General features: G+C 46.3%; 1 protein-coding gene across 1 annotated transcript; it reads left to right on the plus strand.

Moving 5' to 3' along the window:
• Positions 1-971: 971 nt before the first annotated feature.
• On the plus strand, positions 972-74421 carry LOC140210347 (uncharacterized). Its single transcript, XM_072279222.1, has 14 exons — positions 972-1071; positions 4255-4385; positions 14490-14646; positions 23518-23661; positions 33033-33118; positions 43394-43619; positions 47146-47327; positions 53710-53878; positions 56237-56410; positions 62619-63095; positions 67044-67473; positions 71512-71695; positions 72863-72950; positions 74243-74421. Exons 1-13 carry the CDS (start codon positions 1051-1053, stop codon positions 72900-72902), a joined length of 2421 nt encoding a protein of 806 aa, XP_072135323.1. The 5' UTR covers positions 972-1050; the 3' UTR covers positions 72903-72950; positions 74243-74421.
• The last annotated feature ends 69758 nt before the right edge of the window (positions 74422-144179 follow it).

A 144179-nucleotide genomic window follows, 5' to 3' on the forward strand; every position in this document is an offset into this window, starting at 1 on the left:
GTTCCTGAACCTGGTGGTGTGGGTCCTGAGGCTGCTGTACCTCCTTCTTGATGGTTGAGGGGTAATAACTGTTCCTGAACCTGGTGGTGTGAGTCCTGAGGCTTCTGTACCTCCTTCCTGATGGTTGAGGGGTAATAACTGTTCCTGAACCTGGTGGTGTGGGTCCTGAGGCTCCTGTACCTCCTTCCTGTTGGCAGCAATGAGGGAGGGAGTCGGATGATGGATGCTAATTTCCTGTGACAGTGTTTCACATAGATGTGCTTTACCTGTGATGGACTGGGCAGCATCCACAACTTTTTGTAGGATTTTCCATTCAAGGGCATTGGTGTTTCCCTACCAGGCTGTGGTGCAGCCTGTCAATATACTCTCCACCACACATCTATAGAAGTTTGTCAAAGTTTTAGAGGTCACGCTGAATCTCCACAGGCTCTCAAGAAAGTAGAGGCGCTGCCGTGCTTTCTACAATAGAATTTACAATAAAAACTCCACGTAAACACAGATTGCCAAACAACCAATGTGCAAAAGAATGCAAGTTGTGTATTAAAGAAAAGCAGGGAACTTGAGTTGTAAAATGGCCTTGAAATATGAGTTTGCAGTTTGCAGGAAATATGAAAAATAGTGTCTGGAGAGTAAGAATCTCTCGGATTCACCTGCACCCTACACGAGGACTGAAAAGGGTTCTCGGCTTGAAACGTCGACTGTGTATTCAATACCTTAGATGCTGCCTGACCTGCTGTGTCCCTCCGTCAGTTTGCATGTGTTGTTCTGGGTTTCCAGCTTCTGCAGAGCCTCTCGTGTTTATGAAGACCCTCCCCATTCCTGCATTTGTTGCTCCGGTGTTTCTCCATTCTCCAGTCCCCCACCTTCCTTCCTTCCTCCCTCCTGCGACGGCAGCAATCTATTGGTCTCCAGTCTACAATCACAGACTGAACTGGCATTGTTTCTTTCGCAGTTCGCCGTGCAGCCGCACTCCTTGGGTTGAAAGAGGTCGGCGAAGAGGAGCAATGGACATTGTACTGGTCGGACAATTTCGTGTCACGGGATAAAGCCATGTCACTAAAGCGGTACCAGGTAATTGACCCACTTAAGAGCCAATCAGAAGCTCCCATTCCACCCCCACCCCCAGAACCTGCACCATTGTGAAACTCCACTCAGCTTTTAAATTTCATGATGTTGATGCTGTAGTTACAAGGCATTCCTTCCCTCCGCTAGCCTGCATGTCAGCTTTGGGCAAGGTGTAGCCCCTGGTTAGACCCCCCCCACTGATCAGGGTCACGCGAAGCCATGGGGGCAGCTGGTGGATGGCCATATGAGCAGCCAGTGCAGATCAAAAGTCCTGGTGATATAACCACTGACGCCAGGCAGACAATCTCTGAAGAGTATTGACAATGGTTTGGTGGTGGGGGGGAGCGGGGGTTAGCCATAGGACATAGAACAGTACAGCACAGTACAGGCCCTTCGGCCCGCAATGTTGTGCCGACCCTTAAACACTTCCTACCATATAACCCCACCACCTTAAATTCCTCCATATACCTGTCTAACACTCTCTTAAATTTCACCAGTGTATCTGCCTTCATTACTGACTCAAGCAGTGCATTCCACGCACCAACCACTCTCTGAATAAAAAACCTTCCTCTAATATCCCCCTTGAACTTCACACCCCTTACCTTAAAACCATGTCCTCTTGTACTGAGCAGTGGTGCCCTGGGGAAGAGGCGCTGGCTATCCACTCTATCTATTCCTCTTAATATCTTGCATACCTCTATCATGTCTCCCGTCATCCTCCTTCTCTCCAAAGAGTAAAGCCCTATCTCCCTTAATCTCTGATCATAATCCATACTCTCTGAACCAGGCCCCATCCTGTTAAATCTCCTCTGTACCCTTTCCAATGCTTCCACATCCTTCCTAAAGTGAGGCGACCAGAACTGGACACGGTACTCCAAGTGTGGCCTAACCAGAGTTTTATAGAGCTGCATCATTACCTCGCAACTCTTAAACTCTGTCCCTCGACTTATGAAAGCTAACACCCCATAAGCTTTCTTAACTACCCTATCTACCTGTGAGGCAACTCATATTATCCCCACCTTCATCAAGTTCCCTCTCATTGGTGATTACCGAAGAGAAGTATTCATTGAGGACCTCGCTCACTTCCACAACCTCCAGGCACATCTTCCCACCTTTATCTCTAATTGGTCCTACCTTCATTCCTGTCATCATTTTGTTCTTCACATAATTGAAGAATGCCTGGGTTTTCCTTTACCCTACTCGCCAAAGCCTTCTCATGTTCCCTTCTTGCTCTTCTCAGCCCTTTCTTAAGCTCCTTTCTTGCTACCCTATATTCCTCAATAGACCCATCTGATCCTTGCTACTAGACCACGTATTCTGCCTTCTTCCAACTGACTAGATTTTCCACCTCACTTGTCACCCATGGTTCCTTCACCCTACCATTCTTTATCTTCCTCACCGGGACAAATTTATCCCTAACATCCAGCAAGAGATCCCTAAACATCGACCACATGTCCATAATACATTTCCCTGCAAAAACATCATCCCAATTCACACCCGCAAGTTCTAGCCTTATAGCCTCATAATTTGCCCTTCCCCAATTAAAATTTTTCCTGTCCTCTCTGATTCTATCCTTTTCCATGATAATGTCAAAGGCCAGGGAGCAGTGATCACCGTCCTCCAGATGTTCACCCACTGAGAGATCTGTGACCTGACCTGGTTCATTACCTAGTACTAGATCTAGTATGGCATTCCCCCTAGTCGGCCTGTCAACATATTGTGACAGGAATCCATGCTGGACATACTTAACAAACTCTGCCCCGTCTAAACCATTGGAACTAATCAGGTGCCAATCAATAATAGGGAAATTAAAGTCACCCATGACAACAACCCTGTTATTTTTGCACCTTTCCAAAATCTGCCTCCCAGTCTGCTCCTGGGTATTTCTGCTGATACCAGGATGCCTATAGAATACTCCCAATAGAGTAACTGCTCCCTTCCCATTCCTGACTTCTACCCATACTGACTCAAAAGAGGATCCTGCTACATTACACACCCTTTCTGTAGCTGTAATAGTATCCCTGACCAGGAATGCCACCCCTCCTCCCCTTTCCCCCCTCTCTATCCCTTTTAAAGCACTGAAATCCAGGAATATTGAGAATCCATCCCTACCATCGTGTAAAGACAACACCCAGAAGAAGGCGATGGCAAACCACTTCTGTAGATAACATTTGCTGAGAACAATCACGATCAGGAGACCATGATTGCCCACGTCATATGACATAATGGTTATGACGTGCCTAAGACTTTTGCACACAGTACTGTATTTGTCATCGTGGAGCAGACAGCGAGTTTGTAACTCTGGCGGGAACAAAGGATTTTGGGAATGGCGAGGGTGGAGCACCCCAGGAAGGGTGTGGGACAGGTGGCAGAGAAGGAGTGCCGGGGGGGGGGGGGTGCAGACACACCCAGCCCTGAGACGCCAGGCAAGGTCACTTGATTCCAAAAATTGGTTTATTAATCATTACAGAATGTCTCTCTGGTGCCTCCCCCTCCCTTTCCATTTTCCCAACCATGATTCATTCCCCTGTCCCTGCCTCACTTCCCACTCAGTCCACAACAGACACCCGTATCAGAATCAGGTTTATCATCACTCACACATGTCATGAAATTAGATTTTTTTTGTGGCAGCAGTACAGTGCAATACATAAAATCACTACAGTACTGTGCACCCTTGATATTTAGATGTGCTCCTAAGACTTTTGCAGAGTACTCTACCTCATTATGATCTTGCATTTTGTCATTTACCTGTGCTGCATTTTCTGGGTAGCTTTTACACTTTATTCTGTACTTTGATTATTTTACCCTGTTCTGCCTCATTGTACTGATCTGTGTGAACAGTAGGCAAGACAAGCTTTTCACTGATTCTTGGTGTGTGCATGAAAATCGCAGGAGGTTAGCAGTTTCTGACATACTCAAACCACCCTGTCTGTCACCGGCAATCATTCCACGGTCAAAGTCACTTAGATCACAAATTCTTCCCCCTCTATTCTGATGTTTGGTCTGAACAATGACTGAACTTCTTGACCATGTCTGCATGTTTTTATTAATTGAGTTTCTGCCACATGGTTGGCTGATGAGATATTTTATATTAAGGAGCAGGAGCACCTAGTAAAATGGTCACTGAACGTATACCACGTCATACTGGTATACCGTCTGCATGGATTGTTAATTCTTTTCCTCACACAGAAAATGAATTACTTTCTTGGGATGAACGAAATCTGTATGAAGGATTTGCTGGTCATGAACTTAAATCGCATGCTAAGGCAGTACCCAGAAGATTACAACATCTTCCCAAAAAGCTGGCGTTTACCATCTGAGTAAGTTTAAAGACCACCTCGAAATGGAGTGGGGCTCTGTTCATGCGTGTGTGTGTTTCAAACTTTCAAAGTACATTTATTATCAAAGAATGTGTAAATTATACAACCCTGAGATCTCCTTGCTTGTCAGCAGTTGCAAAGGAAGAAATCCGAAAGAACCCAATTAAAACTAAAGGCCGACACCCGATGGCGGAGAAAGGGAAAAAACACAAATCATGCAAACAGCAGAAGCAAGCAAAATCTGTATGGTCTCTCAGAACCATAAAGTGTGTGTGTGTGTGTATAAGTTATGAAAAGATTAAAGATTAGCCTTACTTGTCACATGTACAGTACATCGAAACATACAGTGATATGTGGTGTCAGGCACAGAGCCGAGAGTGCATCGAACCGGCAAAGCCCGGGTCCCGAGAGCGAGGAACGACCTGAGATTTGGACGATTTAAGTGCCAGGCCAGATTGAAAAGGTCAGGAGGTGACGAACGGGCTGGTATTCAGCTCGCTGCTCGGAAAGGCTTACTGAGCAGTGCGCTGAACTGAGGCCGTGGCCTGCAACGAACAGGCTCCTGGACTGGCTGCAGTGATGACTGGCTTCGTGTCAGTGCACTCACTTCTGTCAACTTCAGTTCTGAAAGTTATTTGCTTACTTTTATTGTTGGCACGATTTAATTTTGTTTCTGCCCATTGGGTGTCTGGCAGTCTTCACTTTTTTAATGGGTTCTTTTATGTTTCGTTGTTCTGTGGCTGCCTGTAAGGAGACGATTCGCAGGATTGGATGTCGTATACCTACTTTGATAATAAATGTACTTTGAACTGCGTCAATGACACTTAGCACCACTTTCCCATCTTTATTACATCAAAGGTTAAAGTTCAAAGTAAATTTATTATCAAGGTACATATATGATATGACCTTGAAATTTGTTTTCTTGCAAGTACGATAGAATTTGTGAAAGACTATAAATAACAAAGACTGACAAACAACCAATGCGCAAAAGAAGACGGATTGTGCCAAGTTGCAGAGTTCTTGAAAAAGAGTCCACAGGGTTGTAGAATGAGTTGAGGGTGGAGGTGAGTGAAGGTATCCATGCTGCTGATGGTTGAGGGGTAATTACTGTTCCTGAACCTGATGGTGTGGGACCCCAGTCTGCTTGGACCTCTTTGTCCAATGAGCAGAGAGCATGGATGTGGATGTTGGATGCTGTTTTCTTGTGGCAGTTAAGTGTACTCAATGGTGGGGAGGATTTTGCCTGGTATGGACTTTCTATAAACTCTTCCATTAATGCACATTGGTCTGAAGTTGAGATACGTTTTAAAAAAAACCTCGACATATCTCATCTTAGCAATCTTTGTTGAACATACACCCAAGTTGCAAGGGTCCATTAAGTTAACATCTAATGGAAAGAGATATTAAATGACCATTACCAGTCTCTTCTCCCGTGTACCCACCCTCACCCCCTCCCACTCTCCCTGTCACTTCCTCTGTTGCTTCCTCTTCCCACTCATACCCACTCTCTCCCAATACTCCCCCCACTCCCCTGCCACTCTGCTCTTGCACTCCCCTGCTCCCAATCCCCCATGCATGCCCTCCAACACACACCTCCCAATCCCCGCTTTCACTCCCCCAACACCCCTCCCAGTCCCCCCTCTGAGTCCTCTCTCCCACTCCACCCTCCACTGCTGCCTCCCCTCCCCTCTCACATCTGTATCATACAGCTCTCCAGTGATGTGGATGCAGCGTATAAGATATAGCTGACCAATCTCCTACCATTGCCCAAAGGCAAAAGTACCCACATGATTGATATAACGACTGCATCCCTCACCTGCTTAAAAAATTATGGTGTCAAAGGCAAGTGCTCATTCAATAGTCAACAAATTAGGAAAAGAGATGGCAAGGTGGGACTTGTGAGGCAAAGGGATGGCATGGTGGGACTTTTTAGGCAAAGGAATGGTGTGGTGGGACTTGTTAGGCAAAAGGATGGGGTGGTGGGACTTGTTAGGCAAAGAGATGGCGTGGTGGGACTTGTTAGGCAAAGAGATGGCGTGGTGGGACTTGTTAGGCAAAGGGATGGCGTGGTGAGACTTCTGGGCAAAGAGATGGCCCGGTGGGACTTGAGGCCTCCAGTAAAATTGACAGCAACAAAAGAGAGTTAATTTAAAATAAGTCTCTGCAATCAGCTTAAAAAATTATGGTGTCAAAGGCAAGTGCTCATTCAATAGTCAACAAATTAGGAAAAGAGATGGCAAGGTGGGACATGTGAGGCAAAGAGATGGCATGGTGGGACTTGTGAGGCAAAGGGATGGGGTGGTGGGGCTTGTGAGGCAAAGAGATGGTGTGGTGGGACTTGTTAGGAAAAGAGATGGCCCGATGGGACTTGTTAGGCAAAGAGATGGCGTGGTGGGACTTGTTAGGCAAAGAGATGGTGTAGTGGGACTTGTTAGGCAAAGAGATGGTGTAGTGGGACTTGTTAGGCAAAGAGATGGTGTGGTGGAACTTTTTAGGCAAAGGAATTGAGCAATGAGGAAGGGTTAATTAGCAATCTTGTCGTGAGAGGCCCCTTGGGTAAGAGTGACCATAATATGGTGGAATTCTTCATTAAGATGGAGAGTGACATAGTTAATTCAGAAACAAAGGTTCTGAACTTAAAGAAGGGTAACTTTGAAGGTATGAGACGTGAATTAGCTAAGATAGACTGGCAAATGACACTTAAATGGTTGACGATGGATATGCAATGGCAAGCATTTAAAGATCGCATGGATGAACTACAACAATTGTTCATCCCAGTTTGGCAAAAGAATAAATCAAGGAAGGTAGTGCACCCGTGGCTGACAAGGGAAATTAGGGATAGTATCAATTCCAAAGAAGAAGCATACAAATTAGCCAAAAAAAGTGGCTCACCTGAGGACTGGGAGAAATTCAGAGTTCAGCAAAGGAGGACATAGGGCTTAGTTAGGAAGGGGAAAAAAGATTATGAGAGAAAACTGGCAGGGAACATAAAAACTGACTGTAAAAGCTTTTATAGATATGTGAAAAGAAAAAGATTGGTTAAGACAAATGTAGGTCCCCTACGGACAGAAACAGGTGAATTGATTATGGGGAGCAAGGACATGGCAGGCCAACTGAATAATTACTTTGGTTCTGTCTTCACTAAGGGGGACATAAATAATCTTCCGGAAATAGTAGGGGACAGAGGGTCCAGTGAGATGGAGGAACTGAGGGAAATACATGTTAGTAGGGAAGTGGTGTTAGGTAAATTGAAGGGATTAAAGGCAGATAAATCCCCAGGGCCAGATGGTCTGCATCCCAGAGTGCTTCAGGAAGTAGCCCAAGAAATAGTGGATGCATTAGTGATAATTTTTCAAAACTCGTTAGATTCTGGACTAGTTCCTGAGGATTGGAGGGTGGCTAATGTAACCTCACTTTTTAAAAAAGGAGGGAGAGAGATACCGGGGAATTATAGACCGGTTAGCCTAACATCGGTGGTGGGGAAACTGCTAGAGTCAGTCATCAAAGATGTGATAACAGCACATTTGGAAAGCAGTGAAATGATCGGACAAAGTCAGCATGGATTTGTGAAAGGAACGTCATGTCTGACGAATCTCATAGAATTTTTTGAGGATGTAACTAGTAGAGTGGATAGGGGAGAACCAGTGGATGTGGTATATTTGGATTTTCAAAAGGCTTTTGACAAGGTCCCACACAGGAGATTAGTGTGCAAACTTAAAGCACTCGGTATTGGGGGTAAGGTATTGATGTGGATAGAGAATTGGTTGGCAGACAGGAAGCAAAGAGTGGGAATAAACGGGACCTTTTCAGAATGGCAGACAGTGACTAGTGGGGTACTGCAAGGCTCAGTGCTGGGACCCCAGTTGTTTACAATATATATTAATGACTTGGATGAGGGAATTAAATGCAGCATCTCCAAGTTTGCGGATGACACGAAGCTGGGCGGCAGTGTTAGCTGTGAGGAGGATGCTAAGAGGATGCAGGGTAACTTGGATAGGTTAGGTGAGTGGGTAAATTCATGGCAGATGCAATTTAATGTGGATAAATGTGAAGTTATCCACTTTGGTGGCAAAAACAGGAAAACAGATTATTATCTGAATGGTGGCCGATTAGGAAAAGGGGAGGTGCAACGAGACCTGGGTGTCATTATACACCAGTCATTGAAAGTGGGCATGCAGGTACAGCAGGCGGTGAAAAAGGCAAATGGTATGCTGGCATTCATAGCAAGAGGATTCGAGTACAGGAGCAGGGAGGTACTACTGCAGTTGTACAAGGTTTTGGTGAGACCATACCTGGAGTATTGTGTGGAGTTTTGGTCCCCTAATCTGAGGAAAGACATCCTTGCCATAGAAGGAGTACAAAGAAGGTTCACCAGATTGATTCCTGGGATGGCAGGACTTTCATATGATGAAAGACTGGATGAACTAGTCTTATACTCGTTGGAATTTAGAAGATTGCGGGGGGGATCTGATTGAAATGTATAAAATCTTAAAGGGATTAGACAGGCTAGATGCAGGAAGATTGTTCCCGATGTTGGGAAAGTCTAGAACGAGGGGTCACAGTTTGAGGATAAAGGGGAAGCCTTTTAGGACCAAGATTAAGAAAAACTTCTTCACACAGAAGGTGGTGAATCTGTGGAATTCTCTGCCACAGGAAACAGTTGAGGCCAGCTCATTGGCTATATTTAAGAGGGAGTTAGACATGGCCCTTGTGGCTAAAGGGATCAAGGGGTATGGAGGGAACGCTGGTACAGGGTTCTGAGCTGGATGATCAGCCATGATCATACTGAATGGCGGTGCAGGCTAGAAGGGCTGAATGGCCTACTCCTGCACCTATTTTCTATGTTTCTATATTTCTATGGAATGGTGTGGTGGGACTTGTTAGGCAAAGGGAGGGGGTGGTGGGACTTGTTAGGCAAAGGGATGGCGTGGTGAGACTTGTTGGGCAAAGAGATGGTGTGATGGGACTTCTTAGGCAAAGGGAGGGGGTGGTGGGACTTGTTAGGCAAAGGGAGGGGCTGGTGGGACTTGTTAGGCAAAGGGATGGCGTGGTGAGACTTGTTGGGCAAAGAGATGGCCCGGTGGGACTTGTGGCCTCCAGTTAAATTGACAGCAACAAAAGAGAGTTAATTTAAAATAAGTCTCTGCAATCAGCAGCAAATATAATTCAGCCATGTCTCCTGACTAAAAGCAGTGAGTGAAGGAGAGCTGAACAAGGTACAGAGGGAATGGATCTTTGATGTAGAAAGGAAAGCTAGGGGTCCAAGTTCATAACTCCCTGCAAATGGCCATGCAGATAGGTAGGGTGGTCAAGAGGGTGTACAGAAGTCTTTGCCTTCTTGGTTGTACACTCAGTACCCGAGTAAAGACGACATTTCACAACTGTATAAAGCTTCATTCAGCCTCCATTTGGAGTGTTGTTGCAGTTTGGTCACCCTATTGCAGGAAGGATATGGAGTCTAAGACTGCAGGACCATAAGACACAGGTGCAGAATTAGGCCATTTGGCTCATCGAGTCTGCTCCGCATTCCATCATGGCTGATCGATTATCCTTCCCAAACCCACTCTCCAGCCTTCTCCCTATAACCTTTGACGCTCTGACTAATCAAGAACTTATCAGCCTCCACCAGTGGTTTGTCCTCCACAGTCACCTGTGGCAATGAATTCCACATGTTCACCACCTTCTGGCTAAAGAAATTCCTCCTCATCCCTGTTCTAAGGGGACGTCCTTGTACTCTGAGGTCTTGAACTCTCCCACGATTCTCCTCTAGGGGAGAAATTGGTCCAGGGACTGACTTACACAGGCGTGGGGACATTTGATTGGATTTTGAGGACGGGTAACTAGACCATAGACAGGGGCTTGGCCTCCACAGCTGTCTGTGGCAACAAACTCCGCTGATTCACCACTCTCGCTGTAGCTCGGGAGTTACCAACCTGTTTTATGCCATTGACCCCTACCGTTAACCAAGGGATCTGTCGACCACAGAATGGGAATCCCTACAAGACTAGCTGAGAAATTCTTTCTCGTATCCGTTGAAAATGGACGTCTCTCTATTTTGAGGCTGTGCCCTTTGGTCTGAGACTCACTTGAGAGAGGATGCAGAAAAGGTTGGGCAGGATGCTGCCTGACTGAGAGAGTATAAATCTCTTTTGTCTCTACATTGAGGTTGGACAAGATTGGGTTTTTTTTTCTTGGGAGTGCAGGAGGCCGAGGGAAGTTTATAAACGTTGGACAAGATTAGATTATGAGGACACTCAGTCCACGTTTATTGTCATTTAGAAATGATTCAATGTTCCTCCAGTAGAATATCACAGAAACACAGGACAGACCAAGACTAAAAGGGACACAAACCACATAATTATAACATATAGTTACAACATTGCAAAGGAATACCGTAATTTGATAAAGAGCAGACCATGGGCATGGTTTAAAAAAAGTCTCAAAGTCCCAATAGCCCCAACATCTCACGCAGACAGTAGAAGGGAGAGACTCTCCCTACCATGAGCCTCCAGCGTTGCAAACTTGCTGAAGCAGCATCCTGGAAGCACCTGACCACAGCCGACTCTGAGCCCGTCCGAAAACTTCGAGCCTCTGACCAGCCCTCCGACACCGAGCACCATCTCTACCGAGCGCTTCGACCCCACCCCGGCCGCCAAGCAACGAGCAAAGCCGAGGATTCGGGGCCTTCCCCTCCGGAGATTTCAGATCACACAGTAGCAGAGGCAGCGAAACAGGCATTTCAGAAGTTTCACCAGATGTTCCTCCGTTCTCTCACGTCTGCCTCCATCAAATCAGAATTGTGCATGGCACCCTACTTGACAGATAACAGATATTCATCACCAGAGTTGCTGCTGCGCGCTGTGTCGCGCCGTCATCTTCTCCTCTGCAATTGGGTTATTTTATCTGGAGTGCAGGAGGATGAGGAAATGTATAAAGGTTGGACAAGTTTGGGTTATAGACGATAGACAATAGGTGCAGGAGTAGGCTATTTGGCCCTTCGAGCCAGCACCGCCATTCACTGTGATCATGGCTGATCATCCACAATCAGTACCCCGTTCCTGCCTTCTCCCCATATCCCTTGACTCCACTATCATTAAGAGCTCTATCTAGCTCTTTCTAGAAAGCATCCAGAGAATTGGCCTCCACCGCCTTCTGAGGCAGAGCATTCCACAGATCCACAACTCTCTGGGTGAAAAAGTTTTTCATCAACTCCGTTCTAAATGGCCTACCCCTTATTCTCAAATTGTGGCCCCTGGTTCTGGACTCCCCCAACATGTTTCCTGCCTCTAGCGTGTCCAATCCCTTAATAATCTTATATGTTTCAACGAGATCCCCTCTCATCCTTCTAAATGCTAGTGTATACAAGCCCAGTCGCTCCAATCTTTCAGCATATGACAGTCCCAGCATCCCAGGAATTAACCTCGTGAACCTCGACTGCACTCCCTCAATAGCAAGGATGTACTTCCTCAAATTTGGAGACCAAAGCTGTACACAATACTCCAGGTGTGGTCTCACCAGGGCCCTGTACAACTGCAGAAGGACCTCTTTGCTCTTATACTCAACTCCCCTTGTTATGAAGGCCAACATGCCATTAGCTTTCTTCACTGCCTGCTGTACCTGCATGCTTACTTTCAGTGACTGATGAACAAGAACACCTAGATCTTGTTATACTTCCCCTTTTCCTAACTTGACACCATTCAGATAGTAATCTGCCTTCCTGTTCTTGCCACCAAAGTGGATAACCTCACATTCATCCACATTAAACTGCATCTGCCCACACACCCAACCTGTCCAAGTCATCCTGCATTATCTCAACATCTCCGCACATTTCACACTGCCACCCAGCTTTGTGTCATCTGCAAATTTGCTAATGTTACTTTTAATCCCTTCATCTCAATCATTAATGTATGTTGTAAATAGCTGCGATCCCAGCACCGAGCCTTGCGGTACCCCACTAGTCACCGTCTGCCATTCTGAAAGGGATCCATTTATCCCTACTCTTTGTTTCCTGTCTGCCAGCCAATTTTCTATCCCTGTGAGTACCCTACCCCCAATACCATGTGCTCTAATTTTGCCCACTAATCTTCTATGTGGGACCTTATCAAAGGCTTTCTGTAAGTACAGGTACACTACATCCACTGGCTCTCCCTTGTCCATTTTCATAGTTTCATCCTCAAAAAATTCCAGAAGAATAGTCAAGCATGATTTCCCCTTCATAAATCCATGCTGACTTGGACCGATCCTGTTACTGCTATCCAAATGTGCCGCTATTTCATCCTTTATAATTGACTCCAGCATCTTCCCCAGCACTGATGTCAGGCTAACTGGTCTATAATTCCCTGTTTTCTCTCTCCCTCCTTTCTTAAAAAGTGGGATAACATTAGCTACCCTCCAGTCCTCAGGAACTGATCCTGAATCTATAGAACATTGGAAAATAATTACCAATGCATCCATGGTTTCTAGAGGGTTGTTTTATCTGGGGTGCAGGATAGAAACATAAGGTTTCGGGGCTAAGGACTGGAGGCCTGTCTGAATGTATGAGTGGATGGGTGAGTGGCAGAGTGGGAAAGGAGCTTTACAGAGTCATAGAAAAATACAGCACAGAAACAGGCTCTTTGGCCGATCTAGTCCATGCTGAACCATTTAAACAGCCTAGTCCCATTGGCTGCACCGGGACAATAGCTCTTCATACTTCCTACCATCAATGTACCTATGCAAACTTCTCTTAAACATTGAAATCGAGCTTGCAGGCACCACTTGTGCTGGCAGCTCGTTCCACACTCTCACCACCTTCTGGGTGAAGAGGCTTCCCTTCAGGTTCCCGTTAAACTTTTCAGCTTTCACCTTTAACCTGTGACCTTTGGTTGCACTCCCTCCTAACCTCAGTAGAAAAAGCCAGCTTGCTTTTACCCTATCTCTACCCCTCATAATTTTGTGTACCTCTCATTCTTCCGCATTCCAAGGAATAAATTCCTGACCTATTGAGCCGTTCCTTCTAACTCCTCCAATCTATCTCCCAGACCCGGCAGCATCCTTGTAAATTTTCTCTGTATTGTTTCAACCTTACTTACGACTTTCCTGTACGTTTGTAGGCGACCGAAACTGCACAGAATACTCCAAATTTGCCGTGTTTTGTTGCTTGTGTTGCTCTGCTGAACATCATGGGCACGCTACGTGGTCACCGGAACGTGCTGCCCCCCAGCACACTTCGGTTGTGTTGTCTGTTAACACAAGTGGCATGTTTCACTATCTGTTTTGGTGCACCTCCGATTAGTAAATGAACCTGATCTGATCTGAATTGTGGTCTGTAAAAAAATAAGGTTGTATAATCAACGTATAGAGTTGGCGTGATGTTTATCATCGTCTTATGCCCCAAAGCCGGTTTGTTTAAAGATGATCTTAAAGGAGAGTTTAACCTGTCAAATCTCACCCATTTTTGCCAGAATGTGTGTCGATATTTGTCCCTGCTCATCCTTTGTTTTGCCAATGCAAATGACACATTTCACTGTATGTTTTGACGTACCTGTGAAGTATCCATGAATCTGAACTTTTAACAGTGAAACCAGCAAATCTGGTTGATGGAGGGTTTACAGAAACGTAGACCACAGTGGACAGTAGTGATCGCTGGAGTTGAGTAGTGTGGAAGAGAACAGGGGTGCAGCAGACGTGCTGGAATCCGTGCTGGGCTGGGGTGGCTGGTTGCTCCTGTCGGTGCTGTCCTCTAGTGTCCACTCCTTGGAATACAAGCTTAATTGCTTGTGGCGGACCCAGCACAAGACAAGTTCATTTGCCCTCGCCTGCTGAACCGGGGCAAGCTGAGGAACTGCTGCATGCTTATTCCTGGCTCCAGGCCAACATCCCAAGCACCCCATCAAACTTCAGGCCTGTGCTATAATTTTTGATGACTGTATGTCCTATCATAACTGTATGTACTATGTGTGTCTTTGTGTGCTTGTGCTTTGCAACTTTGGCCCCAGAGAAGTGCTGTTTCATTTAGCAGCATACATGTGTACGGCCGGATGAGAATTAAACTTGAGCTCAGCCTTGAACTTAAAGACATTATGACCTTCTTCTCTCAGTACTAATGAGTGCTTCTCGCTGCAGATATTTTGATTTTGCGGCCTACTATAAAGCTGCGAAACCCAAGACCTTCATCTGCAAGCCAAATCCTGACTATGACTGGCGCGGCATCTTTTTGACCCAGGACATCAGAGATATGCAGTGCGGGGAGGACGTGATCTGCCAGGTCTACATTCCGAAGGTACTTTACTGCATTCTTGACTCTCTGCCTAGAACGTTAACTCTTTATCTGCATTCTGGTTTCCCTCTTACCCCTTCTCTTCTCCTCCTCCTTCCCTCTCTCCCACGGTCCACTGTCCCCTCCTATCAGATTCCTCCTTCTTCAGCACCTTGCCTCTTCCACCTATCACCTCCCAGCTTCTTACTTCATCCCCTATCCCCATCCACCTTTCTCCTCACCTGGTCTCACCAATCGAGCTTGTGGCAGGTTCCCCTTGCACCCCTTCTCTTCTCCTCCCCTCCCTCTGGAGCCCCTTCTTCCCTTTCTTCCGTAACCAATGGGAGATGTTATCTTGTTATTTCATCTTCTCATTATTTATTGCTATTGATTTATATTTGCATTTCCACAGTTTGTTGGCTTCTGCACTCTAGTTGACCTTTCACTGATCCTGTTATAGTTACTCTTCGATAGACTTGCTGAAAATTAATCTCAGGGTTGTACATGGTGACGTACACATACTTTGATAATAAAATTTACTTTGAACTTTGAACATAGACCACTCTCCTCTCTTATTATATTCCTCCTTCAGCCATTTCCATTTTGCACCTAACTCCTTTTGGCCTCTGATCATCCACACCCCACCTACCTTCCCCCCCCCCACTTCACCTGGCTTCACCTAGCACCTGCCACATTCTCCTCCCCCTCCCAACCCACCTTCTTATTCTGGCTTCTTGCCCCCTTCCTTTCCTGTCCTGGTGAAGGGCCTCAGCTCAAAACATCACCTATTTATTCCTTTCCTTCGATGCTGCCTGACCTGCTGAGTTGCTCCAGCATTGTGTGTGTGTGTGTCTGAATTTCCAGCATCTGCTGAACCTCTTGTGTTTATGATTTACTGCACTCTTTCCTGCTGAGTATAGGCTGTCATAGAGGTGGATCCTAAAATAGACTTTGCTTTATTCGTTATGTTCCACGTCATATGACGTGGACGATAGTCATAGTCATACTTTATTGATCCCGGGGGAAATTGGTTTTCGTTACAGTTGCACCATAAATAATTAAATAGTAATATCTAAATTATGCCAGTAAATAAGTCCAGGACCAGCCTATTGGCTCAGGGTGTCTGACCCTCCAAGGGAGGAGTTGTAAAGTTTGATGGCCACAGGCAGGAATGACTTCCTATGACGCTCTGTGTTGCATCTCGGAGGAATGAGTCTCTGGCTGAATGGACTCCTGTGCCCAACCAGTACAGTATGTAGTGGATGGGAGACATTGTCCAAGATCGCATGCAACTTGGACAGCATCCTCTTTTCAGACACCACCGTCAGAGAGTCCAGTTCCATCCCAACAACATCACTGGCATTATGAATGAGTTTGTTGATTCTGTTGGTGTCTGCTACCCTCAGCCTGCTGCCCCAGCACACAACAGCAAACATGATCGCACTGGCCACCACAGACTCATAGAACATCCTCAGCATCGTCTGACAGATGTTAAAGGACCTCAGTCTCCTCAGGAAATAGAGAAGGCTCTGACCCTCCTTGTAGACAGACTCAGTGTTCTTTGACCAGTCCAGTTTATTGTCAATTCGTATCCCCAGGTATTTGTAATCCTCCACCATATCGACACTGACCCCCTGGATGGAAACAGGGGTCACCGGTACCTTAGCTCTCCTCAGGTCTACCACCAGCTCCTTAGTCTTTTTCACATTAAGCTGCAGATAATTCTGCTCACAGCATGTGACACAGTTTCCTACCGTAGCCTTGTACTCAGCCTCATCTCCCTTGCTGATGCATCCAACAATGGCAGAGTCATCAGAAAACTTCTGAAGATGACAAGACTCTGTGCAGTAGTTGAAGTCCAAGGTGTAAATGGTGAAAAGAAAGGGAGACAATACAGTCCCCTGTGGAGCCCCAGTGCTGCTGATCACTCTGTCGGACACACAGTGTTGCAAGCACACGTTCTATGGTCTGCCAGTCAGGTAATCAAGAATCCATGACACCAGGAACGCATCCACCTGCATCGCTGTCAGCTTCTCCCTCAGCAGAGCAGGGCGAATAGTGTTGAACGCACTGGAGAAGTCAAAAAGCATGACCCTCACAGTGCTCGCTGGCTTGTCCAGGTGGACGTAGACACGGTTCAGCAAGTAGACGATGGCATCCTCAACTCCTAGTCGGGGCTGGTAGGCGAACTGGAGGGGATCTAAGTGTGGCCTGACCATAGGCCGGAGCAGCTCCAGAACAAGTCTCTCCAGGGTCTTTATGATGTGGGAGGTCAATGCCACCGGTCTGTAGTCATTGAGGCCGCTGGGGCGCGGCGTCTTCGGCACAGGGACGAGGCAGGACGTCTTCCACAGTACAGGAACCCTCCAGAGCCTCAGGCTCAGGTTGAAGACATGGCGAAGTACTCCACATAGCTGAGGGGCACAGGCTTTGAGCACCCTGATACTGACACCATCCGGTCCTGCAGCCTTGCTTGGGTTGAGATGTTTCAGCAGTCTTACATAGAAACATAGAAACATAGAAAATAGGTGCAGGAGTAGGCCATTCAGCCCTTCGAGCCTGCACCGCCATTTATTATGATCATGGCTGATCATCCAACTCAGAACCCCGCCCCAGCCTTCCCTCCATACCCCCTGACCCCCGTAGCCACAAGGGCCATATCTAACTCCCTCTTAAATATAGCCAATGAACTGGCCTCAACTACTTCCTGTGGCAGAGAATTCCACAGATTCACCACGCTCTGTGTGAAGAAGTTTTTCCTAATCTCGGTCCTAAAAGGCTTCCCCTCTATCCTCAAACTGTGGCCCCTCGTTCTGGACTTCCCCAACATCGGGAACAATCTTCCTGCATCTAGCCTGTCCAATCCCTTTAGGATCTTATACGTTTCAATCAGATCCCCCCTCAATCTTCTAAATTCCAACGAGTACAAGCCCAGTTCATCCAGTCTTTCTTCATATGAAATTCCTGCCATCCCAGGAATCAATCTGGTGAACCTTCTTTGTACTCCCTCTATGGCAAGGATGTCTTTCCTCAGATTAGGGGACCAAAACTGCACACAATACTCCAGGTGTGGTCTCACCAAGGCCTTGTACAACTGCAGTAGTACCTCCCTGCTCCTGTACTCGAATCCTCTCGCTATAAATGCCAGCATACCATTCACCATTTTCACCGCCTGCTGTACCTGCATGCCCACTTTCAATGACTGGTGTATATTGACACCCAGGTCTCGTTGCACCTCCCCTTTTCCTAATCGGCCACCATTCAGATAATAATCTGTTTTCCTATTTTTGCCACCAAAGTGGATAACTTCACATTTATCCACATTAAATTGCATCTGCCATGAATTTGCCCACTCACCCAACCTATCCAAGTCACCTTGCATCCTCTTAGCATCCTCCTCACAGCTAACACTGCCACCCAGCTTCGTGTCATCCGCAAACTTGGAGATGCTGCATTTAATTCCCTCATCCAAGTCATTAATATATATTGTAAACAACTGGGGTCCCAGCACTGAGCCTTGCGGTACCCCACTAGTCACCGCCTGCCATTCTGAAAAGGCCCCGTTTATTCCCACTCTTTGCTTCCTGTCTGCTAACCAACTCTCCACCCACACCAATACCTTACCCCCAATACCGTGTGCTTTAAGTTTGCACACTAATCTCCTGTGTGGGACCTTGTCAAAAGCCTTCTGAAAATCCAAATATACCACATCCACAGGTTCTCCCCTATCCACTCTACTAGTTACATCCTCAAAAAATTCTATGAGATTCGTCAGACATGATTTTCCTTTCACAAATCCATGCTGACTTTGTCTGATCATTTCACCGCTTTCCAAATGTGCTGTTATCACATCCTTGATAACTGACTCCAGCAGTTTCCCCACCACCGACGTTAGGCTAACCGGTCTATAATTCCCCGGTTTCTCTCTCCCTCCTTTTTTAAAAAGTGGAGTTACATTAGCCACCCTCCAATCCTCAGGAACTAGTCCAGAATCTAACGAGTTTTGAAAAATTATCACTAATGCATCCACTATTTCTTGGGCTACTTCCTTAAGCACTCTGGGATGCAGACCATCTGGCCCTGGGGATTTATCTGCCTTCAATCCCTTCAATTTACCTAACACCACTTCCCTACTAACATGTATTTCGCTCAGTTCCTCCATCTCACTGGACCCTCTGTCCCCTACTATTTCTGGAAGATTATTCATGTCCCCCTTAGTGAAGACAGAACCAAAGTAATTATTCAATTGGTCTGCCATGTCCTTGCTCCCCATAATCAATTCACCTGTTTCTGTCTGCAGGGGACCTACATTTGTCTTTACCAGTCTTTTCCTTTTTACATATCTATAAAAGCTTTTACAGTCCGTTTTTATGTTCCCTGCCAGTTTTCTCTCATAATCTTTTTTCCCCTTCCTAATTAAGCCCTTTGTCCTCCTCTGCTGAACTCTGAATTTCTCCCAGGCCTCAGGTGAGCCACTTTCTCTGGCTAATTTGTATGCTTCTTCTTTGGGACCTGTTCAGCTGTGAAGCCCACCGTGGTGGTTTCGTGTGGGGAAGGGGTATCGTCATGAGAGCAGGGTGGGGGGCTGTGAGGAGGGTTAGGAGGGGAGAGTGGAATATGTGTTGGTTGGGGGCAGACAACAAATGACTCATGTGGGGGATGGGCAGGGGCCACAATGTCAAATCTGTTAAAGAACAGGTTAAGTTCATTGGCCGTGTCCACACTGCCTTCGGCTCCTCTGCTGCTAGTTTGCCGGAACCCAGTGATGGTCCTCATCCCACTCCAGACCTCTTTCATGTTGTTCTGCTGGAGCTTCCACTCAAGCTTCCTCCTACACCTGTCTTTAGCCTCCCTGATCCTGGCTTTCAGGTCCCTCTGTATTGCCCTCAGCTCCTCCCTATATCCATCTCTAAACACCCTCCTTTTAGCGATCAGGATGTCCTTAATGTCCTTTGATACCCGTGGCTTGTTATTTGAATAACAAAGGACAGTTCTTGTCGGAACATTGCAGTCCTTCCATGACCATGATTGTTCTTGGCCAATTTTTCCACAGAAGTGGTTTGCCATCGCCCTGTTCTGGGTAGGGGTGGGTGACCCCCAGCCATTATCAATACTATTCGGAGATTGTCTGCCTGGCACCAGTGATCGCATAACCAGGACTTGTGAACTGCACCGGCTGCTCATATGACCATCCACCCCCTGCTTCCACGGCTTCACGTGACCCTGATCCAGGAGCTAAGCAGGTGATACACCTTGCCCAAGGGTGACCTGCAGACCTTACATCTACTTTGGTGGAGACCTATCCCACCCCGTTCCTCAACCAAGATAATGGAAATTTTATTACTGCTCTGGTGGTAATTTTGTGTTTGGACTGGGTATCCACAGCATTCTGTCACTGTGAATGATAGGCTGGTGGGAATGGTGGAAACTTGGGTAAGAAGGAAATCGGGGGATTTGAAGATGTGTGGGTTGAGTGGGATAGTGGGGGGCATAATTCACAAATGGAATAAGGACTTGAGGGATAGGCTGGGCAGGAATTTCCATTAGCAAATCCCTTTTGTGATTGTCGAGCCAACTTCACATGCTAAAGTGATTACGCATTGGAAAACCGTAGAAACCATAGAAAACTACAGCACAGAAACAGGCCTTTTGACCCTTCTTGGCTACGCCGAACCATTTTCTGCCTAGTCCCACTGACCTGCACACGGACCATATCCCTCCATACACCTCCCATCCATGTATCTGTCCAATTTATTCTTAAATGTTAAAAAAGAACCCGCATTTACCACCTCATCTGGCAGCTCATTCCATACTCCCACCACTCTCTGTGTGAAAAAGCTCCCCCTAATGTTCCCTTTAAACTTTTCCCCCCTCACCCTTAACCCATGTCCTCTGGTTTCTTTCTCCCCTTGCCTCAGTGGAAAAAGCCTGCTTGCATTCACTCTATCTATACCCATCATAATTTTATATACCTCTATCAAATCTCCCCTCATTCTTCTATACTTCAGGGAATAAAGTCCTAACCTATTCAACCTTTCTCTGTAACTGAGTTTCTCAAGTCCCGGCAACATCCTTGTAAACCTTCTCTGCACTCTTTCAACCTTATTCATATCCTTCCTGTAATTTGGTGACCAAAACTGAACACAATACTCCAGATTCGGCCTCACCAATGCCTTATACAACCTCATCATAACATTCCAGCTCTTATATTCAATAGTTTGATTAATAATGGCCAATGTACCAAAAGCTCTCTTTATGACCCTATCTACCTGTGATGCCACTCTTAGGGAATTTTGTATCTGTATTCCCAGATCCCTCTGTTCCACGGCACTCCTCAGTGCCTTACCATTAACCCTGTATGTTCTACCTTGGTTTGTCCTTCCAACGTGCAATACCTCCCACTTGTCAGTATTAAACTCTATCTGCCATTTTTCAGCCCATTTTTCCAGCTGGTCCAAGTCCCTCTGCAGGCTCTGTAAACCTTCCTCACTGTCTACTACACCTCCAATCTTTGTATCATCAGTAAATTTGCTGATCCAATTTACCACATTATCATCCAGATCACTGATATAGATGACAAATAACAATGGACCCAGCACTGATCCCTGTGGCACACCGCTAGTCACAGGCCTCCACTCGGAGAAGCAATTCTCTACTACCACTCTTTGGCTTCTTCCACTGAGCCAATGTCTAATCCAATTTACCACCTCTCCATGTATACCTAGCGACTGAATTTTCCTAACTAACCTCCCATGCGGGATCTTGTCAAAGGCCTTACTGAAGTCCATGTAGACAATATCCACTGCCTTCCCTTCATCCACTCTCCTGGTAACCTCCTCGAAAAACTCCAGTAGATTGGTTAAACATGACCTACCACGCACAAAGCCATGTTGACTCTCCCTAACAAGTCCCTGTCTATCCAAATGCTTGTAGATTCTGTCTCTTAGTACTCCCTCTAATAACTTACCTACTACCGACATTAAACTTACTGGCCTATAATTTCCCGGATAACTTTTCGATCCTTTTTGAAACAACGGAACAACATGAGCCACTCTCCAATCCTCCGGCACCTCACCCGTAGACAGCGACATTTTAAATATTTCTGCCAGGGCCCCCGCAATTTCAACACTAGTCTCCTTCCAGGTCCGAGGGAACACCCTGTCAAGTTCCGGGGATTTATCCACTTTAATTTTCCTCAAGACAGCAAGCACCTCCTCCCTTTCAATCTGTACAGTTTCCATGATCTCAGTACTTGATTCCCTTAATTCCATAGACTTTATGCCAGTTTCCTTAGTAAATACAGACGCAAAAAACCTATCTAAGATCTCCCCTATTGCCTTAGGCTCCGCACGTAGCCGACCACTCTGATCTTCAAGAGGACCAATTTTATCCCTTACAATCCTTTTGCTCTTAACATACCTGTAAAAGCTCTTTGGATTATCCTTCACTTTGACTGCCAAGGCAACCTCATGTCTTCTTTTAGCCCTCCTGATTACTTTCTGAAGTATTTTCTTGCACTTCTTATACTCCTCAAGCACCTGATTTACTCCCTGTTTCCTATACATTTCATACAACTCCCTCTTCTTCTTTATCAGAGTTGCAATATCCCTTGAGAACCAAGGTTCCTTAGTCCTATTCACTTTGCCTTTAATCCTGACAGGAGCATACAAATTCTGCACTCTCAAAATTTCTCCTTTGAAGGCTTCCCACCTACCAATCACATCTTTACCAGAGAACAACCTGTCCCAATCCATGCTTTTTAGATCCCTTCTCATTTCTTCAAATTTGGCCTTCTTCCAGTTCAGAACCTCAACCCTAGGACCAGATCTATCCTTGTCCATGATCAAATTGAAACTAATGGTGTAAAGATCACTGGAACCAAAGTGCTCCCCAACATAGACTTCTATCACTTGTCCTAACTCGTTGTCTAACAGGAGATCCAATATTGCATCCCCTCTAGTTGGTCCCGCTATATATTGATTTAGAAAACTTTCCTGAACACATTTTAAACCATCTAAACCATCTAGACCCCTAACAGTATGGGTGTCCCAATCAATAAATGGAACATTAAAATCCCCTACCACCACAACTTTATGTTTCCTGCAGTTGCCTGCTATCTCTCTGCAGATTTGCTCTTCCAAGTCTCGTTGACTATTTGGTGGTCTGAGTGGGATTGATCAGAGAGAATTTTGAGGGTTTCTGCGTCGAGGGCTGGAGTAGGGGTAAGTCCGAAGGAAAGAACCAGATGCAGATAAACACAAGAGTTTCTGCAGGTGCTGAAAATCCAGAGTAACGTATCCAAAATGCTGGGGGAAGTTAGCAGGTCAGGCAGCACCTATGCAGAGGAAAAAAGAGTCGACGTTTCAGCCCAAGACCCTTCATCTGGAATGCAGACACACATTTCAATGTGGATGGTGACCGAGGGTTCGGCACCGGATGCCTGCGTTCTGATCACTGATGGGATCCCTCTGCCTCCAGGGAAGGAGCCTGTGGAAGCCTGTCGCTGTGTGACGGCTCAGGTGGCCAGAGGTTCGGCCTCTACAGTGTCTCTTTCTCTCTTGACAATGGATTTTATATTCTGGGTTGTTCCCCATTCTTTCCTGTTTTTTATTTGAGTGGGCAGAGGGTGGGGGGATTTGGGGGTTGATGTTCTGTGTTTTGTGCAGCGGAAGGGGGATTTGGGGGGGTTGATGATTGTGTTGCTGTTCTTTTTTCTACGGGTGGGGGTGGGTGCATGGGTTTGATGTTTCTCTTTCAACGACCTCCATGTTTTTTCCTTTGTTCCGTGGCTATCTGGAGAAGATGAATCTCAGAGTTGTACACTACATACATACTTTGATAATAAGTGACACCTTTGAACCTCACAGTGTGTTAACTCTTCCTCTACTTGTGCAGCCCTTCACTTTGGATGGTTTCAAGTTTAACCTCAGGCTCTACGTCTTGGTTACTTCCTGTGACCCTCTGCGGATATACCTCTACAATGAGGGCCTGGTCTGCTTTGCCACTAAAAAGTATTCCGAACCGACCGAAAAGAATTTAGTAAGTGACACATTGACTTATCTTTAAGACATACAGTTAATTCTCTGAAAGTACGATCCTACTTTTATAAGAGGTTAATTCTTGCCTAATTCACTGTTGTATGGAAGTAATCGACTCAGGTGGGATCTTGCTGTTACGTTCCCAACCCCAGCCAAAAGCTGACTACTCTGTCTGGGGGGCCGGGGAGTGGGAGGTTGGTGTGGTTACAGAAGCATCTCCTAACGAGTCTGGTTCGCAAAGTTTACAAGACAAGGTCAGGAAAAGCCCTCCCCACCATTGAGCACGTCTACAATGAGCGCCACCATAAGAAAGCAGCAACTATCATCAGGGATACCCACCATCCAGACCATGCTCTCTTCTCATCAGGAAGAAGGCACAAGAGCCGTAGATCTGTCACCGTAAGTTTCAGGAACAGTTATCACCCTACAACCATTAGGCTCCTGAACCAGTGTGGAAAACTTCACTCAGTTCAACACTGAACTGGTTCCACAACCTATGGACTAACTTCCAATGGCTCTACAACTCATGTCCTCAATGCTTCTGTCTGTCTTTCTGTATTTGTGCAGTTTGCCTTCTTTTGTACGTCGGTTATTTGGCCGTGTCTGTGTGTTGTTTTTCATCAGTTCTATTGTATAAGACCATATGAGATAGGAGCAGAATGGGCCATTCAGCTCATCGCGTCTGTCACCATTTCATCATGGCTGATCCACTTTCCCTCTCAACCCCAATCTCCTGCCTTCTCCCGGTAACCTTTCACACCCTGAGTAATGAACAATCTGTCACCTCTGCCTTCAGTATACCCAATGACCTGGCCTCCACAGCCCTCCATCTGCACAATTAATTCCACAGATTCACAACCCTCTGGATAAAGAAATTCTCTTCATCTCCATTCTAAATGAACGTCCTTCTATTCTAAGGCTGTGCCCTCTGGTGCTGGAGTCCCCCACCATAGGAAACATCCTCTTCACATCCAATCTGCCTACGCCCTTCAACATTCAATAGGTTTCAATGAGATCGCCTCTCAGTCTTCTAAATTCTCATGCGTACAGGCCCAGAACCATCAAGCGCTCCTCCTGTAGTCATTCTGGTGAACCACCTCTGAACCCTCTCCAATGTCCGCTCATCCTTTCTTAGATAAGGGCTGACGATATTCCAAGTGAGGCCTCACCACTCAACATTAACTCCTTGTTTTGATATTCTAGTCCTCTCGAGATGAATGCTAACATTGCATTTGCCATCATCACCACAGACTCAACCTGCAAATTAACCTTTAGGGAATCCTGCATGAAGGCTCTCTCGTCCCTTGCACCTCAGATTTTTGGATTTTCTGCCTGCTTTGAAAATAGTCTACCCTTTTGTTCCTTCTGCCAAAGTGTATGACCATAAACTTCCCGACACTGTAACTGTTATACTCTGCTCTGCGTCTGCCACTTTGCGTATTCTCCTTATCTGTCCAAGTCCTTCTGCAGGCTCCCTGCTTCCTCAACACTACCTGCCCTTCCACCTATCTTCATATCATCCGCCAGTCGGCCACAAAACCAACAATTCTGTCTTCATAGACAATACAGAAAGAAGCAGTTACTCCCCGCCTCCAACACTGATTCCTGTGGGACGCCAGTGGGTGCTGTGAATGCCTGCACGAAAATGAATCTCAGGCCAGTATATGGTGATATAGTCGTACTTCGATAATCTATTTACTTTGAAATTTGGACTTTGAAGATTTTATAAGATAAGTTTGTTACATGTACATCGAAACATCAAGACTGGGCTGAGAAGTGGCAGATGGAGTTCAACCCAGGTAAGTGTGAAGTGGTTCATTTTGGTAGGTCAGATATGATGGCAGAATATAGCTAATGGTAAGACTTTTGGCAGTGTGGAGGATCAGAGGGATCTTGGGGTCCAAAGCCATAGGACGCTCAAAGCAGCTGCGCAAGTTGACTCTGTGGTTAAGAAGGCATACGGTGTATTGGCCTTCATCAATCGTGGAATTGAATTTAGGAGCCGAGAGGTAATGTTGCAGCTATATAAGACCCTGGTCAGGCTCCACTTGGAGTACTGTGCTCAGTTCTGATCGCCTCACTACAGGAAAGATGTGGAAGCCATAGAAAGGGTGCAGAGGAGATTTATAAGGATGTTGCCTGGATTGAGGAGCATGCCTGATGAAAACAGGTTGAGTGAACTCGTCCTTTTCTCCTTGGAGCAATGGAAGATGAGAGGTGACCTGATAGAGGTGTACAAGATGATGATCGTGTGGATAGCCAGAGGCTTTTTCCCAGTGCTGAAATGGTTGCCACAAGAGGACACAGGTTTAAAGTGCTGGGGAGTAGGTACAGAGGAGATGTCAGGGATAAGTTTTTTACTCAAAGTGGTGAGTCCGTGGAATGGGCTGCCAGAAACAGTGGTGGAGGCGGATAGGATAGGGTCTTTTAAGAGACTTTTGGATAGGTACGTGGGGCTTAGAAAAATAGAGGGCTATGGGGAAGTCTAGTAATTTCTAAGGTAGGAACATGTTCAGCACAACTTTGTGGGCTGAGGAGCCTGTGTTGTGCTGTAGGTTTCCTATGTTTCTATCCATGTGGCAATCTAAGAGTTTCTTAAATGCCTCTCATGTATCTGCCTCTACCAGTGCCACTGGCAGTGCATTCCACGCACCCATTGCTCTCTGTGTTAAAAGATTACCTCTGACCTCCCCCTCCCCCATACTTTCCTCTGATCCCTACTTGCTTTAGCATTTCCCTGGCTATCCACTCCGTCTATGCCTCTGATCAGTTTCTACACCTCTATCGAGTCACCTCTCATCCTCCTTCACTCCAGGGAGAAAAGCCATAGCTTTCTTAACCTATCTCAACTCTGTGGTTAAGAAGGCCTACGGTGCATTGGCCTTCACCAATCGTGGGATTGAGTTTAAGAGCCGAGAGGTAATGTTACAGCTATATTGGACCCTGGTCAGACCCCACTTGGAGTACTGTGCTCAATTCTGGTCGCCTCACTACAGGAAGGACGTCGAAACCATAGAAAGGGTGCAGAGGAGATCTACAATGATGTTGGGGAGTATGCCTTATGAGAATAGGTGAACTTGGCCTTTTCTCCTTGGGGTGACAGAGGATGAGAGGTGACCTTATAGAGGTGTTTAAGATGATGAGTGGCACTGATTGTGTGGACAGTCAGAGGCTTTTTCCCAGGGCTGAAATGGCTAGCACGAGAGGGCATAGCTTTAATGTGCTTGGAAGTAGGTACAGAGGAGATGTCAGGGGTAATTTATTTACTCAGAGAGTGGTGAGTGAGTGGAATGGGCTGCCAACGGTAGTGGTGGAGGCGGAAATGACAGGGGTCCCCACCTTTTTTGCACCGCGGACTGGTTTAAGATTGACAATATTCTTGCGGACCGGCCAACGGTGGGAGGGGGAGGGGTGGCATGTTCAAGTCGATAGTGTGTGACAGGGAATGAGGAAAGGTGCAGCTGACTCATATCGTTTCATATCGCCAAATCATATCATTTCCTTGCGGCCCAGTAGCACATGCTTTGCGGCCTGGTACCTTTCCACGGCCCAGTGGTTGGGGACCACTGTTTTAAGAGACTCCTGGATGGATACATGGAGCTTGGAAAAATAAAGGGCTATGGATAAGCCTAGGTAATTCTAAGGTAAGGACATGTTTGGCACAGCTTTGTGGGCCGAAGGCCTGTGTTGTGCTGTAGGTTTTCTGTGTTTCTATCCTCATAATCCAATCCAGGCAGCATCCTGGTAATCCTCCTAAATATTGAGGAAAATTGATGATTCCATCATAAGACAGATTGAAAATGGGAAGTTGTGTGATATAACACTCAAGGATATATCTAGCCAGGGTTATTGGCCCTGCATTTTGCCCGGAGTTAATCTGCCTTGATTTCAAGAAAAAGCGATAGAATCATAGAAAAGTACAACACAGAAACAGGCTTTTTGGCCCATCTAGTTGGTGCCAAACCATTTAATCTGCCAAATCCCATCCACCTGCACCCAGACCATAGCTCTCCATACCCCTCCCATCTAAACTTCTCTTAAATCTTGATATCAAAATCGTATTCACATGAGGTTACGCATTGTATCGGAGGGATAGGAAGGTAGGCAGAGGGGGTGGTGTAGCTCTGCTGGTAAAGAATAGCATCAAATCAGCAGAAGGGTGTGGCATAGAATCAGAAGATGTTGAATCCTTGTGAGTTCAGATAAGAAACTGCAAGGGTAATGGCAGTTATAAACAGGCCTCCCAACAGTAGCTGAAACATGGAGCACAGATTACAACAGGAAATGGAAAAAGGTGTTTCAAAAGGGTAACGTTATGGTAGTCATGGGAGATTTTATCGTGCAACTCGATTGGGAAAATTAGGTTGGTAATGGATTTCAAGAGAGTGAGTTTGTTGAATGCCTTAGAGATGGCTTTTTAGAGCAGTTTGTCATTGAGCCTGCTAGGGGATCACCTGCACTGGATTGGGTGTTATGTAATGAACTGGAGGCGATTAGGAAGCTTAAGGTAAAGGAACCCTTAGGAGTCAGTGAAGACAATATGATTCAGATAGGGAGAAAGTAGAGTCTGATGTAGCGATATTTCAGTGGAGAAAAGGAAATTTGAAAGGAAAGTAAAGGTATGAGAGAGGAGTTGGCCAAAGTAAGTTGGGAGGAGATGCTGGCAGGGAAGACAGCAGAGCAGCAATGGCACAAGTTTCTGGGAAAATATGGGGAAGGTGCAGGATGAATGTATTCCAAAAACAAAGAAATACTCAAATGGCAAAATGCTACAACCGTAGCTGACAAGGGAAGTCAAAACTAATGTAAAAGCAAAAGAGAGGGTATACAACAGAGCAAAAATTAGTGGAAAGATAGAAGGTTGGAAAACTTTTAAAACCCGAGAGAGAGCAACTAAAAGAATCATTAGGAGGGAAAAGATGAAATATGAAAGCAAGCTAGCAAATAATATCAAAGTTGATAGAAAAAGCATTTTCAAGTATATAAAAAATAAAGGAGAAATGAGAGTGGATATAGGACCGCTAGAAACTGAGGCCAGAGAAATAATAACGGGAGGCAAGAGGTGGCAAATGAACTAAATGAGTATTTTGCACCAGTCCTCACTGTGGAAGACACTAGCAGTGTGCTAGATTTGAAGAGTGTGAGGGAAGAGAAGTAAGTGCAGTTTCTATTACAAGGTTGAAGGTGCTCAAAAAGCTGAAAGACCAAAAGGTACTTTTTTCACCTGGACCAGACGAACTGCAAACTGGGGTTTTGAAAGAGGTAGTGGTAGAGAGTGTTGAGGCATTTGTAATGATCTTTCAAAAATCAATGGACTCTGGCATGAAAATTCCAATGGGCAAGAAAGTGGCAAATGAAATACAGTGTTGGAAAATGCATAGTTATGCATTTTGGTAGTAGAGATAAATGTTCAGATTATTTTCTAAATGGGAAGAAAAATTCAAAAATTTGTGATGCAATGGGACTTGGGAGTCCTTGTACAGAACACTCTAAAGGGTAACTTGCATGTTGAGTCATGGTGAGGAAGGCAAATGCAATGTTAGCATTCATTTCAAGAGGTCTAGAATACAAGAGCAGGGACATGATGCTGAGGCTTTATAAGGCACTGCTGAGGCCTCACCTTAAGCACTGTGAACTGTTTTGGGCTTCTTATCTAAGAAAAGATGTGCTGGCATTGGAGAGGGTTGAGAGGAGGTACACAAGGATGAGTCTGGGAATGAAAGGGTTATCATAGGAGGAACATCTGATGTATCTGGGCCTGTACTCGCTGGAATTTAGAAGGATGAGAGGGGATCTGATTGAAACCTTTCGAATATTGAAAGTCCTAGGCAGAGTAGACGTGGAAAGAATGTTTCCCATGGTGGGGGAGTCTAGGGCAAGAGGGCAGAACCTCAAGGTAGAGGGCCATCAGCTTAAAACAGAGATGCGGAGAAAGTTCTTCAGTCAAAGGGTGGTGAATTTGTGGAATTTGTTACCATAGGCAGCTGTAGAGGACAGGTCATTGGGTGTATTTAAGGCAGAAATTGATTAGTTCTTCAATGGCCGTGGCAACAAAGGTTACGGGGAGAAGGCTGGGCGGTGGGGTTGAGGAGGGGAGGAAAAGGATCAGCCATGATTGAATGGCGGAGCTGACGATGAGCCAAGTGGCTCCTGTGACTTATGGTTTTATGGTAGTACAGAGAATTTAACGCCGTGAACATTAGGACTGAGAAATGCGTTCAAACAGAGGGATCCGTAACTTCTTGAAAAAGAACTCACAAGTAGGTAGGGTCGTAGAGAGAGCTTTTGGCACACTGGCTTTCATAAGTCAAGGTATTGAGTACAGAAGTTGGGATGTTATGTTGGAACCACTTCTTTTTACAATATATATCAAGGATTTCGATGATGGAGTTGATGGCTTCGAGGCTAAGTTAACGAACGATCGGAAGATCGGTGGGGGTGGGGGGGGCAGGTAGTATTGAGGAAGCAGAGAGGTGCAGAAGGATTTAGACAGAGTAGGAGAATATGCAAAGAGGTGGCAGACGGAAAACAGTTTTGGGAAGTGTATGGTCATGCACTTCGGTAGAAAACTTAAAAGCATAGGCAATTGTATGACTGGAGAGAAAACTCAAAAATCGGAGGTGCAAAGGGACTTGGGAGTCTTCAAGCAGGATTCCATAACGGTTAATTTGTTGGTTAAGTCAGTGATAAGGAAGGTGTTAGCATTCATTTTGAGAGGAATAGAACATAAAAACAAGGATATAATATTTTATATGGAACACTCACAGAATGCTGGAAGAACTCAGCAGGCCCAGGAGCATCTCTGGAGTATTTGGGGCCCTGAATGGAAGTGAGAGAGGAGGTGTAGGGCAAGCGGGTGGAACAAGCATTGCACCTGACACTACACCTCATCCCTCACTGCCATTCAGGAGGCAACACTTCACCTGTGAGTCTGTTGGGGTTCATCTACTGTATCTGATGCTCTTGGTGTGACCTCCTGTATGTCAGTGAGACCCGACGCAGATTGGGGGACCGCCTTGCAGAGTACCTACACTCTGCCTGCCGGAAAAACCCATTTCAAGTCTACTCCCCATTCCCATTCTGACATGTTAGTCCTCGACTGCCACGATGAGGCCACACTCAGGTTGGAGGAGCAGCATGTTGTATTCCGTCTGGGTAGCCTCCAACCTGATGGCATGAATGTCGATTTCTCTAACCTCTGGTAATTGCCCCCAACTTTACCATTCCCATTCCCGTTTCCCTCTGTCACCTCATCTCCTTACCTGCCAATCACCTCCTACTGGTGCTCCCTCCCCTTCCCTTTCCTCCAAAGTCTTCTGTCCTCTCCTATCAGATTCCCCCTTATCCAGCCCTTTATCTCTTTCACCAATTGACTTCCCAGTTCTTTACTTCCCCTCTCCCCCCTCCCAGTTTCACCCATCACCTTGTACTCCTTCCTCCCCTCCCCCCACCTTCTTGCTCTAACTTCTCATCTGTCCTGATGAAGGGTCTTGGTCTGAAACATCAACCTTTTGCTCTTTCCCATAGATGCTGCCTGGCCTGCTGAATTCCTCCAGTATTTTGTGTGTGTTGCTCAGATTTCCAGCATCTGCAGGGTTTCTCCTCCTTGAGGCTTTAGAAGGCATTGGCGAGGCCTCCCTCCCTTGGGGTATTGTGAGCTGTTCCGGGCCCCAGAAAGGATATGGTGACACTGGAGAGGGTTGAAAGGAGGTTGACAAAAATGATTCTGGGATTGAAAGGCTTATTATATGAGGAGCATTTGATGGCTCTGGGCCTTAACTGACTGGAATTTAAAAGAATGAGGTGAAATCTCATCAAAACCTATCGAATGTTGAAAAGCATTGACAGAGTGGATGTGGAGGGGATGTTTCCTATAGTGGGGGAGACCAAGACCAGAGGACACAGCCTCAGAGTAGAGGGACATCGATTTAGAACAGAGATGAGGAGGAATTTCTTTAATTTGTAGAATTCGTTACTACATGCTATGAAGGCCAAGTCGTCGGGTATACTTAAGGCAGAGCTTGTTAGGTTCTTGATTAGTCAGGGCATAAATGGATACGGAGATTGGGGCTGAGAGGAAAATAGATCAGCCATGATGAAATGTCAGACAAGACTCGATGGGTCAAATGGCCCAATCCTGCCCCTACAACTTACAATCTTATGGCGTGGACTACTCCGAAAAGAGAAACTCAGCCCATATTTCGTAACCAGAATTGGAATCAGAATCAAGTTTACTGTCATTGTCATTTGCCATGAAATTTGAGGTTATGCGGCAGCAGTACATTGCAGTACGTAGTAATGAAAGTTATAAATTATAAAAAGAAATATATTTTAAAAATTAAATAAGTTGTGCAAATCAAGACCAAGAGGCAAATGTTATTGCGGTACTGTACATGGGTTCATTGTTCATTCTGAAATCTAATGGCAGAGGGGAGCAATCTGTTCCTGAATTGTTGAGTGTGTGTCTCAGGCTCCTATACCTCCTCCCTGATGGTAGAAATGAAAAGAGGCTTTACCTGGGTGGCAAGGGTCCCTCAAGATGGATGTTGCCTTTTGAAGACGTCTCGAAAGTGGGGAGGATTGTGCTCAGGATGGCTGATTTATTATCCCTCTCGACTGTTTACTCCTGCCTTCTCCTGTTAACCTTTGATGCCCTGACTAAACAAGAACCTATCAACCTCTGCTTTAAATACACTCAATGACTTGTCCTCCACAGCGGTCCGTGGCAACAAATTCCACAGATTCACCACCCTCTGGCTAAAGAAATTCCTCACCTCTGCCCTAAGTTCTTCTAATCTGCTCTTAGAGACAGCCGTCCCCCCTCCCACTACAGGAAACATCCTCTCCAAGTTGATTTTCAATATTTGATGGTTTTCATTGAGATCCCCCATCATCCTTTTAAACTTCAGCGAGTACAAGCCCAGAGGGAGCAATGCTCCTCAAATGACAACCCTTTCATTCTCGTGAACCTCCCCCAGACCCTCTCCAATGCCAGCTCACCAATTCTTAGATAAGGGGCTCAGAACTGCTCACAATACTCCAAAGTTCAGCCTGAGTTATAAAGCCTCAGCCTCGCATCCTTGCTCTGACTGACAGCACCCATCCTTATGCACAGCGCTTCAGATGAGCAATCCTTTGACTTGGCGATGTTTTGGGGCTGCAAAAACTGCTTTAAGATGCAAGGCTTCCTTCAGTTTCACCTTCTTGCCACCTGCCGACTGCTCTTCATCACCGCGGGAAAAGTGAAGCCGAGAGGAATGAGGAAAATAGCATTTGAGCAGCTTCTGGCTGGGATGGCGTTAGTGTGACGCGATAACTGAGGGCAATGTCCCTGACTGAGAAACCAACATCTTTATCTTCTGCTTCTCACAGGATGACGTCTGCATGCACCTCACCAATTACGCCATCAACAAGCGTATGATGAACGTTGTCCCGGATGAAAAGAAAGGCAGTAAAAGGTGAGACCATATGCAGCAGGGTGCACCCTTCACCACGAGCAGGCACATTATAGAAGGTCAGTGTTGGAGTGATTTTTGGGGTTAGGACATAGACATTTAGCAATCGAATTTGGCTACCAGTCTTCATATCTGAATATGTGTTGTGGATTTTATTTGGAGTGCAGATCTGAACTTTATATGTAGGCATCCGTTAGTCTTGTGAGACCATGGAAGGTTCCCCTTGGAAGTTTACACCTTGGAAGCTTTCCAGGGCGCAGGCCTGGGCAAGGTTGTATGGAAGACCAGCAGTTGCCCATGCTGCATGTCTCCCCTCTCCACGCTACCGATGTTGTCCGAGGGAAGGGCATTAGGACCCATACAGCTTGGCACTGGTGTTAATGCAGAGCAATGTGTGATTAAGTACCTTGCTCAAGGACACAACATGCTGCCTCGGCCAAGGCTCGAACTAGCGACCTTCAGATCACTAGAGGGACGCTTTAACCACTTGGCCACATGCCAACATGTGACCAAGTCTGAACATGTGGCCAGCTCTGAACAATGGATTCCTAAAAGCCATGAATCCCAGCTGACAATGGTGATTAAAATTCATTTGGATGTGTGTGGTGTGGCTGTGAAGCAGGAGGCGTGAAGGTCGAATATAGTTTCAAAGAAAGCATTGTCCATGCATTGTAAGTATGGAGTTGCCCTTTGCCGTTTGGCACATAAAATATCGAGCCCCACGTCAGGCCGGCCAGACCTTTCGACCAGAAGTGTCTCCATAAAATGCCTTCTCTGAACTTGCTTTGTCGAATAAAGAAGCTGCTTTGTATCTACCAGTAATTTTCTCCGCTGGCTTCATTCACGCAACAACCTTAGCGAGCAGGCACATTGTAGAAGGAAGAGGAGCACACAGCAGCAGCTTAGTGAAGCCCTTAACTCTGTTGCCACTACTTCAGGTTGTCATAACTGGCGGAATGCTCCCAATGGCATGCTATAAGACCATCAGATATAGGGGCAGAAGTGGGCCATTTGGCCCATTGAGTCTGCTCTGCCATTTAATCATGGGCTGATCCAATTCTTTAAGTCATCCCCACTCCCCTGCTTTCACCCCATACTCTGGCTAATCAAGAACCTATCTATCTCTGCCTTAAATGAACTCAATGACTTGGCCCCCACAGCCGCTCATGGCAACAAATTCCACAGATTTACCACCCTCTGACTAAAGTAATTTCTCCGCATCTCAGTTCTAAATGGACGTCCTTCAATCCTGAAGTCATGCCCTCTTGTCCTAGAATCCTGTACCATGCCCTCCAATAACTTCTGACAACCAAGTCTAGCTCCTGGCCTTTACATGTGGCTTAGCCACTAAGCTGGGCGGAATCATTTCTACTGACAGGAGAAGGGGCAAAGGTGGGTTAATGGCATCTTAAATCCAGTCGCTTCAGGCAGATGGGACTCATCAACCATGGCTGGTCCCTCATCTAGGAGAAGGAAAACTCTGATCTCAAACCTCCCATTGCCCTGCGACTACACCCACTCATAGGGAAGGCTTCAGGAGTAAACCCTGAGGGAAAACATCTGCGGCAGTCCCACGTTGAGTTCAACACTGACTGGCAACTCCTGCGATGCTGCTGGTGCCAGGCTGTATTGCTCTCTGCCGTTCCTTTGGGTTCATCAACTACGTGGAGATGGGGAGCTTGCTACATGGGCAACAGCTTGCTCTCCATATCCGGGCTTAGTAGCTAAGCCACCATGAAGGCCAGGAGCTGTGACTTGGTTGTCAGAGGCAATATTGAGACACACGCCATTGGGAGCATTTAATAGGTAGTGGGAGCTCGTCCCCGTTACCACCCCATGGCTATAACAACCTTAAGGAACGGAGTGAAGCTGAAATTGTTGCAATGGACGACTGGAAGCGGACCCAAGTGCAGAACACTGACACGGAGGTAGCATTAACAGAAGTGTGTTTATTAATAGTTGCGAGGAAGGCCGGAGAGTGAGGATTAGATGCTTACATGGCCAACAAACCGGAGTAGCCCATACCCAGAGCTTGGTTATGGAGCTTGGACACGGAGCCTGGACTCGGACACGGACTGGGACACGGCGCCCGGACTTGGACACAGAGCCTGGACTTGGACACAGAACAACAAAACCAAACAACGACAGACAAGTTGTATCTTGATTCGGAGTAGCAGCAAACGGCCAGCAATACTCAGCAGGACACGAAACTACAAAACCAAACAACGACAGTCTGTTGGTATCTTGACTCGAAATAGCGGTAAACGGCCAGCAATACTCAGCTGGACACGAGATGACAGAATTCCCAAAGCAACCCCAGGCACCGAAGCAACTTAGAGTCCACTATTCTCAGCGGCCCGGAACGTGCTTTGCCGCGCTGGCTGAGGTGACGGTCCAGTCCCAAGTAGATGTAAGCCGGAGTTATTATGTTTCCAGTTCGGATGAGAATCAGATGCCTTAGTCAAGGAGCCAGGTAAAACACGGGGAAAAGGAAATGAACAGAAATGAGGAATCAACTGACTGGACCGTGACTGAAATAACAGATAAAAGTGAGTGGAAGGACAATGCTAAACACTCTCTCATTCTAATCTGCAGACAGGAGTCATTATTAATGATCAGTAAATAATGACAATAATGAGCAGGAGTCAATTATACGTCCCTTGCCACAGGGAATGTACCTGGACTGGATTATCTCTCAGGATGTCCCGCTGGTTGGGATCGTCCCAATCTGGTCTTTCGTGTCCAGTGTGACGAGAATACACATAAATTAAGATGTTTGCTGGCCTGGGCTAGCACCAGTGGCATCAGCAGTTGGTCTGCCACCTGTCCTCAGGGGAGGGAGAAATAAGGAACACAATGAAGCAGCATTTGGAGATGTTAACGAAGGAGCCATCAGTCTGGTTATTGTCAAGATCGGCTCCCCCTTTGAACCCTGAACTGTTTAAAGTGATAGACAGGCGATTTGGAGATGTGTAATGAAGGGACGGGAGAGAGAGCTGTCTAGAGCAGCTCCCCCTTTGAACCCTGAACTGTCTGAAGTGATGGACAGGCGATACTCCAGCAGGGGGATAAAAAGGGACAGGTTCGCTAAGGCAAGACACACACGACACCCCGAGGTAACGAGACCCTGGAAGCGGTGCGCCTCTCACAAGTCGGTGGGAAGCTCTTGGACGGCTGATCGCGGAATCAGCCTTAGACGCACAAGGTGGAAAGGTACGATCAGCGGGAACCCGGTGTGTGTCCGCCCTCGCTTGGGTGCCAGGTTCACTGCAGAGGATCGACCGCATCTGGAGGAGGGGATACAGTCGGTGACCTCAGGTGACATCACAAAGGACTCGCCCGAAAGCTGCTTGTGAGCAATATCGCAGGTCTGTGTGTGGAAGCCGTTTTAAATGATCACTCGTTCTTGTTCTCTCTCTCCTTCCCCCCACATTGTCCATCGCCACGGCAACGATTACTGCAAACTGAACTAAATTGGACTGAACTTTGAGTCACTTTGAAATTGGTCATTTACCCCAGACAACGATAGAGCTTGATTGATCCTGTTATCTTAATTCTGTGCACATGTGTGTTTATCATTGCTGAACTGTTGCATTTATTATCCTTCTGATTACTGTGTTGCTTGTTTCTATAATAAAACTTTCTTAGTTCTAGTAATCCAGACTCCAACTGAGTGATCCATTTCTGCTGGTTTGGCAACCCAGTTACGGGGTACGTAACATAAGTGAGGTTCTCGTCTGCGATTTTGAACGCTAAATTTGGGACGGAGTAAATTGATTGGGTTAAAATTCCCGAAAGAAAGAAAAGACAAACAGCAGAAATGGATATTGAGGAATTTATAAAGGCGGCGACCTTGGAGGCATTAGAGGATGCCAGGAAATCGGAATTGGTAGCTGTGGCCAAACTGTTGAATCTTGCTAAGGGGAAGTCGACAATGAGGAGAGAGGAGATACACAGAGCTATCATAGAGCACTATGTATCTAAAGGTGTGTTTCCCCAAGGCGAGCTGGGGGTGGTGTCTATTGAAAAACCTGCTGGAGATGCGGTACAGGTGCAGCTCGAAAAACTGACACTCGAGCACGAGTTCCGGGTACGGTAGTTGGAGCGAGAAGAGAAAGAGAGGGAGAGACAGTTGGAGAGAGAAGAGAAAGAGAGGCAATGGGAGCGAGAAGAGAGAGAGAAACAGAGGAAAAGGGAATTTGAGCTGGAGAAGTTAAAGATAAGGGCCAAGCAGGGGCTCGTGCCGAACCAAGGTGGAGGGTTCCGGGCGACCCAGGAGGTTAGGCTGGTTCCCCCATTTGACGATACCAACGTGGATCGGTGCTTTCTCCATTTCGAGAAGGTGGCTATAAGTAAGGACTGGCCGAGGGATAAGTGGGTGGTTTTGCTTCAGAGTGTACTGAAAGGGAAAGCCCAAGGAGCTTACTCAGCTTTGTCCGCGGAAGATGCCCAGAGGTATGAGGTGGTGAAAGAGGCCATCCTCAGGATTTATGAGTTGGTCCTGGAGGCATACCAGCAGAGGTTCCGGAATGCGAGGAAGCAGTGGGACCGCACGTATTTGGAGTTTGCCTGTGAGATGCAGACATATTGTGAGCGTTGGTGCGCCTCAAAGGGGGTAGAGGGGGATTATGACAGACTGCTGCAGCTGATCCTGATTGAGCAGTTTAAAGGTTGTGTCCCTGAGGGTATGAGACCCTACCTAGATGAGAAAGAGGCAGCCACGTTAGCCGCAACTGCTAATTTAGCGGATGAGTATGCGTTGACGCATAAAATGAAGTTTGCCCCGAGTAAAGGCTACCAGAAGGGTAGTCAGGACGGTGGGGAGAGTCTGCCGGAAAAGTCCGAAAGTAAGCCGGGGACTAGTGAGAGGGATAAGGTAGACCGGGAGCAGTCTGGCAGGAAGTCTCCTGGGGTCGTCTGTTATAATTGCGGGAAAGTCAGACACTTTGCGTCCAGGTGCTTTGCCCCAAAGAAGGAGACGGGAAAAGGGAAGACAGCGATTTTGACGGCTGTATCGAGCTGTTAAGCGAACCGCTAGGGAAGGACAGGTCTGCCAAAGCTCAGGAAGGGCGCGAGAGGTTTATCTCGGCCGGATTGGTGTCAGTGAAGGAGGGGTTAAAACCAGTTCCGGTGCAGATCTGGGGAGACACGGGAGCGTGTCAGTCACTAATACTGAAGAGTGTATTAGAGTTTAGCTCAGAGATCCGGACTGGGGAGGTCAAGGTCAAAGGTGTTGGGCAAGGGACAGAATCAGTCCCTTTGCACCAGATACACTTACAAAGCAACCTGGTCTCTGGACTAGTCACGATTGGGGTGAGGTCCGAATTACCGATGAAAGGCGTGGAAGTCTTGCTCGGTAATGACGTCGCCGGGGGAATCGTGTTCCCAGTCGTGAGATTGACAGGTCAGGCTGCCAGCATTGAGGCCCCGCCCATGGACCGACAGGTTCATCATGGGGCTGCGGTGGTAAATTTAGCTGAAACGTTTCTGCCAACCTTGTACGGGAAGGGGGTAGAAAGTGAAAAGAAGGAGTATAGTGAGGCAAGAGGTAGTGAGGGAGCTGGGGCAGAAGTAGCAGTAGCCAGGAAAGAATTTGTGCAGACGCGGGAGTGAGACGAGGGGCTGATGGTTTCGACAGAGACAGCTCTCTCTGACACAGACTTGACAAGGGAACTAGTAGGCTATTGTGTGGAGGAGGAAGTGCTAAGGAAGCAAGGGAAATCCAGTACCGTGCCCGCAGATGAGGAATTGGAGGTGGTGCAAAAGAGTTCTGGGGATGAGGTTTTTAACCTGGCCCACGAGGTACCCCCCGGTGGACATTTTGCGGTACTGGAGGGAACAGTTGGTGGAACCATGAAAGAGGTTTACCGGCTGCCCAGGGGGAAGGATGTTATTGATTATGACCGACGCGAACTGAGACGGTCACAGGCTTTTGATATGCTAACAAACCTAGTCGGTGTTAGCATGGAAATCAATGAAGCTAGGGGCCCCCTGATAAGAGAAAAAAACCATTTTGAAAATATTAGTATGGTATCGATCAGATGGGAGAAGGCTATTGTTTTGGCCAGGTCTGCTGATAAGGTCTCTCCCTTAATCCCCGAACAAAGCGACTCTTTAGGAGAAGTAATTAAACGACTCGCACCCGTGTGTTTGATTGTCCCAAGGCGATGCAAAGAACTGGGATGTTGGGTGGTGTCTGTTACAATAGGTCAGCCTAGTAAATAACAGCCATATAGAATGAGTAATTCAGTGACTAAAGGGCTGACGAACACAGAGTTGTGTATTGGCAATTTAATACGGCTGTCTGAAGCCAGCTTGATAGTGAACCTTGAAAAAAATGAGTTCGGCCACACGAAGGTCACTTACCTGGGAATTGTGGTGACACAGGGGCAGCTGGCAGCAATGCAAGCTAAAGTGCGGGCTATCGCTGACCTCCCAACCCCGACAGACAAGAGGGCCCTCAGAAGGCTCTTGGAGATGGTGGGGTACTGTAGGAAGTTTTGCAATAACTCTGCGGTCACTACCCCTCCCCCTCCTACTAAGCCCTTGCGAGAGAAAACTAGGTTGGAATGGGACGACCCTTGTTATTGTGGTCCGGGACAAAACCAAATGAGAGGTTACATTGATCGCAATTCATCAGTGTTTTTGGCCACTATGAAGTTTGCTAAGTTGGAGCCTGGTCTAAGGGATTATTAATAACACATATAAAAGGAACAGGAAAATGTGATGGCTGACTGCCTGTCAAGGTGCTGACAACTTCAAATTCTCTGTATTAGCCAAATAGCTGATAAAGATGTATATTTGTGTGTATCAAATAATGTACTCATGTTTGTAATTTTTACCCCGGTAAAAATCCTTAAAGGGGGGAAGTGTGACGAGAATACACATAAATTAAGATGTTTGCTGGCCTGGGCTAGCACCAGTGGCATCAGCAGTTGGTCTGCCACCTGTCCTCAGGGGAGGGAGAGATAAGGAACACAATGAAGCAGCATTTGGAGATGTTAATGAAGGAGCCATCAGTCTGGGTATTGTCAAGATCGGCTCCCCTTTGAACCCTGAACTGTTTGAAGTGATGGACAGGCGATTTGGAGATGTATAATGAAGGGACGGGAGAGAGAGCTGTCTAGAGCGGCTCCCCCTTTGAACCCTGAACTGTCTGAAGTGATGGACAGGCGATACCCCAGCAGGGGGATAAAAAGGGACAGGTTCGCTAAGGCAAGACATGCACGACACCCTGAGGTAACGCGACCCTGGAAGCGGTGCGCCTCTCACAAGTCGGTGGGAAGTTCTTGGACGGCTGATCGCGGAATCAGCCTTAGACGCACAGGGTGGAAAGGTACGATCAGCGGGAACCCGGTGTGTGTCCGCCCTTGCTTGGGTGCCAGGTTCACTGCAGAGGATCGACTGCATCTGGAGGAGGGGTCACAGTCGGTGACCTCAGGTGACATCACAAAGGACTCGCCGGAAAGCTGCTTGTGAGCAATATCGCAGGTCTGTGACTGGAAGCCGTTTTGAATGATCACTCGTTCTTGTTCTCTCTCTCCTTCCCCCCACATTGTCCATCGCCACGGCAACGATTACTGCGAACTGAACTAAATTGGACTGAACTTTGCGTCACTTTGAAATTGGTCATTTACCCCTAGACAACGATAGAGCTTGATTGATCCTGTTATCTTAATTCTGTGCACATGTGTGTTTATCATTGCTGAACTGTTGCATTTATTATCCTTTCGATTACTGTGTTGCTTGTTTCTTTAATAAAACTTTCTTAGTTCTAGTAACCCAGACTCCAACTGAGTGATCCATTTCTGCTGGTTTGGCAACCCAGTTACGGGGTACGTAACACCAGCAAGAACCATGGATCTAGAACAAAGAAATGTGAGCTAAATCCCATGAAGGCAGACAAATTTACATAAGTGATCGGATAAATCTGGAATAAAGGTCTGTAAGACATGGGCAACTATTGAGCTGTTGTTAAAAAGCTCCTTAGTGAGGGAAATCTCCCATTTCCTCTTCATATTTGAGGCCTACAACACTGCTGTGGCCTTACCATTGCTTGCAATGGGCCGTAAGTTCATGGACCCTATGCAGATTACAGAGAAGGAGGTGCTTGCTGTCCTGAGGAAAATCAGGGTGGGTAAATCTCCAGGGCCTGACAAGGTGTTCCCTCAGACCCTGGGGGAGGCTAGTGCAGAAACTGCAGGGGCCCTAGCAGAGATATTTAAATAATTCTTAGTGACAAGAAAGGTTCTAAACATAAACCAGGAAATTACAGACTGCTCAGTCTGACATCAGTAGTGGGATAGTTATTGGAAAGTATTCTAAGAGACTGGATATATGAGTATTTGGATAGACGTAGGACTGATTCAGGATAGTCAGCATGGCTTTGTGCATGGTAAGTCATGTCTGACCAATCCTGGAGAGTTTTTTGAGCGAGTTACCAGGAAAGCGGATGAAGGCAAAGCAGTGGATGTTGTCTCCGTGGACTTTAGCAAGGCATTTGACAAGGTTCCGTATGTGAGGTTGGTCAAGGGGGTTCAGTCGCTCGGCATTCAGCATAGGTTGTAAATTGGATTAGACATTGGCTTTGTGGGAGAAGCCAGAGAGTGGTAGTAGAGGTTTGCCTCTCTGACTAGGAGCTTCTGCCTGTGACCAGTGGTGTGCTGCAGGGACCAGTGCTGGGCCCATTGTTGTTTGTCATCTCTATCAGTGTTCTGGATGATAATGTAGTTAACTGGATCAGTAAATTTGCAGATGACACCATGTTTGAGGATATAGTGGACAGTGAGGAAGGCGGTCATGGCTTGCAGAGGGATCTGGATCAGCTGGAAAAATGGGTTGAAAAATGGCAGCTGGAAGTCAATGCAGACAAGTGCGAGGTGTTACATTTAGGTAGGACCAGCCGGGGAAGGTCTTACACAGTGAATGGTAGGGCACTGAGGAGTGCGGTAGAACAAGGGGATCTGGGAATAGAGGTCCAAAATTCATTGAAAGTAGTGTCACAGGTAGAAAGAAAGCTGTTGTCACATCGGCTTTCATAAATCAATGTATTGAGTACAAGAGATGGGATGTTATGTTGAAGTTGTATAAGACATTGGTGAGGCCTAATTTGGAGTATCGTATGCAGTTTTGGTCACTTATCTACAGGAAAGATGTATAGTAAATAAGGTTGAACGAGTAGAGGAAAAATTTACAAAAATGTAGCTGGTCTGGAGGACCTGAGTTATAGGGAAAGATTGAATAGGTTACGACTTTCTTCCTTAGAATGTAGAAGGTTGAGAGGAGATTTGACAGAAATATTCAAGATTATGAGGGGTATAGATAGGGTAAATGCAAGCAGGCTTTTTCCACTGAGGTTCAGTGTGACCACAACCAGGGATCATGGGTTAGGGTGAAAGATGAAAGATGAGGAGAAATGTCTTCACTCAGATGATGGTGAGCAGTGTGGAATGAGCTGCCAACACAAGTGCTGCATGCGTTCTCGGTTTCAACGTTTCAGCGAAGTTTGGATAGGATGGAGGACTATGATCCTGGTGCAGGTCAGTGGGTGTCGGCAGTTTAGCAGGTTTTGGCATGGACTAGATGGGCCAAGAGGCCTGTTCCTGTGCTGTACTTTTCTATGACAATGACTCTAGAAACACTGATTCGTTACGTCAGGCTTTGTTACACGGAGCTTGGGAGGGTGAGACTAGAACTAGAGCTCGTGGGTTAAGGGTGAAAGGTGAGAAGTTTAAGGGGAACATGAAGGGAAACTTCTTCACTCGGAGGGTAGTGAGAGTATGGAGCAAGCTGCCAGCAGAAGAGATAGATGGAAGTGCGATTTCAACATTTAAGATAAATTTGTACATGGATGGTAGGGCTACAGACTGGGACCAGACAGATTAATGATTCAGCATGGACTAGATGGGCCAAAGGGCCTGTTTGTTTACTGTAGTGCTTTCTGACTGTGAATGTAAACCACCAGGCAACTTCACAAGATGGAATATTGTGGGTTCAGGGTGCAGTCAACCTTTTCAAAGGCAACTATGAATCAGCAAGAAATCACTTCCAATAAATCCTGTCAAAAAGGGGGGAAATGAATCAAGAGAGCTGATATTTCCTTCAATGGATACGCAGTCTATCTTGTGGCTTGCAGTGCTATTGACCTCTCACACAATAACACAAATGGTGGGGCAGGGTACTTGATCAGCGAAGTCACTCGGCAATGCCATCCGATGGATGAACGGTGGCCTGCGATAGATTAGAACTGATGGCTCTGTAAAATGTTGTTTCTTGCAGAAAGCTGTCTTTCTTTAACCAGTACATGGAGGGCAATGACTATGACCTGGAGGTGCTGTGGAGCAGTATTGAAGACGTGATCATCAAAACCATTCTGTGTGTGTATCCGGCCCTGAGGAACACCTACTTCACCTGCTTCCGAAATCACGTGTCTGGGAGTGCTTGCTTTCAGCTCCTCGGCTTTGACATCCTGCTGGACCACACCTTGAAACCCTGGCTGATGAAGGTACGCGCGCCTCTGGGGTACATAAAGATTAAGCAGATAATTCAGGTGACTGCATAAAACATGCAAATGTAACATCATGATGGGATGGCCAGTAATATGGTGAAGGATCCCACCAACCCTGCTCACTGTTTGTCCCCACTCCCATCGGGGAGGAGGCTCTGTAGCATTCACACCAGGACCACCAGACTCAAAAACTGTTACTTTCCCCAAACAGTTCTCCAAGAGGACCACGACCGTGTTGTAGGGTTTGGAGGCTTGCGTGCCTCAATGACCCGGAGAGGGCTGCACGCTGGAGCTGGGGCTTTAGGCTTTGGCTCTTGGTAGGGTCACCCATGACAAACAGGTCAAAGGGTAGAGGCCAGACTGAGAGCGGTATACAAGTCCTCCAGGTTCGAGGGCTCAACTCAGCACTAACAGCACTGACCACCAAAACAAAACTGTTACGCAAACAGCAATGAAGAATCCTCCTACATCTGAGTGTGGCGGTGTTCCTGAGTCTCCACCTGGGACTTACATGTCCGACAGTAGTGAAAACCCAGAGGAAGCTACGGGCATGATCAAGGAATCTCTGAACACCACCAGAGATGAGGACCTTCACTGTTGTCCTAAACACCAGCGCTGTAATGGGCAGTCAGTAAGTCCCCAAGTACTGAGGCTGATCAACACCCCCACCTGCTAACCCACCCCTCCACACACCCGCAACCACCACTACTTTATCATTTCCTGTCAGAGTCACCTTATGTACAGAAACTCCTGTGCCCAGCGTCACTTTATGGACATACAATCAATCTATGCATATAAGCTATCTAATGTATTTATATTTACTGTGTTTTTTCCCATTATTATTGTGTTTTTTTCCACTTTTCCATTATTATTGTTATCGAAAAGGTGTTATATTTGGATGTGTGCAGTGTACAGAATAAGGTCGATGAACTTGTGGCACAGTTGCAGATTGGCATATATGATCAGAATTAGAATCAGGTTTATTATCACCGGTATGTGTCATGAAATTTGTTAACTTAGCAGCAGCAGTTCAATGGAACTGTTCAGGAACAGTTATTACCCCACTCAACCATCAGGAAGAAGGTACAGGGTCTTGAACCAAAGGGGATATCTTCACTTAACTTCACTCACCTCAGCATTGAACTGCTCCCACAGCCTATGGACTCACTTTGAAGGACTCTTCATCTCATATTCTTGATATTTATTGTTTGTTTATTTATTTATTCTGGATGTTTTGTTTGATTCCTTTTAAATACTGTGAAGGTCCTCAAGTAAGTGAATCTCAGTGAATCAACATATGCCTATGGTCATATGTACTTTGATAATAAATTTACTTTGAACTTGACTTTGAGTAGAAGAGCAGAACACAGTGCAGAAGCAGTTTGACAATGACAGACTTAAGGTAAAAAAAAAGTTAAACCAACTTTCTGACCGTTATCCCAAAATCTGCTCCCTGTGGAAACAGATAGATGGGTTCATAAAGAGAGATTTTGGCACTTTGGTCTTCATTAATCAAATTGTTGAGTACAGAAGCTGAGTTGTTAGATTGAAGCTCTTGAAGATATTGGTGAGGCCTACTTTGGAGTATTCTGGTCACCTAACTATAGGAAAGATATCAATGATTTGAAAGATAGCAGAGAATATTCACAAGGATGTTGCTGGGTCTGGAGGGAAAGTTATTCTCTAGAGCACAGGGGAATCAAGGAAGATTTGATAAAGGTGTACGAAACCATGAGGAGCATAGAGTAAATGGAAGCATGCTTTTGCCGCTGAGGATGGGTGAGACTAGAACTAGAGGTCATGGGTTAATTGAGAAAGGTGAAATGTTTAAGGGGAACATGAAAGAGATCTTCTTCACTCAGAGAGTGGTGAGAGTGTGCCAGCGGAAGTGGCGGATGCGACATTTAAGAAAAATTTAGATAAGTATGTGGATGGGAGGGGTATTGAGGTCTATGGTACAGGTGCAGATTCATAGGAATTGGCAAAATAATATTTTGGCATGGACTAGATGGGCCAAATGGCCTACTTCTGTCTTTTAGTGCTCTAAGGTTATGACACAATGGAAGATGTGCATCTGTAGATGGGTGGAGGACCATGGTCGTTTATGATAGTTCCCATAGACAAAGACCTGGCATTTGTCCATAGTTAAATCCACATTAAAATGTTTCCAGAGAGGAAGACACCAGAAGCTGGCAATCCAAAGCAATACACAGACACACACACACACACACACACACACACACACACACAAAGACATACAAGGTTGTTGGTGATAGGTGAAACCAGGAGATGGGGAGTGGGGAGGTAAAGATCTGAGAAATTGGTGAAAGAGATATAAAGGGCTGGGGAAGGGGGAATCTGATAGGAGAGGACAGAAGGCCATGGAAGAAAGGGAAGGGGGAAGAGCACCAGAGGGAGGTGATGGGCAGGTAAGGAGATAAGGTGAGGGAGCAAAATGGGAATGGGGAATGGTGAAGTGGGGGGTGGGGGGGGGGGTCATTACCGGAAGCAGGAGAAATTGTGTCATCGGGTTGGAGGCTACCCAGACGGAATAAGGAGTTGTTCCTCCAACCTGAGTGTGGCCTCATCGCGGCAGTATAGGTGGCCATGGACTGACATGTTGGAATGGGAATAGGAAATAGAATTAAAATTGGTGGCCACCAGGAGAAGTGCCACACCTGCACTTGGATCTCCTCCCTCACTACCATTCGGGGCCCAAACGGTCCTTCCAGGTGAGGCGACATTTCACCTGTGAGTCTGTTGGGATCATCTGTTGTATCCGGTGCTCCTAGTGTGGCTTCCTGTATATCGGAGAGACCCGGCCCAGTTTGGGAGACTGCTTCAACGAGCACCTACAGTCCATCCACCAGAGAAAAACAGGACCTCCCGGTGGCCACCAATTGACCTGGATGAGGAAGTGGAGGGATGGGTTAGTAAATCTGCTGATGACACAAAGGTTGGATAGTGTGGAGGGCTGTCAGAGGTTACAGCGGGACATTGATAGGATGCAAAACTGGGCTGAGAAGTGGCACCCTACCTGGGTCACCTTCTTAATGGCTCTGGTCCAGGGCTCCAGCCAGCATTGTTCAATGGTCTTTGCCCCCAGACCCGTGTCTTTGTTTTTTTCAACTCGGCCTGGTTCAAACCAGTTAAGGTAGCTGACCCAGGCACTGAGCCTAATGAGGTTGTAGATTTCTTCTCCAAGTCTGCCACTTTACATTATAAATAGCTGCTTGTCTGAGAGTGGTCCCGGGTTAGCTGGTCGTTAGCTGAAACTCCTTGCGTCCACATTCAATTGCTCTGATTAGATAATCCCAGAGCAAGGATCGAAGAGTTCACAAAATGGAGGGTGTGTAAGGACAGTCTCACAAAATGGCCACCTCCACCTCCTTTCAGCATGTGGCAAGAACAAAGACAGTTTGTTTGCCTACTTCCACTGCCCTTGATTCATTTGAATTCACTGATTTGTAGACTGTTGTTCTTTTTGGCCAACACTATTAATTTTTAATTATTAACGTTGCAGGTTAAGCATTCCCTGAGCTCTGTGACCGACTCCAAGCTTGATCAAGAGGTGAAGGAGGATCTTCTTTATGATACACTCTGCATGATTAACCTTGCAGCTTGTGGCCGGCAGAAAGACATGGCAGAAGAGAGGCCACGAAAGAAGGAACAGCTGCCTAAGATCTGGTGGTCGCGGGAGTACAGGTGACTGAAAGACTGAAGAATGCCACGTTGGGCAACGATAATTAATGAATATTCCTGCTCTCAAATTCAGCTGCACACACAAAGTGCTGGAGGAACTCAGCAGGCCAGGCAGCACCCATTTAGAACGGAGATGACGAGAAGTTTCTTTTGCTAGAGGGTGGTGAATCTGTGGAATTCATCGCCACAGATGGGAGTGGAGGCCAAGTCATCGGGTATATTTAAGGCAGAGATTGATAGATCCTTGATTAGTCAGGGCATGAGGGGTTATGGGGAGAAGGCAGGAGATTGAGGCTGAGATGGGAAGGGATCAGTCGTGATCAAATGGCAAAGCAGCTCCGATGGGCCAAATGGCCTAATTCTGCTCCTCTTACGGAAATGAACAAACAGTCGCTACTTTGGGCCGAGACCCTTCTACAGGACTGGAAAGAATAAAAAGGTGTGGGGAGGGAGGGGAGGGAGGGGAAGGAGGATAGCTGGAAGGTGATAGGTAAAGCCAGGTGGGTGGGAAAGGTGAAGGGTTGGAGAGGAAGGAATCTGATAGGAGAGGAGAGTGGACCGTGGGAGAAAGGGAAGGAGGAGGAGTGCAAACAAGAGACCTCATGCCATCTCAAAAGATTTTTTCCCCTTAGGCAGTTCATCTGATCAACCATCCTAGTTACTTCCCCCCCCACCCGACCTCCAACCCCCTCTAACTATTACCCTGTCACTGCACTGAACTATAAACACTATAAACCACATTTTGATACGCTGTCTACCTTGTAAATCCATACTGGTATTTTTATATTTATGCACATTATATTCCATATCCAAACTTTAACCTCTGGCTTACCTTTGTCTACTTCCTTATTCTTTAATGGAGGGTCTTGGCCAGAAACATTGACTGTTTATTCCTTTCCGTAGATACGGCCTGACCTGCTGAGTTCTTCCAGCATTTTGTGTCTGTTACTTTGGATTTCCAGCACCTGCGGAATCTCTTTTCTTTATTCTGTATAATTGTTGTACATTGTTGGATTTTGTCGCCTGTCATGCCCTGACCAACACCACGCAGTGAATTCCAAATACGTGCAAACTTATCTGGTGCATAAAGTTGATCCTCGATCTTAATGTTGGCCTCTCCTATCCTTTTATAAAAGCTTCCCCTCCAAAGTATCGCTGCTATTCCCTGCACATTTTAAAGTTTCACATTTTCCCACTGCTCAGGCATAGCCGCCGAGCGCCTCTGTGCCATCCGCCACCAGCGTGACATTCTGGTGGCCAAAGATTTTAATTCTGATTCCCATTCCCATGTGTCGGTCCACGGCCTCCTCGTGCCAAGGTGAGTCCACCCTCAGGGTGGAGGAGTAACACCTTATATTGTGTCTGGGTAGCCTCCAACGTGACAGTATGAATATCGATTTCTCCTTCTGGAAAACAAATTTCAACCCCCCCCCCCATTCTTCACTATTCCTTCCTCCATTCTTTTCTTCTCACGTGCCTATTACATCCTTCTGTGTCCCTTGCTCCTTCCCTTTTTCCTGTTGTCCACTCTGCTCTCCTATCAGATTCTTTCCTCTCCTGCCCTTGACCTTTCCCACTCACCTATCACCTCCCAGCTATTCTCCTTCTCCTCCCCTCACCTTCTTATTCAGGCATCTTCCCCTTCCTTTCCAGTCCCGATGAATGGTCTCAGCCCGAAATGTCGACTGTCTATTTCCTTCCACAGATGCTGCCTGACCTGCTGAGTTCCTCCAGCATTTTGGATTTCCAGCAACTACAGACTTTCTTGTGTCAAGTTCCTGCTGCTGCTTAGAGCTGCAACAAAGGGGAAAGGAGGTGGATTCAGCAGGCAGGGAGCGGTGGAGTGAGGACTGTGGGCTAGACTGCGCTCGAGAGGACTAGAACATATCACCAAGGAAGTAATGCTGAGGCTTTATAAGGCACCGGTCAGACCGCACTTGGAGTATTGTGAGCAGTTCTGGGTGGCGGGGCGGAGATATGTTTCTACCAAAGGAGGTGCAAGGTTCCCCTTCCTCCCTCTAGCCTGCAGGTCACCCTTGGACAAGATGTAGCAGCTGGTTAGCCCCCTGATCAGGGAGTAGGTGGTGGATAGTCGTATGAGCAGCCGGTGCAGATCGCAAGTCCTGGGTATGTGAGCACTGACGCCAGGCAGACAATCTCTGAAGAGTATTGATAATGACTGGGGTCACCCGTCTTTTAAAGACACTGGCCCAGAAGAAGGCAATGGCAGACCACTTCTGTAGACAACTTTGCCAAGAGCAATCAATAGACAATAGACAATAGGTGCAGGAGTAGGCCATTCAGCCCTTCGAGCCAGCACCGCCATTCACTGTGATCATGGCTGATCATTCACAATCAGTACCCTGTTCCTGCCTTCTCCCCATATCCCTTGACTCCGCTACCATTAAGAGCTCTATCTAGCTCTTTCTTGAAAGCATCCAGGCAGAGCATTCCACAGATCCACAACTCTCTGGGTGAAAAAGTTTATCCTCAACTCCATTCTACGTGGCCTACCCATTATTGTCAAATTGTGGCCTCTGGTTCTGGACTCCCCCAACATCGGGAACATGTTTCCTGCCTCTAGCGTGTCCAATCTCTTAATAATCTTGTATGTTTCAATCAGATCCCCTCTCATCCTTCTAAATTTCAGTGTATACAAGCCCAGTCACTCCAACCTTTCACCATATGACAGTCCCGCCATCCTGGGAATTAACCGCGTGAACCTTGACTGCACTCCCTCAATAGCAAGAATGTCCTTCCTCAAATTTGGAGACCAAAACTGTACACAATACTTCAGTTGTGGTCTCACCAGGGCCCTGTACAACTACAGAAGGACCTCTTTGCTCCTATACTCAACTCAACTCCCCTTGTTACGCCATTAGCTTTCTTCACTGCCTGCTGTACCTGCATGCTTACTTTCAGTGACTGATGAACAAGGACACCAAGATCTTGTTGTACTTCCCCTTTCCTAACTTGACACCATTCAAATAGTAATCTGCCTTCCTGTTCTTGCCACCAAAGTGGATAACCTCACATTTATCCACATTAAACTGCATCTGCCCACACACCCAACCTGTCCAAGTCATCCTGCATCATCTCAACATCCTCCGCACATTTCACACTGCCACCCAGCTTTGTGTCATCTGCAAATTTGCTAATGTTACTTTTACTCCCTTCATCTAAATCATTAATGTATATTGTAAATAGCTGCGGTCCCAGCACCGAGCCTTGCGGTATCCCACTAGTCACCGCCTGCCATTCTGAAAGGGACCCATTAATCCCTACTCTTTGTTTCCTGTCTGCCAACCAATTTTCTATCCCTGTCAGTACCCTACCCCCAATACCATGTGCTCTAATTTTGCCCGCTAATCTCCTATGTGGGACCTTATCAAAGGCTTTCTGAAAGTCCAGGTACACTGGCTGTCCCTTGTCCATTTTCATAGTTGCATCCTCAAAAAATTCCAGAAGATTAGTCAAGCATGATTTCCCCTTCGTAAATCCATGCTGACTTGGACCGACCCTGTTACTGCTATCCAGATGTGCCGCTACTTCATCCTTTATAATTAACGCCAGCATCTTCCCCACCACTGATGTCAGGCTAACTGGTCTATAATTCCCTATTTTCTCTCTCCCTCCTTTCTTAAAGAGTGGAATAACATTAGCTACCCTCCAGTCCTCAGCAACTGATCCTGAATCTATAGAACATTGGAAAATAATTACCAATGCATCCAAGATTTCTAGAGTCACCTCAAGTACCCTGGGGTACAGACCTTCAGGTCCTGGGGATTTACCATCCTTCAGTCCCATCAGTCTATCCAATACCATTTTCTGCCTAATGTGAATCTCCTTCAGTTCCTCCGTTACCCTAGGTCCTCCAGCCACTATTACATCTGGGAGATTGTTTGTGTCTTCCCCAGTGAAGACAGATCCAAAGTACCTGTTCAAATCGTCTGCCATTTCCTTGTTCCCCATAATAAATTCACCCATTTCTGTCTTCAAGGGCCCAACTTTGGTCTTAACTAATTTTTTCCTCTTCACATACCTAAAGAAACTTTTATTATCTTCCTTTCTATTCTTGGCTAGCTTGCCTTCGTATCTTATCTTTTTTCCCCATATTGCCTTTTAAGTTATCCTCTGTTGCTCTTTAAAAGTCTCCCAATCCTCTGGCTTCCCGCTCATCTTTGCTATGTTATACTACTTCTCTTTTATTTTTATACTGTGCTTGACTTCCCTTGTCATCCATGGTCGTCCCTTACTCCCCTTAGAATCTTTCTTCCTCTTTGGAATGAACTGATCCTGCACCTTCCCAGAAGTACCTGCCATTGTTGTTCCACTGTCATCCCTGCTAGGGTATTTTTCCAATCAACTTTGGCCAGCTCCTCCCTCATGGCTCCATAGTCCCCTTTGTTCAACTGCAATACTGACACTTCCGATTTTCCCTTCTCCCTCTCAAATTGTATTTGAAAACTTATCATACTATGGTCACTACCTCCTGATGGCTTCTTTACCTCGAGTTCCCTTATCAAATCCGGTTCATTACACAACACTAAATCCAGAATTGCCTTCTCCCTGGTAGGTTCCAGTACAAGCTACTCTCAGAATCCATCTCAGAGGCACTCCACAAACTCCCTTTCTTGAGGTCTGGACCAACCTGATTTTCCCAGTCTACCTGCATGTTGAAATCCCCCATAACAACTGTAGCATTACCTTTGCGACATGCCAATTTTAACTCTTGATTCGACTTGCACCCTATATCCAGGCTACTGTTTGGGGCCCTGTAGATAACTCCCATTAAGTTCTTTTTGCCCTTACAATTTCTCAGTTCTATCCATACTGACTCTACATCTCCTGATTCTGTGTCGCCCCTTGCAAGGGACTGAATTTCATTCCTCACCAACAGAGCCACCCCACCTCCTCTGCCCACCTGTCTGTTCTTTTGATAGGACGTATACCCTTGAATATTTATTTCCCAGCCCTGGTCCTTTTGCAGCCATGTCTCTGTTATTCCTGCAACATCATACTTGCCAATTTCCAACTGAGCCTCAAGCTCATCCACTTTATTTCTTGTACTTCGTGCAGTGATATATAATACTTTTAATCCATTACAGTACTCCCCTCACCTTTCACATCGATTCCGATTGCACTTGGCCATGCTCTCCGATCCCTTCCTGAGCTTTCTGCCCCGTTAATTCTGTTGTCTTTCTTAACTTTCCTTATTCTCTCTTTCCCTTTAACTCCATCCTTATATTTCCCCTCCTCCCCCCAACTATTTAGTTTAAACACACCAGTGTAGCAGTGGCAAACCTGCCTGCCAGAATGCTGGTCCCCCGCCTATTAAGGTGCAACCCGTCCCTTTTGTACATTCATCCTTGCCTCAAAACAGATCCCAGTGGTCTAAGAATCTAAATCCCTGCTTCCCATGGGGCCATGGCCGAATCATGGCCGTGGGACCAAGATCGCCCATGTCATACAACACGGCACATAATGACGATGTCATATGACCCAGCACATGATGATAGAAACATAGAAACGTACAGCTCAATACAGGCCCTTTGGCTCACAGAGCTGTGCCGAACATGTCCTTACTTTAAACATTACCTCGGGTTACCCATAGCCCTCCATTTTTCTAAGCTCCTTGTACCTATCCAGGAATCTTTAAAAAGACCCTATCATATCCGCCTCCACCACCATTGCCGGCAGTCCATTCCACGCACTCACCACTCTCTGTGTGAAAAAAACTTACCCCGACATCTCCTCTGTATCTGCTTCCAAGCACCTTAAAACTGTACCCTCTCATGCTAACCATTTCAGCCCTTTAACATCAAAAAAAGATGGGCTGGCATTGGAGAAAGTCCAGAGGAGGTTCAAAAGAATGATCCTGGGAATGAAAGGGTTAAGTTTTGAGGAGCGTTTGATGGCCCTGGGCCTGTACTTGCTGGAGTTTAGAAAAATGTGGGAGGATCACATTGAAATCTATCAAATATTGAAAGGCCTAGGCAGGGTGGATGTAGAAAGGCCGTTTCTTTCTGTACGGGAATCTAAAACCAGAAGACACAGCCTGAGAATACAAGAATGTTCTTTTCAAACAGAGACAAGGAGGGATTTCTACAGCCGGGGGTGGTGAATCTGTGGAAATAATTGCAGAATATGGCTGTGGAGGCCAAGTCATTGGGTAAGAGGAGATTGATAGGTTCTTGTTTAGTAAGGGGGGAGTCAAAGGTTATGGAGAGAAGGCTGGAGAAGGAAAATATCTCAGCCGTGATGGAATTCTGGAGCAGGCTGGATGGGCTGAATGGCCTCATTTTGCTCCTGTGTTTTCTGGTCTTATGGCAAGAGATCGATTTTCAAAGGAATAACTGACACCTCCTCTTTGCTTTCCTATTAGAGCTGACGAGACACGAAACAACCAGGCTACCTGGGTGGAACAGGTGGAAAAGTATGAAGACGAAAACATGGGGAACTTCAGAAGGATCTACCCGAGCTCCACTTCAGAGAAATACAAGAAGTTCTTGGAAACGGTTGACTCCAAGGCTCGGGAAGAATATGTCAGGCAGGTTTACACTGCCCCTCCCAGTCCTGCCCCCTCCCTCCCTCCCACTCCAGTGTCCCACAGCCACCCAGTGTCCCATCACCTGTCAAACGGTGAAAGGCCTCGAAAGAGTGGATGTGGGAGATGCTTCCTATGGAGGGAGAGTCTTGGACCAGGGAACACAGCCTCAGAACAGAGGCGGAGGAGTGTCCTCTTAGAAAGGAGGAGAGGAGGAATTTCTTTAGCCAGAGAGTGGTGAATCCGTGGAATTTGCTCCACAGGTGGCTGTGGAGGCCAAGTCATTGGGTATATTTAAAGCAGATGCTGATAGATTCTTGATTGGTCAGGGCATGAAGCGATAAGGGGAGAAGGTAGGAGATTGTGGCTGAGAGAGAAAATGGATCAGCCATGTTGAAATGGCAGAGCAGACTTGATGGGCCAAATGGCCTAATTCTGATCTGCATCATATGGTCTTAACCACATTCTCTACTACCTCTCTATAATCCCTCCCCAATCCTTTCACCCTCTTTCTAATCCCACACCACTTCCCCACTACCCACAACACAATTGTTCGCATTCTGGTTGCCTCATGATTGGAAAGGTGCAGAGGAGGTTTCCCAGGATGCTGCCCAGATCAGAGAGCATGTCTTTATGGGAATGGGTGAACGAGTTAGGGCTTTTCTTTTTGGAGCGAAGGAGGGTGAGAGGTGACTTGACGAAGGAGATGAAAAAGGCATAGATCAAATGGGCAGTCAGAGACTTTTTCCCAGGTTGGAAGTGGCTAATGGGGAAGGGGGGCATCATTTTAAGGTAATTGGAGGAAAGTATAGGGGGGATGTCAGCGGTAAATTCTTCACACAGAGAGTAGTGTGTGCATGGAACACCCTGCCAGGGGTGGTGGTAGAGGCAGATACATTAGGGACATTAAAGAGACTGTTAGATAGGCACATGGATGATAGAAGAATGGAGGGCTCTGTGGAAGGGCAAGGTTAAATTGACCTTAAAGTAGGTTAAAGATTAGCACCACATCGTGGGGTGAAGGGCCTGTACTGTGCTGTCAGGTTCTATGTTCTCTCCCTCCACAGCTATATATTCTTACCATCATTAAGGACCCCCACCACCCAGGACATGCCCTCTTCTCATTGCTACCATCAGGGAGGAGGTACAGGAGCCTGAAGACCCACAGTCAACGATTCAGGAACAGCTTCTTCCCCTGTGCCATCGGATTTCAGAATGGACATTGAGCCCAGGAACACCACCTCACTGTTTCTTGCAGTCTTTTTGCACTACTCATTCAGTTTAATTTTTAGTATGTTTCCTATTGCAACTTACAGTGTTTTTATGTCGCAAGTTTCACAACAACTTTCCCAGTATATGTCAATGATGTGAAACCTGATTCTGATCAAGTGTAGTGATTCATCACTGGTGATATGGAACAGAATCAGAATTTGGTTCTTATCACTGGGGTACGTGGTGAAACTTGTTGTTACGTGGTAGCAGTACAATGTAATACATAATAATCAAAGCTGTGAATTACTGTATATATATAACAGTTAAATTAATTAAGTAGTGCAAAAAGAGGGGGAGCAAAGTAGTGAGCTCGTGTCCATTCAGAAACCGGATGGCTGAGGGGAAGGAGCTGTTTCTGAATTGTTGAGTTTGTGCCTTCAGGCTCCTGTACCTCCCCCCTGATGGTTGCAGTGAAAAGAGGGCTTGCCCTGGGCGATGGGGGTCCTTGATGGTGGAGGCCGTCTTTTTGAGGCATCGCTCCTTGAAGATGCCCTGGATGCTGGGGAGGTTAGTGCTCATGATGGAGCTGACTGAGTTCACAACTTTCTGTAGCTCCTTTCGGTCCTGTGCAGTGCCCACTCCCCCACCATACCAGATGGTGATGCAGCTGATTAGAATGCTCTCCATGGTACATCTGTAGAGATTTGCAAGTGTCTTTGCAGACCTACTAAATTACCTCAGCCTCGTCATGATATATAGCCGATGTTGTGCCTTCTTTGTAACTGCATCGATATCCTCAGAGATGTTGACACCCAGGAACATGAAATTGCTCACTCTCTCCACTTCTGATCCCTCTGTGAGGACTGATGTGTGTTCCCTTGTCTTACCCTTTGAGGTCTGCAATCAGTTCTTTGGTCTTACTGACGTTGAGTACAAGGTCAGGTACACTTCCCATTCCTATGTCAAAGAGCACCCCACCCCCCTCAATGTTAGACTGACGGGCGATTCTTGCCCCCGGTACTGCTCCCTCTGGAACAGCTGAGCATGCTGTCCCTACTGGGCAGACGGTTGGAACATTGAAGGGGTGGGAGAGGGCATTGTTAATATTAGTACAATGGCTTGTTATTGAAAATCTCGTTCTCTCTCCAGGCAGATACGCAGGGAAATTCAGCAGAGGCAGGAGCAGAAGGAAATGCTCCTCAAAGAACTGGGGTTCCCTGAAGAGAACCTGCAAGAAGAGTCCCAGTTGCAGAAGAATCCGACCCTGTTGATCTTGGTGAAGCCAAAGTCACCAGAAGGACTGCAGACGTCATCATCCTCCACTCCTGTAAGAGTTTCTCTTGGTTGACGTGCTAAGTCGCCTTAGGTGGGACTAATGATTTAATCTCCGAGATGTAGATGATTTCAACTGAGCTGACATCTTGTAGATGATTTACAGCTCAGCTCAAAGCAACCTCTCAGCTATCAAGATTGGGAATTAAATATCCAAGGATACCAGGTTATACGGTTTGATAGGCAGGAAGGCAAGGGAAGTGGGGTAGCGCTCTAAGGCTGAGATCAGTGCGACAGTGAGAGACGATATAAGATCTAAGGAGCAGAATGTTGAGTCCATCTAGGTAGAGATTAAGAACAGTAAGGGGAAAAAAAATCACTGGTGGGAGTTGTCGATCAGCCCCCAAATATTAACATTACAGTGGCACAGGCAATAAACAGAAATATCTCAGACACGTAAGAATGGAACAGCAGTTATCATGGGAGACTAACTTGCACATAGATTGGGTGAATCAAGTTGGTCGAGACAGTCTTGTGGAGGACTTCATAGAACGCATAAATGATGGCTTCCTTGAACAGCGTGTTACTTAACCTACAAGAGAATGTGTTATCTTAGATCTGGTCCTGTGCAATGAGAAAGGTAAAATTAGTGATCTTGTAGTTAGGAATCCTCTTGGAAAGAGTGATCACAGTATGACTGAGTTTCCCATACAAATGGAGGGTGCAAAAGTAGTCTGGGAACACAGGCTATATGGTGGGACTATTGAGGAGCAGTGGTAGACTTTCAAAGAGATTTGTCACGGTGCTCAACAAAAGTATATTCCAGTTAAAAGCAAGGACAGTAAGGGTGGGGAGAGCCAGTCTTGGATAACTAAGGAAATTAAAGAAGGTGTCAAACTAAAAGCATGTGGATAGAAAGCCTCCAAGAGTAGTGGGAAGCTGGAAGACTGGAAAAATTTCAAAAAGCAACAAATACCCATCAAGCAACTAATAAAGAAAGGGAATAAGGAAAGAAAATAAACTAAAATTCTCTGGATTGTGGGCAGGTTCTGGTGGATTAGAAGACGGCAAATGTCATGCCACTGTTCAAAAAATGATGTAGGCAAAAGCAGGTAACTACAGGTCAGTTAGTTTAACATCTGTAGTTGGGAAAATGCTTGAAGCTATCATTAAAGAAGAGATAGCAAGACATCTGGCAAGAAATGGATCCATCAGGCAGATGCAGCATGGATTCAGCAAAGGCAGATCCTGTTTGACAAACTTACTGAAGTTCTTTCAGGATATAACAAGTGCAGTGGATAGAGGGGAACAGATGGACGTTATTTACTTGGATTTCTGGAAGGTGTTTGATAAGGTGCTGCATAAAAGACTTAGCAATAAGAAAAGGATGCAAAGAGTTGGGGTGAAGTATTAGCATGGATACAGGATTGGTTAACTGAAAGAAAGCAGAGTTGGGATACATGGGTGTTACTCTGGCTGGCAATCAGTGGTGAGCAGTGGTGCCATATGGGTCAGTGCTGGGCCTGCAACTGTTCTCGATATATATTAACGATCTCGAAGATGGAACCGAGTGTAGTGTATCGCTTAAGTTTGCTGATGATACCAAATTGAGTGGAAAAGTAAATTGTGCAGAAGATACAGAGAGATATGTATAGATAGGTTAAGTGAGTGGGCAAGGGTCTGGCAGATGGAGTACAATGTTGGTAAATGCGAGGTCATCCACTTTGGAAGGAAAAATGGAAGAGCAGATATTATTTAAACGGTAAAAATTTCCAGCATACTGCTGTGCTGAGGGACTTGGGAGTACTTGTACATGAATCACAAAAGGTTGGTTTGCAGGTGCAGCAGGCTATCACGAAAGCAAGTGGAATACAGTATTGGCCTTCATTACTAGAGGGACTGAATTGAAGAGCAGGAAGGTTATGCTGCAACTGTACAGGGTCCTGGTGAGGCTGCACCTGGAGTACTACATGCAGTTCTGGTCTCCATACTTGAGGAAGGATATACTAGCTTTGGAGGCAGTTTGATGGTCAGGTCGGGATTGGTGCGGGGAGAGTAGAGGGCAGTGCATTCAGTGGAGGAGTGAAGGAGTGATGAAGTCGATGTCCCGTCGGCAATTTGAGATGAGAAGATCCAGAGCAGGCAGAGAACCAGAGTGGGGAGTCCAAGTAGAGGAGGAGGTGATTGAGGGTAATTTCAGAGATGTGAGAGCGGACCTTTTACACAGAGAGTGGTGGGTGCCTGCGGTGGTGGCTGAGATAGATACATTAGAGATTTTTAAGAGACGTTTAGATAGGCACATGAATGTTAGAAAGATGGGAGGATACGGACATTGTGTAGACAGGAGAGATGAGCTTAGTTAGCTATTTGATTACTAATTTAATTGGTCTGGCACAACATTGAGGGCCGAAGGGCCTGTTCCTGTACTATACTGTTGTATGTTCTATTAAAGGACTCCTGTCCTCAGCTGCAGGGATATCTTTGAACGAACGTCTGAGGGTCATGCCAGTGGGTCTTTTCACTGCTTTAGCCTTCAGCCCAAGCGGGGCTTTGGTTCGGAGGTTGGGAACGGGAGCTGGCTTTCAAGATAGCAACCAAACCTGTTGGCAGATGTTTGCCCTGGCCAGACAGCTTGGTGTCAGCATGAGCAAGAGAGAGAGAGAGGATTCCAGTCTTTCTGCATGTAAGGATGTAATGCTGAGGCTTTATAAGGCAGTAGTGAGGCCTCACCTGGAGTCCTGTGTGCATTTTTGGGCCCCTTATCTCAGAAAGGATGGACTGATATTGGATGTTTGAATAGGCAGCTCAGGCAACGCATCACCAAATGATTAGATAGGGCGTCAAAGGTTAAAGGGAAAATGGGTTTGAGAGGGAAATGGATCAGCCATGATGAAACAGCGGAGCAGACTCGATAGGCTGAAAGGCCTAACTCTGCTCCCATGTCTTAAGTTCTTCCGGTCTTTCATATGGAGACTGTCCTCCAGTCCGCTGAAGGGGTCTGTTAATGAGCTAGACCTGGAGGTTCTGCATTGGTCGGAATGGACCATGGATGTTGTGTCCTAGCTGTCTACATGATGTGCAAGCCAGGGAAGTACAACACAGAGAGCAAGTTGTTGCCTACACAGCAGGCTAGCTCTCTCCATGCAGCTGATGAATGCAAAGGAATAGCAGAGATCGACAGTTTGGCATCAGCCCAAAGCGACTGGTTTTAAGGCGTCAGTAACCCACCTAGGTGCCTTCTCCTGTCAGTAGAAACGGTTCCGCCAGTCTTAGTAGTTCAGCCAGACGTGAAGACCAGGAGCTGGACTTGGTTGTCAGAAACCTGCCCTGCCGTGCAATGTGATCATGTCTGCTCTATGCTGACTACAATTCTTTTTTTCCTGTACTGGTTTACGTATTAATAAACAGCCAGTAGGTGGAGATTGTGTCTCTCTCAGCCTTTGGCAGTCCATCAGGATCAAGCATATTTTGCTTCCAACCCACGACACACACACCAAGTGCCGGAGGAACTCAGCAGGTCAGGCAGCAACTCCGGTGAGAAATACAGTCGATGTTTCAAACCGAGACCCCCTCATCAGGACTGGAAAGGAACTGGGAAGAAGCCAGAATGAGACTGGGAGGTGGTGGGAGCGTGAAGGGAAGGAGTACAAATTGGCAGGTGATAGGTGAGACCAGGTAAGGGGGAAGATGGATAAAGTTAGAAGCTGGAAGGGTTTAGGTCAGGGGTTCCCAATATCATAAAACCACAAGATAAGGGAGCAGAATTAGGCCATTAGTCTGCTCTGCATTTCATCATGGCTGATCCATTTTCCCTCTCAGCCCCAATCTCCTGCCTTCTCCCTTTATCCCTTCATGCCCTGACCGACCTCTGCCTTAAATATACAAAAATACTCGGCCTTCACAGCTGACTGTGGCAATAAATGCCACAGATTCACCACTCTTTGGCTAAAGAACTTTCTTCTCATCTTCCTATTCATCTCTAAAAGGACACCTCGCTATTATGAGTTTGTCCTCTGGTCTTAGACTCCCTACCATAAGAAACATCCTCTCCACATTCACTCTGAGACCCCTTGCTTAATTGTACTGGTCCATGGCAAGTAAAAGGTTGGGAACCCCTGGTAGAGGTGGAAGAGTTAAAGGGCTGAAGGAGGAGGAATCTGATGGGAGAGGAGAGTGGACCATGGGAGAAGGGGAATTAGGAAGGGAAGAGGGTGAAGATGGGAAGGTCTTCATTGAGTTCACAACATCCAATCTGCTCTGGTACCACATATTTATGTGGGCTGTCCTGCTGAGACTGGACAATGTTGGCCCCTCCAGGACATTGATAGTTGGGTCTTAAACAACTGTTGGGTCATTGAATATCAGGGGTAAGCAGTTAGATGCCCTCTTGCTGGAGATATCATTACCTGGTGTACTGATGGCATGATAACTTGGCTTCCTGGTGTCTGGCTATAACACTGAAGAGTCCCAAGCCTACTGTCTCCCCTGTACCACTGCGACCTTTCTTACCTGTCTGCTGTAGTAGTGAAATCTGCCCAAAACCTTGTAAATTATAATTCTTTGAGGACAAAGAAATCTGGCTGTGGGAAACAAGCTTCGATTGTGTAGAGCTTTTCATTGATGGCATGAACTTCTATTTTTCCAACTACCGGTAATTTTTTCCTTCCTGCTTCCTATTCCCCATTCTGGCCTCTTTTCCACATCTCCCTATCACCTCCCCTGGTACCCCTCCTCCTTCCCTTTCTCCTGTGGTCCACTGTCCTCTCCTATCAGATTCCTCCTTCTCCAGCCCTTTTACCTTTTCCACCTATCACCTTCCAGCTTCTTACTTCATCCCGCTCCCCCACCCACCTAGCTGCACACATAATCTTCCAGCCTGTCCTCCTTCCCTTCTCCCCACCTTTTTTATTCTGGCTTCTTCCCCCTTCCCTTTCCAGTCCTGATGTAGGGTCTTGGCCTAGAAACGTCAACTGTTTATTCATTTCTATAGATGCTGACCGACTTGCTGAGTTCCTCCAGTATTTTGTGTGTAGAATTTCATTTGCCTTTGCCATTATCTGCATGACTCACAGCTAACGTTTTGTGACCCCCCCCAGCTCTCCCTGTACAGTAGCATTCTGTGATGTCACGCTCTCTCTCTCTCTCTTTAAAGGATATTTTACTTTCTTACTCCTTTCACCATCATCTTTATGTGTCATGCCGTATGATGTGGGCAATCATGGTCTTTGGCACTGTGGGCAATGGCAAACCTCTTCTGGGCCAGTGTCTTTACAAGACGGGTGACCCTAGCCATTATCAATACTCTTCAGAGACTGTCTGCCTGGCATCAGTGGTCGTATAACCAGGACTTGTGATATGCACCGGCTGTTCGTACAACCAACCACCACCTGCTTCCGTGGTTTCATGTGACCCTGATCGGGAGGGCTAAACAGGTGCTATTCCTTGCCCAAGGGTGACCTGCAGACTAGTGAAGGGAAGGATCACCTTACACCTCCTTTGGTAGAGATGTATCTCCACCCCACCACCCAGCTACACCTTTAACCACACATTATAGTCCAGCTCCCCTGTGGCATTTACCCTTCAGGGAAATATCTAAAATAGCTCACACAAAATGCTGGAGGAACTCAGTAGGCCAGGCTACAGGGAATTCTAAATCTCAACTGTCTACGTTAAAAAGAAATTACTTCATTGCCCCTCTGACCCAGGCCCAGGCTAATTCCAGACTGAACAAGAGGCCTGAGCGGAAATCCAGGAACTGGAATCTCAGTAGCCAAAGTGAAGAGATTTATGGCAACTTAAGAATTATCCTCAATCTCTTTCCTCCAGTTATTGACCCTCCTGCCACTGAAAGTAGTTTCTCTTGACCCACCCTCCATTATTTGATTGCCTCTAATAAATCTGCCTTTATCACCTGTCTCAAAGGGCAGTAGCACTGGGGCTTCTCACATCTCACCACATTAAATGGTCCCCTCTCCCTGGGCCAGCTGCTCACTGACCTGTTCCGGTATCAGGAATGTTATTATTAGTGTCATGTTATTCTATAATATCGTGGAAATAACTCTTTGACTACATCGTGTTCTTGTCACTGGTGCCATTGTCAAGGATTCTTCTGCATGCCTCTCTGAGTCTGAGGCGAAACTGAGTGGTATTCTGAGCGTCACAAGTTCAGGAAGTTCATCTGACACTGACTGCAAGATTGTTTATAATTGAGTGTTTTAAAATGCCAGCTGTTTTCAAAGTTTTTTTTCTTCTGTATTCTTCAGACCAGCCAAGTGCTAGGAATTGTCTCCAGCCCAAGCCAGCGAGCAGGCAGCTGGGAGGAGAAGAACGTGGGCCACAGCTGTGAATTGTCTCCAGGCAGAGCAGATCTTGAGTCAGAGCTGGTTTCTGAACAGAAGGCCGATGGCACAGAACACTGCTCGCTGCTCCAGAACCAATCCCAAGCAGAGCAGAAAGAACCAGGCCAGAAGCAGGAGCAGACAGAGGTTCCATCGGAGATCCCTGCTGAAGCACAAGAGGGAAATGCTGTGAGTGAGGCAGTGAACCAACCGGAGGCCAATGGTCAAAAGTTCCAACAGCAGGCCCAAGTCCTGGACCAACAAGAGGCCGAAGACGGGGATCAGCAGCAGGTTCAAGATCTGGTGCCACTGGAGCCCCAAGCGCTGAAAGAGGCCAAAGACCTGGCGCAGCAGGAGGCGGGGGATGAAACTGGGCTGGAGTCACCATACCCACCTCTACTGGTAATGTTGCAACTCTAACAAAACCCTAGTTAGACTACGCTTGGGAGTATTGTGTTCAGTTCCAGTCACCTCATTACAGGAAGGATGTGGAAGCTTTAGGTAAGGTGCAGGGGAGATTTACCAGGATGCTGCCTGAACTGGAGGGCATGTCTCGTGAAGATAGGTTTAGCCAGCTGAGGCTTTTCTCTTTGGAGCAAAGAAGGATGAGGGGTGACTTGATGGAAGTGTATAAGACGATAAGAAGCACAGATCAATTGGACAGCCAGAGTTTTCTTCCCAGGCAGAAATGGCAAATGCCAGGAAGCATAATTTCAAGGCGATAGGAGGGAAATATCGAGGGGATGATAGAGGCAGAAAGTAGTGGGTGCATGGAACACCCTGTCATGGGTGGTGCTAAAGGCAGATACATTAGGGGCATTCAGGAAATGCTTAGATGGGCACATGATGATGGAAAAATAGAGGGTTAAGTAGGAGAGAAGGGTTAGATTGATCTTAAAGTAGGTTAAAAATTGGTACAACATCGTGGGTGAAAGGACTGCACTGTGCTGTGGTGTTCGATGATCTATGTTCTCAATCACACATAGGCAAGTTGAGAATTTGAATTGACCAAGGCCTGTGTCAACAGGAAGCCCAAGTCATAGTCACAGAGCTATCGGTCCCTTTGCCCTAATGCCAACCACGATTACAGGGACTTGAGGACCTGAGTTATAGGAAAAGGCTGAATTGTTTGGGACTTCATTCCCCGGGGCGTAGGAGGTGGAGGGGAGACTTGATTGAGGTATACAAAATGATGAGAAGTATCCATAGTGTAAAGGCAGGCAGGCTTTTCCCACTGAGGTTGGGTGGCACTGAACTGGAGGTCATAGGTTAAGGGTGAAAGGTGAGTGTTCAAGGGGAACCTGAGGGGAATCTTCTTCACTCAGAGTGTGGAATGAGCTGCCAGCAGAAGTGGTAAATTGTGGTTAGATTGCAATATTGAAGAGAAGTTTGGATGGGTCCATAGATGGGAGGGTAGGGATGGCTACAGTCCAGGTGCTGGACGACAGGACTCGGCAGATTAATAAACTGGCATGGCCTGGATGTGCTGAAAGGCCTATTTATGAATTAAATGACTCTTTGGCTGCTAATCTGTACTCAAATACTCTACCATTGAGCTTATAAAATTCATTTTAAAATGACAAAATTTTAGAAAATACTAGAAACTGGAGCAGACTTCATACATTTTTTGGCCTCTGTAAAACCATAAGACATAGGAGCAGAATTAGGCCATTTGGCCCATTGAGTCTGCTCTGCCGTTCCATCGTGGCTGATTTACTACCTCTCTCAACCCTGTTCTCCTGCCTTCTCCCCATATCATTTGACGCCCTGACAAATCAAGAACCTGCCAACCTTCGGTTTAAATATACCCAATGACCTGGCCTCCGCAGCCATCTTGTGGTAACAAATTTCACAGATTCACCACCCAATGACTAGATGCATTCTATGACCCTTATAGGATTCCATGCATTTACAGGCTCTCTCAGGAGTAGACAGGGTTCAGTTCCTGAGAACGGTCTGTAAGATGGAAATGAACAGAAATAGTGCACGGGACAGGGTCACGGGAAGAACTACGACAGGGGAGCGAACAGGTGTGGCAAGAGCAGCTGCCAGCCCGTCTCACTGACCCAGTGAGAGGCCGAATTGAATTTGATTGAATTGAATATTATTTCTTACGTCTTTCACATACACGAGGAGTAAAAATCTTTATGTTACATCTCCGTCTGAATGTGCAATGTGTAAATTGTAGTAATTTGTAATAAATAGTATGTCCAGTAAGTTATACAACAGTACAGTCAATATAGCTCAGAAATACGGTTGTGTCAGCGTGAATTAATCAGTCTGATGGCCTGCTGGAAGAAGCTGTCCTGGAGCCTGTTGGTCCTGGCCTTAATGCTGCGGTACCATTTCCCGGATGGTAGCAACTGGAACAGTTTGTGGTTGGGGTGACTTGGGTCCCCAATGATCCTGCAGGCCCTTTGTACATACCTGTCCTTGTAAATGTCCTGAATCATGGGAAGTTCACAAGTACAGATGTGCTGGGCTGTCCACACCACTCTCTGCAGAGTCTTGCGATTGAGGGAGGTACAGTTCCCATACCAGGCACTGATGCAGCCAGTCAGGATGCTCTCAGTTGTGCCCCTGTAGAAAGTTCTTAGTTTCTGGGGACTCATGCCGAATTTCTTCAACTGTCTGAGGTGAAAGAGGCACTGCTGTGCTTTTTTCACCACACAGCTGATATGTACAGACCACGTGAGGTCCTCGGTGACGTGTATACTGAGGAACTTGAAGCTGTTCACCCTCTCAACCCCAGATCCATTGATGTCAATTGATGTCTCCATTCCTCCTGTAGTCCACAACCAGCTCCTTTGTTTTTGCGACATTGAGGGAGAGGTTGTTTTCTTGACACCACTGTGTCAGGGTGATGACCACTTCTGTCTGGGCTGCCTTGTTATTATTTGAGATCAGGCCAGTCAGTGTATAGAGAGTCTGTTCAGTGTCCCATCACTGCTCAGCCTGAACCGGCCCCCTGATTGTAGTGGCTTGGCTGGATCGAGAATGCAGTGTGGGGAGCGAACACCAAGTTACAGAACCACTAACGCCATCTGGGGCACAGGCCTTTGACAGCAGCTCACCAGAGTCCTCCATCCTGGGAGTCTTTCAACCTGTTCCCAGGTGTGGCCCATCTTCTTGGCATATCCTTCCTCTTCCAGGGATGGAGCTTCTGTTGGGGTTTCTGCAGCTCTGGGTTTTTAACCCCATGCCCAGGTGGGGAGTTGGTGGGAGTGAAATCAGTTGGGAAAGCTCCATTCCCACAAGGTAGAAGATTCCTGCGGCTTCAGAGAGTCATAGAAAAATACGGCAGAGAAGCAGGCCCTTCAGCCCATCTAGTCCATGTCCAGCCATTTTAAACCGTCTATTCCCATCGACCTGCACTGGGACCATTGCCATCCATATCCCCTACCATCCATGTACCTATCCAAACTTCTGTTAAATGTGGAAACCGAGCTCGCACGCACCACTTATGCTGGCAGCTTGTTCCAAACTCTCCCCACCCTCTGAGTGAAAAAGTTTTCCCTCATGTTTCCAGGTGGCAAATGCAGTTACTGCATTGCCCATCCTGAAAGAAACTGTCCGAGTTTTGAACAGATACTAATGGGTCCCTTGCAATTATTTCCCGAGAATATTAAACTGATCCAACACTGTGCCTTTTCTTTAAAATATCTCAGTCAGGTTAGACTGAAATGTCTATACAGAGCGGACGTAGAGAGGATGTTTTTGAAAGTGGGAGAGTGGAGAACCAGACAGTGCAGCCTCAGAAATGAGGTTCGTCACTTTAGAATAGAGATGGGGAAGAATTTCTTCAGCCAGAGGGTGGTGAATCTGGAATTCATCGCCACAGGCGGCTGTGGAGGCCAAGTCATTGGGGATATTTAAAACCAGAGTTTGATAGGCTCTTGATTAGTCAGGGCATCCAAGGTTATGGCGAGAAGGCAGGAGAATGTGGTTGAGGTTATAAATGAGCCATGATGGAATAGAAGGACGTCCCTTTAGAACGGAGATGAGGAGGAATTTCTTTAGCCAGAGGGTGGTGAATCTGTGGAATTCATCGCCACAGACGGCTGTGGAGGCCAAGTCGTTGGGTGTACTTAAAATGAAGGTTAAGAGGCTCTTGATTAGTAAGTGTGTCAGAGGTTACGGGGAGAAGGCAGAGGGCTGGGGTTGAGATGGACAATAAATCAGCCATGAAGGAATGGTGGAGCAGACTCAGAGGGCCAAGTGGCCTAATTCTGTTGCTAAGATTTATAGTCTATCTACGAATAGGTTATGAGGTCAGCACAACATTGTGGGCTGAATGGCCTGCAACATTCTGTGTTCTAAACCTTTCATCTATATTTCTGTTTTCTTCAGAATACCCAGTCGGAGATCTTCGAGGAGCTTGACCAGAAGAGCACAGTTGTTGGGGAGGAAACCGAACCAGCAGACGCGTGCAGCACGCTGCCGGCCGAAAGCACAGAGCAGAATGGGAGCTCGAGGCAATTCCTCCCTGAGGTCCAGAGTCAGCCCAGGAGCCAAGGTGGCCCCGGGGCCCAGGCGCTCCCCCAGGGGGGGCAAAAGGCCGCTAGAGAGACGCTGAGCGCAACGGGCAACCCGCATGCCACCTCGAAGGCCATCAAGAAGTTGTCTAAGGTCCTGAAACGCAACCGCAGCCAAGTGGGCCTGGCAAGCAATGTGAATTGTTCCGGACAGACTGATGCTGCAGGGCACGTTAATGTCACTGAGGAGATTTCAAATGCACCTCGGGATCAGCGTGATTCCTGTTGCAACTGCTGGGGTTACAGTAAGTGAAATACAACCTTTTAGCCTTCTAAACTCGAAATCTGGGTTTCCTCACTTGCAGGGACTCCAGACTTTGTGTTCTCAGTATTACTTGTTTAGTCTTTGTATTTGCACAGTTTGTCTTCTCTTGCCCATTGGTTGCTTGTCAGCGATTGTGTGTACAGTGCCTCTAAAATAGCATTCGTCCCCTTTGGAGGTTTTCATGTTTTGTTGTTTTACAACACTGAATCATATTGGATTTAATTTGGCTGCTTTGACACTGATCAACAGAGAAGATCTCTTTTGTGACCAAGTGAAAACAGATCTCTACAAAGTGCTCTAAATTAATTAGAATTATTAAACACAAAACAATTGACTACCTAAGTATTTTTCCCCTTCAAGTCACTATTTAATAGATGCACCTTTGGCAGCAATTATAGCCTTGAGTCTGTGTGGACAGGTCTCCATCAGCTTTGCACATCTGGACACTGCAATTTTTCCCCTTCCCCTTCCTACTGTGAATGCCCGCAAGAAAGTTCATCTCAGGGTAGTATATGGTGACGTATATGTACTTCAAAAATAGATTTACTTTGAACTTTGAACCTCGAAGTAAGGGAAACATAACCTTCAGACCACATTCAGAGTATTGTCAGCTGTGGAAGCTCTTACCAAAATTCGGTTGCCCCCCACCCCCATGCCTAACCAACATCATCCGTCGGTTCCCCAAAGGCATGGAAGGCCGCATCAATATGTGTGGTGAGTTGTCAAACCCATTATCCATCAGCAACAGCGTAAAACAGGGTTGTGTTCTGGCTCCTACTCTGTTTGGACCATTCTTCGCTGCTGTTCTTTAGGATGCCACATCAGACCTGAAGTCAGGGGTCTTCCTACAAACAAGGGCTGATGGCAGGCTCCTCAACCTCGCAAGATTGAGAGCAAAATCAAAAGGCAGGGACATTGTGGCGCATGAGCTGCAGTTTGCTAATGACTGTGCACTGGTTGCCCATGCTCTCGAAGACTTAAGGGAGATCACCAGTGCAGCCAAAAGCTTCGGACTGACAATCAGCCTGAAAAAGACGGAAGTTTTGTACCAACCAGCTCCTGGCTGAAGCTACGAAGAACCAACTGAACTCATTGATGACACTTGTCTCAATGCTCTCAACAAGTTTTGCTACCTGGGAAGCATAATCACATCCTCAGCTTCTCTGGATGTAGAGACTGAGTCAAGAACCAGAAAAGCCTGCTTTGCCTTCGGTCAGCTGAAAGATCGAGTTTGGTCACAGAACATCAGGTTGGCCACCAAGTGCAAGGTACACAGGGCCATTGCCATATCAACCTTGTTATAACGGATGTGAGACATGGTGCCCATGTCAGAGACACTTACGCCAGCTTGACCAACTGCAGCAGTGTCACCTACGTTCTCTGATGAAGATCACCTGGCGAGACAAGGTCTCCAATACCGAGGTCCCCTCTCGAGCTGGAATGCCAGCAGTTTCAACCTTGGTGATGTCAGCCCAACTGCACTGGGCAGGACATGTTGTCAGAATGCCTGACGGAAGACTGCCCAAGGACATCTTGTACGGCCAATTGTCCAGTAGTACCCAAAAATGAGGAGGCCAGCGACTACGGTACAGGGAAGTTCTGCACAGGAGCCTCAAGAAACCTGACATTGCCCCATCAACATGGGAAGATCTGGCTCAAGATCGCTCACAGTGGAGGGACGCCATCAGAAAAGGTGTGGACGCTGCTGAGAACAAGCTGAACGAGGCAACAGAGGAAAGGCACAGGAAGCGCCACAACAGAGCTTCTGCCCCTGCTGTCCCTCCAGGCCTCACCTGCCAAGTATGTGGCAAGCAGTGCCCGTCAAGGATCGGCCTGTACAGTCACTCCAGGATGCACATATCAAACCCCACTAACTGACTGAAAGTAACCGTCATCATCCTATGGGATGGATAGCCAGAGAGATTGTCAGCTGTTCTCAAGGTTCAAGATTCAAGTTCATTTATACGTGTGCAGTACAGTGCAAAAGTCTATATATATATACCGAGAGAGAGAGAGAGAAAGAGAGAGAGCGCGAGCTAGGGTGCCGAAGAGTCTGGCCATTCTCCTCTGACCTCCCTCATTAACAAAGTGTTTTCACCCACAGAACTGCTGCTCACGGGATGTTTTTTTAGTTTTTCACACCATTCTCTATAAACTCTAGAGACTGTTGTGATTGAAAATCCCCAGATCAGCAGTTTCTGAAATACTCAAACCACGCCGTATGGCACCAACAAACATTCCACGGTCAGAGTCACTTAGATCACATTTCTTCCCCCATTCTTTTGCTTGTCTGAGCAACAACTGAACCTCTTGACCATGTCTGCATGCTTTCATGCACTGAGCTGCTGCCACATGATTGGCTGGTTCGATATTTGCATTTACGAGGCGGTGTACCGAACAAAGTGGCTAATAAACCTTGTGTAGAAACATTTTTTTAAAATTCTGAATGTGTGCTAGATTTTATTACAGCCTTGTGGGCTGAATAAAACTGAATTATTAGTTGTTGAATTAAGTGTTTCAGGAAACAATTAAGTGCCCAACGCATCACCAGCACCAGACTACCAGCCATCAAGGATGTATTCCAAGTTCAAAGTACAGTAATTATCAAAGTATGCTTACGGCGCACAGCCTCGAGGCTCATCTTCTTGCAGGCAGCCACAAAACAAAGAAATGTCAGAGAACCCACTTAAAGAAAGCAACCCACGAAACAAGACCATTAGACGTGCAAAGTCACGCAAACAACAGAAACAACAAACGAGTAACGCTCAGAACATCAAACATCAGAACACAGTATCCCCAGAAGTGGGTCCACACCCACGAGCCACTGGGGGGTGAGTTAAGCCGGTCCAGGAGCTTACCCACCATCAAGGCCGGGAAAGGGCCAGTAACGTCAGGGAGGATCCCACCCACCCTGCTCACGGACTGTTTGTCCTTCTCCCATTGGGGAGGAGGCTGCATAGCATCCACGCCTGGACCAGCGGACTCAGAAACAGTGACTAACCCACACCCCCAACCACCACTACCTGATCATTTCCTGTCGGAGTCACCTTCTGTACAGACACTCAGTGATTCAGGAACAGCCTCTCCCCCGTCATCAGATTTCTGAATGGACATTGAACCTGTGAACACTAACTCACTATTTTCTTTTTGTCTTTTTGCAAGACTTATTTAATTGTTTAATTTTTTATATATTTACTGTAATTCACAGTTCTTATTTTCTATTGCAAGGTACTGCTGCTGCACAACGACAAATTTCATGGGATATACTGATAGTATTAAAGCTGATTGTGATTTTGAGACACTCCTGTGCCTAGTGTCACTTTATGCACGTACAATCAATCCATGTATATAAGCTATCTTATGTATTTATATTTTTTGTGTTTTTATTATTATTATTATTGTGTTCTTTATCTTATGGAGCTTATCTTAGTAATGAGTTAAGCATCGATTTTTCGAACTTCTAGTTTTCTTCTTCACCATTCCCCATTCTCATTTCTCTCTCTCACCTTATCTCCTTACCTGCCCATCACCTCCCTCTGGTGCTCCACCGTCGTCCCCTTCTTCCATGGCCTTCTGTCCTCTCCTATCAGATTCCCCCTTCCCCAGCCCTTCATCACTTCCACCAATCGACTTCCCAGCTCTTTACTTCACCCCACCCCTTCTTCCGGTCTCACCTATCACCTACCACCTCGTACTTCTTCCCTCTCCTCCCCCACCATCAATGCCTTCTCCCTTCCTTTCCAGTCCTGATGAAGGGTCTCAGCCTAATGCGTCAACTGTTTACACTTTTCCGTAAATGCTGCCTGACCTGCTGAGTTTTTCTGGCACTTTGTGTGTGTTGCCTTGGATTTCCAGCATCTGCAGATTTTCTTGTGTTTAGCTTGGTGTGTTTTATTTATCTCCTGCATCCCATCCAGAGTTACGATTATTTCATTCTCCTTGACACTTGGGTACTGAAAATGACAGTAAACAATCTTGAATGTTTTTCGATAGCTAAAGTATTCAGTTCATACCCCAGACAGGATCTGCTGCATGAGCTGGTTACGGGACAGTGCCGTGGAACGCGACTGCAGGAACCCGCCCGAGCACCAGCAGAATCAAGTTGCCGAGAGGTTTCGCAACGCGTCTGCCTATCCCGAGAGGGTGACCGAGGACAGGAGCAAACCCAGGATTAGACAAAGGGACCTCAACAGTCATGGCAGGTAAAAAAAAAAAAGGTGAACGCCAGAAATTTTCTCTGGTGTTTCCTCCGGGTGCTCCGGTTTCCTCCCACCGTCCAAAGACATACTGGTCAGTAGTTTAATTGGTCATTGTAAATTGCCCCGTGATTAGGCTGGGGTTAAATCGGGAGATTGCTGGGCGGTGAGGCTCAAAGGGTCGGGAGGGTCAATTCTGTGCCGTCTCTCAATCAATGAATCAATCAACCTAACCCTCCCCTCCCGCACAGCCTGCCATTTTCCATCATCCGTCAGCCTATCTAAGTGTCTGTAAAGCACCGCAGTCAGCGTAATGCCTTCAGTGCCACCAGGTTCAGGAATAGTTATTACCACTCAACCATCAGGGTGAAGGTACAGGAGCCTCAGGACTCACACCACCAGGGTCAGGAACAATTATTACCCCACAACCATCAGGAAGGAGGTACATGAGTCTCAAGACCCACACCACCGGGTTCAGGAACAGTTATTACCCCTCAACCATCAGAAAGGAGGTACAGGAGCCTCAGGACCCACATCACCAGGGTCAGGAACAGTTATTACCCCTCAGCCAGGGGTGCACTGCTGCTGGATCTCACCAGAGTGCCACTCCGGCACCTCTGTAAAAAATGTCAAAATATACAAGCGGGGAATTTAACAGTGGCCGCTATAGTTGATTGAAAAGAGGCTCTTTTTATCTTTGTGTTGATAGGAAAAAGAGTAGTGAGCAATGAACGAGACGAAATAGATTTCCAAACCTCCCAAGTGGTTGCTGTCCTCCCCGTTAACATTTCTCACTTACAAAATGCGATATTTTCTATTCATACAGATACAATTATAATTTCTGTAAATATTCAAGCTTCTTTCACTTTTTATATACTTAAAGACTAAACAGGATTTGTATTGGTCTAACCATGTAATACCCGATGTGTGAGGATATTGTGGGTATCCACACACACAGGTACACTTCCTGTCCAACCATTTCTGCGAGAGAAACGGTACGAGGCAGAGTTGCCAACCTACCGCTTTTGATACTAATATTCACCAATACTCGTGGCTTAACCAATTGTTCATCAGACGTTCTTGTTTCATACTTGATTACTTGGTTCCAATTTAGGTGGCTGAAAGTGTAAAAAACTTACTTGCTTTATTTCTGTTATTTTGATACCTGCTTAGGGACACTGCTCAGCACTGCGGGCCCTGCTGTCTGCTCTGACTCAGCCGTAGAAGTCAGGCTACATCTGTGGTGCTCGTCAATACAAAGGTAAATTTTTCTCACTAACAACCCTATGGCTTCTAAGCAAACAACGTTACTTGCTTGATAATTATATTTTATGATAATTAGTGAGTACAACCATGCAATACTTTGTCATATTATTAAATTAAGTATGATATGTTTTATTGTACCAGTTATACACTGAAGTGTAGTGATAGGCTATAGTCTTGTTCATGTCGTAACTATCACTATATTTCTGTGGAGCTGGGGAATTCATGTATTTCTTTCATCTTGGTTCAGTGCCTGACATTATAAGAAGCCCTGTTCACATATATATGTCACACCCAATTTGTGTACCTGCTCAAGGCGAGTGAAGAGGACGGACGAGTGCGGGAGCAGTCGGCGGTTCCGGGACGGCGGATACCGGAATTTGACGGTTCGAAGGTTGTTGGAGGTTCAGAGGTCGTTTGTGGACGGATCGGGGAGGTGTGAGCTCCAATGACTTAATTTGGTGCACAAAACTGACAAATTTACTGAGTGGCACCTTTGTTTTTTTTTGTGTCCACTACCACACCACCAAAAAGAGTTATAAAGTGTAACTTAACTGTACATTGTGTATTGTCTGATATTTTACAGTGTGGGCTTGTATCGGGGTGCATTACGTAGCGTCTACGCAAACGTGAGTACACAGTTTGGTAGGGCCTACGGCAGTTCCCCTAGACGGACGTGAGTTGATCGAGCCGAGCGTTACATATCGATCTAGCTAGGGTGCCTGAGGCTTTTGCACACAGCGCTGTATTTGTCAACATGGAGCGGAGAGCGAGCTTGTAAATCTGGCAGGAGCAAAGAATGTTGGGAATGGCGAGGGTGGAGCACCGCGAGAGGGGTGTGGGACAGGTGGCAGAGGAGGAGTGCCAATGCACTTGGATAGCGTGGTTGCAGACACACCCAGCCCTGAGACACCAGGCAAGGCCATTTGATTCCAAACAACTGGTTTATTAATCATTACAGATGTCTCTCTGGTGCTTCCCACTCACTGCCTCTCCCTTCCCCTATTCCCAACCATGATCCCCCCTCTCCCAGTCCACAATAGAGACCCACATCAGAATCAGGTTGATCATCCCTCACATACATAATGGAATTTGTATTTTTTTTGCAGCAGTACAGTGTAATCCATAAAATCACTACAGCACTGTGCAAAAGTCTTTGGCACGCTATTTCTATGTATGGTTGTGTGTGTGTGTCTGTCCCTAAGAATTTGGCACAGTACTGTACATACTTCGATAGAAAATTTTTCAAAGTTCCAAGTTCAAAGTAAACTTTCACTTTTCATCTTGCAGGCGGTAACAGTCCATGTTGGCAATGACCTGCAGAAAAAACGCTTCAGCCGTTTCTCGGCGATTCAACGCCTCTACAGTGCGCTGATGCCCCTGTCCACTTACGCTCCAGCCTCTTACGTCTTGGACATGATACGACGCCGCTTAAATTTGAGAAGAAATCATTTTATAACTTACTAATCTACTGAGTGGAAATTTTAGTCCTTAACTTCCTACTTTTTGTAAATGTATCTCTTTCCAAAACGTATTAAATATATTTAAAGTTTGCAAACCACTGTAATGTTGCATCAGTTCTTTTGCCTCCCCAGTGGATAACGTGTTGATGATATTTTACCTGTATGGTTGAGGGAGGGAGAGATAGCGGTGGGAACATTGACACATAGAAACAAAGAAAATCTACAGCACAATACAGGCCCTTTGGCCCACAAAGCTGTGCCGAACATGTCCCTACCTTAGAAATTACCTAGGGTTACCCATAGTCCTCTATTTTTCTAGGCTCCATGTTCCTATCCAGGAGTCTCTTAAGAGACCCTTTTGGTTCCGCCTCCACCACCACCGCCGGCAGCCCATTCCATGCACTCACCACTCTCTGCATAGAAAAACTTACCCCTGACATCTCTTCTGTACCTACTTCTGAGCACCTAAAAACTATGCCCTCTCATGCTAGCCAGTTCAGCCCTGGGGAAAAGCCTCTGACTATCCACACGATCAATGCTTCTCATTATCTTGTACACCTCTATCAGCCACCTCTCATCCTCTGTCGCTCCAAGGAGAAAGGGCTGAATTCACTCAATCTATTCTCACAAGGCATGCCCTCCAATCCAGGCAACATCCTTGTAAATCTCCTCTGCACTCTTTCTATGGTTTCCACATCCTTCTATAGTGAGGCGACCAGAATTGAGCGCAGTACTCCAAGTGGGGTCTGACCAGGGTCCTAAGGAGCTGCAACATTACCTCTCGGCTCTTAAACTCAATCCCACGATTGATGAAGGCCAATGCACTGTATGCCTTCGTAACCATAGAGTCAACCTGCGTAGCAGCTTTGAGTGTCCTATGGACTCAGACCCCAAGATCCCTCTGATCCTCCACACCGCCAAGAGTCTTCATTAATACTATATTCTGCCATCATACTTGACCTACCAAAATGAACTACCTCACACTTAGCTGGGTTGAACGCCATCTGCCGTTTCTCAGCCCAGTTTTGCATCCTATCAATGTCCCACTTTAACCTCTGACAGCCATCCACACTGTCCACAACACACCCAACCTTTGAGTCATCAGCAAATTTACTAACCCACCCCTCCACTTCCTCATCCAGGTCATTTATAAAAATCACAAAGAGTAGGGGTCCCAGAACAGATCCCTGAGGTACACCACTGGTCGGCCTTCATGCAGAATATGACCCATCTACAACCAGTCTTTGCCTTCTGTGGGAAAGCCAGTTCTAGATCCACAAAGCAACGTCCCCTTGGATCCCATGTCTCCTTACTTTCTCAATAAGCCTTGCATGGGGTATCTTATCAAATGGCTTGCTAAAATCCATGTACACTACAACTATGGCTCTACCTTCTTCAATGTGCTTAGTCACATCCTCAAAAAATTCAGTCAGTATGTAGGGCACGACCTGCCTTTGACAAAGCCGTGCTGACTATTTCTAATCATATTATGCCTCTCCAAATGTTCACAAATCCTGCCTCTCAGGATCTTCTCCATCAACTTACCAACCACTGAAGTAAGACTCATTGGTCTATAATTTCCAGGGCTATCTCTACTCCCTTTCTTGAATGAAGGAACAACATCCGCAACCCTGCAATCCTCCGGAGCCTCTCCTGTCCTCATTGATGATGCAAAGATAATTGCCAGAGGTTCAGCAATCTCCTCACTTGCTTCCCACAGTAGCCTGGGGTACATCCCGTCTGGTCCCAGTGACTTATTCAACTTGATGCTTTCCTAAAGCTCCAGCACATCCTCTTTCTTAATACCTACGTTCTCAAGCTATTCAGTCCACTACAAGTCATCCCTACAATCGTCAAGATCCTTTTCCGCCAAGACTATATGGTCAGTAAAAAAACGAAAAAAAAACAAGGGCCCAATCTTATTAAACAGTCTGTTGCGCGAAGTTGGAACTCACTGACAAGTCGATCGTTCAACTGCGACTTCCGCCGATCGTCGCTGCCCTTCGGACTCTCGCTCCACGTCCGGCGGTCTCCCAACATGTGCAGATGTAATCTAAGGGAGGGGGGTGTTGTCCCTGATGATGGAGACTGGTTCCCTGTCACATCGCTCTGTGTGGTTTTTTCCTGGATATCCGTTCTGACACGTGATGTCCGGCGCCGAGAGGAAAACTTCCAGGAGCTAACCTGGCAGGGGAGAGACGGTGATGAAGAGCTAAGATCAAGCGTTCTTTACCGGAACGCTCTGATCGCCGGTGGTCAGTTCAGCACACAGAGAGCGTTGGCAGGGGAGCGGCCTCGGGCTGACACGGGGTGGAGTGTGGAGGGCATTGGCTCGGAAATCTGGCCCTTTCCCCCTGTGCAGCGGCGATGGAGCGAGGGATGGCTAGAGAGACGAACGCATCAAAGAGGAAGGCTGGAGAGACCAGCTCTTCGATTCGTGGGGCTGGGGTGAAGAAGACGGTCAGACTGAGCGTTCGAGATTTGAAAGAAGGCAACGGTTTCAGTAGGGAGACCTTCATTCGCAAGGTGCTACCGGATTGCTGTGGCTTCAAAGTGGACGGTCTTTACAGCGTCCGGGATTTCGCCGGTTACTACGACGTCACCTTCGGGCATGCCCCAGGGTGGCAGAAGTTATGTGACTGCTTCAGTGAGAAGGGGAGCGAGGCGCCGCTGTCGCTACTAACAGCGCAGCCCCTCTACGCCGACGTAACGCAGCAAGAGAGAACGGTTCTGGTACAAATGTTCAACCCCTTTGTACCGGTCGTTGGCATCCTCACATTCCCAGCGCGATATGTGGAGAGCGTGGGCAAGTGTGAGAACGCCAGCGACAGTCTGGGAGTATGGACAAGTAAAAGGCAGGTCAGGGTGAAGCTGAGGGTGGACTCCAGCGGCTGTGTCATCCATCCATCCTCAGTGTTCGCAATAGGAGGGAACCGGGGCTTCCTGATTTTTGCCGGGCAACCCAAGGTGTGCCGGAACTGTGGTAAGGCGGGGCACATCGCAGCCCAGTGTAAGGCTGTGGTGTGCAGAAACTGCAAGGTGGAGGGACACGGAGGCCAAGTCCTGCCACCTCTGTGGGCAGGCAGACCACCTGTACAGGGCCTGACCGAAACGGGCGGGCTCCTACGCACAGGTGGCCGGGAGAGATGATAACATCGGAAAGGCCCGGGATGAGGAAGAGGCACAAAGATCGATCTTTCTTTTTAAATCTTTTTATTGAATTAGTACACAAAGAGTAAAACATATAGCAACCAATACATTGTTAGGATATAAATGTAAAAGTAATATTAATACAAAAGAAAACAATACAAACAACGTATGTTAATTATAGAATAACAAGGTAATATAATTGCATACTAATTTTTCATATATACCAATAGAACAAAAAAAACAGAAAGAAAACCTACCGTGCAACTAATGTAACAAAGCAAAGCAATGGGCTAACTAGGTATATACTGGACTTTAAACAATTAAACAATCGCGTCCTCTAAACCCGACAGATAAAATCCACGAAGGGAATGTATACATGGTCAGAGAGCAAAAAATAGTTACATTAAATGAAAATATTGAATAAATGATCTCTAGGTCTGTTCAAATTTAACTGAAGTATCATAAAGATTACTTCTCATTTTTTCCAAATTTAGACACAATATCGTTTGAGAGAACCAAAAAAATGTAGTTGGGGCATTAATCTCCTTCCGATATTGTAGAATACATCTTTTTGCCATTAAAGTAAGAAATGCAATCATTGTACGCACTGAGGGAGGTAAATTATTGGAAGTTTTAGGCAATCCAAAGATAGCAGTAATAGGATGGGGAGAAATATCACTATTCAGAACCTTTGAGATAATATTAAAAATGTCTTTCCAAAAAGTTTCCAAAGTAGGACAAGACCAAAACATGTGGGTCAAGGAGGCTATCTCCCCATGGCATCTATCGCAAAGAGGGTTAATATGAGGGTAATAACGAGCTAATTTATCTTTAGAGATATGTGCTCTATGGACAACTTTAAATTGAAATAAAGAGTGTTTGGAACAGATAGAGGAAGTATTAACAAGTTGTAAAATATAGGTCCAGTCCTCAGCCGGGATAGTAAGACCCAATTCCCTTTCCCAGTCAGTCCTAATCTTGTCGAATGGAGCTTTCCTAAATTTCATGATAGTATTATAAATAGTAGCCGTTACACCTTTCTGATAGCGTCTAAAACATTTGTGGGGGGGTGGGGGTAAGGCCGGAAAGGAAGAGAGTATGGTATTTAGGAAATTTCTAACTTGCAAATATCTAAAAAAAATGTGTTCTTGGTAAATTGTATTTACTAGATAACTGTTCAAAAGATATAAGGGAGCCATCTGAAAATAAGTCAGAAAACCGTGATATACCATTAGTCTTCCAAATTTGAAAGGCACGGTCCGTAGAGGAGGGGAGAAAAATATATTGCCAATAATAGGAATCGCTGGCACAAATTGATTAAGATCAAAAAATTTTCGGAATTGAAGCCAGATACGTAAGGCATGTTTAACTATCGGGTTGCAAACCTGCTTATACCGTTTCAAATCGGAGGGAAGAGAAGATCCTAATATAGAGCCAAGTGCATAGCCTTGAACAGAATGTAATTCCAATGCTACCCATTTAGGAATGGATAATGTATCTTGGTCAAGTAACCAAAATTTCATGTGTCGAATATTAATTGCCCAGTAATAAAATCTAAGGTTAGGTAATGCCAAGCCTCCATCTCTCTTAGCTTTCTGTAGATGTATTCTACCCAACCTCGGGTTTTTATTTTGCCAAATAAATGAAGAGATTTTAGAGTCTACTTTATCAAAAAAGGATTTTGGAACAAAAATTAGTAATGCCTGAAATATATATAAAAATTTTGGCAGAATAAACATCTTAACAGCATTAATACGACCAGTCAAAGTTAAATAAAGTGGAGACCATTTAAAGGAAAGTTGTGTGATATTGTCAATTGAGGGTAAATAATTAGCCTTAAATAAATCCTTATGTTTACAGGTAGTTTTAATCCCAAGATATGAAAAATGATTATCAACCAATCTAAACGGCAGGTTCTGATATAAGGGAACTTGCTTATTAATAGGGAAAATTTCACTTATTAAGATTTAATTTGTATCCTGAAAAAAGACTAAATTGGGCTAATAATTCTAGAGCTGCTGGGATAGATTTTTGAGGATTGGAAATATATCATCAGCGTAAAGTGATACTTTATGAGACTTTAACCCACGAGTTATATCAATAATGTTAGGAGATTCTCGAATAGCAATTGCTAGTGGTTCTAATGCTATATCAGATACAAAGGGCTCAGAGGACACCCTTGTCTGGTACCTCGAAATAGAGGGAAAAAAGGTGAGTTTTCAGTATTAGTACGAACTGACGCCATAGCTGTGTACATACATCTATTGATGCTTCTGGACACATCTTCAGTGATGTTCCTGGAATCATCGGGTGTTTCGGGTCTTTCAACATCATGCAACCTCCTCCAGGTGACCCAGCCGGGGCTGATCAGACCCCAGCTTGCGTCCAGATGACTAGCTACTTATGACTCCATGGCTCCCCTCTTTTGAGCCACAACCATCTTGAGGCCCTCTCTGCCGCATCCGTGGTACTGCAGGTGGCTCTCCTCTTCCTCTCTCCCTCGATGCCCAAAATGCTAAAGGCTCTAACTAAAGAACGGGCTACGAATCCCCTACAACCAACCTCCACTGGGAGACACCTCGCTCTCTATCCAGCCTGCTGACAGTTGCTGACCAGTCCTGCGTACTTGGAGAGCTTCCTTTCAAAGGCCTCCTCCAAACTATCTTCCCATGGGACTGTCAGCTCCAGCAGCACCACTTGCTTAGTCGACTCAGACACTAAGACAATGTCAGGTCGCAGGGTGGTGGCTGCGATATGGTTGGGGAAGTTCAGCTGCCCTTCGAGGTCCACCAACAGCTGCCAATCCCTTGCAGAGGTCAGAATGCCTGCAGATGGAGAATGGTATAACAATTTAATCCAGGTTATAAATTTCGGGCTGAAGTTAAACATTTCAAGCACCTTAAATAAGTAGGGCCATTCAGCCCTGTCAAAGGCTTTTTCAGCGTCTAGGGAAATGATGCATTCAGGATCGGTTTGTGACGGGGTATAGACAATATTTAGAAGTCTACGAATATTATAAAAAGAATAGCGATTCTTAATAAAACCCGTTTGATCTTCCGAAATAATATAAAGAAGTGTTTTTTTCTAGTCTATTTGCTAATAATTTAGAAAAAGTCTTGGAGTCAACATTTAACAAGGATATTGGTCTATAAGATGCGCATTGAGCGGGGTCTTTATCCTTCTTTAATATTAAAGAGATCAATGCTCTATAAAAGGATTCTGGTAGTTTACCTACTTTTAATGAGGCCTCCAGAGCCCTGGATAACCAGGGGACTAATGAGGGTGCAAAAGACTTAAAACATTCTACGGTAAAACCGTCAGGGCCAGGAGCTATCCCCGAGTTCATAGAAAAAATAGCATTCTTAATCTCATGAGTAGTGAAGGAAGTTTCTAACATAGAACATATATCGTGTGATACCTTAGGGAAGTCTAGGTTATCTAAAAAGTCACACATATGTTTAGAATCTCGTGGAGATTCTGATTGATATAAAGAGGAATAAAAATCAAAGAAGGATTGATTAATCTCAGCTTGATCAAACGTCAGTTGATCTTTTTGATTATAAATCTGATTAATTTGAAGTTTAATAGAGTTAGTCTTCAACTGATTAGCCAACAGTTTACCAACTTTGTCACTATGTATATAAAATTCACTTCTTGTCTTCATTAATTGGTTTGCAATAGAGGACGAAAGTAATAAACTGTGTTCCATTTGAAGTTCAGTTCATTGTTTATACAGCTTCTCAGAAGGAGCTGTAGCATATTGGTTATCTATTTCCTTAATCTTGTCCACAAGAGCAAGCTCTTCCTTCTTCAACCTTTTCCTCAAAGCAGCAGCGTACGAAATAATCTGGCCACGAATATAAGCTTTGAAGGAATCCCAAAGGGTGTTCATGGTGTTCATCCTCTGTACTGTTAATTGTGAAAAAAAGATCAATTTGTTCATTCATGAAGTTAACAAAATCCAAGTCCTGAAGCAACAGCAAATTAAAACGCCATTGTCTATTGTTATGAGCATTGGCCAATAATTTAATAGAAAGCTTAAGTGGAGCATAGTCCAAAATGGTTATAGAGTCATATTCACATTTAACTACTGAAGAAATAAGATGAGAGTCAATAATAAAAAAAAATCAATTCTTGAGTAAAAGTGATGAAGAGGCACAAAGATCAGCTGCTTCACCACCATTCAGGCTACATCCCAGCTGGAACATTACCTTCCTCTTCTCAGCCTACTCAGGACTTTCTCCACCTGGAACGAGAGGACAGGGCTGCACTCCACCGTAGCAGAACATCCTGCGCATGCCCAGAACATTCAGCTAGAGCATCAAAGTCAAAGTCGAGTTCACTGTCTCACACACACAAGTACATGTATGAACACAGGTGCAATGAAACGCTTGCTGCAGCATTACAGACACGTGGCATCAGATGAGCTGTATTCACAAGAAAAATATCAATCATACAATTTTTTACAAGGAAGCACAACTAGAAAAAAATAAAGCTTAGATTGAGAGCAAAGTGCTCATAGTGATTAGGGTTTTAACCAGTTGGGTCGATAACTGAATATTTTAAGGAAAGTAGTTGTTCTTGAACCTGGTGGTGGGGGATTTAGGACCTAAGAGGGAAGATGACTAAAGTATATAAAACTGTGGGACATAGAGATAGGGTGGTGTTGGTATTGGCATTAACTTCTGCAAAGGTAGATGTCAAGTCTTCACTTAGAACAGCAGTTCCCAACCTGGGGTCCACGGACCTCTCAATGGGAAGCCTCCATAGCATAAGAAAGGTTGGGAGCCCCTGACTTAGAACAGTACACATCTCCTGCCTCCACACAATGGCAATGTATTCAGTTTCTCGTTGGACCAATTCTTCCCCCCCGTGGAGCTCTCAGTATTTGTTGTAAGCCACCCTCTCTTCGGTTCAGCCTACTCTGTATGCTCCTCTACCTCCCTGGATTTTGATTTGGGAATTGCTTCTTTTCTTGGTTTATACTCGTTCTCGCTACTCCTTCAATCACTCGCACACCTTCAAGTAACTCCCTGGCCTTTAGCATTATCATGGAAAAGCATAGAATCAGAGAGGACAGGAACATTTTTAATTGGGGAAGGGCAAATTATGAGGCTATAAGACTAGAACTTGCAGGTGTGAATCGGGATGATGTTTTTGCAGGGAAATGTACCATGGACATGTGGTCGACGTTTAGAGATCTCTTGCAGGATGTTAGGGATAAATTTGTCCCGGTGAGGAAGATAAAGAATGGTAGGGTGAAGGAACCATGGGTGACAAGTGAGGTGGAAAATCTAGTCAGGTGGAAGAAGGCAGCATACATGAGGTTTAGGAAGCAAGGGTCAGATGGGTCTATTGAGGAATATAGGGAAGCAAGAAAGGAGCTTAAGAAGGGTCTGAGAAGAGCAAGAAGGGGGCATGAGAAGGCCTTGGTGAGTAGGGTAAAGGAAACCCCCAAGGCATTCTTCAATTATATGAAGAAAAAAAGGGTGACAGGAGTGAAGGTAGGACCGATTAGAGATAAAGGTGGGAAGATGTACCTGCAGGCTGTGGAAGCGAGTGAGGTCCTCAATGAATGCTTCTCTTCAGTATTCACCAATGAGAGGGAACTTGATGATGGTGAAGACAATATGAGAGAGGTTGATGTTCTGGAGCATGTTGATATTAAGGGAGAGGAGGTGTTGGAGTTGTTAAAATACATTAGGACGGATAAGTCCCTGGGGACGGAATATTCCCCAGGCTGCTCCACGAGGCGAAGGAGGAGATTGCTGAGCCTCTGGCTAGGATCTTTATGTCCTCGTTGTCCACAGGAATGGTACCGGAGGACTGGAGGGAGGCGAATGTTGTCCCCTTGTTGAATAAAGGTAGTAGGGATAGTCTGGGTAATTATAGACCAGTGAGCCTTACGTTTGTGGTGGGAAAGCTGTTGGAAAAGATTCTTAAAGATAGGATCTATGGGCATTTAGAGAATCATGGTCTGATCGGGGGCAGTCAGCATGGCTTTGTGAAGGGCAGATCGTGTCTAACAAGCCTGATAGAGTTCTTTGAGGAGGTGACCAGGCATATAGATGAGGATTGTGCAGTGGATGTGATCTATATGGTTTTTTCAGTAAGGCATTTGACAAGGTTCCACACGGTAGGCTTATTCAGAAAGTCAGAAGGCATGGGATCGAGGGAAATTTGGCCAGGTGGATTCAGAATTGGCTTGCCTACAGAAGGCAGAGGGTCGTGGTGGAGATAGTACATTCAGATTGGAGGATTGTGACTAGTGGTGTCCCACAAGGACCTGTTCTGGGACCTCTACTTTTCGTGATTTTTATTAACGACCTGGATGTGGGGGTAGAAGGGTGGCTTGGCAAGTTTGCAGATGACACAAAGGTTGGTGGTGTTGTAGATAGTGTAGAGGATTATCGAAGATTGCAGAGAGACATTGATGGGATGCAGAAGTGGGCTGAGAAGTGGCAAATGGAGTTCAACCCGGAGAAGTGTGTGTTGGTACACTTTGGAAGGACAAACTCCAAGGCAGAGTACAAAGTAAATGGCAGGATACTTGGTAGTGTGGGGGAGCAGAGGGATCTGGGGGTACATGTCCACAGATCCCTGAAAGTTGCCTCACAGGGGGAGGGGGAGAGCCAAAATGATAGGAGAAGACAGGAGGGGAATGGATGAGCTGGACAGTTGATTGGCAAAAGGGATATGAGAGGATCATGGGACAGGAGGCCCAGGGAGAAGGAAAGGTGGGGGGACCCAGAGGATGGGCAAGGAGTATAGTCAGAGAGACAGAGGGAGAAAAAGGAGACAGAAAGAAAGAATGTGTTTATATAAATAAATAACGGATGGGGTACGAGGGGGAGGTGGGGCATTAGCGGAAATTTGAGAAGTCAATGTTCATGCCATCAGGTTGGAGGCTACCCAGACGGAATATCAGGTGTTGTTCCTCCAACCTGAGTGTCGCTTCATCTTTACAGTAGAGGAGGCCGTGGATAGACATATCAGAATGGGAATGGGATGTGGAATTAAAATGTGTGGCCACTGGGAGATACTGCTTTCTCTGGCGGACAGAGCGTAGGTACTCCCTCCACACTGTGCTGTACCGGGCAGGAAGATCTCGGACAGCCTCGCGCTGCTGAGGGACACCATCGCCTACGTGCAGGGCAGGGGGGTGAACGCCAGTCTGCTCAGCTTGGACCAGGAGAAAACCTTCGACAGGATATCGCACACGTACATGGCGGACGTGCTCTCCAAAATGGGATTTGGGGAGGGAATCCAGAAGTGGATCAGAATGCTCTACACAGACGTCCGTAGTGCAGTCCAGGTGAACGGGTGGGAAACAGACAGCTTCCCCATCAGGGCTGTCCCCTCTCCCCTGTCTTGTTTGTCTGCTGCATAGAACCCTTTGCGGAAGCCATCAGGAGGGATGAGGGCATAAGAGGGGTGACGCTGCCAGGCAGTGGAGGGACCCAAGTGAAAAATTCCCTGTACATGGACGACGACACCGTCTTCTGCTCTGATCCGAGGTCAGTTCGCAGGTTGATTGGCATCTGCGAACAGTTCGAGCAAGCGTCAGGGGCCAGGGTCAACCGCACGAAGAGCGAAGCCATGCTCTTCGGCAACTGGCCCGACCGATCCAGTGTCCCCTTCACCATCTGGTCTGACCACATGAGGGTGTTGGGGATCTGGCTCGGAGGGGTCGAGGCGTGCAACAGGAACTGGCAGGAGCGGACTGCCAAGGTGAAACAGAAAATGGGACTATGGGGAGGGCGCTCCCTGTCGATAACGGGCAAGAACCTGGTCATCAGGGCTGCTGTACTGGTCGCAGGTGGGGCCCGTCCCCCGCTCCTACAGCTCGGAAATCACCCGAGCCGTCTTCAGATTCGTCCGGGGATCCAAGATGGAGCGGGTTAGACGGACCGTCATCCACAAGTCCCTAGACAATGGGGGCGGGGGAAACGTCCTCAATGTCGCCCTCACCCTGATGGCCAGCTTCGTGAGTGGCTGCATCAGGCTGTGCGTGGATCCCAGATACGTGGGCACTAAGTACCACTACCTGTTGCCCTGGCTACGAAGGATGTGTCCGGCCCCGCTCCCGCGCAGCACTCCTGTCAGCTGCTCGTTACCTCCATACCTGTCCTTCGTAGAAAAGTTCTTCAAGGCCAACGCATTTGTCCACAAGGCAAAAAATTAGACACTGGTCGGCACGTACTGTCCTGCAGGAACTGCAGGAGAAGGACGTGACGGACACAGTCAGGTGGTTCCCTCAGCAGACTGTCCAGTATATCTGGCAAATTGCCTCATCGCCACACCTCACCAACAGGCACAAAGACCTCACCTGACTGCCGGTGAGAGGGACCCTCCCAGTCAGATCGCTCCTGTACGCCCGGAACGGCGCCTCCACACCCCGTTGCCCACGGGAGAACTGTGATGGGCTGCCGTCGCTGGCTCACCTTGTGGGTTCGCGAAGAAGGTGTGCAGGAGAATGGAAGGGACGGACGGTGTTAACATTCATGCCCAGCAGCTGCGTTACCGAGGACACCGTCATCTACGGGCTGTTCCCGGGGACACACACGGAGAGAAACATCCGGTGCTGCTGGCAGGTCATCAATTCGGTGAAAGACACTCTTTGGTCGGCCCGAAACTTGCTGGTCTACCAGCACATGGAGATGTCGGTGACGGAATGCTGCCGACTGGCTCGTTCTGGCCTGCAGGAGTACGTGCTGAGGGACGCACTCAAGCTTGGTGCGGCCACCGCGAAGGCCCGGTGGGGAAGGAGCACAGTTTAAGGTTCGTCACCCGCGGGAGTGGGAGTGGGGGGGGAGTATACCCCTCATCAGCGGTGTGGATAGATGAATCAACATGGTGCCCCAGGAGTGACTGGAATTGTAACTTTGGAAAAGGAATTAGACCCAACGCCTGTTTTTATTGTTAATAATTTTATTGTAAATATTCATAATTCTTGACTAAGGTTTGAGAGTAAACGAACAATTTATTGTAAACATCTTTCATTTGAATATGGACTGAGAGTCAACGCATAATTTTATTGCAAATAACTATTTATTGAATAAGGACTCAGAGTCAACGAATGTTTCTTAAGTAAATAACTTTTATTTTGTAATATTTCTGATGTTTATTTTTGGAGAAAAAAGCGCCATGGAAGCGGAAGCGCTCGCGCGTTTCGGACAGGCGCTCCGCTGGTGGACTGCCGGCAGATGGTGATTCATTGTCTCCTACCGCTTCATTTCCTCAGGCTTGGCTCCCTCCGTTCTTCGTAATCACTGTTCGGGTTCTCTTCTTCGGCCCGGCCATCGCGTGTCAGAACGGACACCCAGGCCAGGCGAGAAACAAATCAAACCTGCCAGTGGCGGGACCGTGATCGGGAGCTCTGATCAAGGCATAAGAGGGGTGACGGATCCACTGTCCCCGTCACCGTGAGGGGTTGAAGGTGTTGGGGATCTGGTTCAGAGGGGCCGAGGCGTGCGGGAACAACTGGCTGGAGCTGACTGCACTGCCAAGGTGAAACGGAAATTGCAACTGTGGGGCGGGCTCACGACTCGCCCCGCTGCTGCTGACGTCCCAGCCGGAGACATCAACTGCGCCATTGATGCGGCTGGACGGTACCCCCAGACTCCTGATGGGAACGGTGAAGACAGCCCAGCTGCGAGACGCCTTTGGCACCCCCACAGGTGGAACACAGCCACAAAGCCACCTGGACACGATCGGACGGCTCAGCCCACTCCCGGATCGACTTCCTCTTCCTCTCAGAGTCCCTCACGGTCAGGTCCACCGACGTCAAGCCGCTGTTCCTCTCTGACCACTGTCTTCTGCGAGCCACCTGTCACTTAGGAAGGCAGGAAGCTGAACGTTAAGCTGCTGACCAGAGAGAATATTAGGGAACTCGACAAGGAGAACCTTGAAAGCCTTCTTTGATTCCTCGGTTCTCTGGTGGGAAGCCACCAAGGAGAACATCAAGAGATTCTTCATTCGCCAGGGTATCCAGAAAGCGAGGCAGGAGCAGAGGGAACTCCGTTGCAGCAACTTCTCCTTCTGCAGTCCAAGGGGGTGTGGTGGATGTCAGGGAAGATTTGCGAGAGGTGAAGGGCCGATAAGCCCGATACTTCGCCGCTGAATCCTCCAAGATCATCTTCCGATCAAGGCTCCGAACCGTGGAGCAGGACGAGACGTGCTGACGCTTCTTCTTCCAGAAGGTGCACAGGGGGAGCTCTGTGATCCACAGCCTTAAGGAAGAGGACGGCTCAGTCGCGTCCTCGCAGACGGACATATTGAGGATCTGCACGTCCTTCTATGCCGGTTTGTACGACGAAAAGGCCACAGCTTCCTGCAACCTCCAATCGTCTATCACGCAGGTCTTAGACGACGGCAAGCGGGAGAGTCTGGATCAGCCTCTGACCCTGGTCGAGCTGACTGGCTCCATACTTTCTTTTGGGTCGAATAGGACTCCCGGAGGCGACGGCCACTAATAGGTAGGGCTAACTTAAGCAACCCCGAGTGGTCGACACCACCAAGTATACTTAGCAACGTCTGCGTGGTCCCGAAAGCAGGCGATCGACCGTGGACTGGCTTGGGTGGAGATCCTTCGCGCCGGTGCCTGAACCTCTGGCATAGGGGAGTTGTATGGAGGGGGAGCCGGTCGTCCCAATGCGGCCGTCATCATTAAGTCGTCTGTTTCACTATTGGGTGTCGATGGGGCACTGGCCGGTACGGGGGGTCGGGGATAAAGTTCCGGGGCAGCTTTCGTTTCAGCCCCAGCCTTCTCTGTTTCAGGCTGCTTACTCTCCTGTTTCTTTGGAGTTTGGCGTCTTTTAACCACCTCCTTCCATCGTTTAAAACATTTTAACATGTAATCAACATCGCAATTAGGGTCGCCGTCCCCATTTGGGGTGGCGTCCTCCCAGTATTGGATTAGACTCAAATGAAAACTCCCCCCATACGGCTGATCCCCATGTGACCGCTCATACAAATCACTACTGAATGTTACCTCATAACCATCATCCCCGGTCTCTCTAATTACCGTATCGGCCGGGGTCCAGGCGGAACCAAGGGGTCTCCGAACTGCTGGCGGTGCCGTTTTACCTGTTTAGTAGTTTTAGCGGTCTTTTTTCCTACGTGCAGTTGAGTATTGAAAGCCCTCGTTTTACCTCCGGAGCTCTTCGGTTTACTGGCAGGATCCGCGCTAGGGGGTGACCGACTGCTGGCGGTTCCCATTTTTCCTGTTTAGGATTTTAATTTCAGTTAAGACAGCACAAAGTCTCTTTATACGCACTATGAACACAATGAGCGCTCACTGAATCTCCATCTACGAACCTGGAAATCTCCCCACCCCCTTCAGCCCGGGCAGGCCCTTATTTTAATGCGGACGCCACTCCCCCACCCCACCCCTCCAGCTAAATCAGTCCCTTATTTTCATTCGTTTTAAGAGTTTATGATCATGATACCGTGGAGCGTCTCCACCGCCACCAGAACTCTGATTTTTAGGTTATACTTAGATCATATTTATACTGCAAGACAAACAACTTGTACAAGGCCTTAGTGAGACCACACCTGGAGTATTGTGTGCAGTTTTGGTCCCCTAATCTGAGGAAAGACATCCTTGCCATACAGGGAGTACAAAGAAGGTTCACCAGATTGATTCCTGGGATGGCAGGAATTTCATATGAAGAAAGACTGGATGAACTAGGCTTGTACTCGATGGAATTTAGAAGATTGAGGGGGGGATCTGATTGAAACGTATAAAATCCTAAAGGGATTGGACAGGCTAGATGCAGGAAGATTGTTTCCGATGTTGGGGAAGTCCAGAAGGAGGGGTCACAGTTTGAGGATAAGGGGGAAGTCTTTTAGGACTGAGATTAGGAAAAACTTCTTCACACAGAGAGTGGTGAATCTGTGGAATTCTCTGTCACAGAAACAGTTGAGGCCATTTCATTGGCTATATTTAAGAGGGAGTTAGATATGGCCCTTGTGGCTACGGGGATCAGGGGGTATGGAGGGAAGGCTGGTGCAGGGTTCTGAGTTGGATGATCAGCCATGATCATAATAAATGGCGGTGCAGGCTCGAAGGGCCGAATGACCGACTCCTGCACCTATTTTCTATGTTCTATGTTTTAAACTTCACATAACTTTGTTAAGCGTCCCACAGTCAGCACATGATCAATCGTTAAAAGATACGTCAATTATCTCTCAGCACGAGTCTAACAGTCCTCTTTGTTCCCTGTTATCAAGGCTCATGATTTACTTCTGAGAGCGAATCTCTGTTTTCCTGTCATCAGAACTCATAATTTACCTCCGGACGCATCCTCCCTCCTGGTTCCAGGGGTTTAATATGCTGTTGATTTTAATTCCTGGCGCTCTGCTAACCATCCAAGGTTGTTCTCGGCTCGCAACGACAGCCTTAAGTCCAGCTGCTCCAGAATGGTCAAGTATCCCAGCATACACCAGCTTTAACCATTTCCACCACATAAAATAACTCTTTCATTCCCGGAATCATTCTTGTGAACCTCTTCCAATCTCTCTCCAATATCAGCGCATCCTTTCTTAGATAAGGGACCCAAAACTGTTCGCAATACTCCAAGTGAGACCTCACTAGCACCTAATAAAGCCTTAACATTACATCCGTGTTTTTACATTCTAGTGCTGTCGAAATGAATGACAAGATTGCAGTTCCCTTCCTCACCAATCAAATCAACCTGCAAGTTAACCTTAGAGAATCCTGTAGAAGGACTGGCAAGTGCCTTTAGAACATAGAATAGTACAGCACAGTATAGGTCCTTCTGCCCACAATGTTGTGCCGACTCTCAAACCCCGCCTCCCATATAACCGGCCCCCCCCACCTTAAGGACTGCCAAGTGCCTTTGCACCTGAAATTTTGAACTTTCTGTCCTTTTAGAAAATAGTCTATGCTTTTGTTCTTTCTACAAAAGTGAATGACCAAACACTTCCCTACACGATACTCCATCTGCCACTTCTTTGCCCATACTCCAAATCTGTCTCAGTTCTTCTGTCGACTCCCTGCTTCCTCAACACTAGCTGCTTCTCCACCTATCTTTGTATCATTCACAAACTTGTCCACAAAGCCATCAATTCCATCATCCAAATCATTGACATAAAACTAAAAAGAAGTGCTCCCAACACCAACCCCTGCAGAACACCAGGAGTCACCAGCAAAGTAAGGAGGCATGGGATCCAAGGGGACATTGCTTTGTGGATCCAGAACTGGCTTGCCCACAGAAGCAAAGAGTAGTTGTAGATGGGTCATATTCTGCATGGAGGCTGGTGACCAGTGGTGTGCCTCAGGATTCTGTTCCGGGACCCCTACTCTTTGTGATTTTTATAAATGTCCTGGATGAGGAAGTGGAGGGATGGGTTAGTAAATTTACCGATGACACAAAAGTTGGGGGTGTTGTAGATGGTGTGGAGGGCTGTCAGAGGTTACATCGGGACGTTGATAGGATGCAAAACAGGGCTGAGAAGTGGCAGATGGAATTCAACCCAGATAAGTGTGAGGTGGTTCATTTTGGTAGATCAAATATGATGGCAGAATATGGCATTAATGGTAAGACCTCTTGGCAGTGTGGAGGATCAGAGGGATCTTGGGGTCCGAGTCCATAGGACACTCAAAGCTGCTACACAGGTTGACTGAACTCCCTGCCACCACCCAGCTCTATCACATACGCAGCCCCAGTAGCGTCATACGGTTGACTTTTTTACTTGTGTCGTAAATGCACCTTGTTATTCGCTAATTCATTTCTGGTAATGTTACTTTATGTGTTGTGTGTGAGTTACATACACTGCATTGTGCACTTTGGCCCAGAGGAATACCGTTCCGTTTGGCAGTATACATATCCACGTTTGAATGGCAAAAAAAACTGGAACTTGTCACAGGTAACCAGCGTGGTGAAGGCATTCAGCAGGTCAGCCCTCATCGGAATCAGGTTTAATACCACCGGCACGTGTCGTGAAAGCTGTTAACTTTGCAGCGGCGGTACAATGGTAGAGTAGAAACAGGATGGTGAATTGCAATAAATAGTTAAATTAAATAAGTAGTACAAAAACAAATTTAAAAATCAGGGCACTGAATAGAGGAGTTGGGACGGTTGTAGCTGTTGGTCAGGCTGCACTTGGAGAATTTGGGACAGTTTTGGTCACCGTGTCTGGGAGAGATGTGATTAAACTAGAAAGAGTACAGAAAACATTGAGGAGACTGTTGCCAGGACGAGAGGGCCTGACGGATCGGTCGTTATTCCTCGGAACGTAGAATGAGGGACGACCTTGTCGAAAAGCTTAAAATTCTAAGGGGGCGTGGGTAAGGTGGGCAGTAACAGGCAGGGAGTCCAAAGCTAGCGGGCAGAGACTTAGGTGGAGAGAGTCCAGAGGAGGTGCGCGAGGATGATTCCGGGAATGAAGGGGTTAACATATGAGGCGCGTTTGGCAGCTTTGGGCCCGTACTCACTGGAGTTTAGAAGAATGCGGGGTATCATTGACACGTACCGGATAATGAAAGAACTGGATAGGGTGGATATGGAGAGTCTGTTTCCTATGGTAGAGCTATCCAGAACCAGAGGGAACAGCCTCAAAATTGAGGGTCTGTCTTTCAGAACAGAGGGAAGGGACACTTTTTTTAGTCAGAGAGGAGCGAATCTGTGGAATGCTCTGCCACAGACTGCAGTGGAGGCCAAGTCCAGGCGTGTATTTAAAGCGGAAGTTGATCTGTTTCCTGAACGATCAGGGCATCAAATGGCATAATTCTTATGGTCTTTATGGACAGGGGAATGTTTTAAAAAGGACCCGATGGAACTTGGACAAGCAGAGGGTGATCAGTCTACCAGAAGTGGTTGAGGCAGGTACAAAGATATAATTAAACAGCACTTGGACAGTTTCGTAGAGGGCAGGGCTTTGAGGATACGGGCTGAAATTGGGACGATCTGGGTCAGCATGGAATTGCTGGGCTGAAGGGCCTTTATCTGTTATATTGCTTAATGAACTGATCTCAGCAATCCCCTTCCTCCAGCCCTGTCACAGCAGTTTCCCCACTGACATTAACCCCATTCCCTCTCACCGTCCCTCAGAGACTCCAATCTCCCCTAGTGGCCTGTCACAGACCGTATCCCCATTGACCTTAACCCTGTACCCCTCACTGTCCCTCAGTGACCCCTCTCCCCCAGCGCCCTGTGTCATTGACTGTATCCCCACTGACGATAACCTAGCTCCCTCACACCGTCCCTCTGTGACCCTTCTCCCCCAGCGCCCTGTGTCACTGACAATAACCCATCTCCCTCACACGGTCTCTGAGAGACCCCTCTCCCCCATCGCCCTGTATCACTGATTGTATCCCCACCGACGATAACCCCGTGATGCAATGAATGAGGCGAACCCAAACGCAGGACACAGGCACGGAGATTGAGTCAGGATGCTGACGCGGGCGTGAGCGTTGAACAGCAAACAGGAGGGATCTTGACACGGAGAGACGGAGTTTCACAGGTAAACCTCGGAACTGGAGCAAAACTTAGAACACGCGGAGAGCCCACAGTAAGCGGCTGGGAAACGTTAATTACCACACAGGCAAAACCAACGATCTGGCAACTAGTGGTGTAATGCCGGGGTTCTTATGCTGCAGGTCCTGATGGCAACCGGGTGTGCCGTCATCAAAGAGAATTAGGAGCAAATGGGAAATTAACGGTCGGAACTACGGCAGAATCAAAGGAAATTAGGTGAAAATAGGGAATTAACGATCGGGACCATGAAAGGAAACCGCCCCCCCCCCTCAACTTGAGCCTCCAGGCGAACCACCAGGCTCGGCCGGATTGTCTCGTTGGAAATCATGGATGAGGGAAGGGTCCAGGATGAAGGAGCGGATAAGCACATCTCTCCCTTCATTCTTAAAGGGGATGTCTGTTGACGAGAGCCAAACCTTCTGCCCAAGCCGATAACTGGGTGCAGGAATTCGATGGCGATCGGCAATCCTCCGGTTGCGGTCGGCTGAGCGGAGCAGGGCCGCGCATGCATCCTCCCAGACCTTGCGGCACCGGCGCAGATGGGCCTGAACTGAAGGCACAGCAACGTGCAGGAAACAGAGGGAGCATTCGAAGGGCGACATTCGGGTGGCGGTACTGACCAGGGAGTTGTGGGCGTACTCTACCCAAGCGAGATGGGTGATCCAGGATGAAGGATTGTTGGCGGTTATGCAGAGCAATGCTGCTTCCAAATCCTGGATTGCTCGTTCTGTTTGACCGTTAGTCTGCGGATGGAAGCCGGAAGATAGACTTACTGAGGCTCCAAGGGCTTGAGAAAAGGATCTCCAGACTTGAGAGATGAATTGCGGGCCACGGTCAGAGGGAATTCCAGGAAGGTCGAAGATGTGACGAACAAGGAGGTCGGCTGTTACGCGGGCTGTTGGGAGTTTGGGAAGGGCTACGAAGAGCGCGGCTTTGGGGAAGCGGTCCACCACGGTGAGCACAGCAGTGTTCCCATGTGAAGGGAGTAGTCTAGTAACGAAATCTAGCGCAATGTGAAACCAGGGGCGGCTAGGCACAGGTAAGGGACGAAGCAGCCCAGCGGGTGGTCGGTGGGAGGCTTTTCCGCGGGCACATACAGAACAGGCAGAGACGAAGGAGCGAGTGTCAGCATCTATGGAGGGCTACCAGAAATGTCGCTTCAGAAGGGAGAGTTCGATCGATCCCGGGATGGCGGGTGAAACGAGAAGTATGCCCCCACTGGAGAACGTGATACCGAACAGAGTTCGGCACGAAGAGGCGATTGGAGAAAATTGCCTGGGTCAGGTCAGCTTGAGTCCGTTGGGCCTCTGACTCTGGATTCGATCTCCCAGGAGAGGGCAGCCACAACACAGGACGGTGGAAGGATGGTCTCGGCGTTGGGAAGGCCCTCCTCGGAGACGTATTGACGAGACAGAACATCGGGCTTCCCGTTCTTGGACCCCGGACGATAGGTGAGGGTGAACCTGAAATGGCCAAAAAATAATGCCCAACGGGCTTGGTGGGAATTCAGGCGTTTGGCGGTTTGGATGTGTGCGAGGTTCTTGTGGTCTGTCCAGCCGATGAATGGATGTTCCGCTCTCTCCAGTCAGTGCCTCCATTCCTCCAAAGCGAGTTTGACGGCCAGTAACTCCCAGTTCCCTACGTCGTAGTTCCGTTTGGCGGGGGACCGCCGGCGAGAAAAGAAGGCGCAGGGATGGAGTTTTTGGTCTGGGCCGGAACGTTGTGAGAGGACCGCTCCCACCCCAGAGTCACAGGCGTCGACTTCCACAATGGATGGGCGAGAGGGGTCTGGTTGGACCAGGATGGGAGCGGAGGCGAAACACCTCAGCTCCGAGAAGGCTGAGTCCGCTTCGGGGGTCCAGTGAAAGGGGGTCGCAGGAGAGGTGAGTCGAGTGAGGGCGCTGCCACCCGGCTGTCATCCCTGATGAAGCGACGGGAGAAGTTTGCGATCCCCAGAAATCGCTGGAGTTGTTTGAGTGTCGTGGGTTTTGGCCACTCCGCCACCGCCCGGATCTTTTCGGGATCCGCCCTCACTTGCCCGCTGTCGATGATGTACCCCAAGAACCTGACAGAAGGGACATGCACTTCTCTGCCTTAACGAATAGTTTGTTCCTGCAAAGCCTGTGCGGAACCTGACGGACATGGTGGGTGTGCTCCTGAAGACTGCGGGAGAAGATTAAAATGTCGTCCCAATAAACGAAACGGTTAATAAAGTCCCTAAGGACATCGTTTGCCAGGGCTTGGAAGACGGCGGGAGCGTTGGTGAGACCGAATGGCACGACCAGGTATTCGAAGTGACCAAGAGGGGTGTTAAAAGCTGTTTTCCACTCATCTCCCTCCCTTACCCTGACCAGGTGGTAGGCACTCCGTAGGTCCAACTTGGAGAAAATGGTGGCTCCGAGAAGGGGTTGGACAGCAGAGTTGATAAGGGAATTGGATACTTATTCTTTATGGTGATGCTATTCAGGCCACGGTAGTCAATGCAGGCCGCAGTGAGCCGCCTCTCTTCCCCACAAGGAAGAAACCCGCGCCTGCAGGGGAGATGAGAGTCGGAGAATGCCAGCCGTGAGAGTCATTCAGGTAAGCCTCCATTGCTTCCCTTTCTGCCCGGGACAGGTTATACAGCCGGCTGGTGGGTCGAGGGGCTCCGGGGAGAAGGTCAATGGCGCAATCGTCAGGGCGGTGTGGAGGCAGGGAAAGGGCCCGTTGTTTGCTAAACACTTCTCCCAGGTGGTGATACTCTGCTGGAACCTTGGATAAGTCAGGGGTTTCAGAGGCAGACGAGGTCACGGTGACTCTCTCAGGGGAAAGGGCCGACTGTAGACAAGTGGGGTGACAGAACGGACTCCAGCTGGCTATCTTCCCAGCGGACCAGTCAATGTGGGGATTATGGCGGCTTAACCAGGGGTACACAAAAACTATAGGAGCTTGGATCTGCATCCGGGTTCGGGGGACAGAAGGGAATGGTGTCTGACTCACCAGGGTTCCCCGCTCTACTGGTGAGCCCTCCCTTTTGGCCGAAGGGAACAGGTAGCACGGAAGTGGCCGGACTGGCCGCAATAGAGACATTTCCCTGCTCTCAATCTCCGGAGTCGCTCTGTGGGAGAAAGGCGGTTCCGTCCCGGCTGCATGGGTTCCTCTCCTGGGGTGGTGGAAACGGCTGGACTGGGAGCTATTCTAGGAGCGGGAGAGGAAGAGCGGCTAGGGCTGGTGGGAGACGGTAAAGAGTGTCGTGGAGTGGCCAAAGGTAGTGGACGCCCAGTTCTCTCCCTATGGCCTTCTCGAAGACGATTGTCCGACCTGGTGGCTAGGAAGATCAAACAATCCAGGCTGTTGGTGTCATCCCTTGCCGCCAACTCGTCCTTCACCAGGTCGCTGAGGCCTTTTCGAAATACCCCTTGGAGTGCCTCATCATCGCACCCCAAGTCGGCCACTAACATCCGGAACTCCACGGAATATTCGGCAACACTGTGTCAGCCCTGACGGAGAGTGAGTAGTCGCTTAGCGGCATCTTTACCATGGACGGGGCGGTCAAAGATCTTTCTCATTTCTGTGATAAAGGTGGGGAATGAAGAGCAGATAGCCGGTTGATTATCCCAGACAGCTGTAGCCCACGCTAAGGCACTTCCCCGCAACAACCCTGTAACATAACCTATCTTCGACTTGTCTGTGGAGCACATGGATGACTGCTGTTCGAACACCAGGGAGCATTGCAGAAGGAGGGCCCGGCACTTGCCCAAATCCCCAGCATAGTCTTCTCCAGTGACACCATAACCAGGTCTATTAACACTGTCTCATATGACAGGAAATTAGCTGCTTTGCAGCAACTGTAAAGTGCAAAGTTGCAAAAGTACAGCCCAAAGACAGTAAATTGCTTCAAATTTCAAAATAAATAGTGCTTAAAATGCATAATGATGCATTGTTCGTGGACCTTCATTATAAAATCAGAATCAGTGTCATATGTTGTGAAATTTGTTGTTTGTGGCTGCAATACAGAAAACAAAATAACTAAGTTACAATAAGTCTCTGATGATTGTCTTGGAGGAGGAGATGTTATTTTTGCTCTCCCGATCTGGAAGTCAATGATCTAGTTGCAGGGGGAGGTATAGGAGCTCAGGTTTTGAGGCTCGTTGATCAGTAATGAAGGAACGATGATGTTGATCACTGAGTTATAATCAATAAACAGTAGCCTGACGAAGGCATTGTTGTTGACCAGCTGGTGCAAGGGTGAGTGCAGTGCCAATGGGATTCATTCCCTATTGAACCGGTTGGTTGGGTGGCACAGGTTTTCAGTGCCAATGAGATTCATTCCCTATAGAACTGGGTGGTTGAATGGCACAGGTTTTCAGTGCCAATGGGAGTCATCCCCTATAGAACCGGTTGGTTGGGTGGCACAGGTTTTCAGTGCCAATGGGATTCATTCCCTATAGAACCGGTTGGTTGGGTGGCACAGGTTTTCAGTGTCAATGAGATTCATTCCCTATAGAACTGGGTGGTTGAGTGGCACAGGTTTTCAGTGCCAATGGGATTCATTCCCTATAGAACCGGTTGGTTGGGTGGCACAGGTTTTCAGTGCCAATGAGATTCATTCCCTATAGAACTGGGTGGTTGAGTGGCACAGGTTTTCAGTGCCAATGAGATTCATTCCCTATAGAACTGGGTGGTTGGGTGGCACAGGTTTTCATTGCCAATGGGATTCATTCCCTATAGAACCAGTTGGTTGGGTGGCACAGGTTTTCAGTGCCAATGGGATTCATTCCCTATAGAACCAGTTGGTTGGGTGGCACAGGTTTTCAGTGCCAATGGGATTCATTCCCTATAGAACCGGTTGGCTGGGTGGCACAGGTTTTCATTGCCAATGGGATTCATTCCCTATAGAACCAGTTGGCTGGGTGGCACAGCTTTTTCGGTGCCAATGAGATTCATTCCCTATAGAACTGGTTGGTTGGGTGGCACAGGTTTTCAGTGCCTTGCCAGGTACACCATTGGGCCTGAAGCTTTGTCAGGGTTCACCCTCTTGAAAGCTGTTTAGATGTTGGCCTCTGAGACAGATATAAGATGCTGCAGGGAATTACACATGTATAATTTTATTCTGCCTTTCAATGTGTACATAAAAGGCATTCATCTTAATTCAGCCACTTATGATGTTAGGTTTCACCTTGTAGGAAGTAATAGCATGCAAACTCTGCCAAAGCTAAGGTGCATCCGATTCTGTCTCCAGCTTCCCTTGGAACTGTTTTTTCAGACTTAAGATAGCCTTCCATAGGTCATAGAGTCACAGAAAAGTACAACACAGGAACAGGCCCTAGGCTGATCTATTTCATAGAAAGCCATTTAAGCTGCCTACTCCCATCAACCTGCACTGGGTCCATAGCCCTCCACACCACTGCCATCCATGTACCCATCCCAACTTCTCTTAAATGTTGAAATTGAGCTCACACGCACAGATATCCCACCTCTCCCGGAAGTTGCAGGAGTCACCCGCACATTGATAGCGGCTCCCTGACGGCCGCAAATTATATACAATATCCCGGAAATGGATTTTTTTCACAGAGAGAGAGAGAGAGAGAGAGATGGGGGAGGGGGAGAGGGAGAGAGGGGAAGAAAGAGAGGGGAGAGGGGGAGGGAGGGAGAGAGGATGGATGGATGGCAGAGTGTTCCAAAAAAAGAAAATATAAAATGTACTTCACCCCAGATTACACTAAAGTGTACCCCTGCCTAACAGGGGTCAAAAATAATGACAGTGTTGCTCGCTGCACAGCTTGCAACAGTGACTTTTCTATTGCCCATGGTGGGTTAAGACTGTAAAAGACGTGTTGAGGTGAGTTTAACAGGTGACATTCATTTATTAGCATAGCCAACGTTATTTAAACTAGCTGGCTGGCTGCTAAGGGCTACTCTATTGCAGCTATCCCACCTCTCCCGGAAGTTCCAGGAGTCTCTCACAAGTTGATGGTGCTACCGCCCTGAAATGAGTTTTTGCAGGGTGGGATGTCTGCATGCACCACTTGCATTTGCAGCTCATTCCACACTCTCATGATGCTCTGAGTTTCCCCTCATGTTCCCCTTTAAGTTTTCACCTTTCACCCTTAACCCACGACCTCTAGTTGTAGTCCCACCCAACCTCAGTGGAAAAAGCCTGCTTGCATTTCCCCATCTATACTTCTGTGACCTGACTGGTGGTGTAGTGGCATCAGAGTCGGACTTGGGGATGAAAGGTCCCCAGTTCGAATCCAGCCGGCTCCCCTGCACGCTGCTCCATGCCGGGTCACATACCTCTTCTTCCAGTCCTTATTTAGTGTGTTTCCACTTCTGTTCAACAGCACTCCCTGCAAGAAAACACACCAATGAAGACCAGGATTCAGTCAGATTACCCCACTGCTCTCAACTTGAGTGACCTTGAAACCAGAATCTTTCTTGTTGGAACAGCACAGGTCACACTAACACAGGAACTTGGCAGGTCAAGCACCATCTCTGGAGAGGAATAAACAGAGCCCTCATCAGGACAGACTGGAAAGGAAGGGGACGGAAGCCGGGATAAGGTGGTGCGGGGAGAGGAAGGAGTACAAGCTGGAAGGTGATAGGCGAGACCAGGTGAGGGGGGATGTGAGAGGCTGGGAGGTGATAGGTGGAAGAAGTAAAGGGCTGGAGAAGAGGGAATCTGACAGGAGACCATGGAAGAAAGGGAAGGAGGAGGGAGGAAGAGAAGGGTAAGAGGGGAGCCAGCATGAGGGCTGGAAACAGAGAGAAGGAGGGAGTGGGGAAAGATTACTGGAAGTTGGAGAACTCGGTGTTTGTGCCATTAGGCTGGAGGCTACCCAGATGGAATATGAGATGTTGCTCCACCAGTCTGAGTGTGGCCTCTTCGAGCAGTAGAGGAGACAACCAACACGCCAAAATGGGAATAGGAAGTTGTATTGAAATGGATAGCCACTGGGAGACCCTGCCTTTTATGGCAGATAGAGTGAAGGTGCTCGACTGTATGATACCCCAATCTACGCTGAATCTCACCAATGCAGAGGAGGCTGCACCAAGTTACAGCAGGTGACCCTGGCAGACCTGCTGGTGAAGAATCACCTCACACGGAAGGACTGTTTCAGGGTCTGAATAGTGGTGAGGGAGGTGGTCTAGGGGCAGTTCACAGGGATAAGTGGAGGAGGGAGATCAGTGGGGAGGGATAAGTGGACAAGCAGAAAGCGAGAGTGGGGGGGGGAAGGGAGAAGATGTGTTTAGTGGTAGGATCCCGTTGTAGATGGCAGAAGTTTTGGAGAGTGATGTGCTGGATACAGAGGCTCGTGGGCTGGTAGGTAAGGACAAAGGGAACCCAGTGTGCTGCAATGACAGTGTTTTTTCAAATGTTGCAAAGATGGACCAGTCGTAGTCATGGGATCCACTGCAAAGGCCCATGGATACAGCAGTAAATGCAAGAAACTTCGAACAAAAGACCGGAGATGTTGGAGAAGCCATGGAATTAATTTTCACAGTTCACAGTTGCAGCAGAAAGACTGGACCGGTGCATGATGGAAACAAGTCTAAAGACACATAGGAGCTGATTGGGTAAATATGATCAGTACTATTTTCTTGTATGGGGTGGGGGGCAAAACACTGAGACAGATTAGTTGAGCCAGTTGGACTGTTTTGGAATTAAACTCCTATATAATACTATGGTAGCAAAGACATTTCCACATCAACAAGTGCTAATAAGAACAATCTGTGCACTCAGGAGAGAGACAAGTGAATACTTGCCACAAAGAAACAGCCAATTGAACGTAGATGCAAGACGCCATCTGACTGACTTGGCCTCCCTTCGTCCCTTCTCCACCCGCCCCACCCTTAAGGCTGAATTATGCTTCTGCGTCGGCTCTAACCTGTAGCCGATGCCGTAGCCTACGCAAGTGGCCTATGCCTTTGTGAGCATTTATACGTGTGCACTGGTGTGTCTGCGTCGCTCTGCAATTCACCGCCAAAACGCTCATTGGCGGTGGGGTTTCTATGCCACTGTGTTGAGTTTCTTCGTGTACTTCAAACAGTGGCGACTGAAACTGAGCGCATCATGTTGCAGTTGGAGCTAATAAATGTTGAACAAGTTACTTTTATTGAAATTACTGCAGCGCAGAAAGGAGGGAAGACGTGGGAGGAGATGGTGTGAATGGATTGAGGCAGAAGGAGGGTGAATTTTCTGTGCTTGTCCGGCCACTGAGAGACAAGAAGCAACCAGAAATGAGTAGCAGGAAATGCGATGCTACCAAGCCAACCAATCAGTTGTTGCTGTCTGCGTCACCACAATGCGTGGTTACATTTTTGGGGAGGTGCACGTCAGGCTACGGCGTAGGGTACGCGGCTACACCGTACTACGGCGTAGATTCAACGCAGAAGTATAAATTGGCCTTAACTCTTTTCCCATGGCCTAAGGAACATTTAAGTGACACCCACCTGATATGCGAACACAAAAGAGGAAACTGACCAAAATAATTAAGAACCAGCAGGTAAAGATAGTAATATGCCTGAAGTCATTTTCAGATACGTTTTATAAAAACACAATTGGTGTTGATAATGTAAAGAAACAATCTTTCACAAAGGTAAGGTCGAATTTGGAGTATTGTGTGCAGTTCTGTTTACCTACTTACAGAAGAGATATCAGTAAGATTGAAAGAGCACACCGAAAATTTACAAGGACATTGCCAGGACTTGAGGAACTGAGCTATAGGGAAAGGTTGAATAGGTTAGAACTTTATTCCCTGGTGTGTAGGGGAATGAGGGGAGATTTTGTAGAGGTATCCAAAATTATGAGGGATGTAGATAGGATAAATGCAAGCAGGCTTTTCCCATGGTGGTAGGGTGAGACTAGAACTAGAGGTCATAGGTTAAAGGTGAAAGGTGAAATATTTAAGGCTGAACCTTCACTCAGAGGGTGGTGCAAATGTGGAATCAGTTGCCAGAGGAAGTGGTGGATAAGTACAAGTGGTTGATTTCAACATTTGAGAGAAATTTGGGTAAGTACATGGATAGGAGGGGTATGGAGGGCGAGGTTCAGGTGTAGGCAGCAGGGACTAAGCGGAGTAATAGTTTGGTATGGACTGGACAGGACTGAGGACCTGATTCTGTGCTGTAGTGGCCTATGAGCCTAAAGGTGAACTATGACGGAACTGGAACTGACAGCTACACAGCAAAAGGTCCTGACACACTCGTAGCAGCAGCATCAAACACTATTCAAGACCAGGCTGTGAAAGGAGATATTAGAACAGGTGACCAGAGTTCGGTCAATGGGAAGTTTCCTAGGAGCATCACAGAGGTGGGGAGAGAGGCAGAAACGTTTTGGGAAGGGATTCCAGAGCCTGAGACACAGACAGCTGAAGGCACAGTCATCAATAGCAGAGCGCTTCAAATCATGTTTGAACAAGATGCTGGAATTGGGGGTGCAGAGATTGGGGGTGGGATGATTTGTAGGAGTGGGAGAGGATGCAGAAACAGGAGACGGGATTGAAAACAAGAGTCTTAAGATTGAAATGTTGTTTAACCAGGAGTTTGGGTTGTTTGGTGAGGACAGAAGAGATGGATGAAAGGTCTTGGTGCGTGTTAGAACAAGGCAGCAGTGTTTTGGGCGATTAAAAACTGTTACTTGTTAAACAGGAGATTGGGCTGGTGGTTTGACATTTTTTGGAAGGTGGTGCAGAGATAACAATGCAAGGTGGGAGTCTCAGAGTGTGGGGACATCTGGAGAATTAGAATCCAGAGCTGGAACAGGAGAAGACAAGATTTGGGATACTTGGCCAGGAAAGGCTAAGTGGGCTAGGTGGGGTGAAGCCATGGAAGGATTTGTAAATAAGGACATGAATTTTGATATCAATCCCCTGTTTGCCAAATCAATGGAAGTCAGTGGGAGTAACTAAGGAGTATGGCATAGAAGCATTTGCAGCTCCTCAGTATGGCCATTTGCAAGGGTGCTACCGGACTTCTTCCTTAAAGCTGTGGATCAGGGAGCTCCCCGTCAACCTTTTGGAAGAGGTAATGTGAGTACATCTCATCCCACTTCATGGAATGGATTCTGAGTCGGAAGATGATCTTGGAGGGTTCTGAGACAAAGACCGAGGCCTGCTGGCTCTCCAATTCTCGGAGTTCCTCCCTAACATCCACACCCTTGACTGCAACAGGAGAAGATTGTGCAAGCATGTCAGAAGTTGACACAAGTCCTGCTGACCCTGTCTTCATTTCTCAATACCTTTTCATATGAAGGATCTCTTGATGATTTCCTTAATTGCTTCCTACTAGTGCTTTGGGAGTCAAAGAGGGACTTCATCATTCTCCAACCTGGCTAAGTCCTTCTTTAGCTCCTCGATAATCTCTGTGGTCAGCCGCTTGACATTCAGCTTCCAACTCCCACTGCCTGCCTTCTGGTCTTTCTGTAGGTACGACTCAGCCTGAAGGAGGTCGTGGTCAGTTTAATGTCCAGTTCCATGACCACCAGATGCTTCAGTTGTCCCTAGGCTGTGCACTTACCAAGTCAGCCCCAGTGGTTGCCTTTGTGTGAAAGTGGCTGTAGCTAAGTTGTGGCGCAGCTATAAGGAGACTCATTCGGTATGGATCAGTGCACCCTACACAGAGTTGGCTGAAACCCACCTGCTTAACTGGGATGGCACGGCCACTTCCCATGTTATCTGCCTTACTGTCCGGACTACTCCTTTCCGTATCGCTTCCCCGCCGAGCCTGTGGAGGGAGCGAGAACACAGTATTGTAGGCAATGCTACAGGGGCAGCTCTTAACAAAAGCTGTATCCTAGGAGTCCCACAGTAACAGAACGAAACAGCCCTGAGTGGGTTAATCCCGTCTCAATCGTTAGAATGGCACTGGAAGAGGGCCAGACGTACGTAACCTTAAGCTGCTCCCAGCCTTGCAATGAGGATAATGTTTTTGTGCAGCTGACTGTTTCAGAGGTCAGTTAAGAGTCCATCACACTCTTGAGACAGAAGTCATGCACAGGCCAGACACAGTAAGACTGGCAGAGTTCCTTCCCTGAAGGACATCAGTGATCCAAGAGAGTTTCTCTGACAATTCAATGGTTTCCCGCTCACCATTACTGAAGCTACATTTTATTTTGTCCCCAAATTCCAGATGAAAATGGGTAAAATTGGTTTATTATTGTCACATGTGCGGAAGTACAGTGAAAAACATGTTTAGCACGCCACTGGTACAGATCATTTCATTACAGCGGCACATTGAAGTCGTATAAAAGAGTGCAGAATGAAGTGTAACAGCTACAGAGAAAGTGCAGTCCCAGTAAACAGTAACGTGCAAGGGCCATGATGAAGTAGACTGGGAGATCACAAGTCCGTCTTAGGGGACTGTTTATTTGATTCACTGAATCTAACTATTTAATCACTTGACTAACTGAATTTCAATTGTCACTGGCACAATTTAACCACTCCTGCTGTCACTATGCTACCTCCCGTCAGCCAACTCCATACAAAAGGGTATCGCAGTTATAACACTGCATGACCACAGCTGCTTCCCAGACACCCTTCCTGCCCTCCCCGGTATTGATCACACCACCACATGCTTCCTGTCCTGCAGCAGGTCTCATTCCTCTATCACCACCTTAGGATTGACCAATGCTGCCTTCCTACAGCCTCAGCCCACCTCTTCTCTCAACATATCCCCTTCAGGAGGATCGACATCAACAAACCTTTGCCCTGCTTTGGTGGTGGAGATTTCACTCAACCTGATTCTGCCTCTGGGACATCCTCCCAAAAGCTGCTGCTCCTTCTCTTTTGAAAAATAATTCTCAAATCTCCATTTATTTCTGTCCCAGTGGCCCTTTCTCCCCCTAACAGTGATTTATGAAACAATGACAGACATTTCAATATACTAAAGGTGCTGTAAAGACTGGGCGTTGTTGAAGCTTTCTGTCATACTAACAGCGAGCTGGCGAGGCTGTATGTACTGAGGGCAAGGCTGGAATTGAGGGCAACATGGATGGGGATTGGTTATCAGACTGAACAAAGAGTGCTGTGGGATACTGCAGGGATCAGTGCTTCACTCTTGCCCCTCATCATGTAGCAACAAATTAGCTCAGGGCACCAAATGTCATCATTCCAAGTTTGCTAACAATAGTGTCACAGGGTGAAACTGCACAGAAATAGGCCCTTTGGTCCAGCTTGTCCATGCCAGTTGTGTTGTCCAGCTAGCTAGTTTCATCTGCCCATTTCTGACCCTTGGCCCTATAGGGGGGAGGGGGAGGGGAAAGGGGAAGGGGAGAGGGTGAGAAAGGAGGGAGACAGGGAGAAAGATGACGCAGAGATTAAATGAGAGGTAAGCAGAGAAAGAGGCACACAGACTGAGAGAGCAAGAGAGAGAGACTGGGGAGAGAAATATGTAACGAGGGAGAGGGAGGCAGGGGCAAGGAGACAGAGAGGTGAAGGGGAAGAGCAGGGGGAGACAGACAGCAACAGTGAGAAAGGCAGTGGAGAGAGAGCAGCACATTCTAGAATTATAAATATTCCTCTTTGTGAACTGTTTCCTTCTGACAGAAATTATGACGTGGATGTCAGTACTGTAGAAAGATCTAAGAGTTGTCTGTAACAGTCCACGGGTTGTGGAAGTTCTGTCTCACACACCATCTGAGTCAAAGGATAACATTTCTTGGCTTGCTGGTTAAAGCACTTGTCAGGTCAGGACTGAAGAGGATGATCTGATGTACTTTGATATTTTGGCATCGTAATACAGTTAAAAGCTTTAAACCTCCTATGGAGAGCAAACTGCTGGCATTATACAGAGCAACTAACAACAGGTGCACTATCCTCACTGCCAGTATGACGTCCTGTATAAGAATCTAGGAAGCAAATAAATAAAGCCTTCTTCCTTGCTTTGATAATAAGGCATGTAATGGGTTCCCCTCAGCTCCACTGGATAGGGTCAATTCAATTCAAACAGGACAGACACAAAGATGGTGTTTCACTTGGCTGGAACCAGGAACTGCAGACGCTGAGCGAGGAGGATGGCCATTCAGACGAGAAGATTTTTTTCCATGTAGGGGGAGCCAGGGTACTTCCTGGCTTAAAGTCAAAAACGGCCTGGAGAGCTGTCGTCAGAATGGGAATCCAAAGCCACTGTCGCACTGAAGGTTCAATCCTCAAACGGGCAGTACTGAGTTACAGTCCAGAAACAGGCCCTTTAACCCACCATGTTGTATCACGTACATTAATCCCATTTACCCACATTACATCCATAGCCTGTGTCACGACAAATCTTGTTGACTTGTTGAGATGCTTCTTAAATGTTGTGAGAGTCTCTGCCTTCAGCACCCTCTCAGATAGATTCCCGTCACCCCCCTCTGCCTCCCCCGAAGAAAAAATTCCTCCCTCATATCCCCTCTAAATCTCTCATCTTAATGGTGATGCCGTAGCATCTGTCATGCCAGTAACACAACAGTGGTGGGGCTCATCAACAACGATGAGATGGCTTACAAAAAGCAGGCGGAAGAACTGGAGACCCAGTGCCATGTAAATAACCATGTAAATCGATGTCAATAAGACAAAGGAGATGCTGATCATCTCCAGGACAACTGGCACCACTCAGCACAGCACTGGAAACTGTCAGCAGTTTCACACTCCTGCGAGTGCACATCTCACACAACCTCTCATGCTCCCAGAACACATACTGCACAATGAGGAAAGCTCTCCAACACCTCAACTTTCTGAGGAGGCTGAAGAGAGCAGGATTATGTACATCTGCTGTATACTCATGTCACTCTACAGGTACGCAGTGGAGATAATCCTAACACTCTGTGTCACTGCTCGGTACAGACACTGCTCTGCGTCAGACAGGAAGTCTCTACAACGGGCAGTCAAAGCTACCCAACACGTCACCGGTACCAGCCTACCCACCATCAAGGACACACAGTATATACAGAAAGGTGCCAGGAAAGGGCCAGTGACATCGTGAAGGATCCCACCCACCCTGCTCATGGACTGTTTGTCACCCTCCCATCAAGGAGGCTGTGTAGTCTCCTCGCCAGGATCACCAGACTCAAACACAGTTACTTTCCCCAAGCAGCAAGGCTGATCAACATGTCCACCCACTAACCCACCCCTCCACACTCCCAACCACCATTCTTTATCATTTCCTATCAAGTCACCTTGTGTACAGACACTCCTGTGCCCAGCGTCACTTTATGGACATACAATCAATCTATGGATATAAACTGTTTCTATTTATTGTATTTTGTTATTATTGTGTGCTTTATCCTATTGTGTTTTTTTGTGCTACAAAGGATCTAGAGTAACAATTATTTTGTTCTTTACACTTGTGTACTAGAAATGACATTAAACAATTTTAAATCTTGAATCTTAAACCTGCACTCTCTTGTTTTAGACACCCCCACCAAGGCAAAAAGATTTGTATTAGCTCCAGCTCTATCAGGTCCTCCCTCAGCCTCTTCCACTCCAGGGAAAACAAACCCAGTCTTCCCAATCTCTCCTTATAGCTCTAATGCTCCAACTCAGGGAATATGCCGGCTATTTCCTCTGCACTCTCTCCAGTGCAATAACATCCTTCCAGGAATGTACAGGCTACACCACCTCTGATTTGTAAAGTTGTCAAAGCTCTTGTACTCTATGCGATGACTGATGAAGGCAGGTATCCCATGTGCCTTCTCCACCACCTTATAACCACTGAGCCCTCAAACCCCAGATTGTCACCGTCTCGCTATATAATGGCTTAGTACGGCAACTGCTCTGCCCACGACCGCACCAAACTGCAGAGGGTTGTGGACACATCTCAGGACTACACTCTCCTCTGTGGACTTTGACTACATTTCTCACTGCCTCAGTAAAGCAGCCAGCACTATCAAAGAGCCCACCTACCCAGGACATTGGCTCTTCTCCCCCTCTCCCATCGGGCAGGAGATACAAGAGCCTGAAAGCCTGTTCCAAAAGGTTCAAAGACAGCTTCTATTCCACTCTTAAACCGACGATAAGGTGGACTCTTGGCCTCACAATCTACCACATTATGATCTTATACTTCATTGTTCACCTGCACTGCATTTTTTTGGCAGCTTTATTCTGCATTGCTATAGTTTCTGGTTCAGTGCAATGTGTAATGATCTGATCTGTATGGACACCATGCAAGATAAGTTTTTTACTGTATCTCGGCATATGTGACAAGAATAAACCAATTTCAGTACCAGTCCCGTCAGAAGCAGTCCCAATCATTGCTCACAGTTACAACAGTGCGTGGTGTCAAATCCCAAGGTGGCACCTGAACCAAGTTACACATCGAGACAGCATGTTCAGACGAGTGTTGACGGGGATCTGTGGAAACTGCTTGCGATCTGATCTGCTTCCTGATAATCTCTTACTAGGCAAGTACTTACTGTGAAAAGGCTGAGGCGTCACTTCAAGTGCTTGTGGACAGAACCGGGTCCCGGAGACTTGAGAGATGTCGGCTGCCAGTTCCTGGTGACTTATGTTTGAAGTGGAAGGAAAGGATAGAACATAGAACGTAGAATAATACAGCACAGTACAGGCCCTTCAGCCCACAATGTTGTACCAACCCTCAAATCCTGCCTCCCATATAAGCCCCCACCTTAAATTCCTCCATATACCTGTCTAGTACTCTCCGAAACTTCACTAGTGTATCTGCCTCCACCACTGACTCAGGCAGTGCATTCCACGCACCAACCACTCTCTGAGTAAAAAACCTTCCTCTAATATCCCCCTTGAACTTCCCACCCCTTACCTTAAAGCCATGTCCTCTTGTATTGAGCAGTGGTGCCCTGGGGAAGAGGCGCTGGCTATCCACTCTATCTATTCCTCTTATTATCTTGTACACCTCTATCATGTCCCCTCTCATCCTCCTTCTCTCCAAAGAGTAAAGCCCTAGCTCACTTCATCTCTGATCATAATGCATACTCTCTAAACCGGGCTGCATCCTGGTAAATCTCCTCTGTACCCTTTCCAATGCTTCCACATCCTTCCTATAGTGAGGCGACCAGGACTGGACACAGTACTCCAAGTGTGGCCTAACCAGGGTTTTATAGAGCTGCATCATTACATCGCGACTCTTAAACTCTATCCCTCGACTTATGAAAGCTAACATCCCATAAGCTTTCTTAACTACACTATCCACCTGTGAGGCAACTTTCAGGGATCTGTGGACATGTACCCCCAGATCCCTCTGCTCCTCCACACTACCAGGTATCCTGCCATTTACTTTGTACTCTACTTGGAGTTTGTCCTTCCAAAGTGTACCACCTCACACTTCTCTGGGTTGAACTCCATCTGCCACTTCTCAGCCCACTTCTGCATCCTATCAATGTCTCTCTGCAATCTTCGACAATCCTCTACACTATCTACAACACCACCGACCTTTGTGTCATCTGCAAACTTGCCAACCCACCCTTCTACCCCCACATCCAGGTCGTTAATAAAAATCACAAAAAGTAGAGGACCTAGAACAGAGTCTTGTGGGACACCACCAGTCACAATCCTCCAATCTGAATGTCCTTCCTCCACCACCACCCTCTCAGCGAGCACTGTAAGGGTCATGTTTTTTGACTTTTCCAGTGCGTTCAACACCATCCGCCTTGCTCTGCTGGGGGAGAAGCTGACAGCAATGCAGGTGGATGCTTCCCTGGTATCATGGATTCTTGACTACCTGACTGGCAGACCACAGTACGTGTGCTTGCAACACTGTGTCCGATAGAGTGATCAGCAGCACTGGGGCTCCACAGGGGACTGTCTTGTCTCCCTTTCTCTTCACCATTTACACCTCGGACTTCAACTACTGCACAGAGTCTTCTCATCTTTAGAAGTTTTCTGATGATTCTGCCATAGTTGGATGCATCAGCAAGGGAGATGAGGCTGAGTACAGGGCTATGGTCGGAAACTTTGTCACATGGTGTGAGTAGAATTATCTGCAGCTTCATGTGAAAAAGACTAAGGAGCTGGTGGTAGACCTGAGGAGAGCTAAGGTACCGGTGACCCCTGTTTCCATCCAGGGGGTCAGTGTGGACATGGTGGAGGATTACAAATACCTGGAGATACGAATTGACAATAAACTGGACTGGTCAAGGAACACTGAGGCTGTCTACAAGAAGGGTCAGAGCCATCTCTAATTCCTGAGGAGACTGAGGTCCTTTAACATCTGCCGGATGATGCTGAGGATGTTCTACGAGTCTGTGATGGCAAGTGCGATCATGTTTGCTGTTGTGTGCTGGGGCAGCAGGCTGAGGGTAGCAGACACCAACAGAATCAACAAACTCATTCGTAAGGCCAGTGATGTTGTGGGGATGGAACTGGACTCTCTCACGGTGGTGTCTGAAAAGAGGATGCTGTCTAAGTTGCATGCCATCTTGGACAATGTCTCCCATTCACTACATAATGTACTGGTTGGGCACAGGAGTACATTCAGCCAGAGACTCATTCCACCGAGATGCAGCACAGAGCGTCATAGGAAGTCATTCCTGCCTGTGGTCATCAAACTTTACAACTCCTCCCTTGGAGGGTCAGACACCCTGAGCCAATAGGCTGGTCCTGGACTTATTTCATAATTTACGAGCATAAGTTACATATTACTATTTAACTATTTATGGTTCTATCACTATTTATTATTTATGATGCAACTGTAACAAAAACCAATTTCCCCCGGGATCAATAAAGTATGACTATGACTACGACGATGACGGCGATGACTTCTGCAGGCAAGCCAATTCTGAATCCACCTGGCCAAACTTCCCTGGATCCCATGCCTTCTGACTTTCTGAATAAGCCTACCGTGTGGAGCTTTGTCAAATGCCTTACGAAAATCCATATAGATCACATCCACTGCACTACCCTCATATATATGCCTGGTCACCTCCTCAAAGAACTCTGTCAGGGTTGTTAGGCACAATCTGCCCTTCACAAAGCCATGCTGACTGTCCATGATCAGACCATGATTCTCTAAATGCCTATATATCCTATCTCTAAGAATCTTTTCCAACAGTTTTCCCACCACAGACGTAAGGCTCACTGGTCTATAATTACCCGGACTATCCCTACTACCATTTTTGAACAAGGGGACAACATTCGCCTCCCTCTAATCCTCCGGTACCATTCCTGTGGACAACGAGGACATAAAGATCCTAGCCAGAGGCTCAGCAATCTCTTCCTTCGCCTCGTGGAGCAGCCTGGGGAATATTCCGTCAGACCCCGGGGACTTATCCGTCCTAATGTATTTTAACAACTCCAACACCTCCTCTCCCTTAACATCAACATGCTCCAGAACATTAACCTCACTCATATTGTCCTCAACATCATCAAGTTCCCTCTCATTGGTGAATACCGAAGAGAAGTATTCATTGAGGACCTCGCTCACTTCCACAGCCTCCAAGCACATCTTCCCACCTTTATCTCTAATTGGTCCTACCTTCACTCCTGTCATCCTTTTTATCTTCACATAATTGAAGAATACCTTGGGGTTTTCCTTTACCCTACTTGCCTTCTCATGCCCCCTTCTTGTTCTCTTCAGCCCCTTCTTAAGCTCTTTTCTTGCTTCCCTTCCTAAACCTCATGTATGCTGCCTTCTTCCACCTGACTAGATTTTCCACCTCACTTGTCACCCATGGTTCCTTCACCCTACCATTCTTTATCTTCCTCACCGGGACAAATTTATCCCTAACATCCTGCAAGAGATCTCTAAACATTGACCACATGTCCATAGTACATTTCCCTGCAAAAACATCATCCCAATTCACACCCACAAGTTCTAGCCTTATAGCCTCATAATTTGCCCTTCCTCAATTAAAAATTTTCCTGTCTTCTCTGATTCTATCCTTTTCCATGATAATGCTAAAGACCAGGGAGCAGTGGTCACTGTCCCCCAGATGCTCACCCACTGAGAGATCTGTGACCTGACCTGGTTCATTACTAGACCTAGTATGGCATTCCCCCTGGTCGGCCTGTCCACATACTGTGACAGGAATCCATCCTGGACACACTTAACAAACTCTGCCCCATCTAAACCCTTGGAACTAATCAGGTGCCAGTCAATATTAGGGAAGTTAAAGTCACCCATGATAACAACCCTCTTATTTTTGCACCTTTCCAAAATCTGCCTCCCAATCTGCTCCTCTGTATCTCTGCTGCTACCAGGGGGCCTATAGAATAACCCCAATAGAGTAACTGTTCCCTTCCTGTTCCTGACTTCCAACCATACTGACTCAAAAGAGGGTCCTGCTATATTACCCACCCTTTCTGTAGCTGTAATAGTATCCCTGACCAGTAATGCCACCCCTCCTCCCCTTTCCCCCCTCTCTATCCCTTTTAAAGCACTGAAATCCAGGAATATTGAGAATCCATTTCTGCCCTGGTGCCAGCCAAGTCTCTGTAATGGCCACTACATCATAATTCCATGTATGTATCCAAGCTCTCAGTTCATCACCTTTGTTCCTGATGCTTCTTGCATTGAGGTACACACATTTCAGCCCTTCTACCTTACTGTCTTTACTCCGTTTATTCTGCTTCTCTTTCCTCAAAGCCACTCTATCTGTTAGATCTGGCTTTAGTCCATGCACTTCTTTCACTGCTCTATCGCTCTGGGTCCCATCCCCCTCGCAAATTAGTTTAAACCCTCCGGAACCATGCTAGCAAACCTAACTGCAAGGATATTGCTCCCCCTTGGGTTCAGGTGCAACCCATCCAATCTGTACAGGTCCCACCTTCCCCAGAAGAGATCCCAATGATCCAAAAATCTAAAACCCTGCTCCCTGCACCAACTCCTCAGCTACGCATTCAACTGTCATCTCCTCCAATTCTTACCATCTCTGTCACATAGCACTGGCAGCAATCCTGAGAACGTCACCCTTGAGGTTCTGTTCTTCAGCCTTCTGCCTAGTTCCCGAAACTCATACTTCAGGACCTCATCCCTCTTCCTGCCTATGTCATTGGACCCAACATGTATCACGACTTCTGGTTGCTTTCCCTCTCGTACCAGGATGTCGTGCACCCGGTCAGAGACATCCCGGACTCTGGCATCCGGGAGGCAACAAACCATGTGGGTGTCCTTCTCACATCCACAAAATCTTCTGTCTGCTCCCCTGACTAGAGTCTCCAATGACGACAGCTCTCCTCTTCTCCGTCCCACCCTTCTGCACCACTGGCTCAGATTGAGTGCCAGACGCCCTGCCACCATGGCTCACATCTGGTCGATCATCCCTGCCAACAGTATCCAGGACGGTAAACTTATTATTCAGGGGAATGGCTACAGGGGTGGTCTGCACTACCCGTCTGCCCAGCTTAGCTTTCCCCCCTCTGACTGTCACCCAACGACTTGCTTCCGACAGCCTAGGTGTGACTACCTCCCTGTAGCTCTCATCTATGACTGCCTCATTCTCCCTTATGAGTCGAAGGTCATCCAGCTGCTGCTCCAGATTCCTTACATGGTAAGGGAATGAGGATGAGGAATACTCACCCACGTTGCCCGTGAAAGATAGTGTGGCAGGAAACAGAGGAAAAGATGAACACAGAATCAGCTTTACAATCAGAAAGATTAAGCACTCTTTCTCCAAGAAACACTGGAACTGAAGATAGTTAAACACACATACCAATGGATCATAGCATGACATTGTATGCACAATGACGACAGGTGCCGAGCTCCCTCTTTGTACCTGCCCACGGGTTTGCTCATTGAGCCCACAGAAAACTAATAAAGAAATCATCATCTTTGTCCCATGTCTTTCATTTCTGGTGGTTCAGAAGGAGTATTGTGTTTTGGCAGTTTTTAGTCGGGGGATTACCGTGAGGTAATGTTGCAGCTCTATAAAACTCTGGCTCGACCACTCTTGGAGTATTGTGTTCAGTTCTAGTTGTCTCATTGTGGGAGGGATGTGGAAGCTTTAGAGAGGGTGCAGAGGGGATTTACAATAGTGGTGCAGTAGCAAAGTGGTGAGCACAATTGCTTTACACTGCCAACGGTCCCGGTTCAATTCCCACCACTCCCTGTAAAGAGTTTGTATGTTCTCCCCGTGGCTACATGGGTTCCCTCCCATACAAGACGTACAGGTTAGGATCAGTAAGTTGTGGGCCTGCCAGAAGCATTGAGATACTTGCGGGCTGCCCCCAGCATTTCCACAAGCTGTTAGTCTTTAATGCAGATGATCACTTCATTGAACACACATCAAAGTTGCTGGTGAACGCAGCAGGCCAGGCAGCATCTCCGGGGAGAGGTACAGTCGACGTTTCGGGCCGAGACCCTTCATCAGGACTAACTGAAGGAAGAGTGAGTAAGAGATTTGAAAGTGGGAGGGGGAGGGGGAGATCCAAAATGATAGCAGAAGACAGGAGGGGGAGGGATGGAGCCAAGAGCTGGACAGGTGATTGGCAAAAAGGATATGAGAGGATCATGGGACAGGAGGTCCGGGGAGAAAGAAAAGAGGTGGGGGAGAAACCCAGAGGATGGGCAAGGAGTATTGTGAGAGGGACAGAGGGAGAAAAAGGAGAGAGAGAGAAAGAATGTATATATGTATGTATGCGTGTGTGCGTGTGTGTATGTATGTATGTATATATATATATAAAATATAAATAAATAACGGATAGGGTACAAGGGGGAGGTCTCCACATATGCTGCCTGACCGCTGAGTTCCTCCAGTGATTTGTTGGCTCCACATTACCACATCTGAAGTCCCTTTTGTCTCCAGATCTAGTTAAACCTCATACATGGGGTGTGGCATCGATGGGGCTGACACTACTCCGGCTGCCCACACGCCATCACAGAGCACACAAGCAAACTCTGGAGATCGGCAAAGCCAGCTGCTACAAGGTGTGACCAGAGATCGAAGAGGAGAATCCACAATTCTGTATGTGGGGATCACTGATACCAGTGGGATGGGACACAGAGGAAGAACAATTCATTCACTTGCTGGATTCTCCACGACTTCTCAGCAACTTTTTTAAAAATATTATTTGCCCATAGGATGTGCGGTAGGCATTTATTGCCCATCCTTAGCTACTCCTGATCAGTGGCTTGCTGGGCCAATTCAGAGAGCAATTGACAGCTAACATACTGCTGAGATTCTGGTGTTTACAGGCCTTGCTGAACCAGGTGAACTTGGACATCAATCCAGTGCTTTACAAACACAAATAATGACACTAATTTTTAATATTTGAAGTTGTTTTAATGATTCAGATTTAAATTTCCCAGCTGCGATGGTGAGATATGAACTCGTTTTGATGGATTTAAGAGTGCAGTTCTCTGGGAGCAAGTCTAGCGACTTAGCCACTGTGCTACTATATATACTAATCACACCCATTAACAATCAACTGGTTGCAGCCACCCACAGAGACCTCTTCAAGGTCAGGATATCTGTGGGATGACCCACTTGGTATTGGAAGTTAAGAGTGAGTTAACCCTCTGTGGAAAAACCTGTCCAGCGTTTGTCCATACTCTTTGAATGTCCAGTTGGCCTGGTAGACTTCTGTCTGAGGGAAACAACTCTTCCCACTAAGATGATGGTAATGCTGCTCAACACCTCAGTGCTGAGTTCCCCCAGCATTTTGTGTGTGTTGTTTGGATTTCCAGCATTGCAGACATGTGGTTGGATTATAGCAGCTCAAGAGATGAGCTAGTGACTTGATACCACTGACACTCTCAGTGCAGTACCGAGGGAATGCTGTACGGTCAGAGGTACCATCATTTGCCTGAGATGTTAAACCAAGACCCTTTGTAAGCAGATTTAAGATATCTCACAGCATCACTGATTTGGAGAAGGGAAGTTTCTAACAGTGTCCTGGGGCAGATATTTACCCCTCAAACAAGCGGCTGGTATAGCAGTTCGCATAACGCCATTACAGTGCCAGCAACCTGGGTTCAATTGCCACCGCTGTCTATAAGGAGTTATAGTTTGTTCACTCTGTGACTGTGTGGGTTTCCTCCGGGTGCTCTGGTTTCCTCGCACTTTGCAAAGACATCTGGGTTAGTAGATTCATTGGTCACGTGCACACAAGAGATTTTGCAGATGCTGGAAATCCAGAGTAACGTACACAGAATGCTGGAGGAACTCAGCACGTCAGGCAGCATCTATGGAGAGGAATAATCAGTCCATGTTTCAGGCGCAGAGCCTTCTTCAGGGCTGGAGAGGAACGGGGAAGACGCCAGAATAAAAAGTGGGGTGCGGGGAGGATAGCTGGAAGGTGATAGGTGAAGCCAGGTGGGTGGGAAGGGTAAACGGCTGCAGAAGGTGGAATTTAATAAGAGAGGAGAGTGGGCCATGGGAGAGATGGAGGAAGGAGGGGCACCGGGGTGGAGGAGGTGACAGGCAGGTGAGGAGACGAGACAAGAGGCCAGAATGGGGAATCGCAGCAGAGGGAGGGAACTGGAAAATAAAATCTGTCATGGCATCGGCTTGAGAACACCTAGACAGAATATGTTGCTCCTCCATCATGAGAGTGGCCTCATTGTGGCAAAAGAGGAGGCCATTATCTGGTATGCCCGAATGGGAATGGGAATGGGTACTTACTTTAGAAATTAACCTTAGCTCTCTATTTTTCTAAGCTCCATATACCTGCCCAGGAGTCTCTTAAAAGACTCTATCACATCTGCCTCCAGCACTGTTGCTGGCAGCCCATTCCACGCACTCTGCGTAAAAAACTTACCCTTGACTTACCTCTGTGTGGCGGGTGGCCGAGTGGTTAGGGCGTTGGACTAGCGATCTGAAGGTCATGGGTTTGAGCCTCGGCTGAGGCAGCGTGTGCATCCTTGAGCAAGGCACTTAACCACACAATGCTCCAGTCCACCCAGCTGAGAATGGGTATCGGCAAAACAATGCTGGGGGTTAACCTCGCAATAGACTGGCATCCTATCCGGGGTGGGCGGGGGGAGTCTCGTACTCTCAGTCGCTCTCTGCCACAAGGCTTGTGACAGACTTTAATGTAATCTCCTTCCATATAACCATATAACAATTACAGCACGGAAACAGGCCATCTTGGCCCTTCTAGTCTGTGCCAAACTCATACTCTCACCTAGTCCCACCGACCTGCATTCAGCCCATAACCCTCCATTCCTTTCCTGTCCATATAGCTATCCAATTTAACTTTAAACGACAACATTGAACCTGCTTCAACCACTTCTGCTGGAAACTCGTTCCACACAGCTACCACTCTCTGAGTAAAGAAGTTTCCCCTCATGTTACCCCTAAACTTTTGCCCTTTAACTCTCAACTCATGTCCTCTTGTTTCAATCTCCCCCATTCTCAATGGAAAAAGCCTATCCACGTCAACTCTATCAATACCCCTCATAATTTTAAACACCTCTATCAAGTCTCCCCTCAACCTTCTACGCTCCAAAGAATAAAGACCTAACTTGTTCAACCTTTCTCTGTAACTTAGGAGATGAAACCCAGGCAACATTTTAGTAAACCTCCTCTCTTCTCTCAATTTTATTGACATCTTTTCTATAATTCGGTGACCAGAACTGTACACCATACTCCAAATTTGGCCTTACCAATGCTTGATACAATTTCAACATTACATCCCAACTCCTATACTCAATGCTCTGATTAATAAAGGCCAGCATACCAAAAGCTTTCTTCACCACCCTATCCACCCTATTCCTAGATCCTGCTGTTCTACAGCATTCTTCAATGCCCCACCATTTACCTTGTATGTCCTATTTTGATTAGTCCTATCAAAATGTAGCACCTCACATTTTTCAGCATTAAACTCCATCTGCCATCTTTCAGCACACTCTTCTAACTGGCCTAAATCTCTCTGCAAACTTTGAAAACCTACTTCATTATCCACAACACCACCTATCTTAGTATCATCTGCATACTTACTAATCCAATTTACCACCCCATCATCCAGATCATTAATATATATGACAAACAACATTGGACCCAGTACAGATCCCTGAGGCACACCGCTACGCACCGTCCTCCAATCTGACACACAGTTATCCACCACTACTCTCTGGCGTCTCCCATCTAGCCACTACTGAATCCATTTTACTACTTCGATATTAATGCCTAACCATTGAACCTTCCGTGTGGAACCCTGTCAAAGGCTTTACTGAAGTCCGTATAGACAACATCCACCACTTTACCCTTGTCAACTTTCTTAGTAACCTCTTCAAAAAATTCAATAAGATTCGTCAAACCTGACCTTCCACGCACAAATCCATGTTGACGGTTCCTAAACAGACCCTGTCTATCCAGATAATTATATATACCATCTCTAAGAATACTTTCCATCAATTTACCCACCACTGACGTCAAACCCACAGGCTGATAATTGCTAGGTTTACTCTTAGAACCCTTTTTAAACAATGGAACCACATGAGCCAATCCTCCGGCACCATTCCAAGCACCTTAAAACTGTGCCCTCTCGTGTTAGCCATTTCAGCCCTGGGAAAAAGCCTCTGACTATCCAGAAGATCAACGCCTCTCATCATCTTATACATCTCTATCAGGTCACCTCTCATTCTCAACCACTCCAAGGAGAAAAGACCGAGTTAACTCAGCATGATCCCCAATCCAGGCAACATCCTTGTAAATCTCCTCTGCACCCTTTCTATGGTTTCCACATCCTTCCCATAGTGAGGCGACCAGAACTGAGCAGTGGGGTCTGACCAGGGTCCTATACAGCTGCAACATTACCCCTTGGCTCTAAACTCAATCCCACGGTTGATGAACGTCAATACATTGTATGCTTTCTTAACCACAGAGCCAACCTGTGCAGCAGCTCTGAGCATCCTATGGACTCAGACCCCAAGATCCCTCTGATCCCTCACACTGCCAAAAGTCTTTTTCTTCATTAATCTTTTTATTAATTTTAAAAAAGCATAAATACAATCAAGAGGAGAATTCATTCAAATATATATATCAGTAACAATATAATCCAAGATTAAGAAAGACATTGTCAAAATCATAGATATTGTTAAACTAGTATAAAATATAGAAACCATAGAAACTACAGCACAGAAACAGGCCTTTTGCCCTTCTTGGCTGTGCCGAACCATTTTCAGCCTAGTGCCACTGACCTGCACACGGACCATATCCCTCCATACACCTCCCATCCATGTATCTGTCCAATTTATTCTTAAATGTTAAAAAAGAACCCGCATTTACCATCTCGTCTGGCAGCTCATTCCATACTCCCACCACTCTCTGTGTGAAGAAGCCCCCACTAATGTTCCCTTTAAACTTTTCCCCCCTCACCCTTAACCCATGTCCTCTGGTTTCTTTCTCCCCTTGCCTCAGTAAAAAAAGCCTGCTTGCATTCACTCTATCTATACCCATCATAATTTTATATACCTCTATCAAATCTCCCCTCATTCTTCTACGCTCCAGGGAATAAAGTCCCAACCTATTCAAACTTTCTCTGTAACTGAGTTTCTCAAGTCCCAGCAACATCCTTGTAAACCTTCTCTGCACTCTTTCAACCTTATTTATATCCTTCCTGTAATTTGGTGAACAAAACTGAACACAATACTCCAGATTCGGCCTCACCAATGCCTTATACAACCTCATCATAACATTCCAGCTCTTATACTCAATACTTTGATTAATAAAGGCCAATGTACCAAAAGCTCTCTTTACGACCCTATCTACCTGTGACGCCACTTTTAGGGAATTTTGTATCTGTATTCCCAGATCCCTCTGTTCCACTGCACTCCTCAGTGACTTACCATTAACCCTGTATGTTCTACGTTGGTTTGTCCTTCCAACGTGCAATACCTCACACTTGTCAGTATTAAACTCCATCTGCCATTTTTCAGCCCATTTTTCCAGCTGGTCCAAGTCCCTCTGCAGGCTTTGAAAAACTTCCTCACTGTCTACTACACCTCCAGTCTTTGTATCATCAGCAAACTTGCTGATCCAATTTACCACATTATCATCCAGATCATTGATATAGATGACAAATAACAATGGACCCAGCACTGATCCCTGTGGCACACCACTATTCACAGGCCTCCACTCAGAGAAGCAATTCTCTACCACCACTCTCTGGCTTCTTCCATCGAGCCAATGTCTAATCCAATTTACCACCTCTCCATGTATACATAGCGACTGAATTTTCCTAACTCACCTCCCATGTGGGACCTTGTCAAAGGCATTACTGAAGTCCATGTAGACAATATCCAGTGCCTTCCCTTCATCCACTTTCCTGGTAACCTCCTCGAAAAACTCCAATAGATTGGTCAAACATGACCTACCACGCACAAAGCCATGTTGACTCTCCCTACTAAGTCCCAGTCTATCCAAATGCTTGTAGATTCTGTCTCTTAGTACTCCCTCCAATAACTTACCTACTACCGACATTAAACTTACTGGCCTATAATTTCCCGGATTACTTTTCGATCCTTTTTTAAACAATGGAACAACATGAGCCACTCTCCAATCCCCCAGCAGTTCACCCGTAGACAGCGACATTTTAAATATTTCTGCCAGGGCCCCTGCAATTTCAACACTAGTCTCCTTCAAGGTCCGAGGAAACACCCTGTCAGGTCCCGGGGATTTATCCACTTTAATTTTCCTCAAGACAGCAAGGACCTCCTCCTTTTCGATCTGTGCAGTTTCCATGATCTCACTACTTGTTTCCCTTAATTCCATAGACTTCATGCCAGTTTCCTTAGTAAATACAGAGGCAAAAAACCTATTTAAGATCTCCCCCATTTCCTTTGGTTCTGCCCATAGCCGACCACTCTGATCTTCAAGAGGACCAATTTTATTCCTTACAATCCTTTTGCTCTTAATATACCTGTAAAAGCTCTTTGGATTATCCTTCACTTTGACTGCCAAGGCAAACTCATGTCTTCTTTTCACCCTCCTGATTTCTTTCTTAAGTATTTTCTTGCACTTCTTATACTCCTCAAGCACGTTATTTACTCCCTGCTTCCTATACACGTCATACAACTCCCTCTTCTTCTTTATCAGAGTTGCAATATCCCTTGAGAACCAAGGTTCCTTAGTCCTATTCACCTTGCCTTTAATCCTGACAGGAACATACAAATTCTGCACTCTCAAAATTTCTGCTTTGAAGGCTTCCCACCTACTGATCACATCTTTACCAGAGAACAACCTGTCCCAATCCACGCTTTTTAGATCCTTTCTCATTTCTTCAAATTTGCCCTTCTTCCAGTTAAGAACCTCAACCCTAGGACCAGATCTATCCTTGTTCATGATCAAATTGAAACTAATGGTGTTATGATAACTGGAACCAAAGTGCTCCCCTACACAGACTTCTGTCACTTGTCCTAACTCATTTCCTAACAGGAGATCCAATATTGCATCCCCTCTAGTTGGTCCCTCTATATATTGATTTAGAAAACTTTCCTGAACACATTTTACAAGCTCTAAACCATCTAGACCCCTAAAAGTATGGGAAACCCAATCAATATATGGAAAATTAAAATCCCCCACCACCACAACTTTATGTTTCCTGCAGTTGCCTGCTGTCTCTCTGCAGATCTGCACTTCCAATTCTCTTTGACTATTGGGTGGTCTGTAATACAATCCCACTAATGTGGCCATACCTTTCCTGTTTCTCAGCTCCAACCACAAGGACTCAATAGACAAGCCCTCTAATCTGTCCTGCCTGAGCACTGCTGTAATGTTTTCCCTAACAAGCAATGCCAATATATAGTAAAAAAATGAAAATAACAATTCTCTCAGCAGTTTATGGAGAGAAAGGAAAAAACATTGGGTTTTAAATGAAAAGGAAAAAAAACCCACTACACTAAAAAAAAACAAAAGAAAAAAAAAAAGGACTGGGCAGTCCATTTTGAGGATATGATCAAAAAAGAAAGAAAGAAAGACTTTCTGATCAAATCTAAAACTTTGAAAAAAAGACTGAAAGAGTAATAAACAATTAAATGAAAACATTGGATAAAAGGTCGCCATGTTGCTAAGAGCCTTACCATTCATATTATATTCTGTCGTCATATTTGACTGACCAAAATGAACCACCTCTCACTTATCTGCGTTGAACTTCATCTGTCACTTCTCAGCCCAGTTTTGCATCCTGTCAATCTCCCGCTATCCACACTATCCACAACCCCGCCAACCATTGTGTCATCCGCAAATTTACTAACCTATCCCTCCACTTCCTCATCCAGGTCAATTGGTGGCCACCGAGAGGTCCTGTTGTCTTCTGCTGGATGGACTGTAGGTGCTCGTCGAAGTGGTCTCCCAGTCTGGGCCGGGTCTCACAGGTGAAATGTCGCCTCACCTGGAAGGACTGTTTGGGCCCCGAATGGTAGTGAGGGAGGAGATCCAGGGGCAGGTGTGGCACTTCTCCTGGTGGCCACCAATTTTAATTCTATTTCCCATTCCCATTCCAACATGTTGGTCCATGGGCTCCTCTACTGCCGAGATGAGGCCGCACTCGGGTTGGAGGAACAACTCCTTATTCCGTCTGGGTAGCCTCCAACCTGATGGCATCAACATCAATTTCTCCTGCTTCCGGTAATGAATGACCCCCCCACTTCACCATTCCCCATTCCCATTTTGCTCCCTCACCTTATCTCCTTACCTGCCCATCACCTCCCTCTGGTGCTATTCACCCTTCCCTTTCTTCCATGGCCTTCTGTCCTCTCTTATCAGATTCCCCCTTCTCCAGCCCTTTATCTCTTTCACCAATTTCTCAGCTCTTTACCTCACCACTCCCCATCTCCTGGTTTCACCTGTCACCCACAACCTTGTACGTCTTCTCCCACCTTCTTACTCTGATCTCATCTTTTTTTTTCTAGTCCTGATGAAGCATCTTGGCCCAAAATGACAACTGACTGGTTCAAGCTGACAGGAAGGTGACAGTAACTCAAATCACCTCACGTTACAACAGTGGTGTGCAGAAGAGCATCTCTAAACACACATGTCGAACCTTGAAGTGGATGGTGAAGAATACCATTTTCACAATACCAGTAATATTACTGAAAAAAAAATAACGTTTACTTGCAGTCTATGCAGAAGTAAACATCATGGTACTTGCAGCTGCCTAAATTGACTTACAGTGGCAGGAAAACATTTGGGCACCCCGGTCAAAATTTCTGTTACTGTGAATAGTTAAGTGAGTAGAAGATGAACTGATCGCCAAAACTCATAAAGTTGAAGATGAAACATTCTTTTCAACATTTTGAGCAAGCTTAGTGTATTATTTTGGTTTTGCACAATTTTAGAGTGAAAAAAAGGAAGGGAGCACCATTGAAAAGTTTAGGCACCCCAAAAGATTTGAGCTCTCAGATAACTTTTACCAAGGTTTCAGACCTTAATTAGCTTGTTAGGGTTATGGCTTGTTCACAGTCATCATTAGGAAAGGCCAGGTGAAGGAAATTACAAAGCTTTATAAATACCCTAACTCCTCAAACCTTGTCCCAACAATCAGCGGCCATGGGCTACTCTAAGCAGCTGCCTAGCACTCTGAAAATTAAAATAAATGATGCCCACAAAGCAGGAGAAGGCTATAAGATGATAGCAAAGCGTTTTCAGATAGCCATTTCCTCAGTTCATAACGTAATTAAGAAGTGGCAGTTAGCAGGAACGGTGGAGGTCAAGTTGAGGTCTGCAAGACCAAGAAAACTTTCCAAGAGAGCTACTTGTAGGATTGCTAGAAAGGCAAATCAAAACCCCTGTTTGACTGCAAAAGACCTTCAGGAAGATTTAGCAGACTCTGGAGTGGTGGTGCACTGTTCTACTGTGCAGCGACACTGAACAAATATGACCTTCGTGGAAGAGTCATCAGAAGAAAACTTTTTCTGCATCCTCACCACAAATTTCAGCATCAGAAGTTTGCAAAGGAACATCTAAACAAGCCTGATGCATTTTGGAAACAAGTCAACAGTAGAATTGAGTTTTCTTCAGTTGGCAATTCTCCTAGAAGTGCCAGGATTTGTTTTTCTCAAAGACCATTTCTATATTTTAAAGATTCTTTGCTTCCTGCAAGGGAGGAGGTGTGAGGTTATTTGACTTACCATTGGTGGTAAGGTAATTTAGATTAGGAATCAATTAAAGCCAATTGTATGGACAACTGTCAACTTTCCCCCTATTTTTTTTTGCCCCGGGGAACAATTTAGAGTGATTTCTCTTTTTTAATCCTAACTTGCCCAAAGAGGTGAATATTAATGTACTGGGATCATGAATGTCATTCTGTGTCGTTTTCTTTACTGTGTACATTGGAACAAAAATGCTGTCATACATAATTGTTTCATTAAATAAATCACAAGACCCACCCGAACTGAAATTTGTGGCCAATGATTATAATCAATGATGGGAAAGTTCAAATAATGAAATCAAATATTTGGGATAGCTTCATTTTATCAGATTGCATTTTTAATTAGTTTTAATCAGTGGCTGATGTCATCACAGTGACTGGTGACATCACAATGGCTTTAAATCAGAAACCATGAGAAATATTTTGGTATTGATATCAGATAACAAGCACAAACTGTCATGTCTCAGTCTTCAGCTAGGAAATACTGGAGAGCTAAAGAGGTGATAACTCCCGAACAAATGGGGTTGGGATGGAGCAGATGCTTGCGCAGGCAGGATGAAGGGGAAAGATCTCAGGTAATTCCAAACTTGTCAGCAAGTGTTCAGTGTACAGGTGGCCCCCGTTTTTCGAACGTTCACTTTACGACACCTCGTTGTTACGAAAGAACTACATTTAGTTACCTGTTTTCGCTGTTACAAAAAAATACAGCGTGCATCCCGAGCAGCGAGAGTGGCGAAAATAGCGTTCAGCGTTTGTTGTGAAGCGAGCCGTTATAGAGGCAGCGCGCACCCTGAGCAGCCAAAAGCGAAATAGGGTTCAGCGTTTGTTGTGAAGCGAGCCGTTATAGAGGCAGCGCGCACCCTGAGCAGCCAAAAGCGAAATAGGGTTCAGCGTTTGTTGTGAGGCGAGCCGTTATAGAGGCAGCGCGCACCCTAAGCAGCGAAAAGCGAAATAGCATTCAGTGTTTGATTTGCAGCAAGCCGTTATAGTGGCTGCGAGAGTGGTGAAAAGCCAAGCTTCTTCCCCGGGAACTGCACTCAGTATCTCAGCATTAAGCTGTCATAGCTTTGAACTGCGTGAGATTTTCACTACAATGGACAATGCTGCAATGATTGCAGAAAAGTATGACTTTAACTTTGAAAGGGCACATAGGTTCAGGGCAGGTTTGCAGGATGTTTTGAGTGCTTACAAAGAACTGTATGATAGAAAGACGTGTGAACCTTCCAGCGTGCTGGCTGTCTTCTTGACTCTGCTAAGTGAAACTACGCTGTACATCAGTGGTCCCCAACCTCTGGGCCGCGGACCGGTACCGATCCGCGAAGCATGCAGGGGTGCAGCGGTAGCCAGAACACACCCAGAAAAAAGCCGAAATAAACAAGCTAATTAGGTGCCGCCCAGCACGTAAATGTCGGCCCAGATCAGAGACGATTCAATCAGCACCTAATTAATTAAAACCCATAAAAGTTGCTGGTGAACGCAGCAGGCCAGGCAGCATCCATAGGAAGAGGTACAGTCGACGTTTCGGGCGGAGACCCTTCGTCAGGACAAACTGTAGGAAGAGCTAGTAAGAGATTTGAAAGTGGGAGGGGGAGGGGGAGATCCAAAATGATAGGAGAAGACAGGAGGGGGAGGGATGGAGCCAAGAGCTGGACAGCTGATTGGCAAAAGGGATATGAGAGGATCATGGGACAGGAGGCCTAGGGAGAAAGAAAGGGGAAGGGGGGAAGCCCAGAGGATGGGCAATAAGGGATGGGGTACAAGGGGGAGGTGGGGCATTAATGGAAGTTAAAGAAGTCAATGTTCATGCCATCAGGTTGGAGGCTACCCAGACAGAATATAAGGTGTTGTTCCTCCAACCTGAGTGTGGCTTCATCTTTACAGTCGAGGAGGCCATGGATAGACATATCGGAATGGGAATGGGATGTGGAATTAAAATGTGTGGCCACTGGGAGATCCTGCTTTCTGTGGTGGACAAAGCGTAGGTTTTCAGCGAAACGATCTCCCAGTCTGCGTCGGGTCTCGCCGATATATAGAAGGCCACATCGGGAGCACCGGACGCAGTATATCACCCCAGCCGACTCACAGGTGAAGTGTGCCTCACCTGGAAGGACAGTCTGGGGCCCTGAATGGTGGTAAGGGAGGAAGTGTAAGGGCATGTGTAGCACTTGTTCTGCTTACAAGGATAAGTGCCGGGAGGGAGATCAGTGGGGTGGGATGGGGGGGACGAATGGACAAGGGAGTCGCGTAGGGAGCGATCCCTGTGGAAAGCAGAGAGGGGAGAGGGAAAGATGTGCTTATTAGTGGGATCCCGTTGGAGGTGGCGGAAGTTACGGAGAATTATTTGTTGGACCTGGAGGCTGTTGGAGTGGTAGGTGAAGACAAGGGGAACCCTATCCCTAGTGGGGTGGTGGGAGGATGGGGTGAGAGCAGATGTGCGTGAAATGGCAGAGATGCATTTGAGAGCAGAGTTGATGGTGGAGGAAGGGAAGCCCCTTTCTTTAAAAAAGGAGGACATCTCCCTCGTCCTGGAATGAAAAGCCTCATCTTGAGAGCAGATGCTGCGGAGACGGAGGAATTGCGAGAAGGGGATGCCATTTTTACAAGAGACAGGGTGAGAAGAGGAATAGTCCAGATAGCTGTGAGAGTCCGAAGGCTTATAGTAGGCATCAGTAGATAAGCTGTCTCCAGAGATAGAGACAGAAAGATCTAGAAAGGGGAGGGAGGTGTTGGAAATGGACCAGGTATTCAAGGTTAGTATTCAAGGACTCGGCAGCTAACCTCGATGAGTATGCCTCAGCTGTCACGGACTTTATTTGGAAATGCACGGAGGACTGTGAGTCTCACAAGACGATCCGGGTATTCCCCAACCGGAAATCTTGGATGAATTATGAGGTCAAGTCCCTTTTAAAGGCTAGAGCTGCGGTTTTTAGGTCCGGGGATACCAGACGCTACACAGAATCCAGGCATGAACTCCGGAAAGCCATTAAGGGCACCGAGAGGCAATATCGAGCCAAGTTGGAAGCCCAGGCTAACCAGAGGGATGCCAGTAGACTATGGCAGGGTCTGAATGAGATCACTGGGTGCAAAGAAAAGGCTGGGAATATCAATAACTGTGGCACTTCTCTTCCTGATGAACTTAACGTATTCTACGCAATATTCGAACAGAAGAGGAGTGTCCCGCTCCCTCCGGATGCACCAGACCTGGTGACATCGAGATTCATCGTCACCGAAGAGGACGTTAGAAGGGCCTTCCTGAAGATAAATCCAAGTAAGGCAACGGGCCCAGATGGCGTCCCAGGACGGGTTCTCCGGGCCTGTGCAAGGGAGCTAGCTGGAGTGTTTGCTGACATCTTCAACTGCTCCTTGCTTCAGTCTAAGATCCCCTCGTGTTTTAAGAAGGCAATGATAATCCCAGTACCGAAGAAGAGGAAGGTGGCATGCCTGAATGACTATCGAACTGTGGCTCTGACATCAATTGCTAGGAAGTGCTTCGAGAGATTGGTTTTGGCACACATCAACCACAGCCTACCGGTCAACCTCAACGCTTTGCAATTCGCCGACCAGAGCAACAGGTCAACGGCAGATGCCATCTCTCTGGCCCTACATTCCTCCTTAGAACACCTGGAGAATAAAGACGCATACGTAAGGCTCCTTTTCTTTGACTACAGCTCTGCCTTTAATACCATCATTCCAAATAAACTGATTCCTAAGCTCCGGAACCTGGTCCTCAGCACTCAGATCTGCAGCTGGATCTTCAACTTCCTCACAGACAGGACCCAGGCTGTAAAAATAGGGGACAAGCTCTCCTCTACAATCACTCTGAGCACCGGTGCCCCACAAGGCTGTGTACTCAGCCCCCTGCTCTACTCACTGTACAGCCATGATTGTGTAGCCAAGTTTCCATCAAACTCAATATATAAGTTTGCTGATGACACAACAATTGTAGGCCATATCTCGGGTAATGATGAGATTGAGTACAGAGAGGAAATTAAGAAGCTGGTGGCATGGTGCGAAGACAATAACCTATCCCTCAACGTCAGCAAGACGAAGGAATTGGTTGCTGACTTCAGAAGGAGCTGCGGACCGCACGACCCAATTTACATCGGTGGTGCGCGAGTGGAACAGGTCAAAAGCTTTAAGTTCCTTGGGGTCAATATCACAAATGACCTGACTTGGTCTAACCAAGCAGAGTTCACTGCCAAGAAGGCCCACCAGCGCCTTTACTTCCTGAGAAAACTAAAGAAATTTGGCCTGTCCCCTAAAACCCTTACTAATTTTTATAGATGCACAGTAGAAAGCATTCTTCTAGGGTGCATCACAACCTGGTATGGAAGTTGTCCTGTCCAAGACCAAAAGAAGCAGCAGAAGATCGTGAACATGGCGCAGCACATCACACAAACCAATCTTCCGTCTGTGGACTCACTTTACACCGCACACTGTCGGAGCAGTGCTGCCAGGATAATCAAGGACACGACCCACCCAGCCAACACACTTTTCATCCTTCTTCCCTCCGGGAGAAGGTTCAGGAGCTTGAAGACTCGTACGGCCAGATTTGGGAACAGCTTCTTTCCAACTGTGATAAGACTGCTGAACGGATCCTGACCCAGATCTGGGCCATACCCGCCAAATATCCGGACCTGCCTCTCGGTTTTTTTTGCACTACCTTACTTCCCATTTTTCTATTTTCTATTTATGATTTAAAATTTAAATTTTTAATATTTACTATTATTAACTATTTTTAATATCTTTAATATTTAATATTTGTAATCAGGGAGTGTGAAGCGCAAAATCAAATATCGCTGTGATGATTGTACGTTCTAGTACCAATTGTTTAGCGACAATAAAATATAAAGTTTTAAGTATAAAGGTAAACTTGAGGGCAGGGTGAAAGTTGGAGGCAAGTTTAATGAAGTCAACGAGTTTAGCATGCATGCAGGAAGCAGTGCCAATACAGCGAGCTCAGCATTAATTAGCTTGTTTATTTCAGCTTTTTTAAAACAATGTGCTGGGTGTGTCCTGGCTGCCGCTGCACCACAGCATGCTTCGCGGAGCTCATTCTCCGCCGCTCCAAGGAGAAAAGACCGAGTTCACTCGGCATGATCCCTAATCCAGGCAACATCCTTGTAAATCTCCTCTGCACCCTTTCTATAGTTTCCACATCCTTCCTCCAGTGAGGTGACCAGAACTGAGCAGAGTACTCCAAGTCGGGTCTGACCAGGGTCCTATATAGCTGTAACATTACCTCTCGGCTCTTCAACAGACTTAAAAGGGTTTACCAGTAATCAAGCCTGATCTGGCTTGATACCCGAATCTGCTGACAGTTCTGGATCAGTGTGTGCACACACTTGGCTGGTGGAGGGTGCCTGCAGCACAGCCTTCCTCTTCTAAGCTGTTTGGTTTCCCTGCTTTCTCTCAGGCTTCAGATTTCCTGTCATGGTCACAGAACTAACCAGCGTTCAGCAACAGTCTGCACTCTGCAGACCGCTGAAGACCGGAATCTGCTACCAGAGTTCCTCAGTTCGAGGAACCAGAAGTAAAAGCTGAAGCAGCATGTGTTCATTTGGGTGCCTGGGTTACAGCTGGCCCCAATCTGGCTCAACAGTGAATTCACCCTCCTTGACAAATAGAAATTTCCACATCTTAGCTAGCCCTACAATGATTATAATTCAATAAAAACTACAACTTCCATTTAGACAGAGCCTGCATTGTCCCAAGAGAGCCTGTAAAAAGTGTGAGACCAAGTCACATCAAGAACCATTAAGACGATCAAAGGTAGGGGTTCTGAGGAGGGTTTTAATGGAGGTGGAGAGGCTGAGAGGTGTGAGGAAGGGCATCTCACCTGCCAGTGGCCGAGTGAGAGGAATGATGAGATGGGAAACAAAAGGGATCAGAGGTGTCAGCTAACTTTCCGATCTAGGAAAGGGACAGCACAGGAAAGGATGAGGAGGGATGAGAATTTTAAAACCGAGGTGCTGCCAGGCTGGTAGGACAGCAAGCCGGGGTGACAGGGCTCCGTGCAAGTTAGGGGACATCAGCGTTATTGAAAAGTGGCGTGTTGGCTGTGAAACGCTCTCACAATTCCCAAGGCTATGAAACTCATGCGAGCAAAGTGCTAAGTAAATAAAGCTGCAGTTGCTGGAATGTGAAACTAAACCAGAGGTCCTGGAACAACTCATCCAGCAAGCAAGTTCTTCCAGTATTTCTGCTTCTTTCCTTTCATCCCCCCTCATTTGGGAAGGTGCAAGAGGTCGGCCCATTCAAACAACACTTAATGTAATATTCAACTGCTCTCAATCATCTTAGTGAAGTTTGGGTTTTACAAAGCATCCCGTCTCATTTTGTACACTTACAGACTGAACCCTTTGCCCTGGGGTGGGATACCCCTTTACATCCTTTGTGAGCAGAGACTATGTTCAGTAAGAATTAAATAGGAGGCCGTCACTGGTCACAGATACTGCTCTGTTTTCACCAGAGTGAGGTAAGACATCACTCCAATAGAACCAACCTGCCTCCAAAGCATTGTGCAAAGTAGGCAGATTAGAAGGAAAAGCACTGATTACAAGCCCCACAGACAGCGAAGGGTCCCAGATGTTATAACTGGTCAGTGCCGATACGATCAGCAAAAGGAATACTGTGAATGCAGAAAATATCTATTCCTGGTCATTACCCACTGACCATTATGGGGCTGAAATTCAATCAGGGATGAATGTAACACCATTCACAGCCAAACAATGTCATAAATTCACAGTGAAGTATTACCACTAGTAGAATCACTTGCAACATGAACAGAAACTATTTAGTTCACTAAGCCTGTAGTGGTCTTACTGAGGCCCCTCCATTTGAGTCGTGGCACAGTGGACAACATTCCTCGGGTCAAATTCAAAGCCCCTCCAGAGTCTTGACTCGGACAAATCAAAAACACAAGAGATTGTGCTGGAAATCTCGAGTAACACATACAAAATGCTGGAGGAACTCAGCAGGTCAGGTAGCATTCATGGAAACGAATAAACAGTCAGTGTTTCTGGCTGAGACACTTCAACAGGACTGGAAAGGAAGGGGAAGAGCCAGGATAAAAATATGGGGGAGGGAAAGGAGGACAAGCTCGACGGTGATAGGTAAAGCCAGATGAGGGGGAAGGTAGGTGGGTGTGGAGGCTGGAGGGGGCATGAAGTCAGAAGCTGGGAGGTGATAGGTGGAACAAGTAAAGGCATGAAGAAGGAGAAATCTGATAGGAGAGGAGAGTGGACGTTGGGAGAAAGGGAAGAAGGAGGAGTATCAGAGGGAGGTGATAGTCGGGTGAGAACGGAAGGGGTAAGAGAGAGCTAGAGTGGGCAATGGAAGAAGAGGGAAGGGGAGAGAAGATACAGAAATCAATGTGCATGCCATCAAGGTGAAGGCCACCCAGACGGAATATGAGGCGTTGCTCCTCCAACCTGAGAGTAGCCCCATCGTTGCAGTAGAAGAGGCCATGGACCAACATGTCGGAATGGGAATAGGTTTTGGAATTAAAATGGTTGGCCACTGGGAAATCCTGCTTGTTACAAATGTAGCAAAGATGCTTGACACAGTGTACCTCAACCTACGTTGGATTTCACCGATGTAGAGGAGGCCACATCAGGAGTACCGGAAATAGTAGATTTCCAGACTTCAGCTAGTGCTGCCTCACCTAAAAGAACTGCTTAGGGCTCTGAATGGTGGTGAGTGTGGTGAACCATGTATATATGTTGTAACTGGGTTACTTGTCTGGACAGGCCCCTCTGCTAACTGCTCCTGTGGCTCCTCCCACAGACCCCTGAATAAAGGCGATTGTGTCACTGCTCCTCCCTCAGTCCAGGGCAGATACCCAGCATGGACGTTAGGCCGTTTACTGTTAATAAAAGCCTTTCAGTATTTACTCTACTTCCAGTCGTTTGGAGTAATTGATAGTGCATCAGTGAGGGAAGGTGAATGGGCACCTTTTGTCACATGCAGGGATATGTGCCAGAAGGGAGGTTGGTTAGTGAGGAGGGTCAAGTGGACGAGATAATCACAGTGAGAGGAATCTCTGTGGAAAGCGGAGAGCAGGGGAGTGGGGTGGGGGGTGGGGGGGAGCGTTAAGATGGGTTTGGATGGTGGAATCAAGGCTAATGATCTGCTGAGGGTGGAGGTCCAAATAAGACATTGCACCAGACTCTGTCTGCACATTCAGATCCTGTCACAAGTAAAGGGTCAGGGGAGTTCTCCAGTGTCCTGGGACCGATACTCACCACTAAAATATACAATTTGGTCTGCGTTACACTGCTGTTTGAGGGAGCCTGCTGTGTGAAAACTGGTTCCTATGTTTCCCACATTACAAAGATTCTAAATTCCGATATATCTCCTTGTTGGTGAAATACAGTTTTGTCCTGGAAGGAATGTGAAAGGATCGGTTTTACATTTATCCTTCCTCCATACTATTCGGACAAACTGCAAAGGGCAAACACTGAGTGCCAGACACAAAGCCATTACCTTCATTAAACACTCGATCCACATTGAGTCCATACGTCATGCAGGTCTCATAATACATGCAGCGTTTCAAGTCAACGCAGAGTTTACGTGCCCGGGCATCATCAATGACTCGTGGATTGGTGGCACTGATTGCATCTGCAAGTGAGGGAGGCAAGGCTTTTAGACGTCAAATGACAGACATTGAGAACTGCTCCATGACTAATGCCCTGGATGCTAATAAACTTACTCATATTTCAAAGAAAACAAGCCCCAGTTTATATTTTTAGATTTTCGTAGAGAAATGATCGGAAATGACGCAAGAAGAGAGAATTCTGGGAAGGAGAAGGAAGCAATCCACCATCTTAAAATGTAATACTTCTCCAGTAACGTTTCAAAAAAAAGGAAAAGCAAACATTAAAACTGTAACTAAATTGCTCTCAAAAGGAAAAAATATTAAACGTGAGATATACAAAATCACTAACAAAAAAGAGTACTATCATTTAAGAATGTGAAAAATACCTACACTACAAAATCAAGGCAAGAACCCTCAGAATATAAAAATCTAAATCTGTAAGCTAAATATTAACTTTTTTAAAAAAAGGAAACGAAAAACACATTTAAAAAAGGAAAACAGTGCGTTAATTAGTCCTCAGCAGAGGAAGACAATTTGTCGAGAAAACTTTGAGCTTCGCCCGGAGTTTTAAACAAACGACGAGAATTGTCTGGCATAACAACTCTCAAACAGGTTGGGAACAGCAACGCTAATTTATAGCCCTGGCAATGAAGTTCGGACATCTGTGGTTTAAAAGCCATCCGTTTTTTCAATACTTCCTGGCTGAAATCCTCAACGATACGAAATGTAAAACTTTGAAATTCGATCATGCCTTTCCGCCGAGCAGCTCTTATCACTTGTTCCTTAACATGAACATAATGAAACCGAATAATGACGGGCCTCGGTTTAAATTGTTTAGCCGGTTTCGCACGTAAAGAACGATGTGCGCGGTCTAACAATGCGGGTTCCGCCAATATATCTGGACCAAACGCATCCACTAACAATTTAGAAAAGTACTTAGTAGGATCTCCCGTCACAACATCTTCAGGAAAACCGATTATTTGCAGATTCTGTCGTCGAGAGCAATTTTCAAGATCCATAATCTTTGCTTTATAACGCTCCAACTGCTGAGTTACTGAAGTTAAATTTTTTACAAGAGATTCAATTTTTCGATCCCTTTTGCGGCCATCTTCGTCTAGTTCCGGGATTCTAATTTGTTGTTGATCAATTTCGCGTCTGAACGATTTAACGTCATCTTGAATTGTCTTCAAAACTTCTTCAAACACAGCGAATCTTTGGTTAAATGTATTCTCTAGAAGTTTCTTCATTATTTCAACAGTTAATGGAGTCTCCTTCGATGCTTCAGGATCGCCATCTTTTTTTCCGTTCCCACCGGAGCCTTTTCCGTTTTTAACTTCTCGTGCTCTGGTATGCATTTTCAATCAGTAAAAATCGAAGTTCAAAGATATATTTGTAGTATAAATCCTTTCGTGTAGGTATAGATAAAGTAAATAAGGGCGGTTACCTGTAAAAAAGATAAAGAGAATGGAGCGACACCAAAGTATAGCTCACTCCATGAGTGCCCCCTGGGAAGTCGGACACTAATAAACTTGAAGTTAATTTCAATAATAAGGAATTTGAAATTAGTATGCACCTGAGAACAAATCAAATTTGATTATTTCCAGAAATAACTTAGTGCGACACACATAATACAGAGGGGTGGTAATGTGTCATTATGCTGAATGCCTGTCGCAGACTGACCTTGTACTTCTAAATCTTTCACGGCATTGAAATAAATACAGGCAAAGGCCCTGGTTAAATGTGCCTTCTTACCCAACCTTCCTTTAGCTTCTGCCTGGAGATTTGACATTAAGATTTTTTTGATCATCTCTGTAGCAGAATGCAAGGTGACCTAACTGAAATGTATAAAATACAAATGAGCTCCTCGGTATGGGTGCTGAAAGGCTGTTCTACTTGTCTCGAATGTCTGCCTCAGTATTGGGGGATTGGCCATTTAGTGCTGAGAAGAGGAATGTCTTCAGTCCGAGCTGTGGAACTGTGCCCAGAGAGCAAGGGAGGCAGAGTTATTGTGTAAATTCAAAGCCAAGGCAAATACTGATTTTGGGGCTATCAGAGAGTCCAGGAAATGGAGCAAAGGCAGGGGATCTGCCATGATCTTATTGAATGTCAGAGCAGACACAAAGGACTGAAAGACCTCCTCCTACTCCCATCTTTTATGCTTGTATCTCCTAACCTGAATTCATTCTTTTCCAATACCTGTTGTGTTGAACTCTTTACCTCCCTCAAAATTTCTTTCCCTTCTCCACCACTTTTCACACTCTTAAAATTTGCAACAACCTCACCACAGAATTTTCCATCTTCCTTGGCTTGCTAGTGTCTTTAGAGAGCAAGACTCTTCTGGGTAGGGAGGTACACGCTTAATTTGGAATTCCTTTGAAAGTAGCTAGTGGGGGGGTGGCTGTAGGATCCCGGGGAGATGCTCAAGATATGGAGCCTTAGGCCTCATCCATTCCACAAAAAGTAGGAGTAGCCAGTCAGCCCTTTGAGTTACTCCACCAGTCAATATGATCACAGCGGATCATTAAGATTCAGGAGAGCCACAAGAGACTGCTGATCCTGGAATCTGGAGCAACAAACAACCTGCTGGAAGAACTCAGTGGGTCCAACAGCATCTGTAGGAGGAAAGGAATTGTCAATGTTTCGGGCCAAACTCTTGTATTGGGACCTTTTCCAGATTCTGAATTATGTTCCTGTTACCTTCCCATGTTCTTCGCTTCCTTTAACCCCAAGAACTATACAGTGCCTGTAAAAAGTCTTTATCTCTCTTGCAAGTTCTCCTGTTTTATAACATTGAAACACAGTTGATTTAATTTGGTTTTATTGACATTGATCAACAGAAAAAGACTCTTTCATGTCAAAGTGAAAACAGATCTCTACAAAGTGACCTAAATTAATTACAAATATGAAACACAAAATAATTGATTGCATAAGTATTCACCCCCTTTAATATGACACACCAAATCATCACTAGTGCAGCCAATTGGTTTTAGAAGTCACATAATTAGTTAAATGGAGATCACCTGTGTGCAAACAAGGTGTTTCAATTGATTGTAGTAAAAATATGCCTGTAAACACGAGGAAATCTGCAGATGCTGGAAATTCAAGCAACACACATCAAAGTTGCATGTGAACGTAGCAGGCCAGGCAGCATCTCTAGGAAGAGGTGCAGTCGACGTTTTGGCCCGAAACATCGACTGTACCTCTTCCTAGAGTTGCCGCCTGGCCTGCTGCGTTCACCAGCAAAAATACACCTGTGTCTGGAAGGTCCAACTGATGAGCTGATTGTGGAGCTCACTGGAAAATGGCGCAGAGAGAGGACATCAAGGAAAGAGCCAAGCTGTTGAGGGAAGTTTTTGGCGAGAGTGCAAGTGAACTAGAGATGGAGGTCGGTGGGAAAGAGGAACGGAATGGAAAGAGGAAAAAAAGAAAGCAGAGGTACGGGATATCAAACTCTGAGGAGTCAGCGGATGATCAAAGCAGGACAGCAGAACAATGGAAAGAAGATGAGATTAAAGCAATTCTAAAACTAAGCCAAGACGGGGCGTCTCTTGGTGATTGGAACCCGATTTGTTTGACGAAGATGCTCAACAAAATTATAGTGGAGATGAAAAGAGCAAAGATTTTATGAAAAGGATGGCTATTAGTGATTTGTCGGGATAGTGCTCAGCAAGGCAAAGTGATAAGACTAAGTAAAATAGACAGCAAAGTACAATGCTCAATACTTGACAATAGAAAGTGGACTAGAGGAGTTATTTCGAGAATACCAACAAAAGTTACTATGGATGAGATTAACCAGAACATAAAAGGAGCAAAAATTATTGAGGCCAAACGTTTAAAAGTTACAAGAAATGGGAAGAAGTGTGATAGTTTATCAGTAATGATTACCTTTGATGAAGAGAGATTGCTGACTAACGTTCACTTAGGGTATATGTGTTATGTGGTTAGAACATATATACCACCACCTTTAAGATGCTGTAAATGTCAGAAATTCGGGCACATTGCAGCAGTCTGCAGAGGAAAACAAAAATGTGGGAGATGCACTGGAGAACATGAATATGGGAAACGTGAAGCGGGCGCTGGGCTGAAATACTGCAATTGTGGTGAGGAACAGCGCAGCTTATCGAGGGTGCATTTATAGCAAGAAGGCGGCTGAGATACAATATGTAAAAGTAACTCAGGGAATCAGTTATGCAGAGGCAGTGAAAGAATTTACTGAGAAAAAGACTGTCAAGCAAACAAATACAGGGAATAATAAACTGGTGAATTGTGAGGGTTCTAATATGAAAAATAAGGATACACTATTAATGAGTAGAAAGGATTTCGTACTTTTTATGGTGGGTGCAATTAATTGTTCAGCACAAACAAGCAAAAGAACTGAAAAAATTAAAATTATAGTCAAGTCTGCAGAAAAGTATCTTGGTATTAAAGGGATTAGGTGGGAAGAAGTCAAAGAAATGCTGAACGGAGGATCCAACAGTTCACAGGCAGGGGAGATGGAATCTTAATGGCAGTATATTTATCGCAAATGGTCAAGAATTTAAGAAATATGACCAGGAAGCAGAATTACTTAATAAGATCACTGTCTTACGGTATGAGTATAATTCTATAACGTCCAGGAGTGTCTCAAAACTACTGACACAAGTCAGACAGAGGTATTTTCAGCTTGGTGAAAAGCCCCATAAATTATTAGCCCGTCAGTTAAGACAGATGCAGGCCTCCAGGGCCATACATCGTATAAAGGCGAAGATGGCTTTTAATGGACGGACCCGGAAAAAAATAAGTGTTTTGCGGAGTTCTGTGCTAATGCTTACCAATCACAAGGCGGTCCAGACGTTGAAGCTATGGAAGCTTTTTTTGATAATCTGAATCTGCCCACACCGTCAACAGATTCAGTAAGTACACTTGATGCTGATATAAGCCTAGATGAGATCAAGAAGGTCATCTCTTCCCTCCCCAATGATAAGGCAGCAGGTCCTGATGGTCCTAGCATGGAATTCTTCAAAGTATTTAGTTCAAAATTGTCGCCTCTGCTCTTACGAACGTTGAATCACTCTAGGATAGCTTCCAGATTGCCACCTACTTTATGTAAAGCCAATGTTTCTCTGATTCCAAAACCAGGCCGTGATCCCGAGGTGGTTTCATCATATCGCCCCATTTCACTGCTGCCCATTGAAACCAAAATTCTTGGGAAAGTCCTGGCCAATAGGTTAAAAGAATGCATTTGCTCTATTATTCATCCAGATCAAACTGGCTTTATGCCAGGCAGACATTAATTTGCGTTGTCTTCTCAATATTTTATATACAAAACATGCAGAAGAGGCTGTAGTCATTTCATTAGATGCGCAACATGCGTTTGACCAAGTGGAATGGCCATATATGATGTTTGCACTTAAGAAATTTGGAATTTGACCATCTTTCATTAAATGGATTGAGATAATTTATTCACACCCATCTGCTTCTATTATCACTAATCAGAATATTTCCTCCCCTTTTGCAATTCATCGTGGGACTGGTCAAGGCTGCCCCCTTTCTCCGTTTTTGTTTGCAGTTATCATTGAGCCACTGGCTGTCAGCATCCAACAGGACCCTTTGATATCTCCATTGATATGCATGGACATAAACATCACCTTTCGTTATACACTGACGATGTCCTTTTATATATCTCCAGCCCACAAACATCAATACCCGCCCTTCTGACTCTAATTAATAATTTTGGTAGTTTCTCAGGTTTCTCTATTAATTGGGGTAAGCCAGTCATTGCAGTGGTTAATACAGCATATTTACAGTCCATTCCCTTGAAAATAACTTATGATCATTTTTCCTATCTTGGTGTGACTATTACAAAAAACCCAGATGACCTTTTGCAAGTGAATTGGCGAAACAAAGTTGAGCAGGTTAAACGCAATATTGACTTTTGGAAATTCCTTCCAATTTCTTTGGTGGGGAGGGTTAACGCAATCAAGATAATTGTACTGCCACGATTTCTTCATCGTTTCCAGTCAATTCCATGTTTTAATCCTCTGTCATATTTTAAGCAATTGTATTCAATTATTATACCCTTCATTTGGAATTATAAAGCCATTAGAATTACTAAAAAGCACTTGTCAAAGCTCAAGGAAGCAGGTGGTTTTGCCCTACCGGACGTTAGAATGTATTACTGGGCTGCCCACCTATCCATTCTTGCATGGTGGAAAAAAGGCCCACCCTCTACCTCAGACTCGTGCTCAGCATGGTTACTCATAGAGCGAGTGCTTTGTAAGAAGACTTCCTTACCAGCTCTCCTTAATAGCCCCATTGCAGTTAATAAGTCAATTTTAGTAACAGCTTCGTGGTTGGCAGCACTATAAGAATTTGGAAGCAGATTCAACTACACATTAAGGCCCCAAAAACTTATATTGACACGCCGATTTGTGACAATCATTCCTTTTTGCCTGGCCTGAATGATATTGTTTTTTCCTACCTGGAAACAGAGAGGCATCTGTAGTGTAGGTGACCTATATATTAATGGAAACTTTGCCTCATTTGCACAGTTACAAGCAGTTTACAATATCCCTGCATCTAGTTTTTTTTAGATATTTACAAATTCGAGATTATGTCAGGAAATATATACCTAACTTCGAGGTTTTAGACAAACATGAGTCCCCGGAGGCAATAAATAAATTTGATCCTGTTACTGGTAGTACGGTATCCTATTTTTATCAGATCCTACATAATGGAGCTCGGGTGAATACTGCAGGTCTTAAACAGGCATGGGTGGATGAATTGGGTATAGAACTGACAGAGGAGATCTGGGATGAGTGTTTAAAGAGTATACATGATTGTTCGGTCAATGTCAGACACAGACTTACACAGTTTAAAACAATACATAAACTTCATTACTCCAAAGAAAAGTTGCACAGTTTCTACCCTGAAGTTTCACCAGTTTGTAATAGATGTAAATCTGTGAACAGTAACTTGTCAATTCATTCTGGTCATGTTGTAAGCTTTAAGCACACTGGAAAAGTATTTTTCACTGTTTCTCTGAGGCTTCTGGGAAGCGGCGGGAACCAGACCCGCTCATAGCCATCCTTGGAGCAACAAGCTCCCTATCTTCAGCCAATAAGTATGAAAAAAAAAGGCTGTATTATTTGGAACGGTGATTGCCAAGAAGTTAATCCTGCAAATGCCGAAATTGGACTCTGTGCCTACGTACGATCTGTGGCTGAGAGAACTGACAAATACTTTACCTCTGGAGAGACTGAGACTATGTAAAGAGGACAGAGGGGACATCTTTGAAAGGATATGGGCCCTGTGTTGGACTTTCTTACGGGGTGAGGACTGAGGTTTTTTAGTGTGGTGAACCTCTGCTGTGTATGTTTACTTCTGCCTTTATATTTTTCTCCCTTTTGCTGCTCAATATTTAATTAGATTTTGTTAAGGTCGTGGTTTTTGTAGATGTGCTGTTTTTTTGTATAATAAAAAAAAATAAAGATAATATGAAAAAAAAGAATTTAAGAAATATGTTTCAGAACTTATGGAAAATACTCAGATTTTATGGTTGAAGCCCAGGGTGCAGAACTCCAACAACAAATAGAAGTACCCGACAAGAACAACTGTGAATTGGAAAGGAGATTGGAAAATGGAGGAAATTATTACAAGGATACAAAAAGAAAAGGAATTTGTTGCAAAGTGAATTATCTACATTCAGATTATAAAATGAAAACATGGAAGCAAATGAAGAAGAACTCCAAGGTCTCGGTAAACAACTGCAGGCTATGATCCAAGAAAAGGAAAACCTGAAAAAGCAGAAGACTTGGAAAAACAGCAATTTTAAAAGTATAACGTGCGATAATTACTGTTCATTAACAAGACGATTTTAGTCTTACAAGTGATGCAGATGAAATCAATATAATACAGGTAATGCAACTACATGAAAACGTGACAAAATTAGGGAGGGATAGCAGTTTGCGGCATTATCTAATGAGCGCATTAAGCAGTCACGAGGAATTGCAACTACAGAGTGATGCTAACAGAGAACTGCAGGCTGAACTAGATTGTCTATAGTAGAGAAATCCAGGATATACTTGGTTGGAACACCACAAGTCTAACAGGTGGCGGTAATGCACTGAAAAACTGGTTGCCAACCGCCATAAAACAAAAACGAAGAAGAAGCAGAGTGTGCAACTGCTGGTGAGTCAGTATCCTGGCAAAAACTACACCATGAAGACAAAAGGACACTCCAAGCAATTCCGCGAAAAGGTTATTGAAAAGCACAGGTCAGCAGATGGATACAAGAATATTTCTCAGTCACTGAATATCCCTTGGAGTACAGTTAAGTCAATCATCAAGAAATGGAAAGAATATGGCACAGCTGTAAATCTGAAGGGAGTAGGCCATTCTCGAAAACTGAGTGACCGTGCAAGAAGGGGAGTAGTGAGGGAGTACAGGAAGAGATCTCTGACAACCCTGGAGAAGTTACAAGCTTCAGAGGCTGAGATGGGAAAGTCTGTGCATACAACAACTGTTGCCTGGGTGCTTCAAAGTTGCAGTTTTATGGAAGAAGAAAAGATGAATTATGAAAGGAATCTGGTGACTAATATCAAAGAAGACACTAAAAGCATTTTTAAGTATATAAAGGGCAAAAGAGAGTTGAGGGTAGCTATAGGACCAATAGAAAATGATGCTGGAGATATTGTAATGAGAGACGCAGAGATGGCAGAGTATTTTGCATCAGTCTTCACAGTGGAAGACATCTGCAGTATACTGGACACTCAAGTGTGTCAGGGAAGTGAAGTATGTGCAGTGAAAATTACAACTGAGAAGGTGTTCAGGAAGCGTTATGGTCTGAGGGTGAATAAATCTCTTGGACCTGTTGGAATGCACCCTTGGGTTCTGAAGGAAGTAGCTGGAGAGATTGCGGAGGCATTAGCATTGATCTTTCAAAAGTCGATAGATTCAAGCACTGTACCGGATGACTGGAAAATTGCAAATGTTACTCTGCTATTTAAGAAGGGTCGGAGCAGCAGAAAGGAAACTACAGACCTGCTAGCTTAACATCAGTAGTTGGGAAGTTGTTGGAATCGGTTGTTAGGGATGAGATTACGGAGCATCTGGAGGCACATGACAAGATAGGCCAGAGCCAGCATGGCTTCCTGAAAGGAAGATCCTGCCTGACAAATCTACCGCAAATTTTTGAGGAGATTACAAGCAGGGTAGACAAAGGAGATGCAGTAGGCATGGTGCATTTGGATTTCAAAAGGCCTTTGACAAAGTGCCCACAAGAGGCTGCTTAGCAAAATAAGCACCCATGGAATTACAGGGACGTTACTAGCATGGGTGGAGCATTGGCTGATCGGCATAAAACAGAGTGGGAATAAAGGGATCCTATTCTGGCTGCCGCTTACCAGTGGAGTTCCACGGGGGTCGGTGTTGGGACTGCTGCTTTTTACAATGTACGTCAATAATTTGGACTGTGGGATTAATGGATTTGTGGTTAATTTTGCCGATGATACCAAGATAGGTGAAGGAAATAGAGAGCCTGCAGAGAGACTTAGATAGTTCAGGGGAATGGGCAAAGAAATGGCAAGTGAAATACAATGTTGGAAAGTGTATGGTCGTGCACTTGGGTGGAAGAAATAAACAGGCAAAACTATTACTTAGATGGGGAGATAATTCAAGATGCAGAGATGCAAAGGGACTTGGGAGTCCTTGTGCAGGTTACCCTAAAGGTTAACCTCCAGGTTCAGATGGTGGTGAAGGCAACGGATGCAATGTTGGTATTCATTTCTGGAGGTATAGAATATAAGAGCAGGGATGTGATGTTGAGGCTCTATAAGGCACTCGTGAGACCACACTTGGAGTATTGTGTGCAGCTTTGGGCTCCTTATTTTAGGAAGAATATACTGACATTGGAGAGGGTTCAGAGAAGATTCACGAGAATGATTCCAGGAATGAAAGGGTTACCATATGAGCAACATCTGGCAGCTCTTGGGCTGTATTCCCTGCAGTTCAGGAGAACGAGGAAAGGGGGATCTCATAGAAACATTCCAAATGTTAAAAGGCCTGAACAGATTAGATATGATAAAGTTATTTCCCATGGTCGGGGAGTCTAGGACAAGAGGGCACGACTTCAAGATTGAAGGACATCCATTTAGAACAGAGATGCGGAGAAATTTCTTTAGTCAGACGATGGTAAATCTGTGGAATTTGTTGCCACAAGAGGCTGCGGAGGCCAAGTCATTGGGTGTATTTAAGGCAGAGATAGATGGGTTCTTGATTAGCCAGGGCATCAAAGGGTATGGGGAGGAGGCAAGGGGAATGGGAATGACTGGAAGAATTGGATGGCAGAGCAGACTCGATGGGCTGATTGGCCTACTTCTGCTCCTCCATCTTATGGTCTTATGATTAAAGGGAGGTTTCTCTGGTGAGGGACACTAAGGTTGGGCTTGGGGCTTTTGTTAGGAAGAGATGAAGAGAGAAGACGCCAGAGAGAAGAGGTGAAGGGCCTGTTCCCCTGCTGTACTTGTCTCTCCACATTGACTAGATCTTCAGTGACTAACTCTGATTTGTGTGCAAGACTTTGCTCTCTAAAACCAGGTGAACAGCACAGAAAGCTACCTCAAAAAGAAATTTAACAGAAGGAAAAAATTACAAGGAAACGAAACACATGACATGCTTTTTACGTGTTTCTGCTCTGCAAAAGTCACAGGGAGGTAAATCCTGCACCTCTCTGGTGTGTAATACAAGGCAGAGTTTACCTTAATCCACACACATAAAAGTTGCTTGAATTTCCAGCACCTGCAGAATTCCTGTTGTTTGCATTTACCTTAATCCACTTTATTAGGGAAACCAGTCAAAACAACGATGTAATCTACAAATTAGGAGAAATATGTCCACTGGTAACAGGTTAAACGTGCCTAACACAATCTCTAAAATCATTCAAAAAGCTATCAGAGATTAAATTAAGTGATTTGCAATATTGCAATTTCATCCCAAATGTGACCAGACCACTGGAATGATACAATATTGTGTAATTCTGGTCGGGAAGAGAAGCTCAGCTATTGAAAAATCTACTTTAACTAATACGTACAGAAGCAATGGCTGCCTAACCAAACCATCAGGTGATCACAGCATCCACTGGCACTGCTGTTCAAGTCACTGGAATAATGAGGTCGGCTCTGAAAGTCATTTCAATAACTGTCTAACGGGCACTCTTTCTTTTAATGTTAAAAATGATTAAAAGGGAAATTAAGGTAGGTCAAAACTTACAGCAGGTCATTCAACAATCTGGGGACAATACAGTGCAGACATCCTTCCCCACGAGGCCCCATTAAATGTGAGCCCCACCTTAGGACCCGTCAATGTGGACTCCACCCCTTCACCAGGCCCCACCAAATGCAAAACCCTCTCCTACATCAGGGTCAGGACCCATCTATGTGGACCACTTCCCCAAGCCAAGGCCCATCCAACGTGGACCCCTCCTCTGCCACCCCTTCCAAGAACATTTTCAAATTGGACAACATCTTCAGTTTTAATTCCAGCATTTGCCACTGGATGCTGGGAATACGAGCGAAGGTG

This window comes from Mobula birostris, chromosome 15 (assembly GCF_030028105.1).
Source record: "Mobula birostris isolate sMobBir1 chromosome 15, sMobBir1.hap1, whole genome shotgun sequence".
Classification (NCBI taxonomy): domain Eukaryota; kingdom Metazoa; phylum Chordata; class Chondrichthyes; order Myliobatiformes; family Myliobatidae; genus Mobula; species Mobula birostris.

What these genes read in the sequence shown, in the direction of transcription:
- LOC140210347 (XM_072279222.1), top strand. Translation starts at nt 1,051, where the DNA reads ATGTCACTAAAGCGGTACCAG. An exon ending in TGAAACCCTGGCTGATGAAG is followed by an intron (nt 43,620 to 47,145) that starts GTACGCGCGCCT and finishes TTAACGTTGCAG; the next exon opens with GTTAAGCATTCCCTGAGCTC. An exon ending in GGGAAGAATATGTCAGGCAG is followed by an intron (nt 53,879 to 56,236) that starts GTTTACACTGCC and finishes CTCTCCAGGCAG; the next exon opens with ATACGCAGGGAAATTCAGCA.